The 133,160-nt window shown below is 36.2% G+C and overlaps 3 protein-coding genes across 4 annotated transcripts; 1 reads left to right on the top strand and 2 right to left on the bottom strand.

Moving 5' to 3' along the window:
- Nucleotides 1-61,586: 61,586 nt before the first annotated feature.
- Nucleotides 61,587-65,052, bottom strand: LOC113045724 (glucagon family neuropeptides-like). 2 transcript variants are annotated; one of them, XM_026206323.1, is made up of 5 exons: nucleotides 64,658-65,052; nucleotides 64,138-64,242; nucleotides 63,076-63,210; nucleotides 62,496-62,600; nucleotides 61,587-61,975 (listed from the first exon to the last, which is right to left on the bottom strand). In XM_026206323.1, the coding sequence occupies exons 2-5, from the start codon at nucleotides 64,239-64,241 to the stop codon at nucleotides 61,792-61,794; spliced, it is 528 nt and encodes a 175-aa protein (XP_026062108.1). In that variant the 5' UTR covers nucleotide 64,242; nucleotides 64,658-65,052; the 3' UTR covers nucleotides 61,587-61,791. The 2 variants fall into 2 exon arrangements, with proteins under 2 accessions (XP_026062108.1, XP_026062110.1); XM_026206325.1 differs by lacking the exon at nucleotides 62,496-62,600 and having other exon boundaries at nucleotides 61,722-61,975; nucleotides 64,658-64,978.
- Nucleotides 65,053-71,005: 5,953 nt separating this feature from the next.
- Nucleotides 71,006-99,470, top strand: yes1 (YES proto-oncogene 1, Src family tyrosine kinase). The gene is made up of 12 exons (XM_026206322.1): nucleotides 71,006-71,535; nucleotides 81,945-82,235; nucleotides 84,706-84,805; nucleotides 85,250-85,348; nucleotides 87,877-87,980; nucleotides 88,078-88,227; nucleotides 89,787-89,942; nucleotides 90,975-91,154; nucleotides 92,490-92,566; nucleotides 93,215-93,368; nucleotides 94,531-94,662; nucleotides 97,241-99,470. Exons 2-12 carry the CDS (start codon nucleotides 81,953-81,955, stop codon nucleotides 97,447-97,449), a joined length of 1,644 nt encoding a protein of 547 aa, XP_026062107.1. The 5' UTR covers nucleotides 71,006-71,535; nucleotides 81,945-81,952; the 3' UTR covers nucleotides 97,450-99,470.
- On the bottom strand, nucleotides 98,509-102,447 carry LOC113046328 (clusterin-like protein 1). The gene is given in 10 exon segments (XM_074559820.1): nucleotides 98,509-100,648; nucleotides 100,651-100,728; nucleotides 100,893-101,110; nucleotides 101,541-101,644; nucleotides 101,646-101,742; nucleotides 101,745-101,785; nucleotides 101,787-101,947; nucleotides 102,048-102,186; nucleotides 102,188-102,216; nucleotides 102,379-102,447. Coding segments are annotated over 10 exon segments (1,041 nt in total). The 3' UTR covers nucleotides 98,509-100,543.
- Nucleotides 102,448-133,160: the final 30,713 nt, after the last annotated feature.

Below are 133,160 nucleotides of genomic sequence, written 5' to 3'. Positions count from 1 at the left end.
TAGTACATTAGTTCTGTCAATCAATTAATCATGATTATTTGCATACAAAATAAAATATTTCATTTACATAATATGTAAATAGTATTTACATATATATATTTATATTCATTTATATATAAATATAAGATACTTTTCATAAATATATAAATGCATATATACACATAATAAATATACATACACACACACACACACACACACACACACATACATACATTATGTAAACAAAAACTTTTATTTTGGATGCATTTGACAGCACTATAGTAAATCCCAAAGATTGAATACATAAATGTAAACTGTAAAATGCTTATAATTTTGCTATATAATTATAAACTGGAATATACATTTATAAAACCTGAATATATAAATGCAAATCTGAATATATGGTCTACATCTCAACTCAAATATATCTTTATTATCAGTAAGTGGAACATTTTCTTAAGTCGGTGATGTGTTTTTGTGCATGCTGTATGGGGGAACAAATAGGTTCAATTTAATTTGGCCAACTAAATAAAGAAACACAATTTAACAGTTAAAGTGACACTTACATTATTCATACCAAATTAGCTTTTTCATTAGCTGTCTTGGACCCACTTTATATTAGGTGGCCTTATCTACTATGTACTTACATTTTAATTAATAATTTAGTACAATGTACTTATTGTGTACATACATGTTTTTACATTGTACTTATATAATAAAAAAACAACATGTAATTACATCTGTATTTAATTTCTGTAATTACATTTATAATTACACTGTTGACCCATACTTTACACCTTAACCCACCCTTAAACTTACCCATACCTCCAACCCTCTCCCTAACCTTACCCCTATCCCACCTCAATAGCAGCAAACGTGTTTTACAATACAATATGAAGACAATAAGTTCATTGTACTTATTTTTTATGTAAGTACATAGTAGTTAAGGCCACCTAATATAAAGTGGGACCGCTGTCTTAAATGTTACATTTCGTTGTGGGGTTCGTAACACATGTTTTTGTTTTGTGTGTAACTTGCCTGCACATTGTGAAATGCTGGTTTGGAAGAGTGAATCTGGACATCACATGGTCAGGGCAGTTTGGATGGCCTTTATGTCACCAGGCTATCGCAGGAAACCTGTGATGAGACTGCTGCTTTGTGGAGATCCACCAGGGCTGTGCCAGATTACTCTGGGCTTACAATGAGATCAGACATTAGTCACTGACATCCTGACAAGGTCAGCCAGAATGGACTGTGCCAAACTGGACTCCACAGTAAGAATTCTCACCACACTCAAACATTTGTCATGATGTAGTCATCCTGCTCTTCATGGAGATTCGTTGTGACAAGAAGTCGTGATGCAGACATTATTGGTGGCTTAAAATATTCTGCAAATGATGGCTGACGGATGGATGTTTTACATGACAGATGTAATTGAAATTAAACCTGGAATTAATCAGATCTAATGCATGCTATTGGGAAAAGTGAAATTGAAAATTGGAGAAAAGTGAAAATTATCCAGGAATGAGCTGGACATAGAGTATATTTATATGTGTTTGTGTGTGTGTGTGTGTGTGTGTGTAGTTGGTTGTGATGGGCCAGCTGTTTTCAGTCCCACTCCATCCCTGCAGTCATCATACATATTGCAACTGAAAATCAGATAATCTCAAAGTAGAAACACTACTGAATCGCCTAACAGAGACAAAACACGAGACTCGCTTCTAACGTCAAAGGAGTCCAAACAAAAAAGAATCCCACCTCCTGCAGTTTTTAAAGTAAAACAAAGCCTTACTTGAACCATCAACATGACTCCATCACAAGAAGCACTCAGACATGAAAGAACCAAAGAACAGAGGGGGGAAAAAAACACACAATTCTTCATAGAGGGAAGTCCACCTTGGCTGTATACGTGTGTTCTGTGTCCCAAAGCACAAATATGGAACAGGTCACAAGAGTCTGAAATTCGTGACCCACAGTGAAATTAAATGAGTAAAAAAGAGAGTGAAAAACACATAAACTAGAAAGCATAGTAAAAAGTCTGGTCTGTTATTTGTCTGCAAAATTTAGTGAAAATGTCCGGAAGCAGACAATATATTTAGAATACATTTGCATAGTTCTATACAAATAGAGATAATGCAAAACATGGAAGTCACTAGAGAATCAAAATTAAAACATTTTTTTAATAAAAACTGAGGGCGTGTGTGTGTGTGTAAATAGTTATTTGAAAAGTAGTATTTATTACAGTATTTACCAGTTTTTCCTTAGTTTAACTTTAAAAGAAGTAAAAAAAAAAAAAAAAAAGGGAGGCAGACAGTTGTGTTTGGTGCTTGATTATGGGGTCATTGACATCACGGCTCTCAAAGGCAGAAGAAACTCCTGTTTTAATACTAATTAAAATAGTTGACTGCACACTGTGCTCTCTCTAACAATGTGTGTGCCACGCCACATCAAAAGTAATTGTTCCCCATACATCACTCTATGCACACACAACGGACTAATTATTATTTGGCTAAATGGAAACAACGTTTCATACCTCCATTGAGATCCTACCAATTTTGTCAACCAACTAATTTATTTATTCACTTTAACCTCCACTAAGATCCTACAAATTCTGCCAGTCAACTTCTCTTTTCAGAACATTAATTTATTTAAAGGAATAATATACACTAATTGTTCACAATAACATCTGGAATGTGCATTTAGACAGCAACTACTAACTACGGTTAATTTTGATGTCATGGTTATTTTGGTTTTGAACGGCTCTTTTTAGCATGTAAAATGGCTCTGGTTTGTGTGCAGTAAGTAATGAAATAAAGTTCCTTCTGGGTTTGTGTTAGCAATAACGGCTATTATCACATTAAATTTCACCTTGGAGAAGTTGGACTAATATCCATTATTAGCGTTTGTGCAGGATCAGCCATGGGAATGACTTTGGTATGCATGTGCCTTTCAGACAAACAGCCTTCCTGCCAAGTCAGGCAGATGCACGCAGATTCTCTGTATATTTCGATGACTTCTTTCACTGGCACAATGCTGCCAATGGCCCTGAGCTCTGGCTCCAAGCTTCAGAAGAGTGAGTCACAATACCCCAGCTACACAGTCATCTCCCTGCGCTCCACAGTGACAGCACGCCTGTACTGCAAGGTGAACCGTCTGGACCAACATGAAGAGAAACATTATTGTCTTTCTTTTAATTACTCTCAAGATAAAAAATGGGAGGAGGAGGAGAGGGTTTCTGGGCAACTTGTCCATCTGTTCATCTATAAATTGGACAACAATTTGTGAATCCTAATTTTTGAGTTACTAATTGCTCTAACAATATACATATGCTTGGAAGTTTATACTAAAAGTTTGATGCACATAAACTTCTGATTGTGTAGTGTAAAATAATTTAGCATATATTCATAATACAGCATTGTCTTTTAGAAACAGCAGCCTTTTAATAAAAATATTACAGACACAAATATTCTCCAAAAGTGGCAGAGATGTACATTTAAAATAATAAAAATGTTAAAAACACACATTTGATTAGAACAAAGTTTTAATGATCAATATACACATACTGTACATACACGCATATGTGTGTGAAAAATGTAACTGAATCTTTTCCAAAAAGTGATGTACTTTAATTAGGCCTATACGGTTTTTTTTTTTTCTTTTTTTTTTTTACATTTTGAGGGATTTTTGACATTCAAAAATGTATTTTTATTACAGTAAAAAAAAAAAAAATTCATTGGCTTTAGAAGAATGACTATATAAATATATAAATATATAAACATGTCTTTATACTTTACAATTATCATCATCATCATCATGCATGAGATTCCTTTGCATTAAATGTTTAAAAACCCCTGTGCCAGAAAATACAGTGTAATATAGCAAAAACCAAAGAAGTAAGTGATGATGATAATCTAAATAGTCAAGTACATATCCTAGTTCGGATTCTCTCCAGTGATATTTAATTATAAAGTGATAAAAGGAAGAGGTCTAACCGTTGATATTGCAATATGACACTTGACGAGCGTTTTCAATATTGTATCTCTCAATTCTAATATTGAACAGCTATCTAGCACAGTATATTAGATGAGCCTAACAAGCCAAGGCATTACGTCCATGCATAGGTGTAATACTTTGATGAGTGTGTGCGCTCTGGAATGTTCCACCGGAATAATAACCGCCACACCAATCCAGTTCCATCACCCAGCTTGTGTTACACGGTTTCCGTGGAAACAGGTTATTGCTACGAGAAACAAAGATACTCTCCAAGGGCAAATGCACTGACTTCAACAGGTTTCATGCCTACACTTCTTGTCAAGACCTCCCCAGAAAGAGAAAAGAAAAGATTAATTGAGTCATTTTGGCTAAAGCATGTTTATTGCCCCTTTGCCCGAAGATAATGGTCATATGGTTGCACCTGCGCTGTTTTCTACACCCCATATCATTCTAGTTGATATCAAGCTGTGAATGCCTTGTTTTCAGAAAGAAATGGTGTCATCTCTTGTCGGATGGTTTGTGCTACTAGATTTGCAAAGTGGAGAAGGTGTTCATTGGAACGGTGTAATCCCAGTTTTTAGACTTTCAATATATGTCTATAAATTGCTATAACATTTAATGCATGTGTGTTCTTGCAAATAACGGCAGGATGAAAATTAACTGGGGAAAAAACAAGTCAGTATGTTGCTTTCTGAATTTGTCTCTGCAGTCCCAGGTGCTGTACTTGCTCAGCATGAGGTGAGCAGTTTGTCGGCTCTGACTGTGGTTCTCATCGCTTGGCTCAGAGTAATTTCAATCTGTTCGACAGCTTTATCATCCGGCTTGTGTTAACATGAGCAGTGATTTGTGCATTGTGGGATTCTGTCTGGACTGCGTGTCTGGACTACACGGATGATTTCAGATATAAACAAGAGCTTGTTTTATTGATTTTTGAAATGTCAGAAAAAAAAAGAAAACAAGGAAAAAGCTGTGTAATTATACTAAACAACTGATTATAATGGGTAAATTCAGTTTGCGATTCAGTAATGTAGCATAAGTAGCAAACAAAATGTTTTTTTTTTCAATTGATTACCATTATAAATAAAACCTCAGTTTTTTAGCAAAGTCGTAGCATACAGAGCATATGAAGTCACATAGTGTTTCTAGCTTTATAGAAAATTTAGTACGAATTTATCTGCTGTACCTTTAACCCAATTGAGATCGAGCCAGATAAATACTGCTGTGGTTACAGAATTAAATAAAAAATCTGATAAATGATATTGCCCCTCAAAATAGCTTTGGTGTATATAGACCTTATACCATGGCTTACCATTTTTTAAAAAGCAAGTTTAACTGAGGTTTAACTACTTTAAAGTATTTGTTGCTTGGCAAGCTACAGTTGTAAAATTGTGATAAAACAAGTAGAAATAGATTTTTCTAAAAAAAAAAAAAAAAATAGTTCAGAGCAGGAACTTGATTTTCTCCATTGGTTGTTGATTGGATTTTGAGAAGTGGGTGTTGGATTTAAAACTGAATGCAAGCTTGCAGACAATTGTGAAGAAGTTAAAGTCAACTACATGATTGGACTGATAGAAGGTGCAATTGTAGCTTAACTTGGCCCAAATTGATCTCTTGTGTTTAGTTTATGTGTGATTGTAGAAGATTCAGCAGTGAATAATGGATGAAAGCATTAGAGGTTGTTTTTTTATATATATATATCTGTGAATGCAACAGGTTCGACTGAACTCAAGCAAATGTGCAGAAAATCCTGCACTTTTTTAACTTCAAAACACATCAGCTTCTGTCTAGCTTTTCTCCAAATATTACGAGTCGTGATTTTAGTGTGGGGGCGAGTGGGTGTGAGAGAAAGAGAGAGAGAGAGTGTGCAGTGCAGTTGGGTTGGGTTGGGGGTGAAGGTGGGGGGTGTTCGGTTTTCTCTGATGTAAAATGTCAAATGCAAACTCTCGGCGAAGGATTCCCGTTAGATTAGTCATGAGGTGAGAGGTGGATCAGAGCCAGACGTGACGTTATGAAGCTGTGGAAGTGACCACGCGGAGAGGGCCAGAGTTATTGATACCGATGCCTTTTGTTAATTCGCCTACAAAATTTGGCTTCTTTTGATATTTTCCTTCTTGCCTTCACTTGGAGAATTTTGTGTGTTAAATTGATCCCATCCAGCAAACTCAGAATGATACAGACATTGTAGCTGTGTGACATTACACAAAATCAATGCAACACTATGTGTTAGTGACCTTTATTGCTGCAGTACGTTATGTCAAACCTGTCAAGAGCACACTCATTTGAGTGGCTAACCTCTGCCACGGCTATAGACGGATCGTCTCTGGGCACCACAAAGGAAGCATCTGTGCGGTATGATGCATCTGGAAACGGCAATATTTCACAGTCTTTAGGGATGACAACAAGGGCAGGTGTCATATTTTACTTTCTTTAGCAAGTGCTTCATCTTCTCCATGCCCTCATACATTTTTTAGAGCTGCTGTTCCATTCTCCCCTCTCATCTCTGCGTTACCCGACCATCAAAGGACTGATATTATCAGCGACTGTGGGTGCCGTGACCATTATCCATTAATGTGGCCTTTTCACTTGTGTCATTACAGGGGGAATGATCACCTGTAGACAGCCAGCCGAGAGCTGTCGTGTGAGAGTGAATGTGTTTGGACTTTGGACGTGTGGGTTAATGAAGTGACGTTCACTTTGTTTGATTTCAAATATTGTATTTTTAAAAAATACATTAAGAAATGCAATGTATAGATACAGTATGTTTTAAATTTTTACACTTTTTTTTGGAGGACATAAATTAAAATGTCCCAGGGTGATGCAACTGTTTTAATGTCATAAAAATGATCATAAATGTCACAAGAAATTCTTGAAAAGAAAAACCCAAGATTTTTAGTCGCAAGATTAATGGAGAATATAAGAAATTTAAGAAATACTATTTTATTATTTCTGTTTAAAAAAAATAAAAAAACATGTTTAGTTCAATGATAGTTGTTGTTTATTTGTAATTATTAAATTCACAAAAAAAAATTTAATTATAAAAAAAAATCAGTGTAGTTTGGCATAATCTGATACTGTTATTTCTTAGAAAATACTTCACTCCTTATTAATGTCTAAAAATAACATTTTTTCAAACGTGCACAAAAATTCAGAAAAAAACAAACATAAAATAAAATTGATGATTTAACTCATGATTCTACGCCAATAAGTGTCTTTTCAGATATTATCAGTTAATTTGATGTTTTTATTGCCAGGCGAAATTAGCTCAGATTGTAAAATGTGTGACTCTCTCTAAAAGCATAATTATACTTCTAAATGAACAATTAAAGATATTATTTTTTTTTTTAAATGGTATAAAAGTTTTTCTAAACCATTTGAAACCAAAATGAATACAAAGAGCAGTTACCGGAAGGAAGGCATATGTAAGGAAGCACTGGGATTATGTTTAATTAAGCACTCCGAAAGCTGTTATTAGATGATATCCAATTTATTCAGAACAAAAGTATTATCTGTTTATTCAGAAAAAAAAGATTACCTCATCTTCAAGATTAATGTCAAATGTGTGTATCTTAAAAGTCATCAGATAGACATAACCTTTAAGTGAGCCATTAGGATTATATTAAAAGACTCATTTCCTGAAGTACCGCCGAGGATGAATTACTTAAAAGTGAGAACGGATAATGTTGTTGAAAGCTCTCACCACAGATTTTATGTGTGAAATTCCCTCGATTTTGTATGTGCAAACACCTGCTGTTGATGATATAATGGCCATTAGTTTCTCCATGGCTGTTATGTTTTTCCTTTTCAAACCTGCTCCTTCACCCGACTCAACTTTTGTAATGGTTAAAGGAGTTATTTTAGTTCGGGTGTGCATTTTCTTGCATTCATTAAAATTACATGCGTGCTTTTGGCTCAGAGCGCTTTTCTCCCTCCACAGCTATCTTTTTCTGGTGTCAGTACAAAGTGTCGATGGCTCTGTGATCCCTTAACACCTTCGGTTAGAGACGCAGACAAGCACTTCTGATTCCTCTTCTCGCTATGTCTAAGTAGTCGACAGGAGCCATCTGCAATCGCAACTTGTTACAGGGTTGCTCAATGACATTCGGCATGCTTTTTGAACTTGTTTGATCTGGTTGAAGTGGGAGTTTAATTCTGAAGAAGCTTCGCCTTCTGCATTTACGTTGCATTGTACAGCCAAATGACTCATTTTCTTTCCGTTACATAGAACCTAAGACTTAAGAAGGAGGGAGAGAGAGAGAGAGAAAGAGAGAAGGAGGGAGAGAGATAGAGAGACAGTATCTGCCTAAAACTGTGATCATGGCAGAGCACAGCTGCACTCAGAGTTGAGAGGAAAGCAAGAGACCCCAAAGGGCCCCGAACGTTCGACGAGCTGGGATTCACCACAGAGGAGCTGACGCATGTAGCACAGAGGCGTGGGAACACAAATGCACCGCTCTTCTAGGGTGCAACCTCCACCACATCACTCTGTCCCTCAGTATTGATCCTGTTTATTAAAATAGTACAGCTAAAAAAACAACATATTAATAATCTGTCATTAGGAGACACATTTTGTTTTTAATTAAATCTGTCGATCCAGCTATAAAATGAAATTAGAAGAAAGCATAGTGGCCTGGTGACACAATTTGTCAGCTGTCATGTCATTGGTGAGTTGAATCATTGATCGATTTGTTTACTAATAAAAATATGAACATAAAACTTTCTTTCAAGTACAAAATGATTTGATTAAAAGTTTTTTTTCATAAATTAGATTTTTTTTAAAAATATATTTAAATGTGTATGAAAGGTAGTGGAACAATTTGCAAAATTTGGCATTTTGTAATAGTATTTCTTGTGTTTTACTTTTGGGGGAAAAGTACGATTATTTTATCTAGAAAGGAGTTGAGAGTTTATTTTTAAATAAATGGGTCACACAATATTTTAAGGACCAATTCTCACTATTTTCAAACCATTAACTGTGAATTTGGACTCAATAAACTCCTAATTTGCTTCCTATTAATAGTTAGTAAGGTAGTTATTATAGATGCAGTTGGAATTTTGGAAAATGCTAACATCAGACTGATAGCACTGAAAGCGAACGTCCCACCCTACCCGCCCAAAGCCACGCCTCCTGAATGCTTATGATTTATGCTAGGACAAGAATACCAGAGACAACCTTACTACAATAGGCTACATCAGCGGTTCCCAATTCCAGCCCATGTTCCGAAGTGAAGTAAACCCCTGCTAAGGGAACAATGAACACGGTGTAGGGATCATATAGATCAGAACACAGTTCATTCACGTAGTTCACTTTTAACGAATTGGTAATCTGAACTGGGTGTGTTAACGAGACATGCAAAATATGTTTTCAAGGACTGGAATTGGAAACAGCTGGGCTACATCACGTGTCAATCACCGGCGAGAAAACTTTAAAAGTACTATACCAGTCCTACGCCTTCCACAGAATATATAAATACAGATAAATACATTTAGACCACGTAACTTTATGATTGCTATCAGGATGTGAAGAGACTTTCAACCAGCATAACAAAAAAAAATTCTGAAGACAATTCCTATTGCACCTTTAAGCTTAAGCCAAGTTCAGACTGCATGATTTAGCAAAATAGTTTGAGCAAAGATGAGCAAAACCATTAAATATTCATTTGACAGAAATGAAATACATTGGAATATAGTCTAACGACACAAACACACAATGGCAGAATGCATGACCTCGGTGACCATCTGATCTAAGAGAAGTGGGCTGGCATGTCGACATCACACTTTACTTCAATAAGTAACACGTTGTTTTTGTATGACACTGAAGTATCTTCTAAACTTTTCTTATAGCAGCAATCTAAGTTTATTGTTTGAAACAGCTGATACCAGGTTGTTGTAGGCAAACAGTTAGAGATGTCGTTTATGCCCTAAAAACAGCTAGGTGAAAGACGAGAGGAGCGCTTCTTGATAGACAAGTCAAAAGAAAGAGTTTCTGTTGTGAGTCACTGACTGCTATCATCAGGATTTGATGTGTTTGTGGGGTTGCTGTTCATCGATGTGAGGTCGTGTCTTACTTTTTTAAATTCCCCAACAACTTGTTTTATTTGAACAATGGATGAATCCTACAGCAAAGGCCTATAATGACATGAATCAGTATGCACACATTATTCTCCTAGAGATTCAGTTGTGTTTTTTAGGATCTAGTTACCAGAAGGGCGGCTGGTCTGTGTGACGTGAATGTGACACATGGACCCAAGATGGTCTGGTATTGTGAGCTGTCTGCTGGAGTGGCACTGTCATTTCACAAATGTCCTGGGACATCAGCTGCTATATAGACTCATCATGCATAATACAAGAGGGTGCATTTGGCCCCCAAATAGCACTGATAATGAATTATTTAAAGGCCATTTGCAGAAAATTTATAAATATTTCCAGGCAGTTGATGCAATGGGAAACGACACAATGTGTAGTAAAGATGTCAGTTCTTACATATGTATATGGATAACAAACACATTTGCCACAGTGGCTACCTTGGGAATCTGTCGGAGGAAATGACTTTCATAATTACCCATGAATGCTTTTATGATCATTATGCACACCAGATAATATTCGCAGTGAGATCTAGAGAGACTCCAAGTTCAGCAGCACATATATTTATTTTTATTACAAATCTCCATTGTAATCAATGTATTTTGTTATATGCATAAGTTTCTTTAATGATCTATTGTTATAGACCAAACAAATCAAGTTCATCGACTTTGACTTGTGTTTTAAGATATGCATTATTAAAGAAAAACAGATAATTATTTTCAGAATCAATGACGAAAACATTTATTTATTTATTTATTTAATTCTCTTTCCGGAAGGAAACATTCACAGCTAATAGATATCTGAAAGAAAATTAGTTAGGGGATTTTATTTGATGGTTTTCGGAAATGTTCTTTCTTAATTAGTTTGGAGTCGCATTTGCTTATGCATATTTTATGAGATGTAAAATTGAGAGTTGGACACAGTCTCCATCGTGTCACATTTCTTAATTTCATGCATATATTTAGACTAGAATTGCTGGATGTTCTGCAACCATTTATATGTAGTTGTTAAGAATAAACATGTTTTTAAATAATAATTCCACTTCAAGTTGGTTTAAATATGGACAAATATGGTCGTTTTTCTTCACTCAACTATTGTTTAAAAATTACTGTATGGCTGGTTTCATTTAAACCCAAAATAGAAATAAAAAATCACACACATAATTACTAGGCATCAGTAATAATCTAAAGGTGAACATTTATTAATAATTAATTTAATAAATGTTTATTGTTTATTAAACTTATTAATAAAGGTTATTTTAATAAAAGGCTTTAATAAGGCTCTATTTCTTCTGTTGAAGATTTAAGGTTTCCCTAATTGGATGGGAACTTGCATTGCGTCCACAAGAGTACGCTTTGTGGAACGCACCAAAATGTCCTCTAGGGGACACAGTGTCTCGTTCCCCTTCTCAGGGCACCATGGTTACATGAGTAACCTAAGACGTTCCCTTATGGAATGGGAACTCGCACTGCATCCCCTAGAGGACAGTTTTGGGCATTCCCCAAAGCATCCTCTAGGGGACGCAGTGTGAGTTCCCCTTCTCAGGGAACCATGGTTATATGAGTAACCAGAGATGATTCTGAATAATGTTGGTAACCAACAATGTATGTCAGTAACAGTACTGACATACATTTTATTTATAAAAAATATATAAAAAATACGTTTTTAGTAAACAAGAAGCCCAGTTATTTGATGTATTTGGTGGTTTGATTTTTCTGCAGTAGGAAATTCAACACAAATCTCAAATGAGTGAGTTTTTGTGCTAATTGCCTTGAGCAAGTTGGATCTGTCGAGAAGTGATTGACATTTGATCCGCACAGTCTCGGCTCAGGTACCATGGCTGAATCATAAAATTCATTTATTGAGCCTCAGACGCCTGCAGATTATTCCTGGCACACGTAGTGTACTAAACCCAAGCCCTTGGCTATAAGGATTGTTCTTCTGACTTCATCATGCTTAACCCACACTTTGTATGCAGGACTAGAGTTGGCGGGAAATGTCTTGTTTTGGTCTAATGAACGTCCCCTTGAAATTCCAAACAAGACTGTGTCCTCTGGGATTCGCGATTCTGATCAAGTGCAATATGCCCCACGCGCAGATACACTCCCACACGTTCTAAGAACTGTGGTGATGAATTATTTAAAGGACCAATAAACACAGAGGTGAATGTTGAGGCTGAGAGGGGGAAAAGGAATTGCTTGTAGGTGAGGGCTCTTGTTCGAAATCACAGTATATGTCACAACCCAAATGCTACAAGGAATAAACCTCACATTCAGCAAAGTACACCAGGCTGCCCTCCCAGGATCGGGTTACCGGCACCCATACCATTTATTGCTCGCTATAGCTATGATGTAATCCAAAGCTAATGGCCTGAATTTTCTATTAAGTTAACCTTTCTGTCTGGAAGATGGATCTTATTTAGCTGTTTTGAGCCTCCGCTTCGTGTATTTAGCTATAGTGTGCGGTTGAGGTTTCCACAAAAGTCTCCTTTGTGGTATTGGCTATTTCCTTGTTGTTTTGTTTGGCTTACCCCATCTCCTCGATCTGCAATGTGTGACAAATGTGAGCTCACTTGAGGTGTGTGGCTAATCTAAACTATCAGGGGACCCAGAAATCTCATTTTCTATGTTGACCATGTCATCAATGGTCCAGATGATTAAAGGCTTTAATTTATTCAGTGTCTGCTGCCATCTCGTTCATTAAATATTAAACGGCTAGCTGTCCTATTGCATCAGGCTCACATCCACAATCAAGAGCATACATTACTGCGGGGGACTTTATAAAGCCAATCAGTGTTGATCTTTTTTATAAATCAAATTTGTAGACCACTTAGTTCCCTCTGTGTTACTGATGAACATTTGCTGTTTCATGAAGCCTCATTCATTAAAACGCTCCTGTCGTACAAATAGTTTATTAAGAATTATACTAGCCTGGTGTATTTGAATTTATTGTTGTTAATTTATTCATTTAATTTCATTAATTTCTAAACTTTTTAGAAAAAATAATGATTGTAAAGATATGTACGCTCATATGTAATGATTGTAAAGATATGTACGCTCATATATATATATATATATATACAACTTTATATATAGAGCTGTGTGATGATACAGTTATAGCTAATGATCTGCCAACTTTTATGCATTCATGCATATGTATATAAAAGAGTCAATAATGATATCATAGTGATTTATTTCAATAATAACTTTTTAGGTTTCATAATTGCAATGTAATGTGTCATATCACAAAGCATCTAGGAATTCTGCTACAGAAATGGCATGATGGCATCAGATACAAAGACTGTCACAAATCTGTGCATGTCTCAAGGGGCTGAAGAGATCCCTCAAACTGCAGCCGTGTCCGGCAAGCCACCTTAATGAAAACATTGACTTGTGCAATAATTTACAAACTTTAAATGAAAAAGAGCAAATTTTATAGACAAAATTGGACAGGGGATAGACATTTTGTGTAACACAATGTAAATTTATCTTCTTGCAACTGATTTGTTTTGCATCAATAAATGTTGTAACATACGGTCTGCTTGTAATACATGGGTGATTAGCTCACTATGCTTCTCCAAATGATGCAGACATCCTTATTTACTGTCTGACAGCAAGCTTTGGAAAAAGGACAAATCTTGCTTTGTCTTGATGTTTGCACCTTTGGTTTACTGATACCAGAGCTGCTCATTTTTTTTTTTTTTTTTATGTCCGACTGTAAATGCGCATTCATTAGTGGAGACTGAGTAATGCAAACTTCATCCTTCATTATGTGCATGTTTTCACCAGTTATTTCAACCTATGCAATATTTCATGAGAGACAATAAACCCAATTTTCTGTCAAGCGGCAGACATTTTCTGAGCTTTCATTAAGACAAACTTTGTCCGTTGTGGTATGAATAATTTATTCTGAATCAAAACTGTCAATCAAAGAGACTGATAACTGTGTATGTTGTTATGTCTAATATATGATTGAGTGACATTTTTCTGGCTCCTGCTGAGTGTAATTAATTTGCGCCCAGTTTCCTTCCCTGTCTCCTAACCTTTCTCCATCCCATTTGGTTTTGTTGGTTTATTTTTATCCTTGGAATTAAACAGACCATTTTTCCTACCTTTAAAGGGAAAATTCATCCAAAAGTTTTGTAATTTGCTCTAATGTTATTCCAAAATATGTTCTATGGAACACAAAGGTGAATTTTCAAAGAAAGGAAGGATTTCCTGGCTGCTGATTCAATATATTGAAAGTGAATAAGCCCTGAGGCTGCTAGCCTACAAAAAAGATGCAAAAGCTGTATAGAACTATCATAAAAGTGGTAACCAGAAGCTCTGCACTAGATTTGAAATCTTCTGAAGTCGTATGATAGTTTTGCGTAATGAACAAACCTAAATCAAATTCGTTATTTACTGAAAATCTTGACCTTGCCTCTTTTTGGGGTGTTCATATTCAGAAAACAACCCAAGCTGAAATGTGCCACACAAACGGTTCAGTTCAATTCAGTTTACATAAGGACAATGAAATTCTGTCTGGTGAGTCTCAGTTACAAACTAAACAAAGGAAGAACAACTTAAATCAACCAGCAATAAATAACAGGCAAAAGCTACCACAAAATAGAGTGCAAATTATATCATTAGCTTGAGGGTGTGAGTGCAAGGGATTTCTCAGTCTATTTGTGTGTGCTTTTATGGTCCTGTACATCTGCATCTGAGTGCACGGGGTCAAACAGTCCATGACCCGGGTGGGTGGGATCTGCAGCAGTGTTCCTGGCCTGCTTCTGGATGTGTTCTGCATAAACCAAGTCCAGATTTGGAAGTGGATCCCCAACAATCCTCTGTGCAGTCTTAACCACCTGGGCCAAGTCATTCCTGTCCTGTGCTGTGCAGCAGACATAACAAACACAATAGCATAGGACACTTTCTATGGCACTCCTATAGAAATTGACCAACAGCAGAGAGGAGAGTCCAGCCTGCTTCAACTTTCTGAGGAAGAAAAGTCTTTGTTGAGCTTTCCTAACCAGGTAGGAGGTGTTCAGGGCTCAAGTGAAGTCTGCTGAAATGTCGATACCAAGGAATTTGATGTTTTCCACACTCCACGCGTTTAAAACCAGATTGATTGCCAGAGGTCCAGGTGATGGATTTCCTCCCTGTAGAAAGTCTTATCATTGTGCGATATGAGACCCACTACTGTGGTATCGTCGGCGAATTTCACAATAGTGAAATAGTTGCAAACTTAACAAGCAGGTGTTATTGCTTGTTTCAGCCCGACGCAGTTCTCATTTTCCCATCCTGTGTCGTGTTGTTTAAATAGCAAGTGCATTTTCACCCGTTTGTGTGTACATGGGCATGCTGGTCACATGATACATGCAATGACATGTAGGCATTTATATATTTATGTAGCTTACACAATAATGCTATTTTACATTATGATTCTTTCATTTTTAATATTTGCCATGTTTTTGTGAAGCTGTGCATCCCTGTGTGAGTCTGAGATCTGTCAAGTTAATTCTCTATTGTCTATTTTTTATTCTAAAATCAATGTACACTATAATTTTCATTTCTATAACATGTGAATATATCCTCTATCGTATTCAAAAAATGGGTTGTTATCACTTGTTATCACTAGTTTTAGCTTTTAACTTATAGCCCATTAGCATTGCCAGCATGGTTGCCACTAACCTTGCGTACATTGCTAATACTCTAGTCACACAATTTACCATTGTTTTACTCACTGTTACTTGCTTTAATGGCGGATGTCATGCATTCTGCATATAACTGATATTAACTATATGGCTCCACGTTATCATCTGGGCAGAACTATTGTTCAAGCCACCAAATACAGATTCACAAATAACCTTCCTGATTTATCTCGACTGCATATAAATGCATAGGAACTAGAGGCTGACATTTTTTCGGGATTTCCGCGGGTCACGGGAAAATCACTATTAATCACGGGATTGGGACGGGACAGGGGACCAGGAATACACTTTGATCCCCAACTTTATACACAAATATAGCCTACCTTTTATACAAATAAACTATAAACTGGGTATGCGATCTGACGATTTTTGATCGAAATGATCGAAAATGTCTCCACGATCTGCACTTGAAGAAATAACTTGGTATCGTGCTACAGCGATAGTGTATTCACAAACATGAATACCATACCTCAGCTAATTACATGTAAGCGTGAACTCGTGAAACAGATTCAGCACATTCGTATGCAGTCGCTTTTGCAATAATGCATTCAAACAAATAATCTTACAGTTCTACTTCATCTGTATCTGATTCTGAATGAGCAGAAACCTGTAAGAAATGCATCGATCTTGTAGATAAAATAACTGATGAAAATGTACTGTTATTTTTATCACAAACAAATTTGCACATCAGAAAGCAGGAATTATACAGTACCTTTTAATGCTGACAATGTTATTAGTTACATGTGGTAGGAAAAGAAAGTTTGCACACAATAGCCTAAGCCACTATGAAACTCTCCTGTTATTTTATTTTTTCATTTTTTTTATTTTAATATAGGCTACGTCAAAACTCTGTGTATGAAAAAAAAACTATAGAGAGTTAAATGTCTACATTAAAAAAAAAAAGAAGTAAAACACGTGGGTTAGCATAGATGATTTACAAGAAATTTAATGTGTGTGCAATGCACATTGTGCATTGTTTAAGATGGCTTTCAGTTCATTAAAATTAAAAATACAAAAAAATACATTAAAAAAATGTATTTGACTAAAATGGGCATGCTGTGATCTGTAGCCTACTGTATATATATATATTTTTTTACTGTAACTGACAGATTCCGGCCAAATAAAACAACAACCCAGGAGTGAGCAGGAACAGGAGTCATTCTTCTGGGATTGAAACAGTATGGGATTTTCCCCCAATTTTTTCGTGGGATTGGGACGGGACAGGATTTTTTTTTTTTTTTTTTTTTTTTTTTTTTTTTGCGGGAGAGGGACAGTACAGATTTGAAAATCCACTCCCGTGTCACCCTCCAATATGAACTAGACTAAATGACTAGCAACATGGGCACTATCTTCTCTAATACATTACAAGATGTTGCCCCCATCAAATTGAAAAAGGTTAGACAAAAACATACTGTGCCATGGTAAAACAGTAATACCCACTCTCTCAAGAAAGAAATTCATAATCTTGAGCGCAAATGTAGAAAAACTAACTTGGAAGTTTTTTGAATTGCGTAGAAAAACAGTATGTCCAGCTATAGACAGGCTCTAAAAACTGCCAGGGCCAAGCATATCCACAAACTCACAAAATATCCACAAAATAGAAAATAACCAAAACAATCCAAAGTTTTTATTTAGCACAGTGGATAAATTAACAAATAACTAGACACCACCCTAATCTAAATATTCCAGCACAGTTTAATAGTAAAAACTTTATGAATTTATTTACTGATAAAATAGATAACATCAGAAATACAATAACAAATGTAGATTCTATAGCGTCTTATACTTGAGCTTCATTCATCGCACCCAAAGATAAACTGCAGTGCTTTACAACTATAGGAAAGGAAGAGCTAACTAAACTTATCCCTGCATCTAAACCAACAACATGTTTATATCCACTGTAAATCCACTAAATTACTGAAAGAGATGTTACCTGTAGCAGAAGAACTACTTCTCAATATTATTAATTCGTCATTATGTTTAGGTCACGTCCCAAAACCATTCCAGCTGTCAGTTATTAGGCCTCTTATTAAAAAAACACAACTAGATCCTAGTGAATTGGCAAATTACAGACACATTTCAAATCTTCCATTTATGTCTAAAATTTTTGAAAAGGTTTTCTGTTTAGTTGTGCTCCTTCCTGCCAAAAAATTATCTGTATGAAGAATTTCATATAAGAAACTGCACTTGTTAAATTTACAAATTACTTGCTTCTTGCGTCAGACCAAGGATGCATCTCATTGCTAGTTTTACTTGATCTTAGTGCTGCATTCGACAACATGAATCATGACATATAGTACTCATAGATCGATTACAAAACAATACAGGTATTCAAGGGCAGGCTCTAAGATGGTTTAGATCCTACCTGTCCGATCGCTACAACTTTGTTTATTAAATGGGGAGCCATCTCATTTATCACCAGTAAATATTTAGTGCCACAAGGATCTGTCCTAGGTCCTGTGCTATTTTCAATGTGGAGTAGGATTTACTTGAAAAAAGCTTGCTAAGTTTTTTCACTCAGAAAATTCTAGTAAATTTACAAACATTTGCTAAGTAAAAGCCTAAACATAATTATTAGTAGGTTTAATTAGACATTTTTAAGTTAAGTTTACTTGGAAATTCCCAGTTAATTTTTGTTTGTAAATTTTACATTGTGTAGCCTAATGCTTATTACTGAAAAAAGTGTACAAATGTATTTCTTTTGCAAATTTTGCACTCATATATTTTAAGTAAAACTCAACCATTGAATTTAATAAAATCTGCGAGTTTATGCAATTTACTTTAACAACTTTAACACTGGTAAATCACCGTGTTATTAAGCATTTGGTTCACTTGCAAACATGCAAGTAAGCATGTAGACAGGCTGTTATTATTTTAAGATAATATGTCCACTCAATAAAATTAAAAGCCACCTGAATACAGAGACCTCAATACTTGGTACACCACACACAATGACGGTAACAATCAGTGAATAGTGTTTGAGTATCAATGGGTCATTTTGAATAGAAAATAAAACTCCAGGTGTCACAAAACAGTATGTTACTAAAACAAACAACAACTAACAACTAAAATAAACAACTAACAACAAAAACAACCATGAAACAGTGTACATTTTTAATTATTCATGCCCCATTGCTTGATGGGAAATATGGGATCATAACTTTGATATTTACTTAAAGAATCCTTGTAAACACAACAAACGGTTCCAAGTAAAATATACTTATGAGTTTTAACTTTCATTTCTACCTAGGCAGTTCCATTTTAATTTACTATGTATTTAAGTAAAATAAATACAAATGAAACCTCAAGTAGCTTATTGAATTAAACATGATATTTTGAAGTAAAAAGACAAAATAGTATTTGTTTGTAAAATTTACTTAACTGATGCTATCTTTATTTACAAGTTCAAAAAATCATTTTTTAAAGTGACATGTTGCCGCTTGGTAATATCATTAGAAAATGCGGGATTAGTTTCCCCCGTTGTGCTGATGATACTCAACTATATATGTCAACGAGAACAGATTAAACTTCTAAATTATATAAGATAACGGAGTGTGTTATAAATGTAAAAGATTGGATGACCAATAATTTTCTCTTATTAAATTCATATAAGACAGAGATTACTTACTGGACCAAAAAATAAAATCACAAAATCTTGTAGATTACAATTTGCAACTAGAGTGATATACTGTTACTTCATCTACAGTCATACATCTCGGTGTTATATTAGACAACAACTTGTATTTTGAAAAACATATTTCCAATGTTACAAAAACAGCATTTTTCCGTCTTAGAAACATTGCCAAGCTACACATTATTTTTTACCTGTTTCTGATGCAGAAAAGCTAGTTCATGCATTCATGACCTCTAGACTGGACTATTGTAATGCACTGCTAGGGGCTTGTCCTGCATCTTCAATAAACAAGCTAAATGTTGTACAAAATGCAGTGGCTAGAGTCCTTACCAGGTCAAGAAAATATGACCCCGAGTTTACAGTCTCTGCACTGGATAGCTATAACTGTCTTAAGCAAGACCAAGATCCAACTGCGAATGAATAATAAAAGTTTATTAACACAGAAACTCTGATGACTTAATCAGCCGGATAACGAAACCGCCAGCACTCCTTCATAAAGACCAGTGTGGAGACTTCACCGGCATCAGCCAGCAGTGGAAAGCCGTCGCTGGAATCCAGAGGCAATGCAGAGAGAGAGTTGAGTGGAGTCAGCTGCTTAGTTAGATACAGGCTTCAGAATAGTGAGAGGAGAGGCAGGAAACACCCCAGAGTCCTAGAGGGCCAGGCAGGTAAAGAGGACAACAATAAACAGGAACACCGGACCGACTAGACAGGAAAAATAAAATAAACAAGGCAGGGTCAGAAAACACGATTAGCAAGGAGAAGATTTAAGCTTCTAACAACGCTTACGGACTGACACAAAACAGCAAACACAAGGGCATGATAAAGGGAAGGTTATCAGTGCAAAACAGGGTGCAGGTGCGGGGGAGCACGTTAACAGGGATAACAAGAGGGGTGGAGAATGCAGTGCTCTACCTCTGAGCCACAGGACTTTTAAGTTCCATATCATTTACAAAATATTATTACTTACCTTTAAGTCCCTTAATGGTTTAGCTCCCACATACCTAACTAGTAGGGGTGTGACGAGACACCCACGAGACGAAACACGAGACTGGGTTCACGAGAACGAAACGAGAAAAGATTTTTCAACTTTTTTTTTTTAAAGAAATCCTCGATTATTAAATATATACAGAAAATAGTATTTTATTCAACTCAAAAACCCTCAATAAATATTAATTTAATGTTGAGTTGGTCTATGGCGTAGTTCTTCAAAATAACAACAAGACACACCGCGTTTTCAGATCAGCATGCTCATGAGCGCACATTACCCTGGGTGTATGATAGGGCCATTATTGTTAGTTGAGGTGTTGAGTTCTTGAGTTTTTGTGTTGAAAATTTTGTTTTGAGCAATGGTGGGCAACCTACTTTGAAACTATAGCTTGCCAAGCTACAGTCAAGCTACCATTTTTGAAAAAGTAGATAAATACAAAGGCTGCCAACAACAAGAGTGATGATTCAAATGTATCTGTATTGTAAAAAAAAAATTAATCCCTAAATAATTTCTCTAAAATTCCCCCTGAACATTTGAGAACTTTTCAGGACATTTGGGTACTGGAGATAATAGATGATATATAGAGTATATCCCAGGTTAGCCCCCTTTTAACTGTACTGAAAACATAAAATTATTCTAACACTTTTATATTATAAAATTATAACATTATGTTATTTTATATTAACTAAAAGACCTAAAAGGTTTTGTACTTTTTGCATCTCAGTAAAACAGGAATTAAAATAGCGGTAGGAGTTTAGTCACTCTTGACAAGAACCTAGGTTGTCACTTTTTATTTGACTATGAGCTTCAAGAAAGTTGTGACTGCCACCTTTTCAGAAGGATAGTTTTGACTAACACATTTCTAAAAGAATTTACGTCAGCCATGACTGATTCATTTGACATTTTCCAGGGAAGTATCAAAAGGGATTTTAAGGTCTCTTATGGTGACGAGGTTTTTAAGATAGTTAGCCTAATTAATTAATCTTCATTAATATGATTCCATTGCATTCTCACCATGATCATTTACAGTGAACTAATTTCCATGATACTTGTTTTGTTGTCAGATCATTTATTTAAAGTTCATGGTCTTTAAAGTCCATGATGTGGTGTTGGATTATATTTATAGTCTACTTTTAGATGCATATTTATAGGATGGCTTGGGAATAGTGCTATAATTGAAACATTTGTGTCAGGTGAAGCAGATGCAGCCAGCAGCAGTTAGATACTCATTTTATGATGGACCTATAGATAGGCTTGCATAGAAAGACACCTACTCATGATTCATATTCTATTTTAAATGTTATATTTTCTATAGTTAGGAGGAAACTGTTTCTGCAATATATGAATGAAAATGGGAACTTGTGTGCTCACCAATGAAACCACAGATAAAAAAGTACATAAAAAATTATGAAAAAAAAAAAACATTAAAAGATGCATGTTACAGACAACTTGCATATTAATAAACACCCCTTCCAAACACAGCACCAGATTCAGATACTTAGGAGTAATAGTTTTAATTTTTTATATTAAATAAATTGTCAACAATGTTTTATTATAGCATTTAACCACAAAAGTTTGATCTCAAGAATTTGTAACCACAGAAGAACTTGTAACCACAGCAACAATAGCCTGTGTTGCTGGTTACCTCAAGGAAACAACACTTGCTCTTAAGATCTGTGTTGATAAAACATATAGTTTTATGAATACTGTTTATCACTTTTACTACATATATACTTTTAATACATCTAAGTGCAAATGAGGTAGAAATGTTCATAAACTTTTTCTGTTATACCAGCAGGTTACACGTTTTTGTGAGCGAGTTATTGATTCATTAATTCTATATATTTGTTCAAAAAACAAATCACAAATGACTCATGCCTTTTATGTATGAGTCATTGAATCATTCAAGCAGTTCATTCACAAACACAGATTTATTGGGTAAACGATACAAATCAAAATGGCGCCAGCGTCTTCGGTATGCCGTTTGCTGCTCCTTTTTGTGTGTGTATGGATGTCTGTTTGGTTTTTGAAATGCAGTCCACATTGTAAATATTCATTGTATTACTGAAATTTTTTAATCTGCTCATAGCACTGAAACGTCCGTTCTCAGAGTATTAAATGATACCCTTTTAGCTTCCAACTCTGGTGATTCAATAGTCCTGGTTCTCTTAGATTTATCAGCAGTATTTGACAGTGTGAACCACTCTATATTGATATCTAGATTAGAGTCAGACGTGGGCCTAAAAGGTGGTCCTTAAGTGGTTTCAGTCATTTTCATCCAACAGAAAATGTTTTTCAAACTGTAACTTATCTTCCTCTCACCTGTGGCCTCCCTCTAGACTCGATATTGATGCACTCCCTTTTTTCCCTATACTTGCTTCATCTGGGTTCAATTCTAAGAAGGCATAGGTTGTCAATTAATTTTTATGCTGACGACATCCAGATTTATTTATCTATTAAGAGAAATTATCCTTCAGCACTTAATACCTTAATAAGGTGCTTGGACAAGGTAAAAAAAATAAAAAAATTTAAAAAATAGCACACATTAAATGAGGATAAAACAGAGGTGATTGTTTTCAGTCCTACTGATCATTCTCAGGCTACCAGCCTAGATCTGGGCAGCTTAACGGCCTTCAGATGTGTGGAATCTGGGTGTCCTTCTTGATGAGTCATCAAAATTGGACAAACATATCTCTTCTGTAATTGGTTCCAATTTTTACTAACTCCACTTTTCTGTCTAAAACAACGTTAGAGATGGCTGTCAATGCTTTTATTACATCATGATTAGATTATTGCAACTCACTATATTGCGGTATTTCAAAGTCACAAATTTCTCGCCTGCAACTGGTCCAAAACACTACTGATAGATTTCTTCAAAATAGTCACAAATGTGACCACATCTTCCCCATACTGAGGGCCCTCCATTGGCTGCCTATTCAATTTAGAATACATTTTAAAGTTCTCTTACTGGTGTAAAATTATTTACACAAGCCCCTAGTTATCTCCCAGAACTGTTGCATTTTTATACTCCCACAAGAAGTCTAAGATCCAGTGATCAAAATCTCTTATTAGTTTCTCGGTCAGGACTAAAGCTCTTTTTTTCTGTGGTTGGGCCTTGGTTATGGAACAATCTGTTGCTTGAGATTAGAGTGGCACCTTCCCTATCCATTTTAAGTCTCTTTTAAAAACATACTTGTTTGATCTGGCCTTCTAATATCCCATTCTTATTACATTGTATTTTAGTCTTGTTTATCTGTTATTCCTTTGGTTTTAAATTAATATGTTTTATTCTTTCTGTTTTATGTGTTTGGTTTGATTTTAATGTACATCACTTTGGTCAGTCTTGTGGCTGTTTTTAAATGTGCTTTATAAATAAATGAACTTGAACTTGATTCATTCAGGAACAAAGACCACAATTACAGGTGCATCTCAGTAAATTAGAATGTAGTGGAAAAGTTCATCTATTTCAGTAACTCAAATTGTGAAACTTGTGTATTAAATAAATTAAATGTACACACACTGAAATAGTTTAAGCCTTTCGTTATTTGAATTGTGAGGTTTTGGCTCACATTTAACAAAAACCCACCAATTCCCTATTTCAACAAATTAGAAAATGGTGACATGCCAATCAGCTAATCAACTCAAAACACATGCAAAGATTTCCTGAACCTTTAAAATTGTCTCTCAGTTCACTAGGCTATATAATCAGTTGTCCAGAAGACAATCATTGACACCCTTTACAAGGAGGGTAAGACAAAAACTTTCATTACCAAAGCGTGCTGTATCCAAGCATGTTAACAGAAAGTTGAGTGGAAGGGGAAAAGTGTCGAAGAAAAAGATGCACAACCAACCGTGAGAACCGCAGACTTATGAGGATTGTCAAGAAAAATTGTTTCAAGAATTTGAGTGAACTTCACGAAGAATGTACTGAGGCTGGGGTCAAGGAATCAAGAGCCACCACACAAGTGGCTACAGTTGTCGTATTCCTCTTGTTAAGCTACTCCTGAACCACAGACAACATCAGAGGCGTCTTACCTGGGCTAAGAAGAAGAAGAACTGGACTGTTGCACAGTGGTCTAAAGTCCTCTTTTCAGATGAGAGCAAGTTTTGCATTTTATTTGCAAACCAAGGTCCTAGAGTCTGGAGGAAGGATGGAGAAGCTCATAGCCCAAGTTGGAGCACTTCATGCTTCCTCCTGATGACCAGCTTTTTGTAGATGCTGCTTTCATTTTCCTGCAGGATTTGCCACCAGCCCACACTGCCAAAAGCACCAAAAGTTGGTTAAATGACCATGGTGTTGGTATGCTTGACTGGCCAGAAAACTCACCAGACCTGAACCCCATAGAGAATATGTGGGGTATTGTCAAGGGGAAAATGAGAAACAAGAGACCAAAAAATGCAGATGAGCTGAAGGCCACTGTCAAAGACACCTGGGGTTTCATACTTTCCAGAAGGCCAACAATTCACTAAAAATGTTTTTTTTTTTAATTATTATTATTGGTCTTATGAAGTATTCTAATTTGTTGAGATCGTGAATTGGTGGGTTTTTGTTAAATGTGAGCCAAAATCATCACAATTAAAAGAACCAAAGACTTAAACTACTGCAGTCTGTGTGCATTGAATTTATTTAATACACGAGTTTCACAATTTGAGTTGAATTACTGAAATAAATGAACTTTTCCATGACATTCTAATTTATTGAGATGCATCAGTATGTTGCATGGCTATTTACAATGGTTGATTCTGTTGGCTTTTTGTTTGGAAATCATTTCTTTGGTTGAACAAAAATAGACATTAGCCACTACTATTTCTACAATGCAAGTTTCACAATATTAACTTATTTATTTATTAAAAATGTCCTAATATTATTTTTAAAAACACTGACCTCTCAGTGTTTTCTTCACTAATTCCTGCATGCGAATATGAATATACTTTTAATATATCTTGATCTCACTGCGTTTTATAATTAAAACACAGAGGGCAAGCGTGATTTCACCAAGTACAACATGTTCCTGGATCAATATGGAATTACATTTGCTTCAATAAAAATGAATGAAACTTTATAAAACTGAACGTAACTTTTTCAAGAACTATCAAAATATGCACAATGAAAATGAAAAAAAATTAACTCAGTCGCACAAATTTAACATGCTCTTCAAATATGCTTCATTCTTTGTTAATGTTTTTCAAAGATTCCTTTTCGCTAATGGATTCTGAATGCATTGCCACAGATTTCGCTTACGCTTCGCAGTTTTTCGTTTGGTGTTTTTAAACAAACCTCTCATGGGGGTGGGCTTAACAGTGATCTACACTGATTGGATAGTGAGCTTTTGATGCACAGGTGCTCTCTGACTTGGAGGTAAAGACACCACTCAGTGGCGTGCATATTGGTAAGCTCTCGCGATGATTTGTATTACTAAATATGTAAATAATATTTGACCTTCGATCATCTCAGTCTGTAAAGATGAGTTTTTGTCCTTCAAGGCAGCTTGAAGTAAGCTTGTGTTACTGAATGACAATAATAACCTGCAACAAACTGTAGGATACTGTAACATGAAAAACTTGTATCAATGTTATTGGTTACTTCAGTTTATTTGCATTGAAGGACAAGCGGAGGAGGAAGATGACGCCGCTCTGTGTCTCTCCTGAGAGCTCATCTTTACAGACTGAGACGATTGAATGTCAAATATTATTTACATATTTAGCAAGGCACGACTTATTACATACAAATCACCGTGATTCTTTTTTTATAAATGCAGAGATCAAAAATTTTGAAAAGTATAAACATACATCACATAATATCAACCAAAAAAAAAAAAAGAATAAAATAGAACTAAAGAAAAGAGGGCCAAAATCTAAACAAAATTACACAAAACTACACAAGGAGATCAAAGGCAGAGCAAATTGTTACAGTCCGTATAGCTTTCTTATTAGTATATACTGAGATTACATTCAAATAGTTTTCCATTTCTTTTAGGAAAACAGAGAAAACAGGTTTACAGTTAGAGAATTTGCATTTGTTAATGTGAAATTTGTTTAGGAAAAATTTTAAATTAATAACAAAACTGATATTTTTCGATATTTGTGGGGTCAGAGTCATAATACCCAAATATAATGTTTTTCATATGTACTGAGAAGACTGGCAAAATCTTACACTTGACAAAAACACCAATATCATCCCAAAGTTTCTGAGTGTAGTGAAATGACCAAAATAAGTGTACAGTTTCTTCAGAACTCGAACAAATAGAGCTTGTAAGATCAGTGTCAGATTTAAATCTTTTTATAAACTTCTTCAAAGGGTAGAACCTGTGTAAGAGTTTAAAATAAATGTATTTCACTTTGTCTTTCACAAATCTTTGAAAAACATTAACAAAGAATGAAGTATATGTGAAGAGCCTGTTAAATTTGTGCAACTGAGTTAATTTTTTTCATTTTCATTGTGTTTTTTTTTTTTCTTCTTTTGTAATGGCATAATTTTGATAGTTTCTGAAAAAGTTACATTGAGTTTTATAAAGTTACATTCATTTTTATTGAACCAAATGTAACTCCATAGATCAGCATCCTTGTTGAACCTGGAACAACATTCCAATCAAACAATTAGAACTGAGATATAACTTAATAAACAATAAAATATCTGTTTTAGGCTTACAATCAGGGTTAGGTGCTTCCACACCTTTGTTAATCAGCTATCATTTCACACTGATTTTAGGCAAAAAATTTGGTTAGGGTTGGGTATAGGGGTAGGGATTGGGTTAAGTCTATATTTTTGGACAATAATGTTGATCCAGGATCATCAGAAGATGTTGATCCAGGAACATCTCTTACTTGGCAAAATCATGGTGACCCTTTGCACAGAGATACTTAATGCTTCCATTTCTAAGATGAGTTACAAGGAAGATAAATCAATCAGATCCAGTCAGATATTTGTCTAACCGTCAATTCAACCTGTTCTTTCCACTTACAATCCACATTACACTTGTCTCAAGAATGGAGTTATTAGATCCATAAGTATTATATAGGGACCCCTGTTGCCTAATGGTTAGAAAGTTGGAATAGTTACCAGAAGGTTGCTGGTTCGAGTCTCGGTGCTGGCAGGAGTTGTAGGTGGGAGGGGGGAATGAACTGCAATCTCTTCCACCCTCAATACCCATGGCTGAAGTGCCCTTGAGCAAGGCGTTGAACCCCCAGTTGCTCCTCGGGTGCTGTGTATATAGCTGCCCACTGCTCCGGGTGTGTGTTCACTTCTAACAGCTGTGTGTATGTGCACTTGGATGGATTAAATGCAGAGCACCGATTCTTTGTATGGGCTAGCATAACTGACAAATGTCATGACTTTCAATTTTTTTTTTTATATTATTATATTATATAGTTCATCCATAAATGTCACTATTAACTGTTGTTCCCCAAATGTAGAGTATTAATTTAGTAACAAAAACAAAAAAACAAAAAATTATGTCATTAATTAATCACCCTCATGTCTTTTCAAACCTGTAAGACCTTTGTTCAGCTGCAGAACACAATTTAGGATACCTGAGGATGAAACTAAAAACGCAACTTCTCAGAGATGAAAACATACTCTGCTTGAATCAACCACTGGCATGCTCATTTGTTGCCTGCGTTTGATGTAAACTGTCTGATAGGGTGAAAGAATACCTGCAAGAAACCACTTGACAAGCATTTTATAAATTGTTGATAAAGAAATGCTTCTTCAGATTGAAACTCATCTTTCTTGAGTATTCAATAAATGAGAGACCCCTTGCAAGAATCAGTCACCCATTAAACATTGATTTTAGATTTTGAACACTGCCTGGCTTTGAGCATATCATAAGTCACTCCATCCATTCTGCCAGCTGTGTTATCGGGTAAATTGTGCAACACAGATTCAATCTCTGCTGAAGTAAAAGGTGAAGGATCAGGTACAAAAGCCAGGGCACTGGTCGATATATCTGTTAGCAACAGTGGGGGTCAAGGAGAGTTGCTAATTATTGTCCTGAACACTTTTCAGATTGTCGCTCTGTGCTCTTCTGAGAAGAGTTGTCTTGAAGGGATACACCTAGAAATTTTGTATTTATTATAATATGCATAAATACATTTGATAAAAGTCCCATTTAAAATATGTGGTAACACTTTATTTTGATAGTCCACTTTAGACAGTCTACTAGCAGTAAGTAACTTTGTGACTACATGTCAACTAGCAGTTAGTAGAGTATTAGTAGACTGTCTGTTTAATATCTTCTAACACTTTCTGTCAACTTATTGTCAACTTATACTAAGCCTAAACCTACCCCAACACTAACCCTAAACCTACCCTAACAGTCTACTCTGAGAGTTAGTAGACATGTAGTTGCAAATTTCTGAGATTTAGTTGATATGTAGTTGACATGTAGTTACAAAGTTACTTATAGTCAGTAGAATGTCTAAAGTGGACTATCGAAATAAAGTGTAACCAAATAGGTACATAAAAATGGGCCTCTTGTGAAAATTTCAGCCATTTGGTTGTATTTTCATGTGTATTTGAGGTCATTGTCTTGTTATATGATTCCATTTCAGCCCGACTTCAGCCCGGCTCATGGACAGATGGCCTCACATTGACTCTAGAATAATTTAGTATCAAGAATAGTTCATGTTCTATTCAATGACTGCAAAAAGTTCTGTGGCTGTAGAAGAAGCTCAGATCTTCACGCCTCCATCACTTGACGGCTGGTATGAAGTGTTTGTGGCTATACACGGTATGTTCTTGCCAAACATGGTGTAGTGCATAGTAACCACACATTTTTACAATGGACTCGTCTGTTTGATAAACATTATTCCAGACATTTTGTTATTTGTTCATTCACCTTTGTGAACCTAAGCTGTGCTGCCCTTTTTACTTATTTGAGAAACATCCTTCTGTTCATATTAGTAAAGACAAAGGCAGCTGCATCTGGACGCTCTTCATTTGCTTTTGAAGAGGTGGTCACACTCCCTGATGATCAAGTAATTAAGTGCATTTCATAATCAGCTCCTGAATTCTAATGACCCTCTTAATTCCTTTTGAAGCAGTCAGGGTGTACTTAATTTTTCCCGTATGGTTTCTGACTTTTGCCACTGGCTTGCTAAGTAAATAATGCCATAGTGAAATATGTCATGTGTTGATGGAGGTTAGATATTACTAATTTAAGTTGCTGAGGACTTGTAGACAGTTGAAACACCTCTTAAGAAATGTTTATATACCGACAGGGATTTGAAGCAGCTGGGTGATGATTATTTCATTATTTCCTGCAAGTACATACTCCCTCTATATTTTGTGACAGCTACAATCAGTGCTTAGTGATAAACATTAGAAAAATGTGGCACTTCTACAATTCCCAATTCCCTGCGCTTTCCAGCTGCTTTTATATAAATGTTCTCCCAACAGCCCGCTGTGCCACTGAAAAATTGAATGAATGAATGAATATCAAGGGTATCTTTGATTCATTTTCTTGTTGCAGTCGAAACATTACTTACATTACATCTGCTGCAGTCAAACATGGAAAAGTTTATTGATAATCCAAACATGGGTGAATCATATCATATTAATGCAATCCAGACAATTTACTCGCCAATATGTAAGTGATCAATTGTACATATTTTTCTTTATGTCAAAGTTTATAAGTTTCATTAGAAGATTGTTTTAGATCTACAAGTAAAGAGTTCAAAAGCAAAAGGCTCTAAGTGCCTTTTGAAATTTTCTTCCAAAATTAGAATTTTCATCAGTTTATGTGTATAGGTTCAGTAATTTTACTTTAAATGACAATAAATAGATTTTTTTCTTTGCCATTAAAGTGAAATAATTGAAAGTAAACATAGGAGCCTGAGAAAAACTCAGATGACACTTAAAGCCTTTTGCATCTGAACTCTTAAAGTATAATATAATATAATATAATATAATATAATATAATATAATATAATATAATATAATATAATATAATATAATATAATATAATCATGTTAATTTTAACTAAATGTATTTTTGTGTATTTTATCAGTTGTATATTTTTTTTGTCTGTATACAGTTTTTATAGTTTTTTAGTTCATTATAGTTTATTTTAGTACATCATTTTAAATTAATTGAAATAAAAAAGTGATTTTTTAATGGTTTTAGTTTATTATAATAATGTAATGTAATGTAATGCAATGTAATAAAATATAATAAAGCACTATGCATGTCATGCGTCCCAATATATTATAATATATTATATTATGATATGTTGCATTATATTTTATTATATTATAATTTTTTAAAACTCTTAATGCAAATTACCTTCACACACGTGTTCACAGAGTTACAAATATAATATAATATAACATAATATAATATCATACATATATTTTCATTCTTAAAAACTATATAATATAATTAACCTTTTGTGTTCTAGAAAGTTATGAGTAAAGATGAGTTTGAGTAAATAAATTAGTAATTTCAAAAACGGCTTTTCGGCAAAGGAACTACACTGACACACACACACATACACTTGCAGCTGACAATTATTAAGACAGACAGTTCTAGAGGCAGGGTCGAGGTGTGTGGTGGTGTGTTTATTCAGTGTGATTGAGCTGGTGAGGAAGAGCACTCTGCCTCACACCTTACCATTTGTCATCAACTCAGCCCTTTAGGCCAGCTTTCCTCCACCCATCAGACGTGAGAGGCCCTGGCTCAAATTTCATAATCCTGCTCTTTGCATGTGTAGGCACGTCTTTGGCCCACAAGAACACCCATCTCATAGAAATTAATCCATTGATCCTTTCTGTGTGCATCAGTCACAGAACAATTTAGAATCAGATTTATAGGATGTCAAAGTGCTGTGCTCATTGCTCCAAATCAATAATTAAAGAGTGATTTTAAATTAAAGACGGTCCCAAAAAGTTTTTTTTTTAAATAAAAAAATCAAAGCAGCTGTGCAGGATAATGATCAGAGAAGTTTAAAATGAGTATAACTAATATCCAGTGACAAATACAGTGGCTGAATCTGTCGACAAAAGAGCAAGATGCAATTCCAAGACTTTTCCATTTTGGTCCTCAAGACAAATAATCCTCATCAGAAATCAAAGAGGCCGTCATCTAGAAGCAGCTTTGATATGGCAAGCAAAATAATCTGCAAGCAAGCGCAAGGTTGGGGGTTCGATTCCCCGGGAACACATGATATGTAAAAATTGATAGCCTGAATGCACTGTAAGTTGCTTTGGATAAAAGCGTCTGCTAAATGCATAAATAAATAATGAACACATTTTAACTGGGGTTTGAATAGCAAGCAAGCAATTATCAATTCAAAGCTTTGATGAAACATTATGTGATAAGCAAGTTGCAATTATAGTTCTTAAGGTTCAAATAAGCTAGTTAGTTGTTTGATTAAAAGTTGTGAATGTAGTGAAGCTGGCACTGTTTTGTACTTTGTACTAAAAAAATAAAATAAAGGAAAATCTCATTTTAATGAGGAGAGCAACTAGCTTGAGACTCTGGTTCATTTTTTTTTTTTTTTTTATCAATTTTGAGTTTAGTGATGCCTAGCTTTATGGATTTCCCCCCATTTTCCCCCTAAAATGTTTCTTCATTAGGAATCGTAATTATGATGAAAAAAACTATTAGATTTTTTTACATTTAAATGTATCAGCACAGTTTATTAGCCTGACTTTTTAAGCTAATGACAAATAATAATCCATTATATAGTGTGTGACATAAAAAAGTTCAGTTATGTCAAGTTAGTAGTGTGTGTTACTGATGACCAGCTTTTATGGAATATTTTGAAATATTATGTTGTATGATTGAATACGCTAGAGAGTATTTGAATAGTAGCATTTGAATTGCAGCGTTTAAATGAAGACTTAATCAGTCATATTTTTCAGCATGACACCAATAAGTCTAACAGGTCAGAATCTTCTATTGTAGTTTTGTAAATCAAATCATCACTTTTGCTGTATGCAATGCATCAGATAACTTATCTTGCCTGTGATGCTTCAAATTCTGGGCGCACAAAATTTAGGCACCTTGAATTTTATCCAAGCTGACAGTTAATCTTGCTTGATAAATGAGGTCGAGTATGTCTTTGTTAGACTGTTAAAGATCTTGATTCTCATGGGCTGCTCTAGTCCATATGAGATTTATGAGACTGTTTAAAGCAATATTACATCAAATTTCCAATACTTCTGTTTTTCATTTTTGTATTGTCTTAGACCTCTTTCACGCAAACAGGGCAACAATTGTGTTTTCACACTGGAAGCCTTTTTGCTGTGTTCCAGTGTTACAGTAATTACAGAAAATGATGTGATAAAATGCTGGTCTTCAAAACAATCCACGTTGGGTTAAATGTGGACAAACCCAGTGATTAACTTTTTTTTTTTATTATTGTATGGCTGGCTTAAGATGAACCCCAAATAGGTTAAATAAAATTCACATAATTTCACATAATTACTAGAGGCATCAGTAATCAAAAGATGAACATTTATGAATAAGCAATTTAAATGTTTTTAATTATTTATTAAACGGTTCATTTCCAACCTATTTTGGGTTCATTTTTAAATAATAGAGTTAAATAAAACTACCCAGCAGGTTGGTTTAAATATTTCACCAAACCACCCAATCACTGGGTTTGCTTATATTTAAGTCAACTTGGGTTGTTTTTTTAGAGTGCATAACAACATTAAATTATAAAATGTTTATTGCAGTACACAATATACTGGTATCGGTTGAATGTTGAAAAACATTATTCATTTAATTTGATTAATTATTATAAATGATCATGAGACCCCACATAATGCCCACATTACTTTTTCTACTGAAATTATATGAATTTAGACTTGAATGTTGCTTTATGAAATCCTATAAAACATCAAGTCTCTCTGAGAGGTGAGAAAATGCTTTAAAGTGAAGAAAAACCAACCCCCCCCCCCCCCCCCCCCCCCACCCCTTTCGGTGGTTTGTATCTTGATGACTTGGACTTTTAAAATGGAAGTATGGCCTTTGTAAAGACCTTTGTAAAGATCATCAAGAGGCATAGAGTGTCTCTCCATCAATAGGTCAGCTATAAGATGTTAGACGGCTGTGATGACCACTGTGAGCATATATGATGCAATCCAAAGAGCAGCGGGGAGATTTCCTACCCAATGGTGAGAGAGCCAGTCTCAATGAACAATCACTGTGAGAGATTCCCTGCTGGAGACAGGGAACACAATAGTTGTGTAAAGACAGATGCATTCACCAGAGAAATGTCTCTCTTGCAAGAAAAAAAAGAGCTGTAGAAAGCTTATTGCCTCATTGATGGCATGAGGAAAATAAATTGGTTTATGATTGAATAACTATACAAAAGACCGTAAAAACAAGATTTGTATCATGCTCATGCTAAGCTGTCCTCAACAACTGCTGTTCTAGTGGTATGACAATAGACTCATTAAAGGAGGTTCACCCAAAAATTTAAATTTGCTGTAAATATACCCATCCTCAAGCCACCCGATAGGTGAGTTTTTTTTGTTCATCAGAACAGATTCAGATAAATTTTGCATTACAGCACATGCTCATCATCGGATGCTCTACTAAAAGTGAATGGGTGCCGTCACAATGAGTCCAAACAGCTGATAAAAACATCAGAATAATCCACACAACTCCAGTCCATCAGTTAGTCTGCAAATCTGCATGTCACTTTCTATAGTAAAAAGTTGTCTTATGAATATGTACAGGTCAAGCACCACTTAAATGCAAAAAGAAATGTCTATTCCAAAACATTTCTAAACAAATATGTCAGTGGATTTTAATGTGAGAGGACAACAGAGCATGCTGTTTTCCACTGAAGGAGGTGTATTATTATGGATTATAGACTAGTAATTTGGCCAGAAATGATGGTGTAAAGTTAAAACACCTTGATGGATTTATTTCTCACAAGAATGCAGGTGTTCACTTCACAAGATGTTAATCATCTTGGATGGCCTGAGGGTGAGTAAAATTTCTGCAATTTTTCATTTTTGAGCTTACTATTCATTTGAGAAACAAGGTATCATTGCGTGATGTAAACAATACAAATGACTGCTAAATAGGCTGAAGTGTTTGTATCACTTAACTGCTGAAGGATAAGGCCTGCAGGAAAACAAGGGGAAAACAATAAATGCATATTTATCGGCAACATAAACGTTGAGATTAAAATTTCATTTGTTTTAGTTCAACTGAGGCCACTTTAGGTTTGTGATGGCGATGTTGGCATGTTCAGGAAGTTTTCCTGAGGGCTGATCATATTTTAAACAAACCTCTCCCACTCAAATTTTAATATGCAAAGATTCTTGCATTAATCTTTCATGATCTACAGTGTTGAAAGTGGAAACTTGCAGTTGTTGCCTTAATGAGCTGTTTCTACCTGATCTGAACTGTAAAAATGTTTGTGTGACTATTAAATCATTAAATCTAATTTCTTCTTGAATATAACCTGTTTAGTTTAGTTTTTTTAAGCTTACCTTGAAACAGAAATCAATGTTATTGTTTAACCTTCAAACTTGCACATTTGCGTGACAGTTATATGAATATGCAGAAGAATACATGATGACCACAGGGTATAAAGGACATTCAATATGCACATATCATTTTTTGCTTGATGATTTCGGTTATAGTAACAGCTTCACAACATGGTTTTTATATAATTTCTGAAGTTATATTTTTTAATCAATCAATCAATCAAGAGTTTATTGTCATACAGGAAACACAGTTACACTCTACAGTGAAATTCTTACTCGGTGAATCCTCTGGTAGCCAGAGACATACGAATAAGTACAAAAACCACAAAGACATAAAAAAGTTACAAGTGTGCATGTACATAAACAAGTGTGAGTGCAATAAATCCTAAGGTATTTATAATGTATACATATAAATTGGCAGCAAAAATAAGGTATTTGTAGAGTAATCTCTTAATATAAGTGACATTAAAATGTATTGGGCAGGGTTTGGTTCTGTCCATTATGTTGGGAACACACTGCCGATTTTCAATTGCAGACAGTTTTGTTGAAATTGAAGACAATTTCCTGAAATCAGAGGCAAAATAGCATCTGAGTGAAGTGCCAATGTCTTCACTGAAAATCAAATTCATGAAGGCTTACAGCCAACGACAGAGCATGATACAGAGCAAGGGAATGTTTAGGGGGTGGAGTTATATATCTGCAACAAAACATCAGCATGCATTGCTTCGGCATGCAACCATCTCTCCCTCATATGCTTTTTTTTTCACTGCAAAGCAGCTTACAGACAACTTGTATTGCAAGCTACTTCGGGCTACAGTTTCTAACAGGAAGGAATCCAAGAACTCCTGTCAAGTGATCTTATGTTATTTCCTGCATGCACTTCTCACAAGTGTTCTGTTGTTGACAACCAGGTGAAGCTGTTGGTGAATATTCCTATTGAATGGTTGTGTAATGAGTGATCCCCTGTTGCTGATCCGTCAGGTAGTTTGCACACAACAGCAACTATAGATGGTACCCCAGAGAGTCATGTTGTTTGAGAAGAGCAGCGATCTGACGACATTGAAAGTCATGCACTGTGTGCCCGTCATTAATTCTTTGGATGTAGAGATGTGGGCATTACCCTTGAAAATGAATGAGAGCTTGCAGTTGATTATAAGAAAGTACCAGGGTTTAAGACAACTATGCTGGCATAAATGGAAAGGTATAATGACATTAGAGAGAAGTCTGTCATTTCAATGGATGATCAAGGTTTTATTTGAAAATGATTAGGTCAAAATAATAAATAACTAAATAAACATATATGGATGGACTATTCAGAATATGGACTATTCAAATACATTTATAAAATAGGTGAACTTTCATGTCATGCTAAGATTGTGGGGATCATATTATAGTAATATATATTTTATGTTTGATCACATTTAATATGAAGTAATCCATGAGCTTTTCTTTTCTTTTATTGTGTTTTTGAGAACTGCTCTTGAGTTTTGGAATGGGCTGTTTGCAGTGCTTTTAGTGACTGTGAGCCAGAAATCCAGTGGATTAGATGAAACTGCACATCACAGTGCAATATCAGGCATGGTGAAATTTCAACCCCAGCACATATCCCTGCCCTGCGAAAACTGAGATCAAGGGATCTAAGTTAAAGTAAATAACGCTGCTGTTGTAGTTATAACAGAAACTTTTAGGAACACACGTAATGCAACTTAATGCTGATTTTCTGTTAAAGTATACTCACATTTTTTTTTTTTACTTTGAACCAATAAGCACAGCAGGTGAGCTGAATAAATTTTTTTTAGTTCAAATAGGCCTATAGTGAAAAATGGTTTTGTGGTTCCTTCATATTCATCTTCTTACCAGCATGCACTGAAACATAGATAATGAATATGGTTATATTTTTTGACCGCTTGCCAGATGCTTTTGTTTGTTAGCTTTTTGCTAGCTTGTGGTCTTGCCATGCCAAGATGAGTTTGTTCTTCAACTTGAAATGATCAGTTATGGTCACTTTTGTTGTGTTTTATGTACTAAGTGTTGAGGTCTGTCATGTGATGTTCTTGATAATTTAAGACAAGTGTGCTGGATGGTTCAGAGAGAAAAGGGATAGTTTTTCCCCCAAATTAAAATTTTGTCATCATTTACTCACCCATTCCAAACCTGTATGACTTTTTTTGTTCTGCAGAACATATATTTTTAAAGAATTTAAAGAATTTAGGGAAACCAAAAAATTTAGGTGACCTTTATGGCCAAAAAAAGTATATATCTGCTTAAATGTTCCACAGAAGTCAGACAGTTTTGGAACAACATGAGGATACTCTGTAAATGATGACAGAAATTCAAAAACAAGTTTTGAAGTGAACTATCGCTTTGAAAAGGTAACTGAATGACAGCAGATTTTAACTCATTTTACATTTTAGTCAAACTAAAACCAAACTCAAAACAGTTGGTTAAAATAATTAGGAAAATGAATTGAATCCCTCCAAAAGATGTTGCAAACAGCATTTTAAGATCTACAAAATGCTAATTGTTCAGTGCGGCATTTAACTAGAACTCTATCTTCACACAATACATAACGTTCCTGCTGAAACAGGAGCGTTTTCAAACATTTCAAACCTAGCAACACATTTAAAAGATGGTGATCTGAGAAACTTCTTGAGATCACACCAGAGCTTCACTGCCCATCTCATCTAGGCTCATCTAGTAGATGGTGTGATTAATTCTACCAGAACACAGTGGTTCACAAAGTTTCCAGAACCTCCACTCTTTCTGTTGCCATGTGGAGGAACTTCTAACTTTTACCCTCAAGGCACACATCGGTATGCAAGCATTTAACTAAACCACAAACATACATAAAGGTACTTCTTGTTCCCTTCTTGTTTTTACTTTTCTCTAATTGTCTTCTTTTTTTTCTTACTTTTGAACTTGGCCTTGCGGCACAGTGTAAAAGTTTGCTTTGGCGTTAGCACGGGAGCTGTTCATCCCCATTCTCTGGCCACCCCCAAAGTGATTAAGCATGCAGTGAGTCGGAGGCTTGGTGATTAGCTACTGTGACTACATGTCAGAACAGGACAGTGTGTGGGACTGCAGTAGGACTCTGGTAAGCTCAGGCCGTATCGACCCTCTATGAAAATCCCACTAATAAGAATCAGGGACTTAGCACATCCACCCACACATGTGTACTCAGACATTTAGACTGATAATGCAGAGCTCTCATTGGTGTGGGCTTGCTCAGGTAATGGCCAAGCTAATTTCACGTTTCCCCCAGACGTCCAGCAATCGTATTTTCCATCACTGTTACAAAGCAGTTAACAAGCTTCCTGTTATCGACATAAAGAATCAGCATGCCTCTAAATGTTACATAACTGCTTCCTGAAATTCATGTTTCTTCATTCAGACATACTAATTTTAAAACAGTCTATACATGCTAAAATAAGTTTTCTCATGTAGCTGAAAAATTTGCATCACAGAAAGACATTTTAGCTTCATTCAAGTTATGTGTTATGTAATAGGATTAAATCAACATGAGTATAGCAGATTACAACAACAAAAAAAAGTAAACTTCAGTTCTGGTCAAGATTATATAATTTAGCCAAATTGTCATTTATATTTGTTCTTGTTTAATGCAACATAAACATCTTTTGCCTAATTATTTATTTGGTCAAATTAAATGTTGGGTTACCCAATACATTTTTTTCTACAGTGTAGCTTTATTGCGATGTACAGGCAAGCCTTCTGCCAGCCTCCAGCTTTCTCTTTGTCTCTGTGTGGTTTGATTAGATTTCAGTGACAGACTTGAACAATAGAAAAAAATGTATACTGTCTTTCAGAAATGCAATGCCTTTCAAGTTTACTCATCCCCTGCTTGAATACGTCCCCATGAGCCCCTCAACATTCACATCTGAGGGAGGAGAATCTGCGACTTGAGCCCCCTTTCATCTACTTATTTATTTATCTTCTGATGCCCCATAGATAAACGTATTATATATTTATTAAAGGGGTTAGGGGATTATTTGTCACTGTCATGGTTGTTTATCTGGGAATTGGATGTGTCATAGGGTTGCTAGTGTGTTACCTTGTCTGATGTCCCAAATGGGAGCCTTTGACATACGTGTGCTTGACGTTTCATGCAGTTAAGTGGTGTGTAAAGTCATTTAAGAACAAAGAAAGCACTTTCTCCTTTTCTCGTGGGCACAAAAGCTGATAAAGTCTGTTGACATTGTTACAACTATATACATTTTAGGTTACACTTTATTTTAAGGTGCCCTTGTTACAATGTAAATATACATTTAATACAATATAATATAGGTAGCATTTCGTATAGGGACCATATATAGACAAAAGTTATAATTGTTAATGTCAAAAATGGGACATTAAAATAAAATGTTAATAATATAATATAATATAATATAATATAATATAATTCTGCAAACAATTTTATTTGATTACATCATTCAGTTTATTGTTTAATTAAATGTATTTAATGTACGGTATGCACAATATAGCTGTACCAACTTGGTTATTGACTGATGTAAGATATTTTTATTTATTAATTGATATGGATATCACATTTAATTCTGCATAACTACATTCCCATTTTTTTGCACATTTGCAAAAAAAAAAATCATCTAAAACTTAACACTTGTCACTTAAACTTAACCTTTAGAAATACTAAGAATGTATTAACACTGATTATTTTCATCACATCTCAAATAACTGTAATCCTTAGCAAATATTGAAATGAATATCCATCTTTCATATACTGCACATTATAATGTTGTGATGTCTAAAGTCACTTATTTTAGCATTTAACATTTAAAACCATTGATTTATGCATACTGTTATGCATACTGTCTGCATATTGTCTAAACTTTGACCTCTGGGTACATCTGTCCATCTGTTCATGTTTGTTTTACTGTCTCTCTTTGCATAGCAATGGGCATTAAAGTAGTATTTGTATGTTTATATATGGATAAAATGGTCTATCTTTGTTTTATGAGTGTTTGTTTGAATAGGAAAGATGATAGATGTGTCTGTCTGTGTTATTTGTTCTGTTAACATCTATATACCTCCTCCTCCTCTTCCTCCTCCTTAGAGTGAATCATCTGTCCGCCGCGTTTCCAGAAAATGGGAAGTCAGGACAAGCGACGAAGAGCGCTTATAAAGCTTATTTTTAGATGAAAGAATCTCACACACCGTTCACAGACATTCAGCTGCAAAGCATTGTCTTGACTTTTTCTTTTTACCTTTGCCCATTTATAAACACACAGCCGAGAGTGTTTCTCACAGTGTCTAATCAAATAAAGACTGGCTTCCTCTGCTCGAGTGTACTATACGCTGCTTTGAGTTTTGTTTGTTTGTCTCCTGCACTCCACTTTTAGATCCGTTCTCACTTGAAATGCTTTCTTCTGTGCACTTTAAAGCTTTCTGGGAAGTTCTGCAAGAATTTATCGAGGTGTACGATCTTTTCCATTAACGAGAATGTCCGTTTTGATTTCATCCTCTGTCCTGCTTCATTATAACCAAAGTTTCTAATTCTTCAGAGTCTTTACTTGTCTAATTAGGCTAGACCTCCTAAATGAATGACTTAAAATGCCCTGGAGTATTAGTCTTCCGGTGCAGCAGTCGCAGAGTGATTATTCAAATGAAAAGTGTTATTATTGTAAATAAGTTCATAATGCAAGAGAGATTTCTTCAGAGCGAGCTGTGGGATCAGTGATGACCAGTCGCTTAGCAACGCTACCTCATGACCATCTGTTGAGCGTTCAGTCAGAGCCCCTCTCAGATCACGCTGGGGGGAATTCCTGTATAGTGCTAGCAAGCTGCGGTAAATGAGGAGAGGTATGCGGCAGACATGAACCTCATGCAGTTTCAAAGTGACCTTACGTGAAAGCTCCACACACAAGACCTCGTCCAGGAGCTTCAAAAGTTCCCTTGACAATGATGGTGATTGTTTCAGAGATCAAACATTTTTGTGTTGTTTGTCGGGTTGAGGGGGCGGTGAGAGGGGTTGCAATTTCTTCTACACCAGGAGACGGAAGCACTGTGGATTTGAAGGACACATGTTGGTAAAGTGCCTGTGAGATGCTGGCTTCCTAAGTGCATCCTGATCAATTATTTACATTGGAGTAGAAGAAAAAATGTAATATTCATGCATACAAATGTCCTTTTTTGCTATTCGGCCCCTTAGAGACCGGAGAAAATGGTGTGCATTTCCGCAAATAGTTGCCGTTAATGAAAGTGATGCTGTGTCCGCTCTCAATATGGCTTTCATCATCTGCCGGTTGATGATCTTACTAATGAGAAGATTGTTTCCACACTTGTCCCATTGTGCTGTTGCCTTGTGCCTTGCTGCTGAAAATAAGTAACACTGAGTCAAAATCTAATTCAAATGCACTATCCCTTTTGCATTTCTCAAAATGGAAAGGCAAGGCTACCTGATAACATTAAACATTTTGAAGCCAAATTACTTTTTAGTTGTAAAATTTCAGAATTGCTCAATAAAGGTAGTTTCACATAGCTTAGTACTTGGATTTTAACAAGTACATATTATATTCTGTGCTGAAGGGATGTTTTTAGAAATCCCTCAGAAAATAAAATAAAGAAATGTGTAAAAATTGTAGATTTAAGGGAATTCCAGCTTGTCACTGCATAGGGCAGTGCCCTTAAAATGACACCTTTGTATTTTCATTACCCCTAAAGGGTTCATAATAGTACCATATGAGTGCATATTACAGTCTAAGCCTATGTATTACTACATTAAGCTAGTCAAACACACACACACTCACACACTCATAAAAATAGGTTCTTCTGCGATTCTTTGTGATGATTAAGGGGCTATATAGCACAACTGCCATTCAATGCCCCATATATGCCTCTTTAAAGGTTCTCTAACTCTCGTAGTCTCTTAATTTAGTTGGGGAAAGGATAAAAAAAGACATTAAAATACAGTGTATTTCCTGAAAATAACATGGTTCCCTATCTGTCGGTCACTACGAGTTATGTCGAATGACATATGGGGTCTCACTTGGGAGGCCAATCATCTCTGAGTTTAAGAGAAAATGCCAATGAAAATTGGCTAGTGGATTTAACATACCTGAGCCACTCCCCGTGCCAACGGGTATAAATAGGGCGACAGGTGCATCCACTCATTAGGTTTTACGCTGAGGAGCCGAGAACGTGTCCCGGCAACAGCGACCAGTTCAAGGTTGTGGCATGGGGACATAACGTCTCCATTCCCTCCATCAGGGAATGAGGGTTACGTACGTAACCGAGAAATTCCCTATCTGTCGGTCACCCCATATGTCGTTTGACATAACGTCTCCGTTCCCTCCATCAGGAAACGAGGGTTACGTATGTAACCGAGACGTTCTCAATCATTATGCCTCCAAGGCCCCCCTATAAGGAAACATACCAGGGCCCCCACACAAGACTTTTTGACCTCAATAAAGCATAAAAATGTGATCCACAACAGCTTTTGCCCTTGCAGTAAACTCCCATGGATTGTGAACATAAGAGAGCAGAGTACCATATCTAAAATCTAAGGAAAATAATGGGGTTTCCTCTTATGGTTCTACATACTGTAGCACCATTTCACAAAGGTAGATAGGTGATATGGTTCCCCTATGATTACAATCCAGTGAACCACTTTTAGTTCTATTCAGCACCATTGTTTTAGAGTGTACTAATATGCACCGTTTAGAGGGTAAAAAGTGTCCCTTTAAGGACTATAGCCTTGTAAGTTATGTACACTTTGTCTTTAAGAATATTTCTGCCTGTTTTGGGTAACTCTCTCAAATGCATCGTTTTCTACAAAGTCCCTCCTTCTGACAAGCACAGTCTGCTCTGATTGGCCAACTGACCCAATGCATTGTGATTGGCCGAACACTGCAAGCACTTGACGGAAATGTAATGCCCCTTTTCATAATCGCAAGCTTCATCTTTCAAAATAAATGTAAAGACAGTTAAGAATGTCCTTAGTTTTACCATCAGTTCAAGCTTGAAAGGGAACAGAGTCGTGAGACAGACACAGTGATGAAGCTCTTATGTGTTTGAAATAAAGCTGACTCTACTGTGTGACCATCTCTCTCTCTCTCTCTCTCTCTCTCTCTCTCTCTCTCACACACACACACACACACACACACACACACACAGACACTCTGCACTTGAAAATTCAATAGCAAATACTAAAACTAATAACAAAGCATATTTACAGTAGCTGATACTGAAGAGCCAGATTGTTGTAGCAAAGTCAGAATTACCTCTTCTCCTAGGTTCACCAAACGGTTGTCCATAAAATGCGTTGCTGTTCTGTTGTAAGCAATCTTAAAGATTAAAAAAAAAAAGTAGAAATGACCCCTTAAACTTTTAAAAGTTTAAAAGCAAAGTTTTCTTTACAGTCAGTTTAACATTAAAGTTTGATCTCATAATCTACACAATAACCAATAATATTTTTTATGTAAAATATCAGATTTTTTGTCTGCATTAATTTTATACAAAGTTTAAATAAAACAACAAAGCTATGTGAATATTTATCTTTAGACATTGTCATATGAACAGTCGTAGAGTGCAGCAGTGCCCACCCACTTTTACCGTGGGTTTGGTTTCAAATGTTTTTAAAGGAGTTATTTAAGAATTTTTAGCCATGAACCAAACTTATCAGCTGAAGGGTGAAACACTAAGAGGGAATAAACTATATCCAGTGAAATATTGTAAAAAAGAATTATTTAAAAACCATGATAAAATATATAAGTATTAATCTGAAAGATGCTGATTATATATAGAAAGAGTATATTTGTGTGTTTATATACTGGATTACCTCATTCGCAGTGTTTGATGGTGGGTAGGTGCTTAAGAGTTCTTTTGGTGCAATTTTCTTGCTTTGATTCTCTGATTGGTGGAGATTTATCTGCAAAATTGTGGCTGAAGCCTTATTAACCTTAAGTTAGCTTATGTCACTCTATGTTTTTTTGTTTTTTGAGGGGGGGGGTCATAACTGATATGAGACTTAGTTTAGTAAGGGTGTTAGTTAATGACTATAAATGGTTCACAGACTGAGTGAGGCAGATTCAAACTGCTAACTTTACTACAAGGTTGAATTAAGTATTATTATAATTTTTTTTTCTTTTTTCTTTTCTTTTTTTGACTGGCTCATGTAAAAGAACCCATTCGTAAGAGTCATTTGTTCACAAATCAAACACGGCTGCTCCTGTGGTGGAAATCCAGGCACCCACTCGATATCTGTACAAGACAGTATCAACAAAACAACAAATGGCCCCCCATGAGACTTTCATGACAGGATTTTAAACTGTCGCAAGGCTTGTAAAAGACTGAAACTGAGAGTAAGTCAGCATTGAAAAACCTTAACAATCTGAATTAGGTCTGAGCGTGTTCTTCTCAGTGTATACAGTGGTTATGTCCTGCTGAGACACCCTTGAGGAAGTCATTTAGCAACTGGCACTAAAATATTGTCACTCACAATGAGTTTGAGCCTCATTTATTTAAGGACCTATGGATACAAAGCACAACAGCATGACATTTAAAGATTATACTTATCCCTTCATATTGTGATCCACGTTTCTGTGCTTGCTCCTACAGTTGCTCAGTTATTATTTAATGACAAACTGTGGATAATCTTATGTGATTTTACTCTGTTTTCTGAAGGAAACGCTCACAGGAGCAGAGCTGAAGTTTTATATGAGTGATTCTTTGCTGCAAATAATTGCTCTGGTTAGCTGTAGACCATTGTTCTGACCACTTACAATATATTTTCCAATTAATTATGAAGCTTCTAAACATTGCATATAAAAGGATAATTTGCTTACAGTAACTCCAGGTGCCAGCATATCTGACTCCATATTTCCGAAGTGAAGTGAATTCCCTTTGATAACAGTTTCCTCTGTGTCAGTTTTTAGACTCAGGCCTGGGTTTGTTTGTTATGTAGGCAGTGAGTGGGATATCTAAAGACTTCTCCCTATAATTAGAACTCACTTTATGCTCTTGAGTACTGAGGAGACTCCATCCTTCAAAATAAAGAGGAGAAAAAGTAAAGAAATAACTTTTTATTGCTTGTGAGCTCATATGACTATATGAAAAGTCTGACTTTCCCATTGCGGCTTACTGTATCGGAGGAAAGGAACATCGTGAGTAGTAGAAATGTTGATCACTTTCTTTTGATGTTCATTATTAATTCATTTAACAGACGCTCTACTGTCAATAAAAATATACACTTGAATTACTGTTATGGATATGCAAGGAAGTCACCTAGCTATTTTATAATGCTTATAAGTATATTTAAAAAGTGAATTATTTGCCCATATTATATATTACAATTATATTCATATAATTTGAATAATGCATACATTTGAAATATATAAACGTAGCATATTTAACTAAAGTACTCTAAAATACACTCAGATATATTTAATTATATATATTTTATAGTAAATATATTAATTTGAAATACTGCTTTGGATTTTTTATAGTATACTATGCAGTCTTAGTCTAAAGTGCAATCCAATATTTATAAAATTATTTATAATCATTTATTACAGTATATAAATTATATTATCACATATTAATTTTTAATATTTATTTTGATTAAAACAAATATCAAAATATTCATATATATACAATTATTTTTATTAAAATAATTAATTTATATATATATATATATATATATATATATATATATATATATATATATATATATATATATATATATATAATATTACATTAAAATACATTCTTTTAAAATAAACATTTATTTTAAATAATTTGACTTCATCGACTGTTCTTTTCAGTAATTTATATACATTTATATGATAAATCAAATCTATAAATAAATAAATAAATAAATAAATATATATATATATATATATATATATATATATATATATATATAATTTACATTAAAATAATTTAGTAGTTTTAACAACAATGTATAATAATTACATAAACATTAAAATACATTATTAAAAAAATTATATATATATATATATATATATATATATATATATATATATATATATATATATATATATATATATATATATATATATATATATATATAATATTACATTAAAATACATTCTTTTAAAATAAACATTTATTTTAAATAATTTGACTTCATCGACTGTTATTTTCAGTAATTTATATACATTTATATAATAAATCAAATCTATAAATAAATAAATAAATAAATATATATATATATATATATATATATATATATATATATATATATATATATATATATGTGTGTGTATATATATATATATATATATATATATATATATGTATATATATATATATATATATATATATATATATATATATATATAATTTACATTAAAATAATTTAGTAGTTTTAACAACAATGTATAATAATTACATAAACATTAAAATACATTATTAAAAAATTCTATATATATATATATATATATATATATATATATATATATATATATATATTTACATTAAAATAATTTAGTAGTTTTAACAACAATGTATAATAATTACATAAACATTAAAATACATTATTAAAAAATGTTATATATACACACACACGCACGCACACACATATATATATAACTATATAAATAATGTTATTTTTCAGAACTTAAGTTTTAATTTATCTTTCTACTTTTTGATTCTTTCCTCAGTCAATGATTGCATCACTCTTCTCCATCATCCTCTACAAGCAGAACTACAGAAAAATCACGCCTTTGGAATCCATCCATCATTAGTATGCAGAAGAAGGTCCCATCTGTCGAAGTGGGGCGACTGGTTTTAGGAGGGTGGGATTCCCTGGGGGGACTGGGATTAACCACTGACACCAGTGACACATGGAGCCCACTAATAAGGGGAGTAGAGAGAGCACACGCTCCTCTCAAGACAAGCGCAGTGACAGCCGGAACCGCCCCTATACACAAACACACCCAGCCCCCCAGCTATGGACCACGTCTTTATTAGATTTAGTGAGGGGCCGCATCTGCTCTCTGACACAACAAAGGATGTCACCCTAACATATGAGGTGTGTGTGGGGGGGGTTACTTCCTATGTATGCATGAGCAACTGGGCGTGATCATGTGACCGCATGCCAGATTCTGACAGGCACAGGGCCCCAGGTGTGAACATGAAAACCTGATTTAATTAACTTTCAGGGAGGGATTGACCCCTCATTTATATGTGGATGTTCTGGGCCCCTAACATGTAAGTACCAAAAATGCATCGTTTGAAATCATCAGTCATGGTTTTCTGGTTTTTATGCTTCTAGAGACATTATTTATATTGTGTTCACTATGTAGTTTACAACATATCTGCAAAATTATACACTGACATTTAAACTGTTTGGTTTTCACCAGTAAATCTTCATCCACTTTCAGTCATTTTAAAAGGATAGTTCGATTCGATGTAGTGCCTCAGTTCAAGCAGCACATGAATTGAACATCTTTTCATATTTACTACAATATAAACATAAATGAACATCAGAATGTGTCTTGTTTCAAATGCAGAAAGATGTCAGTACACAACATTTCTTCCCGCTCATGTTGTTCCAAACCTGTATGACGGGTGAAAACTAAAGTAATATATTTAGAAGCATGGACTGTTGTTGTCATGAACAATTCATTTAAAGCAAATGTAGAGTATTATGAAGTCTCTTGGAACATCAGTAACACTTTTCTCTATTAATTCTTAGTGTTACTTTGAGTTTATCACCTCCTGTGCTGACTTGGGAGAAAAATGTTGCTCATTAAGTAGCTTCTCAGTATATAGGTGATCTGTCACATGTGAGAGGAGGTCTGCTGTGGGGGCTGTCCCTGAGGACCGGGCTATAAGCACTCATATCAAACAACCTCCCATGCAACATGACAATCATCTCCATATTTGGGGCTGGACGCGTGCTGAGCGCTTACTTAATTTGGATTTCATGCGTTCATGTATAAATCAAACATAAATAGCATCTGTGTAGGGTTGTGTATCTGTGCCAGAAAAAGGAACAAACTCTTCTCATTCGACAATTTGGAGACTTGAAGCGAGGGTTCCTCACGTCTTGTTTGAACTCGACAGCACAGCGTGTATTAAAATAGAACTTTGCTGACAAAGAGTGTTCACAAACAAGGGATCAATATTTCTTCCCCCGCTTTAAAACAGGGGCATTTGTCTTTGTGGTTCAAATTGTTTAACCCTGTCTGCCAATGTATTAACTATGCATTGACATGGGGACCAGTGTGACTCACTCAAAGTCATCCAAAAGAGAACCTTTAGCTCTTTGTTTAGAAAAGGAAAGTGTTTTTGTTTTTTTTGGTTCATGGTGGATTATGGGATGTTGGGGACATTGATCAGAGACTAATTGCCATTTAAACTCACACTGGAAAAAGAATGATGTCTAAGCATACCATAAATTCATATACGATTTAACCTTTTTATTAAATATAAAAAGTATTAATTTGAATATTAAATTGTATTTATGAATCATGCCTGAACAGCAGCACTAAAATAACTTGAGGATTATAAATATATGAGGGCCAAATCTCAGTATTAGCTAATAATTAACTTCAGCTTTTGTCTCAAAACACTCCTAATTATTTCTTATTAATAGTTTGTAAGGTATTTTTAAGTTTAGGTATTGGTAGAGTTAGGTTAGGTTGGGGTTAGGTTACTTGTATGTAATTGTGCAAAATGTATTTGTTGTTATAATAGTAAGTACATGTAATGTTTAAAAAGGACACCTTAAAATAAAGTGTTACCATTGTAATAAACAGCCAACATGCTGTTAATAAGCCACTAGTTAATAGTGAGAATTTGTCCCCAAACTAAAGTGTTACCAATTGCTGAATAATATAAATTTACAATGATTTACAGTTTATTGTTTATAGTATAATATAAATATTATGTATAGTATTATTCAGGTATTCAGATTATTACATGTCATTTGTTATTACAATTATTACAGTTTTAATTAATAAAGAGGTTTAATTGGGAAACTGATTTTTCGTATGTTCATACATCATTCTTTTTCCCACAGTTGCCTGTGTTGATTAGCAAATGTGCTTACGTTATGATGGACACAGCTAAATCATATCTTAAAGGAACGTTTAGCTCTGCAGCAGATGCTTTCAAGTTCACATGTCAGTTTGCATCAAATGATTGACAGCTGTTGCTCCACTCTGCTTCTTTAGTTGAGACAAAGTTAATGTAAAGTTTCTCTAGCAAGATATTTAGAGTCAAGGCTGGGCATCCTTTATAGGTGATCACATAGGGTATGGATATGCCAAGGGGTTCATAAAAAGCATATAGATCACAACAAATGCTAAAAACATTAAATACACAGCAGAGTAAACTAAATTGGTGCCATTGCAATCACGGAATAAAATTGAATCATCAATGGTAAAGCATCTTTGCATGGCAGAATCCTTGTCAAAGGATACGGCTTGACTTGCTTTCTGGGGAAGGAATACAGACTGACATAGAGCTGCAAAGACATGCAGCCTGAAAATATGAGTAATGAATGTGTTGTGTATAGGCCCTTATTTTTATTTATCGCTGATTTTTGGTTTGTTTCACAAAATCTTAATCTCTAGTTGTAAAGGTGTAGTTTGTAAGATACAATCTCTTAACCTCAGTTTATTGTTTATTGTTTATTATTTCCAGCTCAACCAATAGTGAGAGTTTGGGGCGTGGCTACTGTAGCAGTCTGAGCCACAGGGTGTTTGTTTGGGACAATGGCTGACAAATTACATTGGAAAATAAATTCAGATTCAGTTACAGAAGTGCATGCCAAAATGTAAAGACAGACAATGGGGTTAAACAAGTGCAAACATTGGAATTTGATGGAATGTTTGGGTTTCAATCGAGATGCTGATCTTGTGGAGTTTCTTTTTGGAAGGTAAGGTAAACTCAATTTTTTGACACATATTTTAGCTCTTCACTGTAAAACCCCACATAAAATGGTAAGATATTGTATGGATATGAGTAATTTTAAGGGTGTAATGAGTGTAAGGGGGAGCAAGAGTATCTTCTTAGGGTAGCAAATCACATTTTCTCTGTATGCGCTGGGCAATGTAATTTTTTGGTGTTTGTTCTTAAAAAGAGACAAATGAAATATCACACTGCAATGCATCCGTATCATTGTTTTGACAACTTTTACCCCAGTGAGGCCCATTTCCATGATCCCGCCCAGGGCCCAGCAAACCCACAAGCTGACCCTGCTTGCAGCGAGGTGTCTTGGAGGGCTAGTCTTGTTTTCCCATTCACATGAGTGGCTTCTCCAAGTCTGCATTAATTGCATAGAATTCAGAGACTGAGGTAAATGGCTACAGAAACAGAAGGAAAGAGAAACAACAGAGAACAGAGTGGGAGTGGAAGAGAGATGACAGAAGCCACATCATAGCACAAGCAGAAACATGTCCTGCTGTTGGGCTGCTTGGATCTGGCCTCCTTAGGGAATATGGGCTGTCTTTCACAGGTGTGAATGAGGAACCTTATGGTGCATTGCCCCTTCAATGTCTAATTCTCACTCTGTCTAGCTTCTTATTTTAGCTCATTTGTTAAAGTAAAGACTTATCTGCTTACCTTCCTTTTGTTAAATAGCATCTGTTTCTCTGACAGGGTATGGCTGATGGGCATATTTTCCTAATATGGTTTCAAGAGAAAGAAATCACGCTTAACATTTTTTTTTAAGTTGCATGTTCAGGATAATATAATTTATTGTTGTCATGATACATAATCAAAAATGTTTAAAACTGTTAATTTGTATGTTAGTCATTTAATTCAACAACAAAAATGTACTTTGGTACCAAGTCAATACTGAACTTTAAAAATATAACAATATCAGTAGTACAGAGTAAAGGGTCAATTGGGAGCCAACTTTCAAATGCTCATGTGCATATTTGTACAAGAGCACCTGTCAAAGGTTTTTATTCACAATGTGTTTTTTCAGCATTGAGGATTGTAGCCAATCACGGACATGTTTGTTGAGCGTAGGAACATAACTGGCAAATCAGAGCTGTTTAAGTGAATCAGAATCCACAGTTTGTTCAGAATGAGCTCTACAAACTCGCAAATTGACATAAATAAGTATGAACACAAATAAGTCTGCCACTGTTAAATGTAATGTTTTGTTTTTAATTTGATTACTAATATGCATTTCATCTTTTTAACGCAATGTTTACTTAATTGAACAATATGTAAAGATTACATGCTAATGTTTTGATGTATTATTTTATAATACATATTTATAATAATTAATTAATTTAATTCTTAATTATATTTATATATAAAATTGTTTTTGCTATGGTAAAGAAAACCATGACATTTTACTGGTATTGATAGAAATTCATTTTATTATTGATATTTTGGTATCATGACAACACTAAATGTGACCCCAAAGCACGTACGTACACGTATGTAGGAATTTCCATATATATATATATATATATATATATATATATATATATATATATATATATATATGGAAATTCCTACATATTAATAGAGTATAGTGTGCCATATTTTTATGTTTATTAGAGTGTACATTTCACACAAGAAAAATCGCTTATTATATAACTATTTATGCTACATCTGTTCAATTCATGAAACGTGACTGTGTGTGCAATCAACAGTTCAGTGTGACAAGACTGAATCTTACTCTCTCTTAATTCTAGCTCTTTGAGTAATTGGTTGACCTTGACCTTTGCCCTGAACATACTGTTGACAGTTATGCTTGACAAGAAGAGATTATTTTTAGTGCTCTTGAATACTAATGTGCCTTCTCTTCTCATTCTCCTGTAAATGAGAAAATAATGACAGGTTGAGTATATTTCCAGTGTGTGGATTTAGACTTTCATTCATTATCACAATTTCCTAAGCACAATATCAATATTATTCTGCACAGAAGCAGATGTGATGAGATTAGTGGGTGGGTGGCCAAGAAATGAGAGTTTGGATTATTTCACTCATAAGAGAAATTGAGGACAGATGCTCTGCATGGAAAGGAGTGTCTGCTTCCCTGAAAGAATGCAGAGTCACTTCCCAATCCCCTTTTGTGGGGCCTGTGCGTATTTTACCTCTCATCAAAATCCAGACGCCGACAGTAAAGTTGCCGACATATCTCCAAGCCTTCTGAAACTCCATGAGCCCAGTGTCTTTGGATGTCTCCGTTTTTGGCAACCTACCCACAGAGCAGCCTACCTTTATAACTGTCAAAAATAAGCCTTTCTGCAGGAAGATGGCAGTAATGCTCAGCTTATATTTGTTGGGGTGGTATCTGGAAAAATAAAAGATGAACTACACCATTTCATCTTCTACAGCAATAAGTTGCAGACACAGAAGATTTGTTCTTTATGGTAGCTTCTTGCGCGCCAGAGGATTGAATGTTCAGGAAGATGCATGATGGGAAAGTTATACATAGAAAACTGCAAGTAGAAACACTGATCTCTGAGAACTGTATTTTATGGATGTTTCAGAACAGAAAAGGGGGAAGTATTTTTCAGCTCAGAGAGGTTCCTTCAAAATATTTTTGTTTTTGCAAATCTATATTGATAAGCTACATGAATTATAAATCATTTTTGATTCTACAGTATCTATCTATCTATCTATCTATCTATCTATCTATTTTTTAAGAAATTAATACTTATTTTGCTAACGAAGCATTAATTTGATGAAGTCATTTATGCGGGCCAGTTGTGGTCCAGATCTGGGCCAAAACTGCTTGCTGTCTGGGTTAGTACTTCTTAAGATAAACTTAGGATCTACAAAGTGTACTCAACTGTGCTATTTTGGGACACCATGATTATGAACTAAAATGTATTTTTAACATACTATCCATATTATGCACTCAATACTTAGTTGGGGCTCCTTTTGCCTGAATTACTGCAGCAATGCGGCGTGGCATGGTGTCGATCAGTCTGTGGCACTGCTCCGGTGTTGTGAGAGCCCAGGTTGCTCTGATAGTGGCCTTCAGCTCTACTGCATTGTTGGGTCTGGCATATCACATCTTCCTCTTCACAATACCCCATCCCAGACAGCAAGCAGTTTCAGTCCAGAACCGGCCCACATCTGGCCCGCTCGAAATCCATGCGAGCCAAATGTGGGCCAGATCTGGGCCGAAATTGCTTGCTGTCTGGGATAGATTTTCAATGGGGTTAAGGTCAGGTGAGTTTGCTGGCCAATTAAGAACAGGGATACCATTTTCCTTAAACCAGGTACCCGTAGCTTTGGCACTGTGTGCAGGTGCCAAGTCCTGTTGGAAAATTAAATCTGCATCTCCATAAAGTTGGTCAGCAGCAGGAAGCATGAAGTGCTCTAAAACTTCTTGGTATACGGCTGTGTTGACCTTGGACCTCAGAAAACACAGTGGACCAACACCAGCAGATGACATGGCACCCCAAACCATCACTGACAGTGGAAAATTTACACTGGACCTCAAGCAACATGGATTGTGTGCCTCTCCTCTCTTCCTCCAGACATTGGGACCCTGATTTCCAAAGGAAATGCAAAATTTACTTTCATCAGAGAAAACATTACTTTGGACCACTCAGCAGCAGTCAAGTCCTTTTTGTCTTTAGCCCAGGTGAGACGCTTCTGACGCTGCCTGTTGTTCAAGAGTGGCTTGACACAAGGAATGCGACAGCTTAAACCCATGTCTTGCATATGTCTGTGCGTAGTGGTTCTTGAAGTACTGACTCCAGCTGCAGTCCACTCTTGGTGAATCTCCCCCAGATTTTTGAATGGGTTTTGTTTCACAATCCTCTCCAGGGTGCGGTTATCCCTATTGCTTGTACACTTTTTTCTACAACATCTTTTCCTTCCCTTTGACTCTCTATTAAGTTGCTTGGACACAGAGCTCTGTGAACAGCCAGTCTCTTTTGCAATGACCTTTTGTGTCTTGCCCTCCTTGTGCAGGGTGTCAATGGTCGTCTTTTGGACAACTGTCAAGTCAGCAGTCTTCCCCATGATTGTGTAGCCTACAGAACTAGATCGAGACCATTTAAAGGCCTTTGCAGGTGTTTTGAGTTAATTAGCTAATTAGAGTGTGGCACCAGGTGTCTTCAATATTGAACCTTTTCACAATATTCCAATTTTATGAGATACTGAATTTGTGATTTTCCTTAGTTGTCAGTTATAATCATCAAAATTAAAATAAATAAACATTTGAAATATATCAGTACGTGTGTAATGAATAAATATATACAAGTTTCACTTTTTGAATGGAATTAGTGAGATAAATCAACTTTTTGATGATATTATATGACCAGCACCTGTATTAAGTACAAAACTGGTGTGTGAAAATAAAGCTCTTTTAAGTATAATATGGAAGTGTAACTTTTTTTTTTTTTTTTTTTTTACCTGAGGAGAGAGAATGCACAGATAATTTTAAATGGATGTCAATGGGGAAAATGCATGTTGATGCCAGATGGTGTAATTCCAACATTTACCAGTAGGGTAAATCCTAAGCAGGAAATATTTGACCCCTCAGTTCAGCTCCAGTAAAGTGACAGAGTTCAACACCATGGACAGCACCACAGGCTGCATCCTTTTCTTCTTTTCTCTGCTTCTTAGACAAGGAGTTTGTTTCAAACAGCACCACAGAGCTAAGCAGTTAACACCTACCATAAGGCGAAAAACAACTGCAAATGTAAAAAGTGTGACTCATCTGTGGTCTCTAAACATAGGACCACACACTGGTAAACTCAGTCTGTTGTTTCAGGTAAGCTAGGAGCTCCTGCCACTCACTGTTTTGACGTCTGGTTCTTCCCCACAGGCTTTAGTTTTCCCCTGTTCCTCCCTGTTTGATTCTTGCTCGGTATCCGTCAAACCCCTGTGGCTTAGCAACACTGTATTTCCTGGTATCATCAACAAATACACACAAGCATTGCTCTGGCCCTATGCATCAAAGCTACTAATACCACAGCAAGTCATTCACACTTAATGAACATAATGTACTGCTTGATAAAAAGGAGAGAAATCCACACTAAGTGCTTCCTTTTGAAGATAAACATTGCGTTTAGGGATGATCACCAGTCAGTGTCAGTGTGAGTTACGTCTCAGTGCTCTCTCTGCTGTGTAAGTGCCCCTGATTCCCTTGAGGAAGGCAGTGTGCCATAGCCAGCTTTGTGCTCTTTGGCAGTTTTGACAGCCACACTGGCTCATAAAGAGGGGCTATTGGAACACTAAACTGGTTTGCTTCAGGCCAGGGTGGAGGAAAACCGGCCCCTTGGCCTTTTAACAGACACTACTGAATGATTCATAGTAGTGAGGTGGTTGTATCATCTTGAGGTAATGTTTCACAGAGTGACTTGCAGGGGTGTCGCTTTTCTAGTGTCTACCGTCTGACCCTCAAACCGCGGGGTAAAGCTGGGTAAAACATCGATTTTGAAATTAATCGTTGTTCTTTATTTGATCACTATATCCCTTCTTAAAAACTCAATAGCGATATTTTACCCTTTTTTCTATAGCTTTTTAGCAGTGGGCACCAAACCAGGAGTCTCATAGAAGTAGTATTTTATATGAGTTTGCTGTCAGTATTGCTTTTTCAGTGCGTCAAAAACATACAACGCAAGCACTTTAATTAAGTTAATGAATAAATGAATCTTCTGAGCTGATCCTTTTTAGTGAATCAAAAACACAGAGTGCTATCAGAGTAGTCTAAATTCACAAACAAATGACTCTTGAGTTGAACCTCATGAAGAATCAAAAACAAGTAAAATAAACAAGTGGTGTAGTCTGATTCATGAAAAGTGTTCATTCTTCATAATGAATCAAAACATACAGTGCAATCACTGTTCTTCAATTAATAAATTAGTATTATGAGTCTCTTTAAAAACTCTTAAAAATCAGTTCTTTTAATGAATGATTCAAAATGACTCACAAACTCAGGAGTTCTGATTGATATGAAGCAGATAGAATCAGTCTGATTGACCTCACTGAATGAACTGAATAAATTAACATCAAGTTATTTTTGCTATCTGTGATCAGTTTGGTAAATTTTAAAATACATATAAAAGCACCTAAGCAAGTAACTAATAAATGAATAAACAATTTGTCTGAAATATTGTGATTTATACCTGTTGTGTAGATTCATGTTTTTTCTATACTCTTCAATTATAGTTTATAATTTCATAATCGATTAATCATTTTGTATTTTTTATAATTACAGTTTAATACAACAAATGAAATGTAATCTTTACTTCAGTAACTCACGGAGCACTTTTAATTGTGTTGATTATTAAATATAGAGGTTCATAAAGTTTAGGCCCTGTTGCTAATTACTTTGTTTTATTCATATTAAACAGCAATATTTATTTTAATGTACCAAGTTATGAGGTTACCTGCATATTATTCAGCCTGGACTCATGTTTATCCATGTAAGTAAAATGGACATTTTTACAGAAAAATGCACAAATGAAATAGAATCAGAATTGAATCAGGAAATCTGTATCAGTACTCAGCAGTTATATATAACAACAATTTATCTGTGCTTAAAATAAAGCAAGAGTCCTATAAAAATAAAGCTGTCTAAGGATCCAGCCCCCCACCTCCTCAGTCACCAAGGCCACAGATTCACCTTTGACATATTGTTGTGTGACTGCAAATTACTCCCTAAGGGAGTGTGTTCATGCACACACACACACACACACACACACATGCATAAGTCACATCTCACATGTGGACACACAATAGAAAGGAGTACTGTGAGCTGGGGGTGGGTGCCAATCTCAGTGTAGTCCCCCTCTTGGAAAACCCCCACTTCACACCCATCTACCCGGCATCCTCTGCACCTCAGGTATGGTGTAAAGGGGCTGCGGCGCACAACAAGTACATGGCTAAGATGGAGTCTCCCAGCATGATTCCTTACTGGCTGCTGTTTTCACAGCTTTAATTGAAGGAAGGAGGGCTCTGTTGCTTTATTCAATGCCCTTAGACAAATAGTCTTTCCTTGGAGGAGTGGAAGCTAAACCAGGAAAAAATGAATGTGATGTTTACATTCGATTTTGAATGACAAACAGATTTTGAATAGCTGTACCTCTTTGATTTGACCTGAAGCATTGTGGTTTAATAGATGTTTTTTTAAATATATATAGCAGGGGGGTTTAAACATTTTGATGCTAAGGACACACAAATATGGCAAGGGATCTATCTATGCATCCATCCATGCTTCCATCCATCCATTCATGAAAAATGTAATGCCATTTGAGGAAAAACATTAAGTTCTTCCATAATTATTAACTGGCTTTTATATTGTCAATCTGCAAGTCAATTGTTAAAATATTATTTGGAAAAGAAATACCTTTTATGATCTTGAAAGCACATTTAAGATCAACTCAATCTATTTAAACTTCAAACATTTGGGGTTGGTAAGATTTTTAAATGTTTTTTAAAGTGTCTTATGCTCACTAAGGCTGTATTTATTTTATCTGAAAAATACAGTAAAAACAGAAATATTGTGAAATATTATTATGGTTTAATATAATATATATGGTTAATATATTTTAAAATGTAATTTCATTCCTTTGATGGCAAAGCTTAATTTACAGCAGACATTGCTATAGCCATCAGTCTGACAATATTGCTTAAAAATAATTCTAAAATGCTGATTTGGTGTCAAAAAACTTTTCTTTATGTTGTTATCAATGTCAATAGCAGTGTTGCTTAATATTTTGTGGAAACTTTAATAAATCTAATCCATTTTTAGATTAACAGAATGTTCAAAAGAATAGCATTTATTTTTATTCTAAAATGCATAGACCACTTTGAAAACCCTTGGTCTATGGTATTTCACAGAAAATATGAATAGCCACAGCAAAGTCCCTTAAAGTTTCTTTGAGCTGCCATCAAATACCATGTGTGTACACATGCTGACCTACGGATATACAGTCCTTTGTGGCCTGTTGCTCAGCAACACTTCCCTGATTAAGTTAGTTGACTATGGGTGCAAGGATCTGCCTTCTGAATGGACCACAGGATCAGATCACACTAATGGATCTGCAGCCACACCCTCAGCTTCGGTCCCGTGGGTCGAGTTCCCTTCCCAGCCTTTGTCTCTTACTCAGAGAGAATGTGTACCAGGACAACACTACTATACAATAGGGACGTCTATTTTTATACATGGTAGCTTGAAAGCGATCATGGAAAACTCCTACTGTTGAATGCAGAAATGTCCTGGGAAGACTTATGGAACACTGAAGAGTTTTCTTGAGTGTTGTTTGTTCCACCCACTGGAATGTGTTCAGATTTATTGTGAAGCTCTTTTAGGCTTGTACTTTAATACATGGTGCATTGTTAAAATATTCATTTTATATTCTTTAGTAAGTAATGTTTACATCATCATCTAGCCGGCTTAGAAGCGATTCCATTAGCACTTCTCTCCAGGCTCCCTTTAAGGAAGAGTTTCAGTGGCTTTTTACCAGTGCTATACAGTGCTTTGGACATTATGAAATAAACATCAAGTGACACTTTGCCCACTCTGACCATACTTCTGAAAAAGATTGACTGCAGGTCTCATCCCAGAAGGAAACATGACTTGTGGATGGCTGGAAAGCAGGAAAGATGAATGACAGAAGATATGTGAGGAGCTATAGAGTCAAGTGTGTCATGAGGTCTCTACTGGCTCAGACAGAGCTATCTTGTCCTAAAAACATGCTTTTCTTGAAGCATGAACTGAAGTTCGCTTTTGTTGAAGGTGCACCACACCAAAAAATTATCCCTTATATTTATGCTTTTGCATTGAATGTGTAAGTGTATCCCATATTTAAATAGTACTTTTGAAGCTTTGTTTTGTTTTGTTTTGTTTTTGCTTCCAAGATTGATCTTTTTGGACCATTTTTATTTTTACTTCTGAAGTTTGATTGTACTGGACTGTGACATTATGTCTGTTTCATTTTATAACTTGCAGTCCAGAGCAAAGAAGCTTTTGACTTACCTCTGTAGTTGACTGGGACATCCAGAAACAGATCATGTGCAAATTATATGTATCTTCAGCATCTTGAGTCACCTTTATTGCTGGACAACACAGAATTTGTGTGATCTTCCACCACCACTGTTGGGTTATGCATATGTTGTTAAATAGCTGTTCATTTATTTCAGATATTTCTTTGTTTACAGTATGAGTACATATATGTATGTGTGCGTATGTGTCTTGCTGTCAGTGCTGAAGTGGGCGTTTCGTTGAGGGTCACTCTTGATCTAATCGCCTGGGACGGGATGTTAATGTTCTGATTGTTGTGAGTAGAAATTAAAACCATCACAACCACTCAGCTCACCCACAGTGATATTTGGAGATCTGAATTATACTGATTACACATCTTGAACAGCAGTGGGTTTTGGTCTATCATTAGTGTCACAGCGTGAGCCTTCCCTGTGTGCTTGTGTGAATAAAAGTAGCCGGACAGAGAAACACACAAACTGTGCGTTCACACGGGCTACGGTGGAACGTTCCAAAGATTAGACATGGATTAGAAATTGTGTTGTTTACAAAAATTTATTCATACAAATCTTACAACACTTTTTAACATTTAAAAATGTCACCCCCTAAGGAGTTATATGTGTTAATATAGGATGATGTCACTTGCTAATATTCACTTGTCACATAGATAATGTTTCAGGTATAGATAAAACGTTCACATTAAGGCTTTCGGCGCTTTCAGAAATGTACACAACAGGCTGTGCTGTGGCCTGGGTTTCATCAGGTTTTTCGCTCGCTGTCAAAAAACCCTCAAGCTATGCAACAAGAAACAACACAAAACCTAGCTAGGCTAGCTTCATGGACCTTGAGCTACAATGAGTAGAGCTAAACAGAAACACGTGCTTGCCACATTTACACACATTCATCAGCTTAAACAATCCAGACAATTAACACTTTTACCATGTACACCACTTCAGTAATAGATTTGATCACAATATATGCTGGCCATGCTTTTCAGCTCTAATTAAAGAATTAGGTTTGAAACCAAGTTTTTGAAAAGAAAAGGAGAGGGAAAAGTAAGGATGGAGTTTGTGAAATGGAACCTAATAGTTTGCAGCATCGTAGGGCCACTAAAATTGCCATCCGTGGTAAGTGGCGATTTTTTTATCATAAGTTGTCACAAGGCACCTAAGCCAAAACCCATAGCATCTTTCATAACATCATTATGTTCATGCACGCATTCACTCGCCCACCCACCTCCCGCCCTTCCTACACGCACACGGCACACACACACCTCGCATAACACTCTCAGAGACGCATCCATACTCACATAAAGCCTGGGGGACAATGCCAAATTGAAGAAAGATTGATTTTATGCCTGGGACAGCGGTTTACATATTGAATTAGTGGATGAATAAGACCTGATTTACATATCAGGAGAAATATACTGAATTCAATACAGGCTTAACCAAAATATATGGCGAAAAAATCATATAGATGATTAAACATATAGATGAAAAACAATAGATGATGTTGCAGTGCATCCCTCCCTAAGGGTAATGGGTGTACCTTATCTATACATACAAGAAAAAGGCTATCTTCAACATGCACTAGCACTATCTGCCAATAAGGGTGATGAATATGACAGTGGTCACTTTGAAGTTCACAAGGACCTCCCCCTTCACTCTCGTTGGCCTCACATTCCCTCAGTCATCAGCGGCAATTACAGATAGGTATTAATACAACTGATTTTTTCTAGATCTATGATGAGCTGATGAATGAAACCATTATGCATACTTTGTCCTATCTGAATTAAGGAGCGATCGCATTACTGAAGAAGTTTTCACGATTAAGTCATGGACCTGAAGGGACCATCCACCACATTCATCTCTTAACTGAATTTTAAAATAGGGGTGGCATCAGATGATCATTATCTCATGACTTGCTATTCAATACTGGTTTAGTCTGACTGCAGATAGCACATAACAAAGCATTCACAGCTTAAGGCATGTGAAATGACGCAAAGCCACCCACATAGGCATCGAATACATGCAAAGAAATCAGCGAGAGACCAACACGCCGATTCCACAACACATTTTAGGTGGAGCATGCATTTGAATATAAGGACTTCTTCGATCTGATTCAGGGTTTTTTTTTCTCTGCTTCCTCAGAGGCGGATCTGATGTGGGGACCAATACAATGAGCATGGAAACATTGAGTGAATGGGAAACAAAGAAATGCAAAGGACATGCATGTATACATTTTAAGTATACCATGCACTGGGATGAAGAAAAAAACAGTAGAAAGATAATCCAACAAGGAAAAAAAAAACATGTAATTCAATACTACTCTAGTGTCATTTTTCCCAGTCAGGCATACTGGTTACTGACTCCAATCACATATACAGGCAGGACAATCACATTCCATCTGGAGAAGACTGGTGATTTGAAGTACAGTTCACAAATGAGTGGGCTAAGAAAGAGGGAACCGTGCCAGCTCTTATATATCCCTCTCCCATTCCCCCTCTTTAGGGGGAGTCACAACCATTGAAACAGCCCTGTACTTTACAGAGTATGTTGGATACATCCCTGGGCAGACTTTGGATAAAATAAGACTCTATTCTTTCAGCAGATTACAAAAATAAGTATAACATTCAGAACTTTGATTGTCTTTTTAAAATCTATTTATTTTCTGCATATGATGATGAATTTGAAAAGATAGCAGGCGCAATAACGTTCAAGGTGCACAATTTTTTTTTCTTCTTCTGTTTTTTTTTTTTTTTTCTTCTTCTGATAGTTTTTGTTCTCTTTTGTTTTTAACATATATAGCTATATACATGAAACTGAACGGTTGGTCCACAAAAGTATAACTGTGCGGTTTCAAGTGCTTTTGTACAAAAAGAAAAACAATGTTATTAGTAAAATATTCATTTTAATGGCTTTACTTCATACATAAATACATGTTTAAAGAACACAGGCGCGATCCACTGATTGATCAGTTATATCAGAATGACTTTGATCTTAGAACTGAATGTACACATGGAGGGGCATTTGGGGGCAGTTTTGTCAGCGCTACAAATAAGCAAATCGACGTCCTTTGTTTTTAATTCGCTGTCTGTACCTTCTTCCCAGGACGGCTGCTAAATACTTCTTGACGGCCATCTGTTTTCGGTAGCGACTGTAAATGTCGGTGAAGATCCCATCCGAATGCCTTTTTGATAAGGTTTCCGATTCGTCCTCCTCGCTGCTTCCTCCGCTGCAAATATAGATGAACTGTTATTAGGCCACCGGCTGGCACAGAAAATGTGTTAACAGGTTTCAGTACAGCATAAACGCTCTTGGTGAACCAAACTGATTTTTTATTCCATTGTTCAATAATAAATAATTTAGAGATTTTTTTTTCGTTAGCATTACAACGAATTATTGTAGAAATCGAAAGAAGATCCAGCAGACAAGCCTCATAAATGATGCATGTTGGAATTTAAATGTAGGCTATTCTGATGCATGGACTCTCGGCATTATTTCTCTAACAATATAGCCTACAACATTTTCGTTTTGGCACAAGCGATTAATATCACTTTTCATTTATCGGGTTTCATCTACGAATAGTTGCCCATGAAATTCCACGCCCATGCGAGCCCACAGACAAAGACACAAGAAGTCGGGGGGAAAAAAATAAAAAGAGTCAAGACAGGACAATGAGAAATCACCTCCACTGAAATCAAAAGGGGGAAAACAAAGATGACGGCAGGTAAACGCTTAAAAAATGCCCTTACCCTAATCGAACTGCCATCAGAGAATGCAGATATTTTCGTGCTGATAACTGAACCAGGATGTCCCTCAAGGCTCTATCTAATAATCCATCTGCATGCCTTTCCGTTCTGAGATAAAACGCCAAACACATAATATCAGTGATGAAATACCACAGAACACGTTTGTTGCAAAGTAATCAGCCCTGATTTGGTTGTATTCTTCTCTCGGCTAAACGCGTAATACGGTTAATACGGTTACTTTCGATTCCCCTAGTAAATCCTGCAATCGATCCGTCTCTCTCTCTCTCTCTCTCTCTCTCTCTCTCTCTCTCTCTCTCTCTCGCTCGCTCGCTCTATCTATCTATCTATCTATCTATCTATCTATCTATCTATCTATCTATCTATCTATCTATCTATTCTGTCTGTCTGTCTGTCTGTCTGTCTTAAATAGTCACTTGATGCAAAAATCAACAGCAACAATAACAGAAAAAAGCAAAGGAAAAAAGCTAGAAAACAAAAGGAACATACATAGCGGAACAACAAACTAAACATAATGACATTGATTCGCATATGACATACAGTCATGTGCTGTGAAATAAAGTACCTTTTCTCTGGCGGGTAGTATAACGTGTATAGGTCATCTGTGAGAGAGGGAGGACTTCGTATAGCAATTTGATCAGTCCCAAAAGCCAGGTCGCTTAACGAGTTTCCGTCTTCGTCAAACACATTGTTGTCTAGTCTGGGGAAAAAAATGATTGATGCATTTATTAAAACACAATTTAATCACCGGAGTTATATGGTGTCGATAAAAAAACAGCGCTTGAAAGAAAGTCTAAATAAATCGCTAAATTAATTCTGCCGTTAATTATAGGCTACAGTTGTTTTGCGAACAAAATAAATAAAATGGGCTACACTGTGAGATGATAAATGCGTCATGCCCGAAGCAGGTTCGTGAATCGAATTGATTTTTAAATAAACTGACTTATTATTGTGTTTTTTTTCTTTTAGGACAAATGGGACTATAATAGGTTAATCTTATTTCTAAGCGTTTCTACGCAGTTTTTACAAAATCTTATTATAATGAAGCTTATATTTGGCCATATGTGCTCAATAATGAGATTTGATGGTGACTTGTGGAACGTAACCGAATATAACTGACATTGTAATCTTATAATCATCAGTAAATTAACACAACAAAGGGTCCTGCACTGAGCATCTCATTCGTTTTTTCTTCGGTTTGTACAGTGACGCCACTGTACCGTCATCTTATACGGGCCACCCGTTACATTCATTGGTTTCTCATTTTCATACAAGCTACACTGCATCTGCCTGTCCCGATGGAGAAATTCCTTCTTAGCGATACCAACGCCCTCCCACATTGCGCTTGCACTGTAGCCTTGCGTAAACACTCGGGGGGGAAATCTCGTTGGGCTGTTACTGTTTGAAGGCTACAGAATAATACAACAAAGCCAATCCTTTTCCCACTCCATAAATTTGGTACTCCAAAAAAAAAAAAAAAAAAAAAAAGATCAAATCCTTATGCGCTTCGACAAGATGATTAAATTCTAGCCCGTTTAGACTGTAAAATAAAGCTCGTCGCAGAATATAGTTCGTTTCAACATGAAAGAAAACCCCAAAAACGTTGAGCAGAAAAGCTTATACATACCTTATATTGGGAAAAGTCATCCCAATAGGCGTGCAGAAGGCGCTGTAGTGCATTATGATTCCGTAGATGAGCAAAGCTAAAGTCGCTTTACTAGATCTGGCCATGCTGTAAAGACAGAAGAAAGTTCAATAAATAACTTAAACATATAAAACACTTGCCCCGATACAGTCCCGGTAGCCTCAATTTAAAAATTAATCGGACGCCTGGGTAGGGCTGTATTAGGCAATATTCGATACAAGTAATGCGCAAATAACTTTTGATAAGAACGCCTCTGGAATCCAGAAAGGCAAACCAGAAGCTGGTTTTTACTTTTTTAATCGTATTTCCCGCTCATGAGATGATATTTAAAAAGTTTAAAGAATGCCATGCATGCGCATCAGAATCCTTCTCCCGATGAGGCAAACGATAAAACCGGTAGATAATCTTTAGAAAAGGAAAATCCAGTTGCCCGAGCGTCTTCGTATCATATAATTCCTTGGTTTAAACCGAATAAAAACGTCTTTGCCGGATTTTAACCTACCTATTGCAGAGTAGGTAGATAGAAATGCAGTTGGATGCGACTCGGGTGCGGCTGTGATTGTGTGAGAGAGATAGAGATCTTCCTCACAGCACCTCTTCCCTGAAGCGCCACCGTCCTTTGCTTATGTGCTCGTCGGTTCAACCCACTTTTATACAACAATCAATATAAACAAAATCACTTTTCCAAACAAAACTTCGGTGAAATCAGCAGAACTCGTTTGTCTACATATCCTTTTGCAAAACTTTTTCTGCTGTGCTCCGATTACCTCGGATTTTTATCCATGAATAGGGAGCCTTGCCTTTTTTTCAATAAGTCACATTAAGTATGCCACAGACGTCATCAACCCTTCCTCCCGGGATATAATAGTACAGTTCCTTCCTCATCGATGAACGAGTCACACACATGCACCTCAAATGGAACTTTCCTCTAAACGTAATTTCAGGAGAAAGAACAATTTGCAACTTTTTTTCAACTTGACAATGACAACGTGACTGCCAATTAGGCTCACCAGTCCGTGGAATGTCTCGAGGTCCCAAACCACATCAGTCACTCCATACAAACACTCACGCACTGTCGGACTGAGCAATGATGGGACAATAGAGGGTGGACACGACAACAAAAAGAGCTAAGTTCAAATACGCCACATTTGTCACAGGGTCACAAGCTGAGCGCTGTCCAGCAGTGGAGTGCTGAAATTTCATTGTGAATAAAATAGCGCACACTTTCTTTCTTTTTTTCTTCTTCTTTTTTTTTTTTTTTTTTTTATTAACATGCGCTATATTTATACTGCGCTATATTTATATTTATACTATATTTAAATGTGTCTATCTATTTGTCTATTTATTTATTTTTATTTATATGCATTTATGTATTTTTTACTAACACAATCAATAAAAGACATATTAGTCTATTTTAGTCTCCTATGCGTCATGGCCTTTCTTTGGTGAGCGGAAATTACTGCGTCTGAATTTTTTTAGAATGATAAACCCACCTAGCTATGTTCCACTTGCAACTTCAATATAAACTCTCGTTATTTTTTGTTATATCACTCACAAAAGCAAAAAGTTATTAAGGTTTTTTTTTTTTCCATGGGAGCCTACTTTGAGCCTACTAGATCCCTGATGCATTTACTGGCTTGTCCACACACAGATGACGAAGTCTGGGTCGTGCACCACGGATGGATTTGCTATGAATTAATTAATGATTACGATTAGTGAACTCTGACGTCATATGACGATACTATAAGTCACCGCTTCGTATGCATGTATACTCACTCATTCTGTACACAGAGCGTGATTTTGTTGAACAATGAATCCGCGCCTTAGTTATCTATCACCTCAGGTCCGTTCTTACCTCAATACTACCCCCATGTGTTTCAGATTTGAAATTACATATGCAAACGTTGCTTGGTTTAAGAGGTGCACGGTCACCTGTAAGCGTCTTGAAGACTTTATTTTTAAGATATTTTTTGTTAGACTTTTGTAAATAAACTAGGCTGTATTTAAACCGTTACATCCAAACGTTGGTGTGCTAAAACACTATTCACATTTAAATCTAGAACTTAAAACTCATCTGTTTAGCTGTGCATTTATTGAATGAGCACTGTGCAATGTCCGAACTGATTGCACTAGCATATATTTTCACTGCTTTTTTTTTTAATGTAAAATCATTTTCTAACTGTTTTAAATTCATTTTAAAGGAGTACATTTTTTCATAATTTTAAAAGTTGTAAAATTGCTTGTTATATTCTTGTTACTTTATTTTATGTAAAGCACTTTGAATTACCATTGTGTACGAAATGTGCTATATAAATAAACTTGCCTTGCCTTGCCTTCTGTATTGCTCGGGAACGTTCTGTTGCTATAGTTACCAGACAACTAATGTTCGCGAGACTTTAACTTTTGTGATACCAGAAAGTTTTTTGAAAACACTGTACAAAGTTGTTCTTTACTGAAACTTTGTTGAAATGTAGCTATAAATTGTATGACCTATACTTGCATAATAGTACATAAATAGTAGCCTACACATAATTTTACTTCGTTTGGGTTTGGTTGAATTAAATTGGGGGTTAGGCTATAAACTCACAGCATCATGAATCGCGTTTTAAATTGCTTTTCACCTGTTCATTTGGCCACCCAAGTTACAGCATTCATTCATTCAATCATTCATTCTTTTGTGTAATTATGTAGGCCTATGCAGCATGCATATCAGTAGCCCTATTTTTTTCAGAATTAATTCATAATAAAATAAATGTGTTCTTGATTCACAAACCCATACTCGCCGTAAAAAGAGACAAACACAAAACTTCTGTAAATTAAGCAAATGAGCAAACTGGAAAACGTGCTATTACTGACTGTGTATGAGTCAAGAGAAGGAATTATTTACAGTAAAGCTATTAAGTTGTTTCCTCTGGGTATCTTGCTGTAACCAATGAGATTAAGGTACATTTGTCAACTTGAGTGCAAGTATTGATGTCCCTAATTACAGCGGGAGGAAGTTGTTGTTTCGTCACACATTCGTCTCCTGTGTCACTACATATTGTGGTACTTTAAATTTCCAGCTGGTGGTTTATGGTTTCCCTTGTGGATGAACATGACCTCTCTATGACGCATATATAAACATGCATACAAGCATACAAAAACCTCACTTAAAATGGCTTGAAAATTGAAAACAGAAATTTTAAATTTTGGAAGTTGCTAACTTAATACATATATTTTACAAATCTGATGCATAATATATCATTAGACTATTATGCAGTTTCTTCAGGTGCTATAGTACAGTAAACTGTAGTGTGATCAAACTCTATGGGCCTGCAACTCTTTTATTCAAGAGTTATTGTCTTGAATTTATTGTATTTATTTTCATCTTAAATTTATGGTATTTGCAATAAATATGTGACCCAAGGCCGCAATACCAGTCTTAAGTCACATGGGTATATTTATAGCAAACAATGTATGTTCCAATAAACATAAAGCAATGGAAAGCTTATTTATTCAGCTTTCAGATGATGTATAAATCTATATATATAAATGTAAAAAAATATTGTGTAATTATATATATTGCAATACAAAAAATGCAACAATACATATAATGGATAGTGACAATATGTATATTGGTCCTAGTTTACCTAAAATAAAAGTTTAAATAACAAATATAGTAATGGCACAACAAATACAGGAAACTCAGAAGGTCACACATTTGAGCTTTCATGTTTTATTATTTATATAAATAAATTAACAATGAATTATTTAATTTAATTATTTAAATTATTTTATTTAGAACAGCTTACATATTATGTCATGGACATAGTGTAAGTATCTGTGTCTAATATAATAAATTTTTAGCTAAGCTGAATCATGAATATTTTGAATATTTTGGTGTCAGCACTGCCTTCCCTGCATGTGCATGGGGGAAAAGGACCAAGTTCTTGCCTTTAACTCCACCCCTGATGTAATACCAAATTTTGTATTTTAATGACCAGAACTTTTTTTTTAAACTGTTCACCATATGTGTTAGAAGATAATTTTAAACATGCCATTTTAACTTTTTTCTTTTGCTTTATTCTAAATAGTATAATGGGAGTATGGGCCAGATTAACATAAGGACAAAGTGGGGCTGAAGCATGGATTGAAGGGGTCCGACGTGATTGGCTGTGGAGGAAAAAAAAACGTTTACCTAGAATTGATTGGCCATTGGGAGCACCCAAGCGTTCCCAGGTGTGCCGATTGTTGAAAACCTACCACGCACTTGCATATTACATTGGTGTAGCGAGTCAGCCCCTGGCCCATGTGCAAAAAATGTAAAGTCCATTAATTATTTGTAGCATGCAAGCCACTCAAAAATGAAACCTTTTGCTTTGTTAGCATACTACAGAGTCTCAGGCTTTTGTCAGTTTGTATGATACATTTCAAACAATAAACATATTTTTACACTCTTTAATTTGTATTGAGATATTTTGCCTAATTTCAAGCTGCATTTGACTCAATTATATTTTCCCCTTTAATATTTGCAGCACGGAATAAACATGAATATTTGAATGCATGTTGAAAAAAATCAGAACAATTTAATATAAATGTCTCATGAATCAATCAATCAGAGTTTCAAAAAAAAAGTAAAAAGAATGACGGATACCACAGACTTTTTTTTCCTTCTTTTTTTTTTTTGAGGAGTAGGCCTTTGGTGGAATTTTCACATTAACTTCACGCCATGTAACATTATGTTATTATGGTCATTTTGACTTTTACATATTTGACATATAATGATGTTAAGCTTATTTATTTAGTTATTTTTTAATGAGGCACAAAAATGCTGCCATATAGGCTATAGTGAAAGCAAACGCATTTGGCACAGCAGCCCAAAATAAATAAATAGTGAAGGGATAACGTATTTGAATATTGTTATATGAATGTTTCTGAGTCAATGTTGTAAAAATGAATTTGATGAACCTGACTTGCCATCTCCTCATTGGACATGCCTTTATAGAGAAATGCATATTTACAGATTACGTAATGAAAGTTTGTTTTAAAATAATAATTTAAAGCATTTTATAGATATATTTATCATGTCAGTGAAGGGTTCCTGCTCAAGACCAAGTCAACAGAAAGGGCATCCTGATTTTTCTTTTTAAAAAGTTTTTTATATTATAAGTGCACACAAATTCAAGTAGACCCTTTGCAGTTCCGAATGATGTATGTTCTTATATTTATGAGCAAAAATTATGGTGCATTTTTAAGTTTCCACTGTTATTTTAAATATATATATATATATATATATATATATATATATATTTTTTTTTTTTTTTTTTTTAATGCAAGTGATCGCACTGGCACCTCCATGACCTGCAAAGTGCGCTTTACCTTCCGCTCTCCAGAAAATTATTGGATATGCGCCTATAACGTTTAAATTAATACTGTGAAATGCATGAAGTGTTTTATGTCTACTTTTTTTGCTTGAATTTAACAAACATAAAATGTTTCAAACATATTTCTAAATTAAATTAATAGCCAAAAGAAAAAAAAAGAAATATGAGCACTTTGCCATTACAAACCAAAACTGAACTATTTTAATAGCTGTGTAATGCGGAAGAGAGAGAACAGAAAGACACAGGATCCAGTCGGACTCAGAGAGAGAAATTTCATAAGCTGTTGGACAAGAGCCAGGCCCATGCAGGGCTCTTTTCATTCCCTCGTTTCAATTAAAAGTTCCCCCCAGCTCAGCAGGCCCCCAAACTGACTGGGCCCATATGCACCTGGATACCCAGAAGCTACGCCACCGGCTGTTATTAAAGGCAAAACATACATGTAGCCTACATTAGCTCTTGACACAAGCACACAAGAAAGATTAATCCTTGTCCAGTGTCTGCGCTATTACAGTCCAAAAGATATGAACGATAAAAAATGTATTTGAACTCATTTACACTTGAGTTGTGGGTATCTTTTAATCGCAATAAGTCACTTCTATAAATGTTTACTAATATTATAGTTAACTCTGGATTCAAGAATTCGCTTTTCTAGCTCTGATAAAATTTAACTGCCGAAAAAGTATGAATTCAATAATTAAGAGCCTGCAATAAAATGCAACATTAATATTTTTAAATGCATTTTAAGTATTAAAAAATATCAGTTGTTTTTATCTGTTATTTACATTAGTGGGAGACTGTGTGGGCCAAATGGGGTGAATTTTAAAACCATTCCAGCCTTGATGATTGTCTTTTTTTAGGGACAGATAGAAGACCTCCTATTAATAAAACTATTTAAAGGGGCTGTATATGCTCAAAAGTTGTCACTGTTTCTAGAAACTGGTTTGCTTTGAGTTCATAGATTTGGTGTTGATGCATTTATTATAATAATGTGTTGTAGCCTGGAATAGTAAGTGAGCATACTCTCCATGTGTTGGAGATTGCATTTAATAAACAAATGATAATAAATTCCTATAGTAGAAAACGATGTGGCACCAAGATGGGTTTCTATGAAGGGGGGCCTTGGGTTTGCTATAGCCCCAGGGCCTATGTGTTCTTAACCTGGGCCTGAGTATCTATATTGAGCAAATTATGTTACTTCTTGGGTGTTATATATTTCAAGATATGGTTCTTTCTATACTAGACAATTGATTACCAAGCATATATATTTTGATTTGTGATTAAAATGTTTTGAAACATCACTGCAATGTTTCCGTGAAATGTGCCCAGGATGTAGGCCCACTATTAATAAAATGATGTTAGAAAGCTGCAGTGATTTAAGTCCACAGGCAGATGGCGCAATAAGACTGATCTAAACACCGTACACTACGAGCAGTCTAGTATTATTACTTATGTTCGCATAATACAAAGGCTACCTGCAGTATTATTATGCTTAAAACATCACCGGACCATGGTCTTTCCTCTACTTCCCAACTGAGAAACTGTGATTTCTTTCCGTTCACCATTCCCTGCGGCGGCCATATTGTTGGATGCGTTGCTGCAAGTTAAACAAATTCAGAGCGGAGGGAGGAGGAACATCTGCGGGAGTCCATCCACTATTCCCAGAGCTGTTTTTGTCATGTAGCATAGCCACACAATCTCTACCGGTTCCGGTTTAAAGGTTTTTGTTTGCTAGGATTGGTCACTGTTACTCTTTTCGTTTTACTGCAACACAAGAACAAAACCAAGTAACGTGACTGGATTAATAATATATATGACGGATTTCCCCTCTGTCGGGCACAGCATTTATTTATCACGTCTCGTGAGGTGTTACATGGCAAAGGAATGGGACAGATTGTGATTTTCAAGTTGGACACAACAATAGCACTTTGAGTGCAACACTGAAACATCTAAGGTTACTGTCGAAGAAGCGGTCGGAAGGCGTATGTAACCTCAAGAAAAAAGAACCGATTCGGCAAAGGTAAGAAAACCGATTCGGTTCCTTTGTAAAAGTGTAATCAAATGGCCTAGTCTCCTCTCGGCTTTGGTTTTGTGTGAAACGAGTGTGTGATTGTGCTTGAAAACAACTGTGGGCGTTTAGTTCTGTGTTTTCTCCTAACCTGAATAACAAATCTCTGCGGCAGAGGCGTTCTTGTACCAAAACTAGTTGTTTTTCTCGAAAGAAGTTTTGAAGCCGTCTGACTAACGTTAACGTTACCGTGTTCACTTCGACAGAGACCGAGAATGAAACGTGGCTCCTCAAAGTTCCCACCTGAACCGTAGATTTCCGAGGAAACGCTGAAACGTCCCGTTCGCAATTATTGGGACGTTATTGTGAACCCCCAGTATTTTGAAACTCGTGTACACTCGCATTTCTGTCTGTTTTTGAGGATTTTGTAGACGAATTTCCACAATGCAGGCCTGTAGTTTACATGCACGCCACAGGGAACACGGGGCGATCCATACTTTGGACCAGTGTGTGAACGTCCTGCTTTGATATAGTGCAATTCATTATCAGTAAACTATGTAACTTTCCGCCATTAAGTCTTCATACAACTTCAGATTTTAATGACGTTTGAAAGGGACTCGTGATCAGTTGTGCAATCTTATCAATAGACCTCTTCTCCAGTGTGTTGTTGTTCTTGCAGTCAACCATCCACTCCGATTTGTAGGTACCAACAACATCCGGGCATTTCACACAATTTTCGGTTGTTTACATTGAATAATTAATGAAAGGATGACATAACAAATCCGAGTTCGCGCGTGCACAAGCGCCTAATTAATCTCTCTTCAGTAATCCTTTTGTGAGCACAACCTCTGCCTCATGCTGACTTGACTCCGAGTAAAGGGAAGGATGCCATCTTCTGCTCTGATCTGTTTCCTTTTGATCCTGTTTTCTGTATACTACATGATACTAGCACTCATGCAGGTCATGGCCCTTTTGGGGGTTGTTGGTCTTCAACCATGTAAATGGCAAGGACCCCCAAATATGAAATGAAGATATCAGACTCTTTACAATGACCCCAATCATTCCAAGATTGCAAAACCCATTTTGATACCACATCAAAACTTGAAAATTATACTTCTATATAATAGTAATGCAGTAATTAAAAAGACAAATATAGCAAAATGGGCCTCTTCAGAAGTTCTCTCTGTATATAATTTTATAAGAATAAAATCATTTCACACTTTTATTTAACTTTATTTTACATTAATATTTTTGAAAGTGTTTTATGTTCACTGAGATTATTTTAATAAAGTAAACAAGTAATATAGTTAAATATTAATACAACTTTAAACAGGTATATTATATTGTAATATATTGTTTTATAATGCAGTATTTCAAAATGTAGGCTGTTTCTTGTGAAGCAAAAGCTGAATTTCAGCAGTCATTACTCCAGTCTTCAGTGTCACATTATTCTTTAGAAATCATTCTAATATTTTATACTCAAGATCAACAAGAATGATTGACAACCCTGACATAAATTACAGTAAAGATTCTGTTGAATTTTTCACCTGAAACCAGAAAATCCCTGGTTTAACCAATATGCCACAAAGATGGTTCGCTTGTTGGTTTCATTTAGTAGTTTCCCACTCTCAGTTCAGGAACTGTGTATGTCCCTTTATGACCCTTTACACCCACACTTATCACTGGGAAGACCATGAAAATATTATAAAATAAGGGATTTTAGCCTGCAAGACAGTACAGAGAATGACAGTCATGCAATTTATGTGCTATTGTTAACTAAAGTGCAGAGGAAGATGTTATTTTGACAGGAATAAAAGTAGTATTACCTAGACAACAAATACATTGGTTGGATCTCTGTCTATGCCAAAGATGTATCCATGTATATTCATGATTCTGGCAAGGGTAGAAGGGGGTTGACTTTGGTGGTTATGGGTCTATACATCCCTCATGTCCATCTTTTTTCTGTCCTCCCTCACCCTTTGCTCCAGCCTTTGACAGGCACAGCAGGTGGCTTTTGTGGTATGAATGGACTGGGAAGGAAGTTTGTCCCCCTCCTTGCTTGGCTCTGATTGGCAGCAGCAGCAGAATGCCATGGTGATTAGGCCATTCCGCAGTGCTGCGAGTCTGCCAGAGCGACTACACTGTTACACTTAATGTTTAGCAGTCAGCTCAGCCAAGCTCTGTATTTACTAACACAGCGTTTTCACTGAAAACCAGAACGTATTACCTTAGGATGAGGATTTGAGTCGAGATTCGGAGATAGTTTGGGGGCAAAGAAGTAGCTGATTTTTTTTTTTTAATGCAAAAAAAAAAGTGCAGGTTTAACATTTAAATTCATGACTATTTCCTGGTTGTATTGTAATGTTTGTGCATGCGGTGGGTGGACATGGAATATAACAGAACCGTACAAGATCAGACTTGTATCATTGGTTATGTAACTTCAGTGCTGGGACGGCCCGCTTTGAATGAGGAGATTTCACTCAGGTGGGCAGATCCACCCACCTGCCTGCTTTCTACCTCCCCATTTCCTTGTTGGTTTGTTTGGTTGTTTGATTATAATGATGAAGGTGATATATCCGTTTGTTAGTTTGTTCACACAAATATTTCTAGTTGGGATAGTTCACTAAAACGGGCATCATTTTCTCGCCCTCATGTTGTTTCAAACCTGCATGACTGTCTTATTTCCTCTTAACATACTATTTTTTTTATTTTTTTTATCAGGACATCTCTGTTATCTAATTGCAATTGAATAAGTAATGAAAAAGATTTTGAAGGAGCTGTATACACAGTTGAATTCCATGTGGAAAAACCAGACACATGCATGAATTCTTCTTATCACATTCTCCTCTTTTTTTATATCTGTCACAGTTTTAATCTGTTCTGCCTTTGCGGTTTTACATAGACCAGGGGTGGCAAACTTTGGTCCCGGAGAGCCGCAGCCCTGGAGAGTTCTGCTCCTTCCCTAATTAAAACTCACCTGCCTGTAGCTCTCTAGTAACCCTTCAGACCTTGATAAGCTTGTTCAGGTGCGTTTGATATGGGTTGAAGCAAAACTGCAGGGCTGCGGCTCTCCGGGACTGATGTTCGCCACCCCTGACATAGACCATGCATTTAACATGTTTCAGCATGGCACCTTGCTCTATTAATCTGTTATCAATTTCTTAAATAACCAAACTTCAACCACTTATAGGGATAGCTTCAAAAAAATATAGACTGAATCATTGATGTCACATGAATAATTTTAACGGTGTTCTTTCTGAGCCTTGAATGTGGTAGTTGTTTTGCTATCTATCCGGGGTCAGAAAGCTCTCAGATTTCATCAAAAAATATTTTTATTTGTGCTCTGAAAATGAATGAAGGTCTTATGGGTTTGGAACGACATAAGGGTGAGAGACAGAATTTTCATTTTTGGGTGAAATATCCCTGTGAGGGTAAATCTCTTGAAAGTCCCTGAAGTGACATTGGAGTGATCAAAAATATTCCAATATTCCAAAAAAGATTTGATTCCTTCATGCCTAATTTTCTTTCCTTGCATCCTTCTCTTCCATCCTAAGGATGATGGAGCTAAAACGCAAGGAAAGGAAAAAAGAATGCACAAATAAGAAATTAAATACACAGAGTTTACTTTTTTGGGTGAAGTAGTAAGTTTAGATAGTAGTGGTAGTAGTAGTAGTAGTAGTAATCATGCTTCAGGTGATGCAATATGAAATCCCAGTCATTGTTAATGCAGTGATCAAGACCTGGGACACGTACCACTGCAGACACCGAAGTAAGCATACATTCAAAAAACACGCATGGATCTCTGCAGAGCTGTAGATTTTCTGTCCTTAATCCTTTTGATCTGACTAGTGCTGGCATGAGACCCTGTGTTTCATGTCATGTGGCATTCTGATGCTCTGAGTGTTTAATCAGGTCTGTGTGCGAATGTGTCTGACCATCACTAACCGTGTCACTGTTCAGCCTCCATGAGCGAGGACCCACTGCCCTCTCAGCTCACTCTCTCCAGTCTTGCACTCACTGAAGCAGAGGGATTGATGTTTTTAACAGAACACTTTTCATGGCTCTCATCAGCACTGAGGGGATAATGATACGTCTCATAATTAGAGAGTTTATTCATATCACTGACTTTGATTAGAATGTGGGTCAAATGATTTGTGTGCAGCATGACTTACAGCGCGGAAAGGAAGTGTCATTAAATTACGTCACTGATAAAGAGGGAAAGGCATGAATAATTTTAGTCCCAAAGCTGCTTTTGTATGCAACCATTAAAAAGTTTGGGGTCATTTAAATGTGTTTCTATTTTACAGTCTGATTGGCTGATGAATGTTTTAAGATGTGCAGTTACCAATGACACTGAAAAAGCAAATAAATGTATTAAACAATAAGATTAAAAAAACAACAACTAATTACTGTGTTTTGGAATTGCAACTGAGGCATTGGATGAGATCAGAAATTGGTCCTACACACAAAAACAATGTCTTTAGGTGCTTACCAAGATTGTGTTTAATATTTGTAAAATATGATGACATTTTACATAAATTACATTTTATTTGAAGATAATTTATTTTCAAACTTTTTTTTTCCTGTGATGGCAAAGCTTAATTTTCAGCATTACTCCAGTTTACGGTGTCTTCATATTTTTGTGGAAACTGTGATCAATTTTTTATTAGGGTTGTTGAACACTGAAAAGAACAGCATTTATATCAAATAGAAAACATTATCAATTTCTTTACTGACAATTTTGATTAATTTAATGCATCCGTGCTAAATGAAAGCATTTATGATTATTTATAAAAATAAAAAAAATTCCTCTATGTATTCCCTCAACCCTGACAGGCCCAGCTGGATCAAATGGTGTATGAAGGAAAGCTTCAGGAACCTTTTGTAATCCAACCTAACTGAATTCGATTTAAGTTTGATTTCAATTCCTGTTAGCCTGGTGGAGTTCATTATGTTCTAGTTTATTGATCAGTCTGCCTAGTCACATGTTTCAGCAGCTATTTATATTGCTGTAATCATGAAGGCCATTTGATATTCCTTTTAATATATCTTGGCCACTTGTTCGGTTGTTCAGCTGTTCAGTTCTTATAGCTCAAGTGGCCAACCTGCTAATCAGTTTGGGTTGATTTACACTGCCTAGCAGATGTGTGACCTATAACAACTGGGCATGGTCATTGATATTTATGACCCTTTGCCTGACCTCATATACTGCCTTAAAAGGTCTTTGTAATGGATAACTATAAAGGCTAAACGCTGAAGTGCTGCTGCTTTTCAGTGGTAGAGAGAGCAAAGCATTAGACCTATAAGAAGTGATGTCATTGAGGTTCAAGAAATTTAACCTATCAGAAGTGAAGAGAGCCTTACTTGGGTTGCTAGAATGTAATGAAGTTTCTATTTTGCCCTCTTGCTCCATTTAGCAGTTATCTGTCTATCTATATGTCAGTCAGTCTCAAATTTCACAAAGCATTTACTGTTAAATTGTGAAATTTAATTATTAAATTTATTAAAAAAAATTATTTATATTTATTATTTTACAGCCCCACAAATTTTTTAATCTCAGTTTTATTTTTTATTTTTATTTTCAGAATCACTGGTAGCAGAGTTTTTTTTTTTTTTTTCTTTGTTTCCCTCATTCAGGCAATCTATAGCCTTGTGATTTCACACACCCAAGTGTCCCTCAATAAACCCAGGATTTCCTTGTTAGCGCCATGTTTTGTGCACAACTTGAAGGAACAGATTTGAAAGTGTGGATTTGAGAATTGGAGGGCTGCTAAGTAGAGATGCTCGACCATGTGCCTTTCCAGAGGAAAATGTCAATAAAAAGGTAAAGCCCCGTTTACGGCTGGTATTAAGATTCATTTTGGTCAATCACATCACAAGTAGAAGCGGAAGACACATTCCTATTTACAACTTGTTTAAATTTGTCACCTTTGTCAACTTTTAGCGACCCGTTTTCTGATCTTTCAATCTGTTATTGCGAAATAAGCTTTCTCTTAAACACTTGTTGTCCCAAGCCTGATGCTGAGCAAGTTTTAGTGACTTCATTTGTTCAGTTAATAGTTTAGAGTGTATGAACAAGCTTGCACTGCTTTCAGACAAGCTGTGTGAGTGAAACCGTACATGGATGTACAGTGCAGTGTTCATCCGAGCATAGAGAAGAGGGTCCATCCGTCCGTGTCACTGATGTGTACACACTGTCAATGCTCTTTCAACTCTCTATAGGCACAGACCTCCCATTGTTTGCCAATAATCCTCACATCTGCGAACTACTTTCTGTCTCAGTCTTTTCTCTTCCAATCCAAGTCTCTCTTTCCCCCATTTGCTGACATACGCTCTCTTGTCAATCTCTGTTAATCACGCTGCTTTTCAAAGACCCACGCTACCCCAAACAAGTACTTGTAGTGTGCTTTTACAATATGATCATCTTTAAAAGTACATCAGGTGAGAACTGAGCCATTGACTATGAAAAATCTTATTTAATTGTAAGCTGGTGGGACAAAAATAGGATACATGCCAAAATATCAAATCTGTGGATTACTTAGACTTTGCAGTGTAAGGCCCGATCCCTCTGTGTGTCTCTCTTTACAATGAGTGAGTTTTCTTAAAAAACAACAATTTTGTCCTCTCATTGCTGGAAAATATAATGTAGCAATTCAGTGTTTAAACTTTTATTAATAAAAGTCGCAGGTGCTGCGTTAAGTTTCTTTGCTCCTGGATGTGTTAAGCTGGGCGATCTCTGATACAGCGTGTGTGTCAGTAAGCAGTGCATTCATTAAAAAAACTAATTAAAGGCTAAACTAATTAAAATGCACACCAGTTAGCGAGCTAGATGACGTATGATATATATATATATATATATATATATATATATAGGATTGATATCAAAATTGGGAATTCAAAATTTGCTGGCATTTGGCTACTAAAGTTTTGATCTCATGACAACCCCACTCTCAGCCACTCCATTAGTTGTGTGTGCTTGTCACACACTGAGCACTAAGCAGCTCTCTTACAAAGCTTAGATTGTACTCTGATGCCACATGCTTGCTTCTCCATTATTACTCTGAATCCAACAACATTGACATTTTACACTGTGTCCACATTTAGAGCAAATGACCCCGAGTGATGCTACAAAACTAAATCGCTCCTGTCACGCTCCACAGATCGGTGTCCACTGCAGGCATGTGACATCACTATTGAAATTTATAATGGGAGCAATGGAGTTGTGCTGGCATCATGTCGCCTGCTCTCAGTGTAGGTCGGATGTAAACGATTCTTAGATTTGAAGATTTTAGCAGAGGTCAAGGTTGAATTGATTGAAGCTCATTTGTCAGGGGTGTATAAATGTTCTCCTCATTGAAAGGATGCCTCAGTCCCCTCAGGCCCAGTTTTTGAAATCACATTATGGGTATTAGAAGCAAATGATGTAGTGCTGAGCTTTATATGACTCCATCAGAGGTCAGATCTTTCTCCAGTTACTTCCTGTCCACCGATTCTCAGAGCTGGGATTGATGAAAGCCCATGCTGGTGTGTTTACAAGCATCCGTCATGGGCTAATCCTGTCCTGAGGAGATGACACCTTTCTAGAGGTTTCCTCACTGGGTCAAGGGGGCGGATGCAGCTCACGTGTAGGGACATGTTCGGCCCGCTTCAAGCACTCAAGCTCACACTCAAGCACTCCAGTTCAACCACTCTTCACTGCTCTGTTTGTCTTGAATCAGCTTTCACCCAATCCTCCTGGTGTGTGTTCACGGTGTGTGTGTGTGTCTCTGCACTTGGATGGGTTAAATGCAGAGCACAAAAGTATGGGTCAACATACTTGGCCACACATCTCTTCACTTCCCTTCAAAAGAAAACTGCTCATGAAGTGACTCTAGAGCAGTTCTTGAGATTATGTCTATGTACTTATGTACTGAGGCGGCAGACGCTGAAAACGCCATTCATTCATGCAGAACATGCAGGATTTATATTTAAATAGTCTTTTTGTGGCTTAATATTCACAGACATTTGTTCATATCGTGTTTTGATTCATGTGTACTGACCTACTATTGATTTATTCACCCAAAATTGGCAAATTCCATGCCATTCTGCTTTATAAAGTAACTTAATTCCACGATTCCCTCTGTTTTTTTTTCTGCATTGTGGATATCATAGGGCCCTACATATACCTTTGATCATCAAGCTTGTAGCCTCCAGTAGGTTGTCCTTTAAAGTCATCGTTCAAAATGAAAAACTCCCCTATGGAGGAAATGAATGTGATTTTTACTTCCAAACCGACTGTTGCACTATTCTTGTCTGTCATCGTCTGTTTCTCCCAGCTATCGGTGTTCTCTGTGCGGTGGCCCTGCTGTGTCCTGTAACGCTCCTCTTAGGGCCACCTGTTCCTTCAAGGCCACGCTTGCATTTCTCATTCCCCTGCACATGTGTGCCTCCGTCATGCCGAGTGCAGCCCAGACAAAGAGGCCTGGCAGAAACACAAGCAGGGACGGGGCATCTGGAGATTATACTGTCATCTCTCTGGAGCTCTGCCTGCCATGGTAAAGCCCTCCAATCACATTGACCCACACGGAGCAGTCAACACGTCCTGACACTTTTGTGTGGGTTGTTGGGGATGTGGATTGGTGTCCCAGCGCTGCTCAAAAGACGCCTGTGTGATTAACTCTGACATGTGCATTGCTGCGGAATGACGGCAAATCTGTTGAAAGCAGTTTTGATCTGGCTAGTAACAGGAAACAGATGCTTGTATGAGGTCTGATTTCAGGTTTCCTTCATTGTGAAAATACATTTCCTTGTTTGACATGAATTTCTTAAGCCCTCTCTTATTTTGTATTATGTAATGTCAATTAAAATGTGAAGAACAAGTGAACAACTGTGAGATTTTGCAGCCTCCACCACAAAGTTGTCCAAGCTTTGTTATTATTATTGCTTGGGTTTATACTTGGGGGTTTAATGATTAAAGGGTTAGTATGATTTTCCTCTGCTGAATGCAAAATAATATTTTGAAGGATATAAAATATAGAGAGTATGATTACAGCAGAAACTTTTCATAATTTGCCATTTTTATAAAAAAAAAAATGTTTATTTTAAATGTACACCGCACACATTGGGGAGCAGTACATTTTATTTTATTAATTTTTTTCTTAAGAAATTAATACTCTTATTCATCCAGGACCCATTAAATTTTATGCTGAAAATATTTTTCAAACTAGGGCTGCAACTAAAGATTATTTTGATAAGTGATTAATTTGTCTAATATTTCTTCAACTAATCAGTCCTAAATGTAATTGTTTTATAATAAAATAATAATAATAATTTCTTTAAAATTCTTGTAATTTCACATGCTTTTCTCCAAACAGTTTACAGTTTGAAGGCTATTAAAACAAATCTAGTTAATGAATCTATACATTATGTGCAAAAAAGGGGTTAAATATAAACATTCTGAAACAATACAAAAAATCTGCTTGCTTAATTTCGCTAAATTAAAATAAAAACAGACTAAATGTTAACTGTTCAAGCATAGTAACCCATTACATTAGTAATATTAATAGTATACATAATTACATTATGTCCATTAACTCCCTTTAAGTGCCTTTACTATTACTGCTCTCATAAAAATGCAATTACTTGTGTTGCATCTGGTTGCATGTAGAATTTTAAACCAATGTTTACAAGAAAAATGTGATCAAAATGTTTAAAGTCAGTACTATTGCAGTGCTATTCTCTTGTGTGCCGTCTGTTTGATGCACATACAGTACATGTGACAGCGTTCATTTAGTGACATTGTTTCATGATTACCCTGCAAGCAAAATGGAGAAACAATCTGTAACTTTGTCATTTACAGATAAAGATACAAATGTGAAAAGCAAGTTACATGCTCAGGAAAACCCCTCTGCTATATGATATATGGATTTTGCCAAGAAATGCATTATTCAATACTGTGAAGTGACATGACCTGCAAAGGTTATCTGTGCAAAGCATGCAGATGCATGCTAATCAAATTTGTTAACAGTATTGATCATTTTCATTATTGATTGATTATATAATTAATTTTATTGATAGTTGTTGCAGCTCTATTTAAAATAAATGCATCTCTTATCATAGAATTGTAAAAAAAAAACAAAAAAACAAAAAAAGAACTCAGTTGAACAAAAAATTTAAGTAGCGACTTTCAACATTGATAATATGAAACGTTTCTTGATAATGTTAACAATGTGGAAATGCGTCATCACATCGCTGTCTATGAAAAGGGTCCATTGTGTCAAAGAGTGAAAGAGCCTCTCTCAGGAAATCTCAGTAGTCTGATGTGACACGTCTTACATTTATTTTTATTGTAGCCATAAATGGTTGCAATCGCTATATTGCTATAGCATTCATTTTACAAAAATGGCATGAGAGCCTGTAAATACTTTATCATCTCTCCACAGGCTTGACTATGGGCTGTGTCAAGAGTAAAGAGGACAAGGGTCCGACGCAAAAGTACCGCCCAGATCCCACCAGTCCCACCCCTGGGTCACACATGGGGCTCTACGGACCAGACCCCACTCAGATGGGTCAGTCACCTGCCCTGAAAGGCCCCACCAACAACTACAACAGCCGCACACCTGGACTCACCCCGTTTGGTGGCTCCTCCTCTGTCATCACACCCTTCGGTGGAGCCGCCTCCTCTTCCTTCTCCACTGTTGCTGTTAGCAACCCCTTCCCCGGTGCCGTCACAGGTGAGTGGATGAGTGATAAGAGCTCTGCCTGTACCTCTTTGTCTAAGCAAACAAGAATTCCTAAGAAACCGTATCAGATGTCTGATACCAGATCTGGCCTCATGGATCTTGACATTCCCCCATTCCAGGTTTTGTGAGCTCTATACAAAATATGTGAATGATATTTATTAATTCCCTGTTATAAATTGTGTATATATAGGGTCATCATGAGGATAAAGTTTGTGTTTGGGGTTTTGTTTTACGTAAGTAAGCACTTTTTGAGAAGGATACGGTTCATTGTAGCCAGATGTTATGTAAATGAGACCACTAAAACAATACATCCAGTATGTTTCATTAAATTAGAATTAGAAACGGCAGTTGTAGTAGACCTAAACAAATGTATTCCTTCAGGCAGTGCTGTGAAGAGATCTCTTGATATCAAGTCTGTCTCTCCATGACTCCAAGAGGCTGGGTATAAATGCGATATGTGTCTACAGCAGAAAAGCCAAATAATTAGATCTTTGTGTACTCTGAACGGCACAGTTTTTATATAGTAGGGTTATAAATAGCTTAATTATCACATCGTGTCTTGTCACAGGACAAGAGCTGTTCACGAATCAGCTTTTTCAGGCAATATTTGATCTGATAGCCTTTGCTTACATGCTAAATCCAATGTAACATTGTCCGCAGGTCAAACATCCCAAAGCGATTATCGGCCGATAGTGATCGGTAGCCGATCAATCGGAGCACCCCTAGTAATAACAATAAATGATGCATAATTGCAAGCAAGTAACCCTATGACAAACCATAATCTTAAACCTAACCGTATGGTTAATACATGTAGTTAATTAATATTACTCCTCAATACTTAAATGTACACTACTGATCAAAAGTTTGGGATCAGTAAGACTTGTAAGGTTTTTTTTAAAGAAGACTCTTATGCTCATCAAGGCTGCATTTATTTCTGCAAAAATACAGAAAAAAATCAGGAATCTTGTAAAATGTTATTACAATATAAAATAATGGTTTCTATTTTAATATTCTTTAAAATATAGTTTATTTCTGTAATGCAAAACTGAATTTCCATCAGCCATTACTCCAGTATAAAGTGTCACATGAGCCTCAAGAAATTATTCTAATATGCTGATTTATTATTAGACTTATCAATGTTGGCAACGGTTGTGCTGCCAAATGTTTTTTTTTTTTTTTTTTTTTTTTTTACTGCAATATTGTTTCAGGATTCTTTGTTGAATAAAAAGTTAAAAAGAAAAGCATTAAATCAAAATATAAATCTATGCTGCCATTTCTTAACAATTTAACACTCAATTTAATCCTTGCTGAATATTTTTTTTTATTTCTTAAAAAAAAGAAAGAATAAAAATGTACTGACCCCAAATTTTGAACTGTTGTGTATATTGTTACAAAATATTCTTGTTTTAAATAAATTATCTTCTTTTTAATGTTTTATACATCAAAGTATCCTGAAAAAAAGTATCACAGGTTCCAAAAAAAAAAAAAAAAAATTAAGCAGCACAACAGTTTCCAGCACTGGTAATAAATCATATTAGAAGCATTTCTGAAGGATCACATTACACTGAAGACTGGAATAATAATGCTGAAAATTCAACTTTGCACCACAGGAATAAATTCGATTTAAATGTATATCAAAATAGAAAAACTTTATTTTACATCATAATAATATTTCATAATATTAACTTTTTTCCCCTGTATTTTTAATTAAATAAATGCAGCCTTGATGAGCATAAGAAACTCCTGTAAAAAAACATTAAACATTTTTATATGTATTCATATTTGCAATTACTGTGTGTTGTAGTTGCTACAGAGAAGTTTCTGCTGTTAAGAAATTGTAGTGGTAGCATTATCAACTCCTGCAGCTCTGCTATTGGAACAACCCTAATTACTCATCACCAACACATTGCCAACAGGTTCAAACCTGATCCAATTGAATAGCCAAACAGAAGAAACGCCAGCGCCCGTGCACACGTCATACCTGTTCGCTTCTGGACTTGGCAGATCTGTGTGTAATCAGCGGGTCGGCCCTCTGTTCTTCGCTAATGGATAATCTGGTATCAGGGGCCTGCTTCGGTTTAATCCAAGCTCCTTCCTTTTGTCCTCCCTCCCACTCAGAACCATCTCAGCTCTGCCTTGGTCCTACTGGGCCATCCATAAACCATGCTGGTGAAAATCCCATTGTTGATGTAGTGAAGACAAAGAGCGAGCCGGCTAATGATAACTGACTACAGATAGGACCGAGCCGGGAACAAAAATCAATGGACACGTCATTCAGCACATCTATAAACGCTTAACTAAACTCTATTATGTGGCTGAAATAGCATCTAATGCGGCAATTTCAAAGAAAAAATCAAGTTACTTAGGAGCAGCTAACTAGCTATTAGCGTACTATTATCGTATTGCTTGTTTGAGCCTGTGATTTGCGTCTTTACACAACCCGAATTGATTTTTCTTGCAGGCGGTGTAACTTTCTTTGTGGCCTTATATGATTATGAAGCCAGGACATCAGATGACCTCTCCTTCAAGAAAGGCGATAGATTTCAGATCATCAACAACACGTGAGTCCCTCAGCTTTTGCTCGTATGGTCATATCCAACCCCGGGGCAGCATATTTTGAGTGTATATAAATGAATTTGAAAGACAATCCAGCTACAGGAATTAAATTTGGCAGGATTTATAAAAATAAAAAAATAAAAAAAATTAATCCATCATTGTATTCCAAGTTCATCGAGGACTAAATCTGTCTGGGTTAATGTGTTTCCATAATGGGCCATCTGTTCATCCACCAGCTAGGTTTAGCTTTCAGTAAACGCTCACTGTTAAAAAAAATCTCTCTCTCTAATGACCCTGACGTTTTAATCATACACTTCAAATTCCTTCACTTCCCTGCATTTTAACTTTGTTGATAACACGGGCTGCAGGCGCTTGTTGCTGACTTGTTTTCAGTTTCTGGTGAAGGACGTGAACCTGATAACTGGCTTGTCTTTTGCTTCGGCCCACAGAGAGGGAGACTGGTGGGAGGCTCGTTCCATCAACACGGGGCAGAAGGGCTACATTCCCAGCAATTATGTGGCCCCTGCAGACTCCATCCAAGCGGAAGAGTAAGTAACTCCTCTCCTCCTGTGCTCGTCCAATCATCTCATCCCTTCACACCGTAATTAAGAGAGCGTGATAGCCAGTCACACATACGCCAGGAGCACTGGTGCTGACAAACACACCAACAAAAGACTCTCTCTTTTTAAATACAAACTTTGTCTGTCTTCTTTCAGTGTAATTCCCTCTCACACTTATTACTCTTGCTCTTTTCCTCCCTTTTTTCTCTGTTATACTATTTCGTGCATGCATTTACTTTTAGTTTTTGCTGTTTCATTCTGTAAATTTATTAATCTGTATTAATTTTAGTATTTAATCACCATATTCATTCATGATATATATATATATATATATATATATATATATATATATATATATATATATATATATATATATATATATATATATCCAGAGGTGGGTAGAGTACCCAAAAACTTTACTCAAGTAAAAGTAAAAGTAATTCTAGAAATATTTACTCAAGTAAAAGTAAAAGTACTAGTCTTGAATAGTTACTTGAGTAAGAGTAAAAGAGTATCGGATAAAAAATCTACTCAAGTAGTTAGTTACTAGTTACTTTGGGTCATATATACGGAGCCTTTTTTTATAAAGATATATAGACAAAAAATGTAAGTAATGTATGTGTGTGTGTATAAATGTATATATTTCATCAGCCTTTAATCCAATTTATGTAATTTATTATAAAACCCTGTCTGTTTATTTAAGTAACAAATATAGGTATCATGCCATAACATATTTTTAATACGACTGACTTTATTTTAAATGTGAATTTAACATTGAAAGTTAATGTGATATAAATATTGCTACTAATCTTTCATTGTTCAGAAAGAGAGCAAATAACATTTACATTAAACATAATTTTCACTGACAGTCTAGATTTCATTCACTCTCAGAAACTACCATTAAAATCACTGAAACTGTTAACACTGTGAAATCAATATCTTAATTATAGATTCGTACACACATCTGCACTTTGTTGTTTCTGACGAGAGAATTCGGCAGAAAGAGGTATTCAGTAAGTGAGCGAGTGAAGGAAGCACCGGCATTTCAGCGATGACTCATCGGAACACCTCTGATTGGCCATTGCATTCAAAAGCTCAACAGAACCGTGTGTGATTGGTTAATGCGCAGCGCTGTAAAAACGCGTCTGTCTCTGGCTCAGCGCCAGCAAGCGATCACAGATCTGAATTTAGCAGCTGATGATATGACTTGCTGAACGTACTCGCACTGGTGTGATTGTATTAAAATTAATAAAATCTTAATCGGCTATTCTTTGTCTTTTGGAAGCTGCATTCAACCTGTTATAAGCCACACACGTACAACAAACTAATGTCACAGTGCTATCGTGTACTGTAATCGAATGTAGCCCAAGTTATTACCTGTTAAACAGTAGACCGCACACGCGTTCATCTAATAAGGATATCCACCGCAAGCAAATAATAGCCTTTGCAGATTAGCTTTCATTCAGTGCAGTTCCATAGCCACGTTTTCAACGCTGCTAATATTCTTAAACGTTACAACTCTGAGTGAACCACTTCAGACACTCAGCGCGTGCAGCATGGAACTGAACGACTCATTCAAACTGATTCATGAACCAATTCACTCGTTTGCCGACTGGTTTGATCAAGCCTTTGAACAGAGTTGACTCAAAAGAATTAATCATTCGCGAATGGGCATCGCTCATTGTCCAGAGAAAAGTAGACGGCGCGTTTGGAATAAACTGAAGCATTTATTGCATTAAGATAAAGTAACGAGAGGGGCGTCGCCCACAGTAACGAAGTAAAAGTACAGATTTTTCCCAAAAAATGTACTCAAGTAAGAGTATAAAGTACCCATCTTTAAATATACTCCGAAAAGTATTCGTTACCCCGAAAAATTACTCAAGTAAATGTAACGAAGTAAATGTAACTCGTTACTACCCACCTCTGTATATATCTGTGTGTGTTTGTATATATTATTGTATATATTTCCTATTTAAAAATGTAACTTTCTTTTCATGAAAACAATCTTGAAAAAATAACAGCTTCCACAAACATATTAAGCTAAACAACTGTTGTCAACTTTGATGATTAAAAAATATTTATTGAGCAGCACATCTGTATATTAGAATGATGTCTGAAGATCATGTGACACTGAATACTGCAGTAATGACTGGGGAAAATTCAGCTTTGTCATCACATGAATAAATTACATTTTAAAATGCATTACAATTGTACATATATCTTTAATAAACTTATATTTACTAATCTAATATTACTTATAACATTATTTTATAATATTTCATAATATGAGCCTACTGCTATTATTCCTTATTTTGGAATTCCTTATTTACAAAAATTTGAATGGTAGCGTTTTGTTTTTTTAATGCTTTTTTGGGATGTTGCTTTTATTCTATTTTTTTAATACTTTTTTTTTTGGCTATTATTATATCATTTTTATAATTAGTTTAGAGCCCAGAAATGTAACGAGATATATTATATATCTCAAGTGTTTATTTTCATTTATTGTTATCTCACAGATGGTACTTTGGGAAAATGGGTCGTAAAGATGCTGAGCGACTGCTTCTGGTTCCCGGAAACCAGCGGGGCACTTTTTTGGTCCGAGAAAGTGAGACCACTAAAGGTAAATGAATCGCTGTCCTTCTTAAGAAGTCCATCTCACAGCGCTGGTGCTCAAAAACGAACCATCCATCATCCATTCCCTCCTCTCCTCCTGGCAGGGGCTTACTCTCTCTCAATACGGGACTGGGATGAGATGAAGGGAGACAACGTGAAACACTACAAAATCCGAAAGCTTGACAACGGAGGCTATTACATCACCACAAGAGCTCAGTTTGACACTCTACAGAAACTGGTGAAGCATTACACAGGTTAGCACATTCACTTCAAACAATGTTGTTTCTTGTTTCTCCTTTTAGTTCAAATGGACAGAAGCCTTGAATACCAGTCCTGTGGAGATGGCAGGGTGTTGATTTGAAGCTTAGGGGTCTCACTGTGACTAGTGCTAACAGGTGCCTGACATCTGCTGTGAGAATGTGTCCCTGTTCACTCAGACGGTCAGTTAATCTTGGCCTAGATTCACAGGAGAACGCCTGAGAGTGCTTCTGACATCGACTCGTCTTTGATCTTATGAGACGTTACGAGAGCGTCCTGCCACAGAACTGTTGTTGTAGTTGACGCCAGTCTCCACAAAAAAAAACCATCAGATTCACCTAATTGTGTTTTTTGACAAGCTGTCAACCCAATGTTAAACTCTCAAAAGCAGGATTACTTGATGTAAACTACATGGCAAAAAATATGTAGACACCCTTCTAATCAAAGGGTTTGGCTTTTCAGCTATACTCATTGCTAGCAGGTCCATAAAATCAATTATACAGCCACACAATCTCCTTAGACAAACATTTACAGTAAAACAAGGAGTACCTGTTCTGTTCCTGCTTAAAGCACCATGTAAATATAATATATATATAATATATCTACAGTCTATATAATATATAGATTGGTTTCTTCTTTAAATTATAAAAAAAGTAAAAGTATAAATGGTAATAGTTTTATACTAAAACTAAAATCAAAACAATGGGAAAACCCTTAAGATAATATGTAGGAAAAAAAACAAGCTTTTTCTTTAAGCACGCAGAATAACATATGTGGACTTGGAATGATAAATTGCCGTTTTAAACGATTACATTATTTGTGATAGAAGACTTTTATTACATTAAAAGTGTCTTAACTCTCATTTTTGAACAGTTTAATGCATCCTTGATTAATAAAATAAAAATATAATTTTAAATTAAATTTAAATTATAAATTTGTATAATTTTTATAAATATTTGTATAAATTTCCCACTGATTGGTGGATTTAATTGTTTTCTGTGAAGCATGTCATGCAAACTGTCACAGACCCGAGAGCCAGTGAAAGTAAGAGATTCATCTTATCTGAAGAATGTCAAGGTTTAATGAAAGGCCATCAGTCCTTGTCTGGCTCTCTCTGTGTGACCTGCTTCGTAAAGATTTGAATCATTTGGTTGAAAGACAGTGATTAATGTGGTTGGAAGAGGGATGAATTAATGACTTTTGCCGTCACCCACGTTTTTTTTTTATGGTCCCCCATGAATTTTTTGAAAATATCACACACCTCGTTTAATAAGAACTACATCTGTTCATTTTACTCAGTACTTTTCTCACTCACTACACTATAGTAATTTTTGAAATGATATTTGTTTGAGTTACAGTTATTAACACAGGACATTGTGACTTGATCTAGATGGGATTGAGGCTCCATTGTTCATTTGACTGAGTGTCTGTTGTCTGCATATGGGTGTTACAGATCTAATTTACCTGATATCCTCAGGGAAAACTAGTCCCATCCTCATGGCTTTATGACCATAATATTATTCTAATGTATGTGTGTTTGTGTGTGTGTGTGTAGAGCATGCAGATGGGCTGTGCTACAGACTGACCACAGTGTGTCCGACGGTGAAGCCCCAGACTCAGGGTCTGGCTAAAGACGCATGGGAAATCCCACGAGAGTCACTGCGTCTAGAGCTCAAGTTGGGTCAGGGCTGCTTCGGAGAGGTCTGGATGGGTAAGACAAACACTTAAACTCATTCCCCAAAGCACCTGGCACACTTAAGCCCACAGCTAACATCTAGTCAAAAATGCTTCAGTTGATAATGTATGGCTGAATTCATGGTTACTTAACCAAAATTATACTAGATTTTACCCAACTCTCCTGTGCTGTTAACTTTTATTTATATCTGTTGTTGTCGCACATGCACCACAGTACTTAAGTGTTTACATACCAGAGAGAGATGTGAAAGTGGGCTATTTAGATCCTTCGTCTTTCATCACTGCTCTTGAAGATTGTCATACCACAAGCTCCAGCATGCCACTTCACAGAAAACAATGTTGCCAATTTGTTTCAACAAGCATAATAGGTTCCACATAACTAATTTGTCATCGTCTGCTGGCAATCTGTGTCATTGCCGTTTAAAAGGTTTTTTTACAAAACGGCCTGTCCTGGACTGGCAAAGCAACATTCTTTACTTGTTTTGTAAGATTTCTTAAAGGGATAAGTTCCCAAAAAAATGATAATATCATGACTAAATATGATAAAATACCCTCAGGCCATCCAGAATGTAGATGTCTGATTATTCCTCGAAACAGGTCAGGAGAAAATGAGCATTACATCACTTACTCACCAATGGATCCACTACAGTGAATGGGTGCCATCAGAATGATAATACAGCTGATAATAGTGTCACAATAATCACAAAGCTTGTTTAATTTAAACTTCACTTTTACTCTCATATTTTTCAAATACTTTTACTGTGGATGTTTATGGCTTACCTTTGTTCACTTGTCAATTTTAATAAGAGCGAACACTTCAGTTTTGCTTTTTCTGAATTAGTACCTGGGTTGCACACCATGTTTTTGGTGTAGTTGGTGGAAATTGTCTAGTTTAAGAATTGTCGGAACATTCAGCCTTGTTTCAACAAATGTTTCTGAAGATAAAGTCTGAATCCAGGAAAGGTTTTCAAATTCTTATATGTGGAAAAACTCTTATCAATGCTTGCTTTTTGCACTCATTTTGTTCGTTCTTTCATTTTTCCCCTAGGTACATGGAATGGCACGACCAAAGTAGCTATAAAGACACTGAAGCCGGGCACCATGTCTCCCGAAGCCTTCCTGCAGGAGGCCCAGATCATGAAGAAACTTCGGCATGACAAGCTGGTGCCCCTGTATGCTGTTGTGTCCGAGGAGCCAATTTACATTGTCACTGAGTACATGGGCAAAGGTATCGTGCACTCTTGTCTTCTTCCTTACTTCTTCTGTGTATATTTATAAGCTCAAACAGTGTGTGTGTGTGTGAGAGAGATATTACAATTAGGGCTGAAACGATTCCTAGAGTAACTCGATTACAAAAAATGAATGATGCAAATTCCTCTGCCTCGAAGCCTCTTTTAATGTATTTTAAATCTCACGTCAGGTTCTTTCGCAATGATTTATTTAATGTGTAAAACGCGGAGGGAATCACGGAATCCAGTCATAAAAACGGAATTTACAGTTTAACACGGAATGGCACGTAATTTGCCAAATTTTGAATTAATTAATCAGAAATAGGTCATTGCGCTTGCATCAAATCACGATATGGATTAATATCTGTAAATATTAAGCCGGAACAATCTGTTTAAATATGAATCCTGCATGTTCTGCTTGTCTCTGTTAATGAATGGAGCAGAAGCGCAACTTCCTTTATCACACACGAAAGTGCGCGTGACGCTCCGGTGATTTCAGCGTCTGCTGTCCAACTAAATAAAGACGTGAACACATGAACAACATCTGCAGAACTGCTCTTACAATCACTTCTTGAGCATTTGACCATTTGATTTGAGTAAAACTAGCGTCACATCACATACACAGAACTGTAAAGGTACGTTAACCTGTCAAAATAAAAGTCCGGTTAAAGACTATTGTTCAGCAGAATGTACATAACCTACCACTAAAAAAAATCTAACTCTTTTTAAAGGTTTAATCACACAACATTTCTTCCATATTTTATTTGTAATAGTAAATCCCCTTTGTTTACCAAAAAGTTAAGTTAATTTTCAATAATTAAAAGATAAATTAAATTAATGTTTTATGTGTTTAATGTTTAATGTGCGTCTCAGAAAATGCTTTATTTAAAACACCAAGTGAATGGCACTTAAATGCACTTAATTCATCTGTCGACTTTATTGTCATTGTTCACAGTACAAGTACAGACAGAGAAACAATGGGTAATAATAAAATCTTTATTTTTGATGCATGCATTGCATTCTATGCGTTTAAAAAAGGAAACTTAGTTGTTAATTTGATGAGACCCAGGAGTCTTATTTTCTCTTGCATAATTAATATTGCACTTGAAGCAAAAACACATTTTATCCAATTACTCGATTAATCGATGGAATTTTTGGTAGAATACTCGATTACTTAAATATTCGATAGCTACAGCCCTAATTACAATATTATTACACATCATCATATATTTAAGATTAGTGTGGTTCATATCATGTTTTTGATCCACTTTTAAACACTCAAGTTAAAATGTACATTTTGAAAAACTGCTTCACTTTGTGCGTCTGACTTTTAGGGAGTTTGCTGGATTTCTTGAAGGAGGGTGAAGGCAAGTACCTCAAGCTGCCCCAGCTGGTAGACATGGCTGCCCAGGTAAGAGAAAAAACCAAACATGATCCACTGTTAACCAGCCAGTTTTGTTTTCCTTTTCCAAGCATGTCAAAGTGAACCTGAACGAGTGGCATCTCCCAGAGTGGCAGGGTTTCTGTTTCAGCCTCCATCTGGCTGTCATATTTATTTAATATCTGATATGACATCCTGCTGCCTGTGGGTCTCTCCCAGGCACTATGATCCTCATTTCCCGCCTAATGCCTGGAGCACTTAACTGCCACTCCTATGGGGCCACTTTACTTTAATGTGCCTACTCAATTCTGCTCTGTTCACTTAAAAAGCTCACTGTTGCTCTCTCACGTTCTTCTTTCCTTCTGCTCTCTCTCTCTCTCTGGGCTCCCATCGCTGCTGCATTGCTTGGCTGAGGCTTCAGTCTCCCTCTCACATCTCCACTTATAAAAACCTTTTGGACAGTTTTTCTGTCTCAGATTGTTTGTTAAATTCCCTTAATAATTTTCTGTCTGTGTAGATGTTGCCCATAAACCGCTATATGGATGTTGGTTAAACCGTAGCTTTTTAAGAGCTGAAACTTCGATAAAGTGCCACCTCAACTGAACCCATAAATGGTTCCACGACATGTTGGCTTTTGTAAGAGCTTCTGGAGGCTTGATTTCCTGTCATCTTGTCTAGATTGCAGATGGCATGGCCTTCATCGAGAGGATGAACTACATCCACAGAGACCTGAGGGCTGCTAACATCCTGGTGGGAGACAATCTGGTCTGCAAGATCGCCGACTTTGGCCTGGCTAGACTGATTGAAGACAACGAATACACTGCTAGACAAGGTACGTGGACGGAAATGCAGTATTAACACATTCGATAATTAGGTCTGAAGCGATAATTACTTAATTGCCTGGTCATGCTTTGTGGTATTAGAAATAAATCATGATTATTATCCACATTAAATTCCAGTCACATACTTCCATCCGACTAAGGGAATTTTAAGTGAATGTAGGCGGTTTTTAGCCTCTCTTTCCGGTGCAGTAGTGCGTTATGTGAGCAGTGCATTCTAATGTTATAATATTGTAAAAAAAATACATATATTATTTTATGACTAGAATAATATTCCACTCAGGTTGTGAATGGTGAGTAGATGAAGAATTTTTTCTTAAGGGTAGTCCACTCCTGAAGAATTAAGCAAAATTATGTATTTTATTCAATAATTATATGATTAATGTAAAACCAAAGCATCGATTATAAAATGAGGCAAAGAGGAAATTGTCTAACAAAATATGCATGGTGAAATATGTAACTCATAATCTTTTGTCTGCAACAAAGCTGTTGTGCTGGAAATTACAAGGCAGTCAGCATCTAATCATGCATAATTATCTCACTTACTTTCTGAATCCATCATCTCCCAGAATGCACTGTGATTGTGTACAGCATGATGACTTGTCATTACCTACATAAATGGTGAACGATGATTTTTCCCTGCAGGGATTCTTGAGTGCCCAAAGGCTTCTGGGCTGTAAAGAAAATGGTACATCACATTCTACAATATTATGCTTTGTATATGCTACTGCGTTTTGTAGATGTTTCACTGATGATCTTCAAAGATCAATGAATCAGTGTCTTTCAGTTTCTCATGTTCCCTGTTTTGACACTTCCTTGGTTATTATCGACTGACTAATTAATAAACTCACCTGTCAGAACACTTTAGATCAGCACATAAACTGCAGACACAGTGAGCTTTAATGACTAAGGTACAAATCCGGCTCATGTGTATGTTGCTGAAAACATGAACACCGCATCAATGGGATGATATGACCAAAAAAAAAAAAAAACATAAAATGAATTTCATTTTTTTTTTTTTTTACCATTCAGAAGCATTAAGTTCGGTAATGTAGAGGTCTACAGGATGTTTTAAAATGCTGACATTTGCTTTGCTTTTGTAAGAGCCATTGACTACTGCAGTAATTTAGAAAATATGTGCCATTGTTCCTTCAGGAGCCAAGTTTCCCATTAAGTGGACTGCACCAGAAGCAGCGCTGTATGGCCGATTCACCATCAAATCTGACGTCTGGTCCTTCGGTATCCTGCTGACGGAGCTTGTGACCAAGGGTAGAGTGCCATATCCAGGTGAGAAAAATGATATTTGATTTAGCAATAAATCGGGTTTTGTTTTTGTTTTCTGTCATTTTTTCTCACAGTCTTCAATTTAGGATAATTACATTTCACACAGTTTGAGATATACTTCCATGCATATTTAAAAGTATAGTTCACACACACACAAACATAATCGCCCTCATGTTGTTTAAAACCTGTAAACTTTGTTTAATCTTTGAAAACAATATTTTTCATGAAACCTGAGCATGTTCTGCTCGTCCTTTGAAAGTGCATGTAACCAAAACTTAGAAAATCCAAGGTCATAAAGAAATCATAAAAGGATTCCATATAAATTGAGTGGTTTTATCCAAGTCTTGTGAAGAGGTATGATAAATACAATGATCAATGCACATGCACAGAGCACACATGTGGTAAACACAGAAGCTCAGTCGTGTGTGTGATGCACAAGAACAAATGAGGTATGCTTTAGCGTGACGTGTATATATTTAGTATGTGAAGAAATACATCAATTAAATCTGTTCATCATCTAAAGCAATTGCATTTCATCACTGGGAGACTGGGATTAAACTACTTCATTCATCTGGATTTATTTTACAACAACTTTATGACCTTTTTGTGTCAGTTTTGCCAACTCTGGATGGAGGGACAGAAACTTCTCAGGTTTTATCATTGTATTTCGAAGATTAACCAAATGGGGTGAGTAAATGATAAACAGAAATCTCATTTCTGGGTGATCTACCCCTTTAATATCATGCACAACCAGTGAGACACACCTGAACCTGCTAATCATGGTTTTCAGGTTTACTCAGAAAATCACAGGTAGGTGTGTTCAACAGACCTGCAGGTAGGTAGATAGGTCTCCAAACCGAGAGGTGCAGATTCCATTGTGCCCCCTACTGGAGCAGAGAGGGACTGCTGTGTGTGTTATTACTACTCCGAAGGAGCCATCTGGCTTAGGCGGGCATGAAGGACTGACTGGGCACCAGTTCTTATTTACCACCATCTGTCTGTTCTTTTCCTGCACCCGTCCCTCACACAGCCCCAGTCTGTCATTTGTAGTGCTCACCTAAAGCCTCTCTCACTGATGCTGCACATCACAAACCCAGTTAGGCTTTCATCAATCATTCAGTCGTACACTATTAGACTCAGTCCATTATTGATTGGCATCTGCTTCCATGCAGAGCCCTAGAAGAAGCTGGATTAATGCAGCAACTTCACTCAAGTGCCGGCAATGTGGCTTAGTGGTTAATGAACTGGGCTGGTTGCCAAAAACTTGTAGGTTTGAACCCCAGTAAAAGAGATCCTTAAACTTTTAACTTTCAGTTTTAACCTTGAGCAGATGCACTTTGGAATGTGTACACTGTTCGGCTGAACATGTTTGAATGGTTTCATAGTGCAAATACTGGAGTCAAGTTTATGGAGAGTGTTTATTATCTGTAATATATGACAGTGCTTTGCCTTAAAGGGATAGTTCACCCAAAAATAAAAAAATTGTGTGATTAATTACTCACCCTTATGTTGTTCCAAAACCCTAAGACCTTCGTTCATCTAAGGAACACATATTACAATATTTTGATGAAATCCAAAAGCTTTCTGACCCTTCATAGACAGCAACACAACTGCAATGTTCCCAGGTCCAGGAACATAGCAAGGAAATCTGTCAAATAGTCCATGTGACATAAGGGGTTCAACCGTAATTTTACAAAGCTACGAGAATAGCGCGCAAAGAAAACAAAAATATAATGTTTTCAGTGTATCATGATGCATGCGCTTGCTTTGCATCATGTAAACAATGCATGCGCATGGTGCTTACGTAACAATGTGTCAGCTTCGCATGCATCGTTTACATGATGCAGAAGCTAGCGTATGCCTCGTGATACTCTGTTTACAATGGCGGCATATTGCAAGAGACTTGATGAGGAGGTGAAGTGTTGTTAAATAAAGTCATTAATTTTGTTTTGTTTGTACACAAAGTATTCTCGTAGCGTTTCTGGACCTGAGAACTTTACAGTTGTCTCTTGCTCTCTATGAAGGACCAGGGGAGAGGTCTCAGATTGCATCTGAAATATCCAAATTTGTGTTCTGATTATGAACAAAGGTTTCTTACAGGTTTGGAACAACATGAGGGTGAGTAATTAATGACCACATTTTTATTTTTTTGGTGAACTATACCATAGCATTTCCATCCAAGGCACAACAGGAAGTCCAGCAGCTTTTTAACTTCCCACGTAACATAAGATTTATTGATTCGAGTTTAGCACACATAAGACTTATTGTTGTGAGTCATTATGCAAGCGAGTGTAAATGAAAGTAGGCTGAACTCAAAAAGGTCACTCTGTGTTTCTCGCATGCATAAAGAATCCTTCCTCTGAGAGCGCTCTCGGATACAGTCGGCCCACTGATTTACACTTCCTGTCCTCTCACGTAGCACCAGACTGTCTGTCCCCTCTGTCCTCGACACTCCTGTTCTCTGTGGGTTCCAAGCGAAGTGTCCGCTGTAATTACACACCCCTCACATCCTGTCTGAGACAGTCTGGCCGCTTAACAGGGGGCGGTTGCACAAACTGACTTGGTATCAACTGTTTTTCAGGCATGGTGAACCGAGAGGTGTTGGAGCAGGTGGAGCGGGGCTACAGGATGCCGTGTCCTCAAGGCTGCCCGGAGTCGCTGCACGAAATGATGCAGCTCTGCTGGAAGAAGGAGCCAGACGAGCGGCCCACTTTTGAATACCTCCAGTCCTTCCTGGAGGACTACTTCACCGCCACTGAGCCACAGTACCAGCCCGGAGACAACCTGTAGAGACCTTCTACGGGGCCCAGAGACTCACCACCACGTGCTAATAAGCCACCGGGACGGTTCCCAAACCCATTGTGGCACCTCCTCCCTACAGCTCCCCTGCAAACTTGTCCTTACAGAGATGTTTTTGTTTCTACCTTCTCCCCAGAGAGTCAAACTTAAAAATTCAATTAGTGCATCTAAAACATATACTTCACTGCAGATCCAGGCTGTTCTCTGCCTGAGGATGTGTGTGTGGCGGAGTTGACGAGGGTGTGTGCTTGAGCGGATTTGGAGCGGGACCACGTCACACTCCCAGAGCTCTGCTGGGGTGATTCCCTGCATTGCAGACAGAGGGAGCTGTGAAACAAGCGATGAGTTTAGTGCTGAAGGCTGCTTAACAGTTGCACAAAATCAGCTTTTTCTTTATCTTTGTTTGTCCCTCCCTTTTTTTTTTTCCACCTGAACGCTAAATCTTATTGTAAAATCAGTTTTTATTATTTTAAAGCCAATCCCCCCCCCCCTTTTTTTTTTTTAAGTAGTTGTGAGTAGTTTATTAAAAGTGACCAATAACTGTGGTTGAATCGGTTGGCGCTACCAGTGACAGTGCCATTGCTGGGACAGGGAAGTGAAAGTCAAAGAAGGACAGAGAATGAGACGCATGAGGGCATTAGCCGTTCTGAATGTATGGGAGATGGGGTTTAAGACATCAGCTACAGGGGCAGAATTAGTTTTTCTCTAAACGCTTTTATAGCAAATCATGATTTTTTTCTTCTTCTAATAAGTACCTTAATTTCAGTTTCAATCAATCTCAGTCCCTATGAGAGCTTGAAATCATATCCTGAGAGATTATTCATATTGGAAAGCCTTCACAAAACATTTCTGATGACTGATCACCATTTCAGCCAGCTGCTAATTTTCAAGCAAAAAGTAATTATTATAAATCATATTTTTGTCTCAAGGGTAATTAAGCAGAGACCTTTGATTAACAAAACACTAGACCTGACCAGTCCAAACGTTATTCCTCATGCTGCTGTTGAGACCCGACAGGTCGCAATATCACAACAGCAATGCCCGGGTTGCTTTTTTTTTACGCACATCAGCACCCACACTGCCAGGTTTGTGTTTTTTGTGCCAACACATTTGTAGTGTTGCCAACCTCTTGGTACAAATTCATTGTTTTCTCATGTACACTCCAATAAATGAACCACAGAGATTTATTGATCTTTCACAGAGGATTGCATACAATAATATTTCAGTATATTTCAAGAGAGCTATGGTTTCTTCATCTTGACATATGAATGTGAACTTGCTCAAATTATTTCTTTGTTTTTGACCAGGAATAAGAATTACAAAGCCTTTTTAACTCCATGATGTACCACAATTGCTGCTGGTGGAGTTGCTATATTTCCTGTTAAGGCGTCACTGTGAAATATTCAGGTACTAAAGATCGAGAACATTTACCAACCAAAGTTTGATGGAGTCAGTAAAATTTGCCTCTCTATCCTGAGCGCATTGAAAAAAAAAAAAAAAAGATGTGATTGTTTCCCTTGATCTGTTAAAATGGTACAAGTCTAATGTAGAGGGCAAATTAGACCTCATCATAAAAGCGTTACAATTTTTGCACCACTATTAAAGATTTAGTCTTAAGGTTTGGTCATGTACTGTCTGTAATGGTTTCATTTTATCCATGACAAGAAATTGAATGCACTTGGGATGAATCAGACCGATATCGTTTGGAGGGCTAATTTGTTGGTTTCTTCTCCCTTTTTGTCGTGTAGCTTTTCATGAATAGCGAGAGGCCTTCTTTTTGTCCTTCCTGCATGCGAGCCCTTTGTCCTAGGGACTTTGTTGTCTCCTCCTGTATCCAGGACATCCATCTCTCCCATCACCACCTCCTGTTTTAAAAGGGCTACAGGCTAGTTTGTGCAAAACTCTGTTATTGATTTTTGTTCATGTCAAAAAAAAAGAAAGAAAGGAAATACTCTAATGTAAGGTGAGGGTCTCCGCTTCAGAGTTTGATGAGGATGTTTGTTGTGAAAAAATGGTAATGATTACTAATCTGAAGAATTTGTACAGTGAAAAATAAAGTTTTACGTAATGCTTTTAACTCCATGTGGACTGAACAGAAACATGGGGGGGGGGGTGCATAATCTGAATTTGGATCTTGCGATATCAATGCATGTTTCACAATGTGGCAAGTTTATCTCAATTACATTTTTTACTCTGAGACTGAAGCAAGGTTCCATGGAAACGTGTTTAAGAATTAAATTAAACATTTATAATGCTTTATAGTTTTTAGATTTCCCAGAGTGAATGCATAGAGGCCAACTGATGTAATAAACAAGAAAATGGTTTTGCGCAGATGTCTTGCAGATTATATACATCATGCCTTAAAAAAAAACAAGAACACTGTTAGATTAGTCAGAGGTGAGCATTAAATCCAGTGCCATTATTTTAAAATATTAACCCAGTAGCGTCTGAAATAGATTTTTTTTTTTTTTTTTTTTTTTCAATGCTTTATTGAACCTTTTTTTATATATATATATATATATACATAAATCTTTAATGGGCCATATAGTATGAAGGCTATGCTAACTGGGCAAACACATCAAAATACAGGACACTGATGATTAAGAGATATACTAATAAACGTTCCTCAAAAGCCTGTTGTATGATGATGCATGCATTTTAACACTGTTTTTCTTTAGGTATAGAAAATTAAAATTAAGTTGATTCAGTTCAGTAAATGAGTATATTGAGAAACTTAAATTCTCAGTTACTTCATAGAAGATTCATAGATTTTTGAAAAAACATTTTTTACAGTTATATTTGGGCCTTTTTCTTGCAACAAAAAAAGTATGAACTATCAACAGGTTTTTCATCAATGTTTTTGTCATTTTTATATTTCAGAGCCCTTAAAAATTAATGTATCAAATATGATGCAGCAAGCTTTATAGGGTTAATAATTGAAATCCTTTTAAGCATGGCACCACATTGGCTCCCTCAGTCCCTGGTTAAGAAGCCCTGATTTATGTGATTAAACTGTGGGGTGAACTGTGTGCTGATGAGTGTGAACTATTCTGACATTTCATGATGTGACTAATTGGAAAGCGTCTCACCTGGCCATCTGCTTGTACATGCCCAAAACCTCCTGTGCCACATGCTGGATGAAGGCAGGATCCTGCAGCCTGAGAGCCGCAGGAACCGTCAGGGTGAGAGTGTGGCGGGGTTGAGAATATTCACTTCCACCATAATATCTGCTGCTGGGGTGTTGTCGCCCTCCTCAGTCTGTGCTGCAACCTTGTTTTTTGGGTTCAATAGATTTAGTATCTGGTTTTTCCACTGAATCTACCACCACTGTTGCTTTCCTTCTCACCTACTGAATACCATGCTACATGTCCAAAATAGCACAGTATGACAAAAAAAAAAAAGTGTAATATGATATTTTCTTGGTAGTGGCTCACCGTGGCAATACTAAAGATGCTCTCAGGAGTGGTGTTGTCATTGGCAAGCTCAGTCACAAAACCAAAGTCAGAGGCCATGTTGCTGAGCCAGCTGATGGTGTCATCAGTGTGACGTCATTACACAATGCCCACCACCTCTTCATACTGCTGCCTGGACGCTTCCAACAGCTGAGAGGCTTCATCCAACTCAATGTGTAGTTCTCTTACATTTGGGCATTCTATGAATCAAACAATAAGGACTTGAATGATCAGTATCACTGATAAGAGTTTTCTAAAGGGACCGCTCTAGAATGTGTTGCTTCTTAAGAATAACCCTGAACTATAATAACAATACACATATTAGCATCAGAAATGACCGACGGTAATGTCTGACTTGTTCTAAGCATGAGCGTATTCTTTCATTAAATAATGGTTAACCCATAATTATGTCAATATTTACTTAAATGTGAACTGTTTTAATGACTTTTTATTCAAACTTTTGTCATTGTGAAAACTGACAGTGCCTATTCTGACATTCATTGTATTGCTATAATAGTGTAATATTTACTTTAACAAGTAGATGGTATGTAGATGAAGGACAGGACTGTAAAATAAAGTGCTATCAAATTTTCTTTTTTGGCTGAACACACATTTGTCAAGATAAAGCACCTTTCTCCTCCTTTGTCTTCTCCATAGCATCATGAATTTCACTGAAGGCTTGTGTGACTGCGGCCTCAAACTCCTCCAACACACTTCTAACAAAATCAAAGAAGCACATCTTCCAGTCCCACACCTTCCAGAAAGGCAGAATCCAGAGCTTTGTTGGCAGGCTTGAGCACCAGCTCGCTCTCTTTATTCTCCTGAAGCTCGGCCTTCATAGGGCCTGGTCCAGCTCATGGTGGAAGTGGGAGACTGTGATTGACCAGGCTTCCCATTGTGGGGAGCAGGTTGCTGAAGGAGTCCTCAATCCTCACCACCTCCAGGTCAGGATTCTCTGCGCTCTGGTTCAGCACAACCTCATCCTGAGCATCACAAGGGCCCAAGCGAGAGCTCAGCCTTTGGAAGAAGTTCTGTAGCTGTTGAGAACAGAAAAATACATGATACAAATTTGGTATTTTGATTCTGTTAATAGCTATCTCTATAGCTGAATGGCAAAGGTGGATGAGAATTCTGTACTTTATTGTTAAAGGTAGCAAATCGACGGCGGCAGGTGTTGATATAGAAGTTCTTACAAGTGTCCTCAAGACAAGGTCTACATTCCTCCCAGTAGGACTTGAGAGACTCCCTACACTGCTGTTCGGCTTAGTTCAGCTCTTTCTACGTCCTGTGCGATCTCTGCTGCCCCCTGGTGGTGCAAGAAGACAAAGACAGGTTTTGAACATTTAAATCAAAATGGTACTTCATTTTATGTTGAGAAGTTTTTTTATTTAATATTTTTTTTTTTTTTTAACACAACTAGAAAAAACTTTATTTTGGTTTTTAAACAATTCCACTTATATTGACTGACCTTTTTCTTCTTCCCGCTGTGCCTGAGGGATTTCATGAGGTTTGAATGTTTCCCTTCGTTTCTGGCCATCACCTCCTTTACTTGTTTGATCCCAATGGTTTAGAGCCTTTATTTAAAAGTTTTTTGAAAGATAATTTTTCTTTTCTCTTGGTTTTTGTCCCCAGTCAGTCTAATAGTTTTGATCATGGGAAAGAGCGAGCAGTAACAGCTGTGAGTAACCACTGAGTGGCACTACATCTTCACTAAAAATTCACGTGTTTTATAACCTTCAGGAAACTTAGTTACTTTTAGTCTTAGTCAGTATATGTCACTCTTTAGTCCTGTGGTCGTTTGTGTCAGTATCTTTTTATCTAATACATTTTTATGTTTGCTTCCAGATACTTCCACTGAGAATTGAGGCCCAGTTTCTAGATCATAGAGAAGCTTCTAGAGTCTAGAAGCGTCTTTCTTGGATTAATGAGGTGGAATATGGGATATATTAAGCAGTTTAAGAGGTTACAGAATGTGGCAAGTCTTGTGACTACCCAAAACCCTACATTTGATCTTTTTCAGCAACCAGGCATATGAGGTGTTATCTTGAGAAGCAACACATTCTAGAATAGTCTAGAAATACCACCAGAGGTGCACAAGTTCACCAGTTTATATGTTGTCTTGAACACAACAAATCCTCCGTATCTGGCAGGTCCAAGTCAAAAGCTGTGTGTTGTAAGAATAGAATAGAAAGAATAGTGTTTTAAAGCTGTCACATCATATGTCTGAGTGCTGGTAAAACAATCAGTAAATAATTTTCTGCCATTGATATTTGTGGCTAAGTTTGTTACACAATAGTGTCTGCATTAGTCAAAATGAGGATGTTCTGTTAAATCACTGCTCGAGTAATTAACAACTAAATGCCACAGAACATAAAGTAGCTCTGTGACGACATCCTTATCTGTAGATTGTATGTGTATGCCTAATTGCTTATATTCATTATTGATCTGTTTGGTTTTAGATCAACATTAGATCAGTGATATATCAAAACGGCAATTCACGTTTGGCATATCTGATTTCCATCCACAGTAAAATACACTGTGTGATCATAAGTAATCATACAGTGCTGTAGCCATCTTCAAGAATTGGCTTAAAACACATCTCTTCCATCTTTATTTGACCCTCTTTAACACTCACTATTCTAATTCTATTCTTTAAAAAAATCTAACTACCTTTCTAATCTTTTTGAATTCTATTTTCTTTTCATTTATTATGCAATTTTATGTGTGTGTGTGTGTGTGAGCTTGTTTATGTGGTTAACGAGGACACAAATTTGTATAATGACATGGGTATGACACAGGTATTACAATGAGGAGGTGGTTTATGAGGACATTTTTAGTGTCCCCGTAATTCAAAACGCTTATAAATCATACAGAATTAGTTATTTTGAAAATCCAAAAATGCACAAAGTTTCCTGTGAGGGTTAGGTTTAGGTGTAGGGTTGGGGTAGGGCAATAGAAAATACAGTTTGTACAGAATAAAACCCATTACGCCGGAGAGTCCCCATAAACCACATATACCAACGTGTGTGTGTGTATGTGTATGTGTAAAGATCTCTAACACTAGCTTGCTCTATTCTTTTTTTATTCTATATGTTTTCTTTTTATTTATTTTATTATATTATTTAAAATCCCATGCTACGTGTACTGTGTTAACCTAACTGAGACTTGTTATAGCACTTATATATCATTGCTCTTTTTGTTGTTTTTGATTGCTTCCACTGTCTTCATTTGTAAGTCGCTTTGGATAAAAGCGTCTGCTAAATGAATAAATGTAAATGTAATAAATGTCCAATTAAACTTTTCAGGATCTTTACAAAGTATACAATAATATTATTAATATAAATAAACCATGATCATATTTCACTATAGACTCTAGACAGAGCTATCTAACATTATATGAAGATCAAAGGACTTTATTAAGGATTAAACTCACCAGAAAATTCCTGATATCTGACTGCAGTGTGATTAATGCTGTTCGCTGCAGAGGGAAAATATGTTTTGCTTATCTTTACCTGAACTCTTCTATTTATACTAAGTAAAACCAGAGACGAACCAATCAAAGCATTTAAAGGTTAAGACACTTCAAAGTGTAACTAGCTTTTGTTTAGCGGTTCTCAGTACAGTTACACATATTTACATTTACATTTTTGGAATTTATATTTATTAACATGGTATACACTTGTTTTTTGTTGAGTCTTCTCACCAAGAGTCTTCTCACCAAGGCTGCATTCTTTCAAATAAAAAAATATACTAAAACCCAGTACTATTGTGATATAATATAGATTTTTCTTTTTCTGTTTCCTATTTGAATGTAATTTATTCCTGTGACGTAAAGCTGAATTTTCAGCAGCCATTACTCCAGTCTTCTGCGTCACACAATCCTTCAGGGATCATTCTGATTTGGTGTTTAAAGGAACACTAAGTAGGAATTACTCCCATCTAGTGGTGAAATTGTATTTTGCATTCAAACTAATTTTGCTCTCCAGCGCCTCGCTTTTTCAAATGCGCGTTGCATCTACGGTAGGCGATATGTACCAAAAAGCTTTGACGGGATGTCTTCTAATAGCACTTCGTCGAGTTTTCCTTCAGGTGAACAGGTGTGTTATTTCAAACAAACTGCAACATGACAACTAACAAACAAATGTTACAGTATGAATTACTGACTGTGGAAAACATGAAATATTGTAATTAGTAGTTATGTCTAATTTATTCATTATATTTTCTGAATTATATGCATTGTTAGATATAAAAAAAATATTATAATATAGATTGTAACACTGACTTACCTGTCGAGAAGAAAACTGGCCACTTCAGCGTCTCTTTTGAAATCTTTATCAAGCATTAGCTCTTTCCACCTAGAAAAAGCTTCCCCGACATTAACTCTTGTTTTCTGTAATCTACGGTCACGTTTCCTTTTACGTTCTATTTTTTACTGTTTTGGCGACGATGTTTTCTTCTCCTGTGGCGCGGCATATGTATGGTCCATAATAAGAATGCAATCCAGACTTTTAAACTTGCCGGTGCAGTTTCAAGCGCCTCTCACTGCTCTGCACCTGCGTTTCTGGCTCTGACCGAAAACGCGTTGTGGAAACGCGTTGGCTTAGTACTTTTTGTCCCTCTCTGCTATTATAGTTTTGCAAGATGGCAGAACTACATGGAAACCTCCGTCGACCTACCCGTCCCATGTATATAAAGATAATAAATTCTTCATTTACAAGGATTAGTTTAAACATTGGCATAGGTGTTTGTACACCATTGAGGGCATATTTATGAATAAAAATATTGATTTTAGATAATAAAATACCTAAAAAGTTACTTATTGTCCCTTTAAGAAACATTTCTACTATTTATCAATGTTGAAAACTTTCCCAAAACTGATGAATATTTCTATGAAAATTGTGATGCAGTACTCAGGTTTTGATGGCAGTTTAAAACAACATGATTTATTATTATTTTTATTATTTAATGTCCTTGCTGAATAAAATTATGAATAACTTAAAAAAAAAAAAAAAAAAAAAAAACACAGCAAACTATTGATTGGAAGTGTATGCTAATTGTGTTATGGCATTTTTATAGTTTTACTTATTTTTAAGAACAAAGTTAAATATAGGTAAAGGTCAATTTTAGGTAAAGGTAAATCTAGCACAGGTAAGTTTGATAAGTGTTATGATGTATATCACAAAGTCTTAAAGTCTCAAGGTTTAAAATCAACCATACGTATATAACGAAGTAGAAAATTGGCAACAAAGACGTGGTGTAGGCCCATATTCCCCTTACGTTTCTCATTAGCGCACAATGTCCTTGTAAAAGTGCCCTCTCTTCAGGGCTTATGACCCTGAAAATAGTATTTTCTAACCTCTAATGAGAAACAGCATCGTGGGCCACCGGTATGTCCATCTCTGCTAAGTCTAAACGCACCTGTTTCTCATAACCCTATCTGGACCTGTCGCGCTCCTCTAGTGCCAAAGACCTGGTGGTTGGCACGCCGAGGGTGAATTACTGGATCTGAGAGCACGGAAACCTCGGAATTCATATAAACAGTAATGACCGAACATGCTATGAAAACATTGCTGTAGTATGAAATGATACAGACCCTCTTTCCAAATGTACCATGAAAAGTTGCCAGATTTTTACTATATTGGATGTCCTTTAAATGCTGGAAGCTTTCATAATCTTTTTTTTTTTTTTTCATTTCTATAAAAACAGTAGCAACTATAGGGTATTTTGGTTGAAACTGTGGTTACCATGGTAAAATTTGAGAGTAAGGTGTCATTCCGAAGGTTAATAAAAAAAGTCACCTGTTCTGGCAAATATTTGATACTTATGAGGGCAAATAAAGTCGGTTTAGAGCCCAGCAGTGCAGCTATAATATGTTGGATTTTTTTTTCTTTTTACGTTACTGCTTAGCCTCGTTAAGTTGGAAAAACATTTCTGGCCAGTGTGGTGCTACACTTGTGTGGTGCTGCGGATCACACGGTTCTGAACAATCCAGCGGGATGTCAAATAATTAATCACGGATCCCTGTGGCAAAGGGATTTAGAGAGAAATGCAAAGAAAGAACAAAATGAGCTGAGTGCTTATTAAACCCGAAGGGAGCAGAACAATGGTGCAAGTAATTTTGAGCAAGTCAACACACGCAAAGGACTTTTTTCTTGGCAGCCCTGGGATTCAGAGCCAATACACTGGCATACCTAGACATTTATTACAAAAATGGCACCATAATTGATTAAGAAAAGATCCAATAACTTTATATGAAGCACATATACAAATCTGTATAATCATGCTAATGTTGTTGTCATATAACACATGATATTTGGTGTTGGACATGTGTTTTATTACATTAAATGCATGATCAACAGGATATTTTTGAATGCATGATGATTTTTTAAATGGAGAATACTGTCCCAATATAAGGGAGGAACTATCAAAATTTTGCTTTTAACAGCCTATTACAAGCTTTTCAGTCTAACTTTAAATTAAAACATTATGGCCTGGTTTCACAGACAGGGCTTAGACTAAACCAGGATTAGGCCATATAAACTTTGCCTTAGAAAAAAACATTACTGGTGTGCATTTTGATACAATATAAAGGCACTGATATATTTTAAGATCAGTCAGAGCAAGTTTCTTTCATTTGAAAGAGCTCAGACTTAGATTTTAGTCTGGCATTAGGCTTAAGCCTTGTCTGTGAAACTGGGGGGGGGATGTAACGTAATTTAGGAAACAAATACTGTAATGAATAATTATATAATGTAATTATATTATTGTGTAATTATATAAAGCTTAAAAGGATAGTTCCTAAAAATGAAAATTCTGTCATCATTTACAACCCCCCCACTTGTTACACACATTTCAGAAAAGACTTTGTTACAAAAGACATTTTAAAAAATGTAAAGAAAGTCAATGGCTACTGTTATATGTCATCAGGTTGTCCCTATCCCTTTAAAACAGTTCTTGCAGTGAGATTTTACTTTGTTCACTTGTTTATCCACTAACTACAGATAAATGTGATATTAGTATTTTAGTTTTGAGAACAAAATCAGCTAAATAATTTTAATTTAAGAGGGTGAACTAGATATTTGAAACCAACACACAAAACCACTGCTAGAGAAAACACTCATTTCTGTAATTTAACTTTGTACTGATATAAAGTTTTCATTTGTCACAACTCTAGTCCTCACTTTATATACATTATTCCAGCTCAATAGTGGACATAAAAGTGTTGATAAAGACTTTTTTCTACACTGAAAGGTTGTCCCATGCTAGATTTTAACCCATGTTAAGTCTTCATAACAGTGGTGAAGATCAGTGCAGAGTATAAATGTATTTAAAATGCTGAGCTTTTGGGTGAACACAATCACGTAGTAATTTGAGTAGTAATGTTTCTACACTGTTTCATGACAGATTAAGATTTCACAGCACTCCAAACTAAACAAAAACTAACTCGTGCAACGTGTAAGACCCCCTAAAGTGCCAAGACAAGAGCAAGTTTAACTCCAGATGCGGTGCGGCACATTCAGATTTTCAGAGAAGAGGAGGCTGCTGCTGCTTTCCACCTGGTTTCCCTTTAAGAGATTCAGTTCATGTAGAAAACAAGTGGACTAACAGACACCCTACGGACTCCCAATTTCTCTCTGGTTCTCGGGTTGCAGCCAAAAGGCAGGAAAGGAGGCATCCTCACTCACCTCAAGTGAATTTCCATCGCGAACACGTTCTCATGGAGAGAGAGAAAACGTTTGCGTCCTGAGCAGAAGTTTATAGCCTGCGACTTATTAAACTTCGTGTCCACGAGTTTTCCATTTTGTTGTTGAAGGTTTTTTTTTTATTTATTTATTATTTTTTAGCGTCAGTCACAGGGATTGAGATTATACGCATGTTTCAGGTGGAATATTCGCATCTGTGAAACTTTAGTGGAAGTGCGCGAGCGCGGAGATTGATGTGAACTTTTGGCACGTGACGGAACGGTGTACCTCAGTTTTACCACAATGAAGGGTAAGTTTCATTTCAAATGATCCACTGCTTACACATTTTAATGCACTGTCTTTTTAAGAGAAGTCTCTTGAGTCTATCCACGCGTCTCGCTCTTTAGTTTTTCTGCTTTTCTTTCTTTCTCTTGTGAGAGGAATGTGTGTTACTCCAGTGCACGAAACATCTGGTTGCGATTAACTGCTCATAGTGTCTAGGTTGGCGGATTGTTTGGCTGAACTGTTATAAGACAGCTGAATAGAAGGATCTACACCCAAGCTTGTGTTGCTGACCCGGCTATTGTGTGGGATGTTCACTGACATTGCTCCCTTTATCTTAATAAACAAATCAAAACAAAGCAATAAAATATGTAAAAAATTACAATCAAAACACGTGGCCACATTACAAATGGAACATCTGGCAGGGTGTGAAGATGTCTTTAAGGGTTGAAAAACTTGTGAAATCTAATTTCTGCTAAAGTTTCTATTAAAGTCTGCTAAAGTTTCTATTAAATCTGATAGACTTCAGCGTGTTAATGTTCAACGTGTTCTTTATTCAAACTTTTAAAATAAAATAAAAAGTTTGACACAAAAAGGAGTGAACAGGACTTTTGAGAAATATAAAGTAAATGTTAATATTATGTTGATATTAAAATAATGTGCACTGAAATGTGATGAATAAAACAGATATAGCCTATCAGTCTTCTAGAAACATCTTTTGATTCTGCATGAATTGGGTCCACCCTTATGGATGCAGCCATATTGAGATCACATGATCAGCTTTTTTAGTTGCTTCTATAATAATGTTTATTCCATAGCTATATTTTAGGCAGTTCTTTTAGTCAGGTACTTTGGAAAAATGAGGGGGAAAAAAACTATAAAGAGAAACCGGGACAAAACAGCTTCAATGTTAATTAGCCTCAGCAACAAAATTGTTTTATCCGGACTAAGTATAAACTCTTATATTATTGGGATGAATAAGAAAAATGTAACGAGTGCAGATTTAAACGTGGCATGTGCTCTTAATTCTAAGTTACAGTCATTTGTGCTGTGGAAATAAAGGGTCAGGATTATATAATTAAAAATGAAAGGTCCTCTGTATTTTCGGAGGTTGTTGAAACTTGGGTGTTCTTTGAGCCAAGATGTTTTCCATCTCAATTGCACACCAGAATTTGAATGTGTGACTCAGAGAGCCACTTAGAATAAAAACAACCCCCACATCTCTCCATCCCGTCTCATTTAGCATGTCCAATGGCCAGATGTTCTGACAAACACAAAGCCTTCACATCACATTTTTGTGCCTTTAGAGTTACGCAACATTGACCTTCTTTTTATTTTCTAACCAGAAGGCTGCCATCTAGTGGAAATTTCAATGTAAGTATTGTGTGTGTTCATAATGCAACTGGAATTGAATGCAGTGCTATTAAAAATAAATACTTGGGGGGAAAAAAACACTTCTCAATGTGTATCTAAAAACAGGAAGTTGTATTTGTTGTCAATGTTTGTGTCAAAAAGTGGGTTCCTGTGGGTTGACTGGATTTCAGACTAAATTTTTATTTACCAAAAAATCAATTCAAAGCATTAACATATTAATGTTTATAAAACTAATAAGGATATTTAGACCACACACATTGAATTGTTGTTCCCCTGAGTAATGGTTTTCCGCAGTCTTCTGTGATACTCCTCCATGCATAACATTTTTAACCTTGAAAGTTTTATTTCAAGCAATATTTCTCTTGCAATGTCAAGTTTCTGACCGTGGCTTCGTAAAAATGTTGTCTTTTGGGTGTGTGGGATTTTTGTTCCCTTGCGTTTCCCAGAGTTTTGTTGTTATTTTCAGCTAAAATACTGAAATAGCTGTCAGCATCGGTCTACAATTCTTTGTCCCTAGCAGTTTGTTCCCTGGTTATGGGTTGTGTGTCTGTCCAGTTGGATGGCTGGACCTGAGGTCACGCTCTGTGTGGTTTCTAACAGACTGTTCCTCCACCCTCCTCCGGTTCTGACTCTGCTTTAGTATCAGAGTGAGGGGAGTGGGTCCAACTACAGAAACATGTGTTCTTTCTTTATTTTCTCTGGCCTTGGACAATGACACATAAAACCGCCTAGAGTCACCCCTCTCCTTTCCCATGAGCATGGTAGCCACAAGAGAGAGCCCTCCAGGACAGGAAGAGGAAGTAGAGGATGGTATCATTTAGTTAACCCATGAATGGACCATCCTGGCCAATGTTATTTCAGCAGTCAGATGCAGAACACATGCTTTGTATCAATTCCAAATCTGATTGTTATGTGTTTATGTTATTTATCTTAGCACAATATACTGATCTTGTTTCTGAGGAAGCATGGATATTTTTTTGGTGTTATGAAATTTCAGAGCTTGTTGTCTGTGTCCTGTAATGTATAATATGAATATTTCACTAATATATATAGGCCTATATATAGAAAACATATTAATATTGTCACATTTGTTTGGTGTTTTTTGTCATTTTAGAGCTTGTTGTCTGTGCTTTATAATCTATAATATAATATTTTACAAATTTCTCCAAACTTTTAAAGGGCACACTCTTAAAAGAAATGGTTCTATTTAGAACCAAAAATGGTTCTATCACCCGCTTCATATATGGAACTCCAAAATGGTTCTATATAGAACCACTTTAATGGGTTCCATAAAAAGAACCCCAAATGGTTCTTTGAATCCAAGTTAGATGGTTCTATATAGAACCATTTAAGGGTTCTTTATTATTAAACAAGTTAAAATTATTATTGAATAAGAAAATATAAACAATCCAGAAAATTTAAAATGTTTCAATTTATTCAACTGTTTATACAACAAATTTAGTGTCATTTAAAATTACACCTCTGTATACTCTGTGTTAGACAGCAAATTTCACATTTAAGATGTTTAATTAAATTTAACCATTTAGTTTGAATTATTTCATTAAAGCATTTTCACTTTGCAATAAACATACATAAGCTTGTTTACGTACATATACAGTACTTCACTTTTACATATATCTCTGACATGAGGAAAAACAAATCATTTTTTATATTTAACAGTGCAGATAAAAATCAATACATGAACAGTTAAAACAACTATTAAATAGCTCTACAATTTACACAAGTTGACTATACATTTTCAGTACAGGTATTGGTGTTCTTTTGCCGTGCTGTTGTCTAAGGTTAAGCATATATTTTTAAATAAAAGTCATTGTGTGCTTAAAGTCAACCGGGTACTGCACATTGAAGAGAAAATAGACTGCAAATAGGCATTCCACAGCCTGTGTCATGTCAATGTCTGCCTCTCTTATGATGTTCACATTGTCCATTATTATGCTGACACTTTCAGCCTTGAGGGGATCAGGAGAGCCGTTAAACACTATGGTTGGTGTAGCACCTTTGGGTTCCTGTAAAACAAACATTTCACCTTTTGAGTGCTTTTCACCAATCAACAGAAGTCATCAAATAGACTTAAAAATTACCCCATAATTTACTTACCAAAAAAACAACCAATGTATATGACTGTTTCTCCAGTTTAACACAATCTGAGATATATTTAATAATAAAAAGCTTTGTAATGTGTTTGAATGTCAACATTACCACGTCAGTTCCACTTTGATTACTTTGAATCTCATCGGTTCTTTCGTTCTTTTAAATGAATAGTTCATGACACAACACAGATATGACAGCTAAAAACGTGACATGCAAGAACCAGCAAGGCTCATAATTATCGATGTAAAGCTGATGTGCCAACACATTGGATGTTATTCCCTTATCTATACATAGTCTAATTATAGCAAACATATCTTGGCAAATGTAATCTCACTAATGTACCATTTGTACATACCATTTTGCTTTAGAAGACAAGTATTAAACCCTGGAGTTGTACAGATTTCTTTTATGATTTAAATTGGGGTGCCATTCAATGACATTGCAAAGCAGTGCAAACAGTACAAAGTTTATGACTAAGGAAGAGAGTGAGTAAATTATAGGGTAAATGTAATATTTTTTTTAATTGTTACAAATTTGGCATAAGGGTGAGTAAACTGACTAATATTTTTATATTTGCATGAACAGTTCCTTTAATTCAAGTCAAGTGCATCAAATATTAATGAAACTACAGAAGACTATACTTACACTATCTACACAGTAGAGGAAGCTGGCGTTTTCTTTAAATAGTGCTGGCAATAAAATGAGTGCAGCATTCCTAACGAGACCTACAAATAGATACAAATGATTGTATATTAGGTACAGAAATCAATTAAAGGGATAGTTTACCCAAAAATGAACATTCTGTCATCATTCACTCACTCTTGTCATTTTAAACCTATATAGCTTTCTTTCTTCAGCATGACACAAAAAAATTATTTTGAAGAATGTTGGTGACCGAACAATGCTGGTACTCATTCACTTCTATTATATAGACACCAAACCAATGGGCACCGTCGTTGTTTGGTTACCATCCTTCTTCAAAATATCTTCTACTGTGTTCTGAAGAAGAAAGCCATAAAGATTTGAAATGACAAGAGGTGAGTAAAGGATGACGATTTTTATTTGGGGGTTAACTGTTCCTTTAATATTTGCATTATTTTAATACATGTTTTCACTTATACAATTTATAGGAGATACAACCTTTACATTGACAATGCAAACAATGCAACTTTACACTGGGCATGGAACAGATAGGTTAGATGGGGAAAGATATATGGTGTAGTTACCTTCTGTGGTTTCCTCTGCTAGTCCAATGAGATTGGCGTAGTTTTTTTGTTTTTTTTTTTGACTTCCTTCTTTTGCACTCCTGATGATGTTTGGGGCCATTCCATTCAGAGATGTTTCCATGTTCTTCGCCAAGTCGGTTCAAACCTCATTGTCATTTCATGCAGAATCTTAAATACAAAACAACAGTACATGCTGTCTCAGTCCCAATAACACAGTTTTTAAATCAATTCCAAGCAAAGAATTTTAGTTGTTCTCTAGCAGATCATCTTCAGGAACCTCCTCCTCACTTTCATTGTTCTCTTCAAATAAAGTAGCCTTTTCAAATAGGGGATGATGCAAAACTTGTCTGTGCTTTCGATAGATATGGTTTCTGTAACTTGCAACAGTTTTATATCTTCTAAAACATCCCTCAATGTCACAGGTAAATCTAAAATCTGCTTGGTGGTTATGTTGCACTTGCAGGTGAGTTAGAAACTTTGTGAGTTGAAACTTCACAACATCACAAAATGAACATTTATAAATTTTCATCTGTAACGTTACCTCTGAAACTTTCTTTTGCATCAATGAGGTTTATAGTTTCAAGCCAGTGGCACGTGTCATCTACTGACCATTTATCAACCATGGTTATCTGGGGATTAAAAAAAACAAAGCATAAATAACACTTCGTAAACCAACTATGCATTAAACACACCTAACGTTAAACACACACGTAACATTTTTGGCTTTAGAATATTTGATTACTAAAATGTAACCTTGTGCTATCATCACTTTAATCCAGCGCATGCGTCACAGTAAACATAAAAAAAACCGCTGCACTGCAACTGTGTCTTTAAACAGTTTTAATAGCGACAGACCGGCCGGAAGTTTTGAACTGTAGCAGTGTCCACTTTTCTGCTGAGTTTAGCTCCAACCCTGATAAAACACACCTGAACAAGCTAATCAAGATCCTCGTTTGGTCTGGGTTGGAGTTAAAAAACGGCACGAAAGTATCTTGCGGGCCAAAGTTAAGAACTTCTAACGTTACACCTGTTAACATAGGCCTGGGGAAAATACTCACCGCAAAATGAGTAGGCCTATATGTGAAACTGCGACACACTTTCACATAATCATTCACCTCCGTCTTCCACCCGGCTGACTTTTATTTGAATCGGAGCCGTTTATTTGAACAACGAGCGCTCGCTTCATTGAAATGAACGTTAAAATTCACGCTTCTGACTCGAAGCTCGTCTCCTTATAACACAGCTATCTTACTGTAGTTAACAATTCCATTAACATTAACAAGGAAATAAAGGAAGACTGTATCTTAATTAAATTAAAAACCGGAGCAAAATTAATTTAACAGGGCTAGAACCGATGGCTGACGAAGCCCTTCAGTGCTTCACGCCAGTGTTTTTGAGGTCAAATTTGCTTCTAGTATCAGTGTTTAACACAAGGGCTATTCTAACAAATATAAATATTAACTGTAATACAAAATATTTCGGTAAAATCATTTCAAAAATGTAAAAACTTAACTTACCTTAGTGTATGAACGAGCAGAAATGGCGGACTCCTCAGTTTGAAAAATTAACTGTCACTTGCCTCGACTCCTCTCGCGATTCATCTTCGCCCATCCACCAATAGGAATTCAAGGATGACACAACGCATATATGCCACCGGGGAGGGGGTCTTTTTATAATTATTTGTTTTTTAATGTTCCCTTAGGTAGATTAAAACAATCACAATATGGTAAACAAAATAAAGAAAACTCCTGGTTAGTTTGTTTTTCTTCACAAATTGATTCGTCAAAAAGGTAAACTATAATGTAAAGTAATATAATTTTCATGCTAATGTACAGCTCAAATCATACATTGAGTAGATATTAATCTTTTTGACTACAGAAGTCATTCTCATGGGTCTTGACTCAAAATGCTTTGTGAATGTGTTGAGTAAGGATAATTATAGTGTAATCTTTAGTTTACACTTCAGTCATAAAACATGAATAATAGAACCATTTTAATAAAAAAAGGGTTCTTTGCATGCAAGGGTTCTAAATAGAACAATTTTTTTTGGTAAAAGGTTCTATTGGCCAAGTACGGAACCCAAGGGTTCAATATAGAACCTTGAGGAACCCTTTTTTTTAAGAGTGCACTGTATGTATGTATGTGTATATATATATATATATATATATATATATATATATATATATATATATATATATATATATATATATATATATATATATATTATAATAATTATTATTATTATTATTTTTTCATTTTTTTAACTAATACCATTGTTCAGCAAGGATGTATTGAATTGATCAAAAGGGTCAGTAAATACATTTAGAATGTTAGAAAATATTTCCATTTCAAATGAATACTTGGATTTTATTTTACTTTCTATTCATCAAAGAAACCTTAAAAAGTAAAATATTATGGTTTTCACAACAATATTAAGCAGCACAACTGTTTTCAACATTTATAATAATAAAGAAATCTTTGAGCACCAGATCGGAATATTATAATGATTTGCTTATAATGATTAATGAGTAATGACTGCTGATGTGCTTTTTGTGTTTATGTACATTTAGTAACTTAAATTAGAATCATATAGAATATAGATTCTATTAATGAATATTATTTTAGGACATTAGTTGATTTACAGGCCTGCAGCACTTGCTATACTAATTTCATTGTCATTTGTTACTTTTGCAGACGACTTCACTGATGAAGAGGAAGTGCAGTCTTTTGGCTACAAAAGGTTTGGTAAGTGTATTGCAGTGCAATCCGTTCATAATGTGCTTCACTGTTTTCTTAATTCTTTTGCATATATTAGCTTGGATGTGTTTTTAGTGTTTGAAAGGTGCATTGGATTCTAAATTATAGTCAGGAAAGCAGATTATAAGTTACACAAGGTCATGCCCTGGTGTGCACCGCAGTTGTTTTCCCCTCTAAACATGTGCTTTTATCATTCACCCTGCAAACGTATGTTTTAGTGAACAAATCTGGATGCCTCAGTTCCTTCTCTGCCTTTTTATCTTAAAGGTTTGTATTTGTAATATGTTTGCATGGTTTGCCTTTTTAGTTTACAGTCCCATATTTTACATTCTTGGTGTAATATTGGTGTAACATTTAAAATCTCAGATTCAATTTATTTAGACAGTGCATCCACTCACATGTACCATTGTGACAGGTGATATTACAAAAATGATGAGCCATTGTCTGCTGGAGGAATAAATGTATGTTCATTAAACATCAGCCCTAAATCTCATATCTTGTTCCTTTTAAGAAGTGACTTGTTTAATTTACCCAGTGTATTTCCAAGAGAGGCCTCCAACAGTAAATCACATTAACTGTGTAATTCGATAGTTTATTACCTATGCATTAATGCATTTGTAAATCTATAGTCTTTGGTGCTCCAGAAAGAGGTTTCAGGTTTCTGGCTGAGCTACCACCCTCCATCTAGCACTTATTAAAGCAGCGTGAGTTATTTCCCAGTTTGACTTAGAATTCATTTCATGCAGAGTAATAATGTGCCATTTGACTACTGAGGTGGAGGAATGATTTGATAAAGGGCATGAACATTAAGAGTGTAGCTCCTAAGAGTGTTTGGACTCGAGCCCACAGTTCATTTGTCACAGCAAAAGAGTGGTATACTGGGTGGATTTGTCATGCACCTCATCTGTTTTAAATACTTCAGTGAAGTGTTAAGAAACTTTACCCCGAATACAGGTGATTTAAGAGGTCTTTATTCTATACTTTGGGTTTAGGGTTAAGGCTAGGGTTAGAATGCCTGCTTTGAGCCTAACCGGATTAAAACTGTACACAAAGTGAAAATGAATGGAAGAAAGAAATGAAGTGGATGTAGTATATTATCTGAGATGTTGAATGTTTATTTGGTCTAGAACACATATTAGCAACTACAGACTGACAATTATTGCTCTTTCTGAAATCGCATGGTGTCTAGAAGGTTCTGTGTTTGGTTTGGAACTTGCTTTGAGACCTTTAAAAAACATGGTATACCAGCACTATTTGCGTTGTTTCCTTATTTTCCAGAACTGTAGTCTGATAGTATGCAGAAATGGTACAGTCTGCATCTACAGACTCTAAAATGCTGGTGTTTTGGTTGTAGCTTGTAGAGTCGCTGATGTATTTCTTGTAATGCAGGCTCGATTCTTGGCTTGACGGCTGTAAGGTGGGTGTAGGGAACGAGTGAGAAAGTTTGTTGAAGAATGTGTTACTGTGCTGCGTCAGCACAAGTGTTTAGGGCTGGTGGATACATCTCAGTGGATACATTGCATCCCAGCACAGCCCTTTTCGCTGAGTTAGTGCATTCGTGGACAGAAAGTGTTGGAAACTATTCTATAACTATAACTCCTTCACACTGTGGCAACATCAATCAAATCAGAGCTGTCTGTTTTGATCTGTCACATTGTTTGATTTTAACACATTTTCACTATTAAGTTCATTATTTTCCCCTTTACTCAAAATATCAAAGTGCTTCCAGATATTTGGCGAAAGTTACTCTTTATCCCAGTGGAACAGAAGAGATCCTTTTTACATTTTCTAAGCCGTTGACATGGAAATATGTTTTTCAGTGGTTTTCAATGCCATTGGGAACGATTGCTGGATGGGGAATAAAGAGATGTAAGGAAATACAGAAAGAAACTATTTTCAAAGAGAAAGCAACATTGTAAAGATCTTCTTTGTTGCTCACTCATAAATCTGATGAGGTAAATAATGATAGGATGTGGGGGGGTTTTTTCTACTGCAAATGCGGCCATTTCTTAATCAGTACTTGTTTAGTTGTATATTAGTGTGTGTTATATATTTTTTATATTTTAAAGGTGCCATAGAATGCATTGATACAATATTTAAATTGTTTTCTGATGTCCCCAGAGTGTGTATGTGAAGTTTTATCTCAAAATACCCCACAGATCATATTTATAGCTTGTTGAAATTGCCACTTTCAGGGTGTGAGCCAAAATGAGCTGTTTTTGTGTTTGTCCCCTTTAAATGAAAATGTGCTGGTGCTCCCAGCTCCCTTTTCAGACAAGTGTGGAGCTTCAAGAGCTCATACCACCAGTGTTACAGTTTAACTAGTGGTGACCATGTTACTGACCTTACATTGCTTCCAAATGCAATTTTTAACTACCACATTGCTATTTATGATTATTCTGGTAGCATGTGAAGGCAGCATTAATGAAAAAAGGCAGAGACAATGGTAGCTTTAGCAACATTAGCCTTACATAGAGCCAAGAAGCTCTTTTGGAAAACAAAATATGACACACTGTCTGGAGTTTGATACTTACATTGATACTTGATACTAACATTTGCGCACAAAGGGTTGCCATCTACCCCTTTTTCAGAAGCATTTTTTGCACAACTCCAGCGCTGAGCTAACCCTCATTTGTGAGGCAGTCCGGTGTAAAATGTTAGCACAAAAATATAGGACTTCTCCGGTTTTTTTTCTGGGACATTTCCTTCAAAAATTAAATGTAACCATTGTGTCCTCAGTTGTCTATGTTCATTGATGCATCCCACTTTACCTTTAATGGCTCGTTGGTGCTGGCATTTTATCTCCAGCAGCTACAGCAAGAAAACAGTAATGGCAGACTGCAGCTTCTCACTCAGGGCACAAATGGGCGGGACTTTCCCAGAGTATGACGTCATAGTAGTAAGAAATCTGGAACTGCTCATGTGGAGAGACTGTTTATGATTTATTGAGATTATATAACAATGAAGAAATAGATTTCTTACCATTATAGGCTGGTTGTTTTCGCACGCTGCAACCACACAATGGTGTTCAAACACCTTAGAATTTTTTTTATAAAGGTGCCACAGAATGCAAAAACACTTTTATTTTATTGAGAACATTCGTCTTGAGAACAGTTTATCTTTCAGGGTATAATGCTTGTTTGTTTGTATTTGTTTAATGGCATAATTCAAAATAAATTTAGTCAGGTTTATGTTTAAAAAACATTTCAGTTAGAAATGTAAAAAAAAAACAATGTGTCTTTTCTCAAATTACTGAGAAAAAGTAATTTGTGTGTGACTTGTTTACATGTATTGTTGTAAAGATGCATTTAATATAGTATGTTTGAGCCAGAGTGATTGTTTTTCATTTGTCTCTGGTTTATTTTTACTAGAAAAGATTGTTTTTAGAGTACTTGTTTAATGCACCCCCTCCCCTCCAGGGTTCTACATGCATTGATGTTCTGTGATGCCGACTCGAAACATAACATGCTTGTGTGTTTTCAATATGCGTGCAGAGACCAGGAGGATGGAGGTAGATGGAGAAAGAACATTTGTCTGTCCTACATCCCACAGGGTCTGTGGGGTAAGCTGTCAGGGGGGTCTGGAGAATTTTATCCTCCAGGCCAAGGAGGATGGTACACAGCTCTCCAACTGAGAACAGCCTTTTTTTCTCTCCACTCGATGCACAAATAACTACTTCCCAGCAGGAGGTTCATGGCACGGGCTGTAAGGATTCTGAAGAGGTTTTGGGTCAATGTTGGGTCAGGCTAGTTGAATTTGACTCTTTAAAGGCACCTTTGCTTAAGCTTCAAGTGGTGGAGACACTTTAGAAAGGGGAGATAAGCAGCTACACAAATCTGAGCTGAACAATTCAAATAAAAACAATGTAGTTTACATAGTGATAAGAAAGATTTAGAGTAAATCTTGCTTGTTTATGGTGACTTGACTTGTTGTTGAAGGCCTTGACTAAATGCATGTTTCTCAGTAGTCCGGCTTTTGTATGACAGGGAACAGATCAGGAGTGGCGGGTCTCGTCGCATAAACAAGGACTGCTACCAAATTTCTCCTTCTTCACTCTTGACAAATAGATATAAATTCAGCTTGTAAGAGAAGCCATCTGTTGGGCTGAACTGTGTGAGGAGAACGGGTCAAGTTAGCATCCATCCAGTCTTCAGAGATGTTCTTACCCACTAAAACATTCTGTCATATAATACGGTGTCACGCCTAAATGATGGATGGATTCTGTGCCTTTCCTTGCAACTCAAGGTCTGGCATTCATTCAAAAACAATACATATCACTGATGGAGACCAACTCTTTTCTTTTGGCATTACCAATAAAAGAAAGGCCCCGAGTGCAGCGCAGTGTCTGATATATTAATGAAAGTCTTTTTGGCTTCCAACTCTGCCAAAATCAACTCTGCGCTTCCTGGCTTAAAAAAAAAGGTAGAGTGAAAGAAAGATGTGTATTTTTCTTTGCTCGACTCGGAGTACTACTTACCGACAATCCGTTTTGCAGAACTGGCCAAGACAGAGGCACAGTGCTTTTGTTTCTGAGCCTTTGATTACTTTGGCTGTCAAGACGACTGACGCACGGTATTATTCTTGATCGGGTTACCTTTTTGACTTTTTAATGTATAATTTAACTCCGATACGAATACATAAATAATAAATTATTGCGAAAAGGCTAGAGAAATTCTTCTTCTGACGGCTGATGTTTGGACAGTAATTACTTTGAACTATATCACAGGGTATTTGTCTTCATGGTGAGTGGTGCAAACTAATCTGTTTCATTTTGTAGTTCGTTTTTTATGTCTCCAAATGTAATTAGAGTTTATATTTTGTTTCTTAGTCACTTACACAATGGGTGGAGTGGCATTGTTTGTCCTGGTGTTTTTTGCTCTTTGTTCTGTTACGTGACAAGCATGTCTGGCATGGAAGTTTATTAAAGAGCTCAATGGGTTTTATTGGCTGCGTAAAGTGATGAAGCTTGTGAGCACTCTTCTGGCTTATGTCAGGCTGAGCTTAGTTGCTGCGGTAACGAACAGCCTTGATTGCTGAGTCAGGATCCAGGCCTTGTGGTGGGCCACCCACTAGCATGAACCTTTCCTGCTCCAAACCCCCCAACCCACACTTCTCCCATCAGCGCAGATGACTGCACCCCTGCTAGAACATTCAATACACAATAAAGAGGTTAAAGGAACAGTTCACCCAAGGAATTTTTTTAAAGACTCTTTACCGAGTCCTCAGTGACCACAGCTGTCAAGCTCCAAAAAGAACAAAAAACACCATAAAAGTATTATGAAAGTTGTTCTTGTAATTTCATATAAAAGTCTTTTGAAGGCATATGATAATTTTGCATGAGGAACAGAGGTACAGCACGACATTCCGGGTCCTTGATCGCCATCATTATGTTTTATTTATTTGTGATATTAATGGAAAAATCGTTTTAAAATCCCATGATGTCATTATATCTGTCATTTTTGTCATTATTCACAAATAAATGTGCCTTCTGCTTGCATCCAGAATTAAAAAATAAAATAAAAAATAATAGCATATGGATTTGGAACTATACGTAGATAATTAAATAATTTACATATTTGTATGAACTGTCTCTTTAAGAAAAGGAAAGACGAAGAAAATGTTTCACAATTCTTAATTGCATTAATGCCTGTTGTGTTTTGCTCTGTTTGAATTTGGATGAAGAACTTGTTGACTCTGAATTGTGCCATTCATTTCATTGAAGATCATTGTTTAGTGCTGTAATTTACACTATTCAAGGGTCTCTCTTGACTTTTTGTTGCTAAACATGTTCTTTGGCAAACACCCTGAAAAAATGAGATCATACCTCTGAGACTTCAGATAATAAACGAATGTCACTCCATAACTATGCACACAGAAAACAGGAAAATGACAATACCTCTTCACTGAAAGTCATCATTTTTAGCTGACATCAGAGGCATATTGTAAATCAACATATAATATGACTTTGCTCTGTGGTCACCCTTTTATCACTCACTTGTTATGTTTATTATAGAAACTTGTACATAACAATTCAGTTATCATTCGATCAAGTGTCTCTAAGGAGAGGTATGAACACATTCATCCAGACCCAAAAATAATCTACACTTGCTCAAAGGGTCTTTACCCCCCTCTTTCTCTGTCATGAAAGTTCAGGGCCAGATTCCAGAACATTACAGTGTTCTGTTCTGAATGAGGAGGCTGTTTTGAATCTCCATGGATACATTTAGATGACATCACAGTACTGTCAAGAGCAATGAGCCGTATTGAAAATCAGTTCAGGCAACAGTGGGTTTGTGGGAGGTGTTCTTTTCATTAGCCCCAGTGGTGTGCCCTCCTCTCGGTTCCTTATATAACCATTAAACCTTTATATCGTAGTATGATTTCTATCACTGAGGTCATTAGTACGAGTCCCTCTAGATTCTCTTTAAAGTAAATGTTTTAACCTTGAGCTGTTAAGTTTAACTGTGTATGAATTCTGCTTTATGTTGCATAATTTTGGTACTACATACTTAATATAAACAGTACTGTATACAGCGGCACCTTAAGATTTCCAGAGGCCTGTGGGCTACAGCATTACTATAGCATGCACGCGTTTTCCGCGCGGCTCGAGCCACGTCTGAGATGCGCGTCTCAACCGAGCGGCAACCTCACGCTCTCTCTGGTGAAGCCAATAAGGAAGTGACTAAAACTGCAATTCATCGACTGGCCGCTTGAGGCTGGCTCCAGAAGAGAGTCAGTCCCATAGACTCCCCATGTTAAAATGCCCAACTTTACACCAGAAAAAAAACGTTTACAGCCTGGTTCAAAAAATGATTTTGGTCTATATTGCTAATTTTGCCCTTCATCACAACTGTGAGGGGGGTGAATTTTTTTATAACTCATCCGTTTAAATTATATTAAGCCTTAAAGTTCTGCATAATTAAGGGGGTGGCAACTTGAGTGACAGGTGGATTGCCGCTGTTGACAATGCCATCGCGCTAGGTGGGCGTGGCTTCAGCAATCAGCTCCCGCCTTTTTGCCCATTTTCGATTATCCGGGAGAGTCGCGCGGTGACGCGCTGCCAAGATGGCGACGGCCCGCTCTGCACACTTTAGGCTTCAAAACCGCTATTGAGGAGTCTATGTGTGACGTCACAGACACTACGTCCATATTTTTTTACAGTCTATGGTCTCAACGCAGGCAGCCTGCAAGCTTTAACCTGTTAACATTGGAGCCACACGAATCAGCTGCAGGGCGGGATTTGCGCTGAACGCAGAGACTTCTGCCACTTAATATGTTAGTTTGGAAACACGAAAATGTACTAAATTTTCCGCGCATAAAATATTGCATTCCGTCATTTGGTACACACGTGCACCGAACCGAAACCCCTGTACCGAAACGGTCCGGTACGAATCCACGTACCGTTACACCCCTACTATAGATATAAAACATGTTAAAAGTTTGAGCAGAGAGTGCAACTTAAAGTGCGCTTTGCAGTAAATGGAGGTGCCAGCGGAATCACTTGCATTGTTTTGTCTAGTTTCAGTGGCTATGCCTTTATTTTTGCTCATAAAGGTAAGAGTAATACATCATTTATAACGGTTAAGGGTTTACTTGTATTACTGTGCACTCACAATATCAACAAAAAGTTGTGCTTTTATAAAATAAAGAAAACACACATGATGTGCTTTCTGCGGTCTCGTCTTGAACAGGAGAACTTCACAAAAATGAACCGAATCTCAGGATAAATATATATATAGTTCAAGACTAGACCTCAGAAAGCACATCATGTTTGTTTTCTTTATTGTATAAAAGCACAATGTTTTGTTGATATTGTTAGTGCATAGAAATATCCTGTTACGATCCTGCTCTCCTCAGTAGATGCACCTCTAGAGAGAAGTGCATCTTAAGAGTTTTTGATTTGTTTTATTTTGTTAAGTAGTAATTTAAAGCTTTATATATATTTGAGACATTATATATATTATTACAACACTGAGACATGCACACAGAATAGCGCTCATTCCAGGCTTCTTTACTAGCGCTTTGTGCATTCCGCGCTTACAGTATATCGGTGGAACATACCAACTATACAAACTGTGTGGGGGAAACCTAAACTGAACCATTGACTACAAATAGTACAGCATCGCTGAAAATTAGTGTTTAAGTTTGTTTAGAGAATTTTGTTGTCACTGCTGCAAACTCCCATATCTACAAATAATTATTTGAAAAATATAATTTCCCAGCAGCCAGTATGCCCCTCCCAATGTATGTTCTTCTCTCATTTGTATTAGTTGTTTGTACTTCAGCGTAAACTTTTTTTTTCTGTGTAATGTTAATGTACATGTTTTCATCTAATTATTTTTTTTCTAAATACTAATACTAATCCTTTTTTTTTTTTTTTGACAGAGTATTTGTGCTTTTTCCTTGTAAAGAAGTCAATGTGATTATTTTAATGGTTTGCTAATTAGTGCATTGCTCAAATGAGTTTAGACATTCATCTGGATCATGTATGTCCTTGTGGCCTTATGTTTCTAATGTTATGGGTTAATAATGAGGCATGTGTTTATGCTTTAAGGAAACCAGATGCCGTATAGTGTACATAAGTGTGAAACTATTTACTTTCGTTCAGCTCTCTCCATATGGCCAGTTTATTTGAAAATCTTTTGGCATTGGTTGACGCTCACGTCAATACTGTAGCAACTACTGTAGATATGCCAGAAACTGACTACACCGCTTACCACATGCAGATACAGCATCAACACTATAAGATCAGTGTTTTAAAAGCATAAAAATCTACTTCTCTCTGTGTATTATGAATGTAGCTTCTTTTTTTCTTTTTTTGGTTTATGCTTATAACATATTGTGTGCTGGAATAAGAACAGGGTGAGCTTGTGTGACTTCACTCGAGTCACTGCCAAAAAAAAAAAGATGAAACATTCTGCACGTATCAAAGCATATGGTTTTTATAGAATCTTTAGCATTAATCACCAGGACAGATATTACATTTACATAAGAAAATTCAAACCCAGTCATGTATGACTTTATAGAAAGTTAAGTTATATGCTTAATACTGTTAAACCATTGGGAAAAAGTAGCTGGAGAAGAATGGATTTAAAGGTATTTGCATTTCTTTAGTGCAGTAGACCAATATCAAGAGCAGAATCCTCTTTTTCAGCTCATTAGCTAGAGGCTCTTGGCTTTGGATTTTGATTTCCTGTCTCAGATTCAGAGTGGGATCTGCCTGTCTGGTTGGCCGTGAATTATCTCTGTTTTTGTCTCCACACATTTTCCATACATACTTTTTATGATTTCCTTATTAGTTTGCACTTTATTTCTACAGTAATACAATACAGATGACTTGCAGGGCTGAATGTAAGCTTATATATGCATGGCCACAGTGTGTTTCTTGTCTTTTCACTTCATTCTAAGCAGCAAGAACAAAATATGCAGAATTTTTCTTGAAAGACCATTGTAGGTTTATGTAGTTCTTAGAGTTGTTTTCACAATCGCTAGCTCTATGTCATCTCATTCTTTGAGTCTCTCTGGATTTCTAAAAGTGCACATGGCCTTAATCACATAAGGAAATAAGTGGAGCTGAAAACAGCCAACACGTGTCCCACTGACTGTGCCAATGTCTTAGGAAAGACTTTATTGCCTCTCTCTGAACTCCAGAAAGTATTTTATCCTATTTCTGCCTTTTTTTTGTTGCTGATGTCATAAAAAAAAAACTGTTGGATCCATAAATGTTAAAGGCTTACTTTAAATTGCTTGCTGTTGTATCAAAACTGCATGTGTCTGATTAAATTTGAGCTGAGACAAGTAGACATGCAAACAAAGGCTTCATGTTGTAGCCCAACCATGAGTGCGTAACAATTGTTAGTCATTTCAAGGCATGATTTTCCTCAGTGTATCTTACGAATTCAGTTTTCCATGAAGATTGTCTCACTCAAAAAAAAAATAAAGTTTCCAGTGTAATGGGCTGTTGTTTTAATTGGTCCGCTTCCACATGGATACACCAGGTTTGGTGGCATGTTCAAGCCATTCATAAGCTAAAATATATTACACTTCCTATACCATGGTGGTGTTTTCTAAATTAGCTTGAAGTCAGTAACATAAAGGGTTCTTTGAGGAAAAGCATTCCTTGCATCTAAATTGTAAACTGAGCTGACATTTTAGATGTTTGTTCTTCAGTCCTTAGCATAAAGGGGTGATGTATCAAATTTTCTCTTGCATCCTTTGATTTTTCCCCCCTTTGTGTAATAAGCTCCAGATGCTTGTGCCTATTTAAAGTGTTCTAAACCTGTTTGCTGTCAAAAAAGGGGAAAAAAATGTTACTGTTGCATGCTAGTGGTGTGGAGTTGTACAGTTCAGAGGTTTGCAAAGATAATAGTGAAGTAATTTGTCTCTGTAGTTAAACCTCTTTTTTAGAGCGCTTACTTGTTAACATTCCAGAGAGGGGGCTTTTAATGAAGGACGCCGGGGGCATGATGATTGGATCCAGAGATGTGCACCAGATTCACAGAGTTTACTATATCTGATGCTGCACAACTGAAAGGAACAGCATGCAATAGCATTTTATTTGCGTCTTACTTTGAGCGATGCTTCCAGATGTTGGAATAGAGATAGATATCCAGAATATTTTGAACATGACAAAACTGTATTGTTTTCTTACTGTATGTTGAAATAAACCGGAATGACATGCTACAAGATTTTGTTTGTTCGTCATCTTAAGAGACTGACTGGGTCTGTTGTTACTAGTTGATCATGTTTGTTAAACCGTTTGCTTTCACGGTTGCCAGTCTGTCATGTTTAATCATTTTATGTCTTCCAAATTTGTATAGTCGTGAAACAATGGCCAACATGAAATAAGCTGAGGTAATGCTTAAATTAAATTATGAAAATAATTGTTATTATGACAGCTTGTGCACATCCGTTGCATTTACATCATGCAGATAAGGCTCAGATTGGGCCCAGAAGGGTTCACTGCTCAGATTTGCTTAATTTATCAGTAACTCTTCATAGCTTTTGAACTGTAGCTTAAACACTTGAACATTATGAAGCACTTAATTAAACATAATTATGAATCAGTCACCCACTGTAAATGTGCAAACAAATTTGTAATGCCTGCTTGACGCCTCTATGGTTTCTGTGAGACCAAATTAGTCTCCCTTGGCAGATCATTTATGATTTTTCAAATATGTTTTATCGAAGAATTAGGAAAATGTCATTAAAGAGACCATAGGAAATCTGAAAGCTAATTTACCCTAAAACTCTTTTCGCAAAAGAGCATATTGAAGAATCACACTTCTATGTATATCAAAACCGAAAGTCAACTCAAACATGGACCGCTTTCTCTGTGTAGTGTGGAAAAATCTATTTTGTTGCCATGGAAATTTCCATCACAAGTATTGGGCAAGTGTGAGAGTGGGTCTTATAGCAGGTACAGAGGAAAAAGAGAAGTACGGGAATTTTCTTTGAGCGACTTCCTGCGTTTAAATGAAACACAGCTGTTGCACAGGCATGGAGGCGGGCCTCAGCGTTTCTCTCTCTCAATCTCCTGCCACAGCTTAACAACCTCATCACACACAGTGTTAAAGCAGCACTTCTCTATTTGTCCTCCTCCAACTTTTAATATGATCCATCATGAGATCTGTAGCATGCATACTGTGAATAGTTTTTCATTTTTCCTAACCCGACAACTGATGCTTGTAAACCGATTATTAGCGCTTAACCAACAAGATTATTTTAAATTAGAATTGAATTAAATTAGAAAGGATCAGTGTCTGGGACCCATTAAAAACTAACATTTGTTTTCTCAGAGATTAATTTTACACTGCTCAAAAAGCAGCAAACAACAGAACATGAGGATTCACTTGGTCTTCATACCACATCACGCACCTGCACCGCTTCTGCGAGCAGAGAAAAACTCAATAAAGCTAGGCTATATATAGTGAATAAATAGGCATATTTTTCTTTAGGTTTATTTTACACACAAAGATTTGTTTTTATTATGAATGTACACAAATAAAGGCAAACCGTTTACAATTCCGATTATCTTTATGACTAAAAGAAGTAGTTGCCTCCTCTGATAGTGAGAAAAACTCAAGTTATTGCACTGGTGCTGCATACACGCACACAGCTAATCTTTGCTACCTTGACAATGCAGTCTGTTCATTATCATAATAAATACAGTCAGTCAAACATATGTAAAAAAATACAAAACTAAAAAAACACTGCTCAGTTTAAATATGTAGTAAAATCAGTGCCATTAAGTGTTCTCACCATATCGCCGTAATGTTATGCAAAACATGTTGGATATTGGAATGCGAGTGAAGTACATAATAAATAATAATTTGTCATTCAAATACATTGTGAATACGGAAACATTTTATTTGTGTCGAATGAGATACCAACAATGTTGGTTTCAGTTTTGTTTTAGCCTAAATTAATTCGTATTGGCTTGCCGTTTATATTGCTATAACTTCTGAAAGGCCTATTTTTAATTATTGTTCTTTTCTAAATTTCTAAATTATTTGTTGTGGAGTGAGGGGAACTAAAATAGCCTAGCTTTGTTTACAGTTTTATTATAATGTTTGTAAACATTTCACGTCCGCATTAGGCCTCTTTCTGAGTGAAATAATACCATGCGGCTTATTATACGTGACTTGTGTTTTTTTTCTCTAAAAACAATATTTTATAAGCGTAGCATATTTTAACCATGCAGCAAATATTTTTTAATATTTTGATAAATTACTGAAAATAAATAAATAAATAAATTACTTTTTAACCATTTAACTGATTGTATTTAATCGGTCAAAATTCTTAACGGACGGTTTGGCGGTTTACCGGTTAAAATAAACATCCCTACAGTGAAGTGTTGGCTAGAACAATAATCATCCAATGTACATCAACAAACAGTAGGTATGGGCTGCTGTGTTACTATAAATTAATTTAGACTGTTTTCTCGTTAGGAATTTCACTGACCAGAACCATTTTCCAGACCCTCCTTAAAGCCCTGTAGTAAAGGGCAAGGTATGGTCATCCATTCCAGGGCCTCAGTTTGCTTTTCCCTTTAGGTTAGGTTTAGGTGTGTTTGAGTTAGGTTTAGGTGTGTTTGAGTTGCAAGACTAAAGTCTCAAATCCAAAGAGATATTCTTTATTAAAGTCAAGACTCTGTCACAACCCCCTAAAACAGCTCATTTAAACATGCCCCCACGTCTACGTCACTATGTGGAAATATTTGTGTAATGCAGCCCAAATGTTCACACAAAGAAAGAAGGCGAGGTTTCTGTAACCATGGTTAGTGTTGAAGCAGCCATGTCAGGGAGAGCTGTGTGTATCTAGGCGAAAGCAAAACCACTTTTATTTGGCCTTCCGAAAGAAGATTCATTTAGGAATCTTTAATATTACTTACAACAGAACAGCAATGCATTTTATGGTCAATCATTTGTGAACCTAGGAGAGGAGGTCATACTGACTTTGCTACAACAATCTGGTGCATCTGTACCAGCTAAACAGCTACTGTAAGTGTGTTTTGTTATTATGTTTTGTGTGCGGGTGCGTACGTGCGTCTGTGTGTGTGTGTATGAGAGAAAGAGAAAGAGAGAGAGAGAGAGATGGTCACACAGTGGAGTCAGCTGAATTAACCCTCCGTGGCTTGTGTACTGTAAACTCATACAAGCTTCATCACTGTGTCTGTCTCACGACTCTGTTCCCCTTTCTGGCTTGAACTGATGGTAAAATTAAGGACATTATTAACTGTCTTTACATTTATTTTGAAAGATGAAGCTCGTGATTATGGAAAGGTTGTTACATTTCCAACAAGTGCTTGTGGTGTTCGGCCAATCACAATGCTCTGGGTGAGTTGGCTAATCAGAGCAGACTGTGTTTGTCAGAAGGAGGGACTTTGTAGAAAACTACATGTTCAAGGCGGGGCATAGAGGACCTACAATAATTTACAATATTTTGAAAAATAATGTGGTTTTTTTTTTTACATTAAGCTTGTCAACATATTCTGTTAGACCAAATACACAAAATAATGATTTTTAAAATGCACCATATGACCCCTTTAAAGATAATGTTGTCATGTTTGGCTGTACAGTCCACTATGGCAAGTGTATATAGGGAGTTTGAAAAAAAAAACATTAGCTTTTGATTCAAATTCCTCAAAGGAACCATTCTAGTTCCCATTACAGTAGGTTCCATTAACAGTTGCCTTTGTACGTTTGGAATGCAATTCCATTCTCGAATTATGATTTAATTTCAATAGTAAATACAAAACATGAACAGTTATGCAGACTTTTTAGTTACTTCAGAATCAGACTTCACTGGCTGTGATTTATGGTTTTGATTAACTTAAAAGAGCCAGTTTGTTAAAGTAATTTGCACTGAATAGAATGACACTGATAGCACACTACGCTTTTAATTTGCTTTGATTCACCAGTATATTTGAGTCATTTGTTTGGGAATGGAACTACATCGGTTGCGCTCTTTGCTTTTGATTCACTTTAAAGAACCAATTTATCTATACAGGAATTGGATTACACTGATTGTGCAGTATGCAAGGGCGTAACTTTGGGTCTACTATGGGGGGGTTAAACTCGCGGCATATGAATAATTTTCTTGTGTAAAGGTAACATGCTAATTTACATTACAGATTATTTAAAATATGATACTATCTTTCTTGCTGACAAATGAAATTAATAAAGAAAACGAACAAAAGTATTCATTCTGAATATTTCATATTATTTTAATCTGAATGATGTTATGATATTGAGGGGGTTATATTAGTTGGATCTGATTTTTGGGGGGGTCATGACCCCCGTAACCCCCCTGCAAATTACGCGCATGGCAGTATGCTTTTGATTCACTTAAAAGAATCGATTCATTAGAGTCATTTATTCCGAATTTGGATTACACTGATTGTGCAGTATGCTTTTGATTCACTTAAAAGAACCGATTCATTAGAGTCATTTATTCAGAATTTGGATTACACTGATTGCTCAGGGTTCACTTAAAAGAACCAGTTCATTAGAGTAATTTGCACATAATACAATGACACTGGTTGCACTATACGCTTTTGATTCACTTAAAAAAAATAATAATAAAAAAAAACAGTTTATTTGAGTCATTTGTTTTTGCAATGGAACTACATTGGTTGTAATGGATTCCGTTGATCATTCTAAAGATAATTAGATGTAATAATGGTGTTACTGTACCACTGACAACTACTACAGGTAACTCCATCAGTTAAGTGGGAGCATATGCAGGAACCATTATTTGGAAACAAATGACATTCAGTTTTGCAATATAAAAAAAAGAAGAAGAAAAACTGTTTCTTGTTCCCAGTTGAAAGCATTGCGTGTTTCCCTCTCTGTTGCTTCAGAGCACAAATTTAAACATCCCGTCTTGGAATTCCAGCTATCTGAAAGAGCACATCTGTATTCCTTCAGTGAAATTAGCTTTCCCACCTGATTTTCAAAGCATGTGTGAAAGGCTATAAGAAGAGAAGTCTGTGTGGTTAATATAGCTTCAAAGTTGTAAGACAGGAGCAATTTGTCTATCTCTACTTAATAGTTTTCATTAGGTGAAAGAAACACAGCAATAAACACTCTACAGCAATGTAGAAGTGATCCATTTATTGTTTTCTTTTCTCTCTCTCCACTGCACACCCCAGTGACCCATAGCCAGAGGTGGTGATGTTGCTTGTTTACATGGTGCAGTTTGGTTATAGTTGAGTGATGGTGGGGGCTGAGGCCTCTCCTGATCTCCCCCACACAGACCACCTCACCAAACCCTCAGTGCAAACCCCCCCTTCATCGGGGCCATAGCTCGGAGGGACATTTTTTGATGTTTACACAGATGTTTAGGTCTAAGGACAAGCTCCTCAGCGACCTGCCCACCACCCAGCTCTCTCATGGGGCTTTAATTTTAGCTTGACCTGGATGCCATGGCTGCCACTCCGACCATAAGCTGATGAGTCAAACAAGGATATGAGGCTCATTGTGGAATGTCTGGAGTTTTTCTGGAGATAGTGGACATGTTTATTTACTAAACCTCAATCTAAACACAACAGGGGTCCACTTTACTCTTAGCTGCAGCAAAAACATGCAGCATGTGGCGAATTTTACGTCACAGTCTGTTATGTACCGTTCAAACTTGCTGTTTGTCCTAGTCTGGCAATATTTATATTTGACCATTTATTCCCTCTAGATCAAGGGGAAACAACAATTTGCTCAATGGTAATCTGAACCAGACTGACAAAAATCACTCATTCTCATTCAAGACAAGCGGGAATCATAGTCTCTCGCCACAGTAAGCCCTGATGGTGTAGTTCCAGCTTGGCTCATGAACACAAACAGAGGGCATTTATTCACTTCCACCATCATGTGGTGAAACACTGTGATCTCCAAGCTGCTTTGCATGAAATCGCAGAAATGTATTTGTTTGTTCCTTAGAATTCGGTTTTGTCTAGGAGAGGAGCCAAACATGAAAGCAATGTGCCAGTGTTTCACATGTTTTGTTATGTTAGTTCATGCAAGAATTAAAAAATCATGTCACTCTTTATATAGTTTTTAACCATAAAATTAAAGTCAATGGGGTCCAAAGAATTTGTATCATATAATTATAAACTTATTTTATATTATATACATACAGATTAGTCGAAACATATTTTCTGTCCCACAGAAGAAAGTAATATATGTTAGAAACAACATTAGGTTAAGTAAACGCTGTTGTCTAATTCGTTAAAGCAACAAAGCAACTTTTCTGGTCTTTCCTGTCAGCACTTGATTTGTTAATTAAGTTTGAGGAATATGTATTTACATCATGCATAAAAA

This window comes from Carassius auratus, chromosome 27, assembly GCF_003368295.1.
Source record: "Carassius auratus strain Wakin chromosome 27, ASM336829v1, whole genome shotgun sequence".
NCBI classification, from domain to species: Eukaryota; Metazoa; Chordata; class Actinopteri; order Cypriniformes; family Cyprinidae; genus Carassius; species Carassius auratus.
The sequence above is the reverse complement of the archived record's forward strand: the minus strand, read 5'-3'. Positions and strand labels throughout refer to the sequence as shown.

Bases quoted from the DNA above. Each gene is read 5' to 3' on its own strand.
- yes1 (XM_026206322.1), top strand. From the start codon at position 81,953: ATGGGCTGTGTCAAGAGTAAAGAGGACAAGGGTCCGACGCAAAAGTAC. The intron at 84,806-85,249 runs GTGAGTCCCTCA...TTCGGCCCACAG, and splicing joins TTTCAGATCATCAACAACAC to AGAGGGAGACTGGTGGGAGG. The intron at 91,155-92,489 runs GTATCGTGCACT...TCTGACTTTTAG, and splicing joins CACTGAGTACATGGGCAAAG to GGAGTTTGCTGGATTTCTTG.
- LOC113045724 (XM_026206323.1), bottom strand. From the start codon at position 64,241: ATGGCCAGATCTAGTAAAGCGACTTTAGCTTTGCTCATCTACGGAATC. The intron at 63,211-64,137 runs GTATGTATAAGC...TTTTTTCCCCAG, and splicing joins ATGACTTTTCCCAATATAAG to ACTAGACAACAATGTGTTTG. The intron at 62,601-63,075 runs GTACTTTATTTC...GTTTTATCTCAG, and splicing joins TACTACCCGCCAGAGAAAAG to AACGGAAAGGCATGCAGATG.